At 43.9% G+C, this 133,644-nt stretch overlaps 1 protein-coding gene across 2 annotated transcripts; it reads left to right on the plus strand.

Annotated features, from left to right (window-relative positions):
* Positions 1–11,284: 11,284 nt before the first annotated feature.
* Positions 11,285–100,617, plus strand: LOC129705870 (proline-rich protein 5-like). Of its 2 annotated transcripts, XM_055649729.1 has the most exons (10): positions 11,285–11,436; positions 12,601–12,934; positions 47,155–47,445; positions 53,847–53,927; positions 60,327–60,375; positions 66,012–66,069; positions 70,867–70,958; positions 78,830–78,970; positions 80,535–80,673; positions 99,664–100,617. In XM_055649729.1, exons 3-10 carry the CDS (start codon positions 47,165–47,167, stop codon positions 100,035–100,037), a joined length of 1,215 nt encoding a protein of 404 aa, XP_055505704.1. In that variant the 5' UTR covers positions 11,285–11,436; positions 12,601–12,934; positions 47,155–47,164; the 3' UTR covers positions 100,038–100,617. The 2 variants fall into 2 exon arrangements, with proteins under 2 accessions (XP_055505704.1, XP_055505705.1); XM_055649730.1 differs by lacking the exons at positions 11,285–11,436; positions 80,535–80,673 and having other exon boundaries at positions 12,369–12,934; positions 99,664–99,846.
* Positions 100,618–133,644: the final 33,027 nt, after the last annotated feature.

The following is a 133,644-nucleotide window of genomic DNA, read 5'->3' on the forward strand; positions in this document are numbered from 1 at the left end:
TTGCTTTTAGATCATCTTGCCCTTGAGTAAAGACTGTGGGGTCAAAGAGGAGAACTACAGAAAATCATGTCAGAAGCAGGTGAGGGAACATTAGCTGAGAAGGACACCAGGTTAGGAGATTTTGAATGAATCTGCTAAAACTCAGAGTCATTGAGACATATAGCAGGAGAATAGATACTGTTCACTGAATCGTGGTCAACCATGAACCACTTATTTACACTCATTTACACTTATTTGGATCCCACTTTTTCATTGTTTCCACATTGTCATCAACTATCCCCAGATTCCACCACTCACCTACACACCAAGACCACTTTACTGTAGCCAATTAACCTGTCAACGCACACATTTTTGGGACATCAGAGGAAAATAGAGCACCCGAAGGAAACCCACACAATGTCTGATGTTGGGACTGACCCTCAGTCTCAGACATGATGAGGCAGTTGTGTATTTTGTCTCATTGTTTGGTTTAATTTAGTTTAGAGATACAGTGCAGAAACAGGCCCTTCGGCCCACTGAGTCCTGGCCGACCAGCGATCCTAGCACTATCCTACCCAATAGGTACAATTTACAATCTTTACCAAAGCCAAACAAACTACAAACCTGTACGTCTTTGGGAGTGTGGGAGAAAACCAGAGCACCCTGGAGAAAACCCATACGGTCACTGGGAGAACGCACAAACTATGTATAGACAGCAACTGTCGTCAGGATCGAACCTAGGTCTCTGGTGCTGTAAGGCAGCAACTACCACTGCGCCACCATGTCTCCCCTTCAGAACTATCGTGCTGGATTTACATTTTTTTACATTCCAAAAATAATCTTTATTCAGAATTTTGTTTTAATATATACAATAGAAAGCAGTGCAAAGCTCTTAATACATTCTTAGCATCAGTTTATACATTCAATGTTGTTGGTTCTAAACACAAAATATGTAGTAGAATATCTCTTTTTTCTGTGTACATATCAGCATGGCCACTCATGTGGCCCCTTGGGGTGATATCCCTTCCCTTGTTTGAGAGAGGTCCCCATTGGACTCATGCCTTCTGAGTCCATGTGTGGAAGGACCCAAGACAGTGTGTGCTGAGTTTGATTTGATTTTTAAAAATAGAGGAGGTTTGTGTGTTTTTTCATAAACGAGAATCTCCAGTTCCTTGTTTCGCTGACTTTTTATATGTGTTGGCAGAAGGTTAAAGCAAGAATGAGGCTGTGAAATAGCAATGTATTTACTCATTCATTCATCCATTCAAATGATTAGGGGTTTAGATTTTTGGTTCAATTACGGGTTTCTTTTCTCTCCTTCGGCAAAGATGAGCAATTTCCTTTACTAAAATAGTTCAGTCAAGGGAGGACGGCCACACGAGCACACTGATGACGCCATCATCAAAGCCACCACACTCATCACCATGATCCCTCCGACACAAAAATATTTTACACTAAACCCAAAATCTGGCGATAAAGCTTGTTATATATCTGCTCGGAAGTAGCTGTGAGAGAGTTCCCATAAATATATGTAATACTAATTATCATCAAAATAATGCAGTCGAACTATTACATAATGGCCGCACCTGAGCAAAATATTAAACGGTCCTTGCGTTTCTATTTTATTATTTGTTTAAAACATTACTTCAGCAACAATGAACATCTTCACTCCACCGATCGCATGTGGTTGCCATGGGAGGTGGAGTAATCCACACTAAAAACATTTATCTGACCACATCAGACCAATGGCCTCGTCTCTATCTAACATTTTGAAATAACTTACTTTCCTGCAGAGGATGAAATATTAATGTTGTTGATTATTGTGACTGGAATCCAAAGCCAAAGCAAATTTCTGCATGGATTTTAGATGGACAATTATTCATTGGAGTGGAATCAATACAAAATGACACATGATTAATAAATTTTCCACAAGCATGGCAACTTATTAACTTGCAATAATTCTGCTTCTTAAACAGCCTACGACTTTATTCCAGTGCCCCATTCCCATATACGTGTTCAAGTACATGCAAGGATGCATGCACACACACGTACACCCACACATATCCTTACCCCTGCCTCTGAGTATCCTGACCACTATCTCATCGTGCACCCACACCAACACCCCAGATCACAGGGTGAGTCAGAACCAGTCCCTTCTCAAGATCTAAAAACACCCAAAAACACAATAAAATGGGAGCAGGAATCGCCATCAGGCCCTTCAAGGCTACTCTGCCATGTAATATGATCATAGAAACATAGAAACATAGAAAATAGGTGCAGGAGTAGGCCATTCGGCCCTTCGAGCCTGCACCGCCATTCAATATGACCATGGCTGATCATTCAACTCAGTATCCTGTACCTGCCTTCTCTCCATACCCCCTGATCCCTTTAGCCACAAGGGCCACATCTAACTCCCTCTTAAATATAGCCAATGAACTGGCCTCAACTACCTTCTGTGGCAGAGAGTTCCAGAGATTTACCACTCTCCGTGTGAAAAATGTTTTTCTCATCTCGGTCCTAAAGGATTTCCCCTTTATCCTTAAACTGTGACTCCTTGTTCTGGACTTCCCCAACATCGGGAACAATCTTCCTGCATCTAGCCTGTCCAACCCCTTAAGAATTTTGTACGTTTCTATAAGATCCCCCCTCAATCTTCTAAATTCTAGCGAGTACAAGCCAAATCTATACTGGCCTCAACTGTTCTGTGCCACTTCTCCATGCCATTCTATTGCTGGATCCAGAAAATATTTATCCACCTCCACTTTAAATACTTCTAATGATCCAGATTCCACCACCATTTGGCACAGAGGATTCCAGAAGCAATTTCCATGCACCCCAGTGTTAAATGGCCCACCCCTTATCTTTATGTTATGTCCACTTATTTGTGACTCCCACAAGTGAAAATATTCCAGCACCTACCCTGTCAGGCCCCCTTAGGACCTCATATGTTTGAATAAGGTCACCCCTCATTTGTTTGAATAAGGTCATCCCTCATATGTTTGAATAAGGTCACCCCTCATATGTTTGAATAAGGTCACCCCTCATTTGTCTTAGCTCCAAGGAACACAGTCCCAAACTACTTCACCACTCTGTCATTCATTCAGAAGCACTCTCAACTCCAGATACATTGATACATCTCAGCAGATCTTAGATCACTGAAAGGGAAGTCTACCTACAATCACAGAGGATGGGTGATGAAGCTTCCAGCTCCTATGGTCTACTGACCATCTAGAGTGTGGAAACATAAGAAAAGGAAGCAAGAGTAGGCGATTTGGTCATTCAATACAATACAATCATGGCTATACACAAAATGCTGGAGTGACTCAGGGGGATAGTCGGCATCTCTGGAGAGAAGGAATGGGTGACCTTTTGGGTTGAGACCCTTCTTCTGAAGACTGAGGACCTTTACCTATTCCTTTTCTCTAGAGTTGCTGCCTGTCCTGCTGAGTTACTCCAGCGTTTTGTGTCTATCTTCGATTTGAACCAGCAGTTCCTTCCTATAACATCATGGCTCAGATTTTACCTCAGAGCCATTGTATGCACAAGCACCATATCTCTTGATTCCCTTAATATCCAAATATCTTTTGATCTCTGTCTTCAATATACACAACAAACAAATCCCCATTGGCTAGAGAATTGGAAAGATATTCCTCCCTCTGAATGAAGAAATCTCTCTCTCCTTCAGGACACAAGGAACTGTTGGCGCTGGTATACAAAAAAGACACAAAGTGCTGGAGTAACTCAGCAGGTCAGGCAGTATCGCGGGTGGGCATGGGTAGGTTGTACATGTCCTCCAGAGATGCTGTGTGGCCCGCTGAGTTACACCAGCACTTTGTGTTTTTTCTTCTCACCTTCCTGGGAGAAGTCAACTCTGTATCGACCCTATAAAACTTCTTAAGAATTTTATACATTTCAACAAGATAATTTCTCATTCTTCTAAGATCAACGGGATATTGGTACAATCGCTGTCACTCAAAAACTAGGAATCAGTAGGGTGAACTTTGATTGAACTTCCTCCATTGTAACTTCCTTAGTTTGGGTAATCAGACCTGTGCAACTTGGCCTTATTTGCTCCTTGAAAAAACCCTTAGAATTTTGACTACAATTAATCTCCCCTTAGCTTTTTCTTTTTGCGTGTGTGGCTAATCGCTTGTCATTCATTTCTTCTTATTCTTCTTTGTCTTCTTTTCCCTTCCTATGAGATCAAGGATCTCATAGGAAGGTAACTTTGAGGGTATGAGACATGAGGATCTACTTAAAGAAAGGTAACTTTGAGGGTATGAGACGTGAATTGGCCAAGATTGACTGGCAATTAATTCTAAAAGGGTTGACGGTGGATATGCAATGGAAGACATTTAAAGACTGCATGGATGAACTACAAAAATTGTTCATCCCAGTTTGGCAAAAGAATAAATCAGGGAAGGTAGTACATCCATGGATAACAAGGGAAATCAGGGATAGTATCAAAGCGAAGGATGATGCGTACAAATTAGCCAGAAAAAGCAGCATACTGGGAGAAATTCAAAGACCAGCAGAGGAGGACAAAGGGCTTAATTAGGAAAGGAAAAATAGATTATGAAAGAAAACTGGCAGGGAACATAAAAACTGACTGCAAAAGTTTTTATAGATATGTGAAAAGAAAGAGATTAGTTAAAACAAATGTAGGTCCCTTGCAGTCAGAAACAGGGGAGTTGATCATGGGGAACAAGGATATGGCGGACCAATTGAATAACTACTTTGGTTCCGTCTTCACTAAGGAAGACATAAATAATTTGCCGGAAATAGCAGGGGACCGCGGGTCAAAGGAGTTGGAGGAATTGAGTGAAATCCAGGTTAGCCGGGAAGTGGTGTTGGGTAAATTGAATGGATTAAAGGCCGATAAATCCCCAGGGCCAGATAGGCTGCATCCCAGAGTACTTAAGGAAAGTAGCTCCAGAAATAGTGGATGCATTAGTAATAATCTTTCAAAACTCTTTAGATTCTGGAGTAGTTCCTGAAGATTGGCGGGTAGCAAACGTAACCCCACTTTTTAAGAAGGGAGGGAGAGAGAAAATGGGGAATTACAGACCAGTTAGTCTAACATCGGTAGTGGGGAAACTGCTAGAGTCAGTTATTAAAGATGGGATAGCAGCACATTTGGAAAGTGGTGAAATCATTGGACAAAGTCAGCATGCAGTAGGCAGTAAAGAAAGCGAATGGTATGTTAGCTTTCATTGCTAAAGGATTTGAGTATAGGAGCAGAGAGGTTCTACTGCAGTTGTACAGGGTCTTGGTGAGACCACACCTGGAGTATTGCGTACAGTTTTGGTCTCCAAATCTGAGGAAGGACATTATTACCATAGAGGGAGTGCAGAGACGGTTCACCAGACTGATTCCTGGGATGTCAGGACTGTCTTATGAAGAAAGACTGGATAGACTTGGTTTATACTCTCTAGAATTTAGAAGATTGAGAGGGGATCTTATAGAAACTTACAAAATTCTTAAGGGTTTGGACAGGCTAGATGCAGGAAGATTGTTCCCGATGTTAGGGAAGTCCAGGACAAGGGGTCACAGCTTAAGGATAAAGGGGAAATCCTTTAAAACCGAGATGAGAAGAACTTTTTTCACGCAGAGAGTGGTGAATCTCTGGAACTCTCTGCCACAGAGGGTAGTTGAGGCCACTTCATTGGCTATATTTAAGAGGGAGTTAGATGTGGCCCTTGTGGCTAAGGGGATCAGGGGGTATGGAGAGAAGGCAGGTACGGGATACTGAGTTGGATGATCAGCCATGATCATATTGAATGGCGGTGCAGGCTCGAAGGGCCGAATGGCCTACTCCTGCACCTAATTTCTATGTTTCTATGTTTCTATGTTTCTATCCCTTGTTTCCATTCTTCTTTACTGAGTACTAGGTGGGCCAATGTAGGAAGTGCTGACTTTTCCACAAGTAGGGCAGGAGGCAGGTAGTTTTGAAGTTGTGCACTCTTTCTATCATTTACACAGAGCTACTCTGTATACGGGCTCAAGGTTTTCAATGACAGCCCAAATTCCTTCCCCTGTTCGAAATGATAGCACGATGAGAGTGCACAGAATGCACAATGGATAATACAAGCAATCTCTTACACTGTAAACCCCTGAATACGCACTTGGCATCATAGGAGGTTAATTTTTAGGCTTCTGGTTCTGTGCAGCCACTAAATACGAAGTGCCTACAGAAAAAAGTAATTGTAACAAAAGAAGGTAAAATTGTGAAAAGATTATCCATGCCACCTTGCCTTGGTGTAACTATCCGCAAACCCACCTGCTAGCTCCATTTCAGATACTTCCTGTGTGGAACTTAATTTGTTTAGGAAACGGGTCATTTCTGGTTGTGATTTGTTCACACTTTAACCCGATGGGAAAACAGAAGCCTGACAACATTCACACTTTCTCCAGCTCTCTCTTCTCGCATTCACAGCAAGATGCAAATTTACCCTCATGCTGCTGCCTACCACACCGTGAACCAAATCTCCTACCTGTGTGAACACCATGAATGGGTGGGCCGAGACTCAAAATCATTATTTTGCTATGTATCTAGAATAGGAAATTGCCTGCATTATCTACTGTACACTTCACCTGCAATTTCACCACACCATGCAGCTCAGTCGAAAGCATTTCTAAGAATTTATAATTGCACAGCAAACACGACAAACAATTCATAGCAGTGATTCAACGCTCACAAAATTAGGAACTGTGACGATTGACACAAAGGGGAGTAACATGAGAAAGAGAATTTTAAAATGGATGATGCTGTGGAACTAGTGTAAGAACGATGTGTGAATGTGACATGCTGAGTGTCAGCATTGTGGGTGATGTTCATTGAAGATTGAGGCTCATCGAAGGAGCTTTAAACTAATTGAGTCCAGAAAGGAATGGAAACATACAAGAGATGAGCAGGGGGAGGCCATTTGGCTCCACCATTCAACACAATCCTAGCTGATCATCCACTTCAGTACCATGTTCCCTGCTTCTCTTCACATCCATTCATCCCTTTGCCATGAATAACTACCTTGTTAACCTATAACCTACCTGGTTACTGAAGATAATTAATAACTAGGCCTCCACTGCATTCTGTGGTAGAGAATTCCACAGTTTCAGCACCCTCTGCATGAAGACATCTCTCCTAATATCATCTTAAGATGACAAGGCACTGACATCAGTCATCATGAAGTGCTTCGAGCGGCTGTTCAAAACTCACATCTGCTCCTCTCTCCGACACTTTGGACCCTCTTCAGTTTCCGTGTAGACCAAACAGGGCCACGGACGATGCCATCGCCATGGCAACTCACACTGCGCTCACCCACCTGGACAAAGGGAATACATATGTGAGAATGCTCTCCATTGACTACAGCTCGGCATTCAACACTGTCATTCCCTCAAAACTCGTTCCCAAGCTCCTAGCTCTTGGACTGGAGACCTCCATCTGTGGCTGGATATTCGACTTCCTGACGGGCAGGCCCCAGGTGGTGAGAATTGGCAGCCACACCTCTTCCTCACTGATCCTCAACACAGGCACACCACAGGGCTGTGTGCTCAGTCCTCTCCTGCACTCCCTGTTCATGCACGACTGTACTGCTAAGCACAGCTCCAACATCATCTTACGACCATCTTGGGCCTCATCACAGACAATAATGAGACGGCCTATAGAGAGGAGGTAAAGGCACTAAACAGCTGGCGCCAGGAAAATAACCTCTCTCTCAATGTCAGCAAAACTAAAGAGATGATCGTGGACTACAGGAGACAGCAGGGGAGTGGACACCTCCCCATCCACATCGGTGATGCTGAGGTTGAAAGGGTCAGCAGCTTCAAGTTCCTCGGTGTGCACATCACTGAGGACCTCTCCTGGACACTGCACACGGACACAACAACTAGGAAATCCCACCTGCGGCTCTTTTTCCTGAGAAGACTGAGGAAGTTTGGCATGAACGCCAGCAACCTCACAAACTTCTACAGTTGCACCATCGAGAGTCTGCTGATGGGCTGCATCACAGTCTGGTACGGGAACTGTTCTGCCCACAGACGCAAATCACTACAGAGAGTGGTGAAGGCGGCACAGCACATCACTGGCAACTGTCTCCCGACCATTCAGGACATTTTCCACCGGCGGTGCCTGCGGAAAGCACACAGCATCATCAAGGACCACAGCTACCCAGCACACAGACTGTTCTCCTTGTTACCGTCAGGCAGACGATACAGCAGCATGGCTGCACGTACCACCAGACTTAAGAACAGTTTTTATCATCATGTCATCAGGCTTCTGAACTCATAAACGCATCATATACGTTGATTATTTTATTTATTATTGTCTTTTACCTAACAATGTCACTTTTATCTTCTCTTTTTTTTACCTTAATTTTATCCTTGTAATATCATTGCTGAGGTGACCCATTGTCTTGTCGAACACATTTAATTGTACCGTTGACCCTGTGTTCAACTACATATGACAAATAAAACTGAACTGAACTGAACACCCCACAAGCTGAGGCTGTGACCCCTGGCTCTGGACCCAGAGGCAAGATTGAGTGAGTTATATGTTCAGAAGCTCAACTTGATATCAGATTGCTCAATGAGACTGTAGACAGTCAGTTTCTTCTCAAGCTAGGGCTTAGAAACAGTTATAAAGTCATAAGTTCGTGTTATCAGGGCAGAACTAGGCTATTTGGCCCATCAAGGCTACTCCACCATTCAATCAAGGTTGATTTATCTTTCCCTCTCAACCCCATTCCCCTGCCTTCTCCCCATAACACCTAACACCTGTACTAAACAAGAATCTGTCAATCTCCACCTTAAAAATATCCATGCACTTGGCCTCTGCAGCCTTCTGGAGTGTGGAGTTTATGGCAGAAACTAAAGATGAGATGACTCAATTCTTCCCGATGTTATACGGATGGAAAGGAATTAAGCTCCAGCAAAACTTGATATTGGACGAATGGCCTGATGGTATGGAGGCAAGGGTTTGAGAGGTATAGCTGGCTGTCTCCTACCGACTGATGTAACCTAATCATATTATTCCAGTTGCCAGGGTGGTGCAAATAGCAAGGAAGAGGAAGGGATTGTCAACTTTTTAGAGCTGGTAAGTTCCTGTGCTAATATTGCTGGCAGATTCATCCTATGAGAGCAGAAGAATCGCCACAGTGGAGTGCACTTTGCCAAAGATTAGATAGTAGCTTACAAGAAGGGAATGATACCTGTTGCATCCAACTACATTGGACCTCCACAGAAATGAGAATCCACAGAAGCATGTTAAACCTGCAAGGATAATTTTCACAACTGCCTTGCTTAAACAGGTTGGCTTCTGTGATGTCCTTGATATTTGGCAGGTGAATCTGGTCAAATTAATTATTATATGGCTGGCTAAAAGAAAAACTGTGTGTGTGAGATTGGTTCCCTGTGATTCTGGCAGGATTAAGTATGGAGTGACGATGGGTGCCTTCCTTTGCCAGCAAGATCTACTCTGATATCAAACATGACATTGAGTAGAGTCATTTCATGGCATTAGCAGGGTTGGAACCTTGCAGGGAGCTCAAATTTTATTTTGGTGGGTCTGCAGGAAAGATAGGTGCAGATTTGAGAAGTAGGAATGCTTGAAAAGATGTTGGAGAAATTAGGGATACTACTGCTTGGGTGGATGCTTTTGAGGATATTTTGGGTTAATTTTGTGAATTAACAGTGAAACAACACTAAAAAATATACTTATTCTTAGAGGCATGGAGTACAAAAAGAAAAGCGGGATAGTAATCAATCTAAGGTCAAGAAAACAGGAATTAGTTTCATTGTCAATAATAGTTTGTACGTTTTTACGTTTGTAACACCCAACTCATATTTTCATCTCTTTTCTTTGCACTTCGTAAGTATTGCTTTCTGATACGTTTTCATTATTTATATTCTACACAACTTCCTTCCATTCTAACTGCTTCTTCTCATTCTGCTTGATGGCACGCATTTCCTTTCTATTTTATTAATTCATCAAAGATCCTCTTAAGTGCATAAGAGTGTTCTGAAGTATCCGCCTTATTAGCAAATGTGTCGATAATACAAAGAAAGGTGAGAAAAACAGGTACAGAGGATAAAAAGTGGTGGCAAATTAATATTTAGATCAGGTGAGTGAGAGAGAAATAATTTTTGAGCTGGAATATAATTTGGGAAAATGTGAGATTATCCACTTTGGTAGGAAGAATTAATAAATAATATTATTTAAATGGAGAGAGATTACAGAATCCCAGTACAGAGCGATCTACAAGTCCTCATTCATAAATACAGAAAATGCAAGTACAGCAAGAATTTAAACGGCCTGTCACACTGTACGAGGTGATTCAGGAGTTCTCCCGAGTTTCCCCTGATTCGAACTCGGAGAATTACGGTAATAGCCATTCGTAGGTACTCGGGGCTCTCGTGGACATTTTGCACAGTGCTGAAAAAACTAATGAGTTACCGCGTTTCCCGAGTACCGTCCGTTAGCATTACGAGCCGCTACGAGACATCCACGAGCTCCGACGTACCCGCTACGTACTTATCATTAGTTTGATTTTTTTTTAACTCAGGAGAGCTCTTGAATTACCTCGTACAGTGGGACAGGCCCTAAGTAAACAAATGACTCCTGGCCTTTGCAACAGGGCAGATAAAAGTAGGACGATCTTACACTTTGCTAAAACAACGATATGCATTTCTTCTCTCTTTATTCAAGATAAGGAGTCTGAAGTCAGTTTAGAGAAGGTTCTCCAAGTTTAGTTCTGGGCTGGGATATTGGAGCTCAACCTTGATGACCAGCTCTCACTGAGTTTAAGGGAATGAGGGATTTTATTGAAACTGAAATTTGATCGGGGGTTTGTCAATGCAGATGCTGACAAACTATCACGGTCTAGTTTTACTAGGATAACTGCTACTTTCTCGTTTGCTTATTTATTGTAGTATCTGATGTGCTGTGAAGTTGCAACAAGCAAGAACGTCACTGCTCCGGTTGGTATCTGGTGAGAGTGACAAATAAATACAATAGTAAAACTAAATACAAACCTGAAGAATTCTTGAAATAATGCTCCCTACAACTAGAGGGCATTGTTTCCGAATAAGGGATCATCGATTTAAGATGTAGGTGAGAAAGAATGTCTTCTCCCGGGGGTCATGAATGTTTGGAATTCTTTAGCCCAGAGAGGAGTGGAGGTTAAATCATTCAACATATTCAGGGCTGAAATAAAAAGAGGGTTGGCCAATATGAGCATCAAGGGTTACAGGAAACAGGCAGGATATTTGAGCTGAGAAGATAGACACAAAAAAGCAGGAGTTGTTGGATAGACAGCATTTCCGGAGGAAAGGAATGGGTAACGTTTTGTGTCGCGACCCTTCTTTGGACTTTGTGTCTATCTTCGGTTTAAACCAGCATCTGCAGTTCCATCCTACACAGGATATTTGAGCTGATCGGCCATAATCTTATTGAATGGCAGGGTAGGAGTGAGCGCGGATTTTGCTCCGATTTCTGATGTTCTTATATGGCAATGAGTTCCACGTTGTTAAAACACCGTGCAATGAAAGCTGAATTTATTTTACCAGTCAGTGACTCTTATATTCATGTTCCCTTGCTCATCTCTCCTTGCGATCATTGCACTAAAGTCCTGCCAGCTTCCCTCGGGTGGCACCTTATCAACGTTGACATGTTCTCCTATTTGTTTTGCATATGTTCCCTTTTCAATTCTCACTTTGAATCTCTTGCCAACCACGATTTCAGATAAATCGCAATCCAATTATTGAAGTAGAAAGTTTAAATACAAAGGGCTAAACATTGAAGACCATACATAGCTTGTGTTCAAACTTACAATGAGAAAAGAAAAAAGGTCATAATTATATAAGCGAGTTGCAATAGAGTGGGCATACATCAACCACTAAATGTCTTCGATACACGATGCCGAAGTCACATTCTCCACCCCCGTAGCTTTCATTTCATTGTACTGTTATGTGTCACTTCTAAAAGTCGCACGCTTGCTCTAAGGTGGGAAGGTTGTGAACTTTCAATTTTGGACTGACAATCCCGTTACTGAGAGTGTGACCCTTCAAATGGGCCGTTGGGTCAGAAGAGAAGGAATGTTATCCCCATTCCCCGAACTAATATTTACTCTGAAGAAGGGTCCCGACCCGAAACGACACCTATCCATGTTCTCATAAGGTCATACGTGATAGGAGTAGAATTAGGCCATTCGGCTTTTCAAGTCTACTCCGCCATTCAATCACGGTTGATCTATCTCTCTCTCAACCCCATTCTCCTGCCTTCTCCCCAGAGATGCTGCCTGACCAGCTGAGTCACTCCAGCACTTTGTATCTTTTTTAAAAATAAACCAGCGTCTACAGTTCATAAGTTCCTTGTGTCTAATATTTATTCACCCATAAAATGTGGTTATTGGCTAGAAGTCCAAATACTGGCTGTTCATCTCCCTATCGCAACAGCGAGGCTATGAGGGTGCTATCTAAATGCAGGACTGTAGATCTGTCGGCTGGGATCCCACCTTCCTTTGTTTTCCTTGACTATCCGATGCAAAACATGGTCCTCGCATTCTGGTGACTGGTTTGAGATGAGACTAAATAATGTTCCCTCCCATCATTTGCTTCCATTTTTAGACAGGATTAAAAAATCGCCGCAAAAGAAACGCAACAGTTGGGTTCAGTCCAAAGAGGAGTCACCTGAGGTGGGGGGAAGCGAGCGGAGCACCCGCGACTACGCCTCCCACATGAAAGCTTGAAGTCTTGCATAAAGTGAGGTTGCAGCGAGTGGGAGAGAGAGAGAGAGAGACAGCGAGAGAGCTACCCCGCCAGCCCAGCCCAGCACACGAGTGCTCGCCGCTGCCCCGGGACCCGCCTCGCCTCACAGCCCCCTCTCCCCAGTTTCAATGCCTCCCAGTCACTTTACAAGCAACGAGTCGCCCCCAGTGCGCTGAGCTGTGGAAACTGCAGGGTAAGTCCGCCGTTCATTACTTGCAGACTGACTGTGGTATTCGACTCGATGGGGGGGTGGGGGGTTTAAGCGGGATGGGTTTTTTCTCTGTGTGTTAGTTCGATGCTTTGAGTGACTTTTCCCCAGGTTTTTCCCAAGAGACTCACGCACGGGGAAGTGGCCTGCTCTGAGTCTCTGGGTGTGAGTGTGCCAGGTTTGAGGAATACTCGTGGGATTATTGATCCTGCAATAGTTCACTCGTCGGCACACAGCGACCTCCTACCCCGCACACATACACACACACACACTCACAATGACGCATGGCTCCCACAACAGAAACTCTCCCAACTCACTCTCTCTCTCTCTCTCTCAGATCTCTCTCTCTCTCAGAAACAGCACAGACGACAACTCCGGAGCAGGCCTTTCGGCCCACAATGTCTGTGCAGAACCTGATGGCAGATAAACTCTGCCATCTAAAGCTGTTGCCATAATTCTCCACGTGTTTATCTAAAAGTTGTTTAAACACTGCCACGGTATCTGTCTCCGCCACCACCCCACGCAGTGTGTTCCACGCTCCCACTGCTCTCTTATTCTGTGTTTTAATAAAAATGCCCCACACGTCTTTGAACGTTGCCCCTCTCGCCATTAAGGTATGTCCTCTAGTCCTCGACATTTCCACTCTGGAGCAAAACAGATTGTCTTCACCGTCTATACATCTCATAACTTCACAAACTTCTATCATACACTGTTGTATACTTATATACTTCTAGTATACATTGTGATATGCTTGTTCATCTGAAGAAGGGTCGACACATTCCTTCTCTCCAGAGATGCTGCCTGTCCCTGCTGAGTTACTCCAGCTTTTTGTGTCTATCTTCTCTAATTATACAAATTGCACTGGGCACAAATTACCATTAAATAGTGTTCTGAAATCTTTGAATGCACATTTGAAATAGGGATAGCATCGACAACCCTTTCATTCACATTGGAGATTGCTTCTATTGGCTATAACTCGACAGCAATGGCAAGGATGCAGAGCCAGAGGAGCTGGTGGAGCCATGTACTCCCACGACATTAAAGAAATATTTACATTAGACAAGGCTGTGATGGAGAGTCTGAAAATGGAATCGATGTAGAGATATGCTCGCTCGGTAACCTGCGAGGGCACGGTGGGTGCAAAGAGTTGTTTTTGTGCTGAATGACTACGATTCTGTGGTTAATATCACGACATCTTCATAATTTAGGAGCTTCAGACAGGATAGTAAATTGTAAGAAGTTTTGCAAACGTCACGTTGATTTCCAGGAAAGGTGGGAGAGAGAACCCTGTTGGCAAACAACGTACTCCCAATATTGGAGATGCTAGACATCGTGATTTAATTAGACAGTCGTCATTGCTCAATCAAAGGGAAATTGCTTTTCCAGGGCAAGATAACTATGGGAAACTTTTAATTAAGTTTAGTTTATTGTCACGTGTACCGAGGTACAGTTATTTGTTGCATGCTATTCCGACAGCGGAAAGACTATACATGATTACAATCAAGCCATCCACAGTGTACAGATACAGGATAAAGGGAATAATGTTTAGTGCAGGACAAAGTCCAGTAAACCCCAATTAAAGGCAGTCTGAGAGTCTCCAATAAGGTAGATGGTCGCCCATGACTGCTCTCTCGTAGGTGATCGTACAGTTCAGTTGCCTGATAGCAGCTGGGGTAGACCAGCGGTGCGGTATACAGTGGAAGAGACCTGGGTTCGATTCTGACTACGGGTGCTGTCTGTATTTAGTTTGTACATTCTGTGACCTCGTGGGTTTTCTCTCGATGCCCTGGGTTCCTTCAACACTCCAAAGAAGTACAGGTTTGTAGGTTAATTGGCTTTGGTAAAATTGTAAATTGACCCTAGCGTGTAGGATGGTGTCGGTGTATGGGATAATCACTGGTTGGTGCAGACTCGGTGGTCCAAAGGCCTTGTTTCCACGCTGTATCTCTAAAGTCTAAAACAAACTGTCACTGAATGTGGAAGTGTATGTTTTCACACATCTTGCCAGATGGGAGAGGGGAGAAGAGGGTGTGCCTGGGGTGAGACTCGTCCTTGATTATGTTGCCGAGGCAGTGTGAAGTGTTGCTGGTGTCAACGGAAGGGCGAATGCCTTGTGTGATGGTCTGCGCTGCATCCATAATTCTCTGCAATTGCTTGTGGTCTTGGGTGGAGCAGTTCCCCAAAACATGCTGTGATGAGACTCAAGAAAATACTTTCTATGGCACATCTGTAGAAGTTGGTGAGAGTTGTTGGGGACATGCCAAACTTCTTAAGCCTTCTAAAGAAGTAGAGGCGTTGGTGAGCTTTCTTGGCAATTGAAAGCTCAGCAAAGGGACTGAGCAGGCATCAGTGTTGAGGATTACCATAGAGGATGATTTGTCTCCTAACCTCACTGATTGGGGTCTGTTGGTCAGGAAATCGAGGATCCAGTAGCACAGGTGAGTGCTGATTCTAAGTTCCACGAGTTTAGAAACTACCTTGGATTGGATAATAGTATTAAAAGCAGAGCTGCAGTCTATGACGCAGGTGGCTCTCGTATCCAAGTGTTCCAGGGATGAGTGTAGGGCCAGGGAGATGGCATCAGCTGTGGACTTGTTGTGGTGGTAGGAAAATTGCAGTGGGTCTAGGCTGCTTGGTAGATTGGATTCAATGTTATGCCATAACCAGCTTCCCAAATCATCAGTCATGATGGTGGATGTCAAGGCCATTGGAACAGTAGACGTTAAGGCATGAGATCTTGCTTTTCTTCAGCACTGGGATGATAGTGGTCTTCTTGAAGCAGGCGGATACCTTAAAACAGACTAAAGAGAGATGAAAGATGTCCGTGAATAATCCCTATAGTTGGTCCCCGCAGTTTCTAAGGATGCGGCCAGTGACTCTGTCTGGGCCAGTTGCTTTCCATGAGTTCACCCTCAGGGAGGCCAATCTAACCTGCAAAAGTGACACTTGAGTCTGATGGGACAGTTGTCATTGTCCTGTTGGCCTTCTGCTCAAAGCGAGCATTGAATGCATTAAGCACATCGGGTGAGGCCGCACTATTACCAGTGATGCTGCCTGACTTTGTTTTGCAGCCTGTTGTGGTATCGAGACCATGCCACATACTGCGGGTGCCTAAATGATTATATTGGGACTCAAGTTTGTCCTGTTATTTTCTCTTGGCATTCTTGATGGCTTTGCGAAGATCATAGCAAACCTTCTTGTACCACTTGGAATCATTTGATTTGTATGCAGCCTTCACCTGGGAATGTATCGCACAGTTTATCCATGGTTTATCCTGACTTGGAACTGTATCGCTGTTCCTTCACTGTCACTGGGTCGAAATCCTAGAACTCTCTCCTCAACAGCATTGTAGATATGTGTATCCACACCTCAAGGACAGCAGCACTTCAAGAAGGCAGCTCACTACCACCTCCTTAGGAATGCACAATTAAATACTGGTGCAGCCCATATCACTTTAAAGAATAAAGAACAGTTTAGCATTGGCTTCCTCCAGGGCAGGGCAGCGTTTACAGAGGGCTCAGTCTCAAATGAGGGAGCAAAAAGATGGAGGGAAGAGGCATTGTAGAAATGTTGGCTGTCAGGAGGCCAAAGAGGAAAGTGAGGAAATTGGGGATATATGGCTAACATTTCACCAGCAACCATGATAAGGGTGGAGGTGGTTCATAATACATGAGAAACATTTGTGCTACATGGGAGGTAAGGTTTGAAGCTCAGCTCTTAGATTGGATGAGTAGGGAATGGAAGGTTTTTATTGGGCAACCGATCGGGAAATTAACAGAATTAGTGGCTGAAAGACAATAATTTGGAAAGTGGAAAAGGAGGTGCTTTCATTTTCTTAGCATTAGGGTTGGGGAATTGATATTGAAGCTCTTACTGCCCAGAGCTGCTTAGCTTGAGAGGAATGAAGAGGAGGTATAAATGAATGATATCAATATATCATAATGCAAGTTGAACCCAGACAAGGCAATTACTCAGTACCAGCTTGTTGGTGACCATTAACATTGGCACAGGCCTCAGGAATGAAGCCAGGTAGCTAAATGAGGAAAGCAAGTTAAAGATGGGCTCTTGTGGAGAAGGGATGAGAAGCGAGTGTAACACCATCACGAGAATGAATAGAATGTTTTGTTGCTGCAGGAACAAATTACAATTTGTACGTAATCGCTTATATTGTTCACTTGTGCACCATATCCTGTATAGAAAATAGGCATGGTATAAGTCAGAGGTGGGGTGGAAGATTGCAACCTTCACGTGGTCCGCCCTGTTTCGACGAATGCAATCAACACGGTGTGCACAATCAAATAAGATCAAATAGAACAAGTTGTCCTACAATTTTTGACTGTGCACGCCATACGCAAGAAGAAGAAGCCAGAGGTTTGAGTCTGTAAGTGTAATTGAGAAAAGCCTCTGGAAACAACTAGGTATATAGTGGAATCAGTCTAGTGATTGTGTGTGTTGAATGTGTATTAGATGGTTGTAATGACTCCACTGGTCCAGGCCATGATGCACAGGGGGGGCGACAATATTGTGCAGGCGTGAGCAAAAGTTTAAGCATAAAATATATGAATGGGCAGTCTAATTTTTTAAAAGGCACGTATGATGAAGAGCAGGTCCATGCATCCTTTTACGGATGGGGAAAAACAGATTGGATCTTTCCAACACGTGAGTCAGAGAATAAAAACCCTGACAAGTATAAATCAGAGCATTGAGTATAGAAGTTGGGATGTAATGTTAAAATTGTACAAGGCATTGGTGAGGCCAATTTTGGAGTATGGTGTACAATTTTGGTCGCATAATTATAGGAAGGATATCAACAAAATAGAGAGAGTACAGAGGAGATTTACTAGAATGTTGCCTGGATATCAGCAACTAAGTTACAGAGAAAGGTTGAACAAGTTAGGGCTTTATTCTTTGGAGCGCAGAAGGTTAAGGGGGGACTTGATAGAGGTCTTTAAAATGATGAGAGGGATAGACAGAGTTGCCGTGGATAAGCTTTTCCCACTGAGAGTTGGGAAGATTCAAACAAGGGGACATGACTTGAGAATTAAGGGACTGAAGTTTAGGGGTAACATGAGGGGGAACTTCTTTACTCAGAGAGTGGTGGCTGTGTGGAATGAGCTTCCAGTGAAGGTGGTGGAGGCAGGTTCGTTTTTATCATTTAAAAATAAATTGGATAGTTAGATGGACGGGAAAGGAATGGAGGGTTATGGTCTGAACGCAGGTGTATGGGACTAGGGGAGAATACGTGTTTGGCACGGAGTAGAAGGGTCGAGATGGCCTGTTTCCGTGCTGTAATTGTTATATGGTTATATAGTTATAATGTAAAGTTATTATACACACACACACACACACACACGTTGAAATCGAATCATTGGACCCACAGATAGAGTCGTATAGTTACACAGCATGGAAACAGGCCCTTCGGCCCAGCTTGCCCATGTCGACCAAGATGACAATCTACACTAGTCCCACCTGCCCGTGCTTGGCTCCTATCCCTCCAAAGATTTCTTATCCATGCACCTGTTCAAATGTATTTTAAATGTTGTTATAGTGACTGCCTCAACAACCCCTTCTGGCAGCTCATTCACCAGGGGCGCCGTACGATTGGCAGCCTCACCGACAGGCGTAGACTTACCATCGGAGCTGATTCCTTGCCTGGGATCGCTCCAACTGCGGCTTGCGGATTTTACCATCAAGGGTTTGCAGTCTCAGGAGAGACCGAGTCAGGAGCTCCGGAAACCGCACGACGTTCGAGCAGCCCTGACCTTGGCTCAGATCGCCCGGCGCGAGGGAGCTGAGAATTCCCCCCCGATGCAGGAGCTGATCGCCCCGACGAGGAGGCCCGCCACCGGCTACAGGAGTGTGATAGCCCCGTCAACGGGACGCTCAAGGCCCCCGACTGCTGGAGGACAAAGAAGTGAAGAGATTGAACTTTTTTTTTCGCCTTCCATCACAGTGAGGAATGTGGAGGAGTCACTGTGGTGGATGTTTATGTTAAAATGTATTTTGTGTGTTCTGTTGCTTTTTATCTGTATGACTGACTTGGCAAACGAAATTCGTCGTATGTTGCAAAACATACTTGGCTAATAAAGTGTTATTGTATTGTATTGTATTGTATCATTCCGTATATGTGAAAAAAGTTGCCCCTCGGTTCTTATTAAATCTTTCCCCTCTCACCTTAATGAGTTCCAAAGCTTGAGGCAGGAAACATGTGAACCTGTTTGTTCCTTTTCAAGGCTGAAATACATAGCTGGTAAATGCAAGAAAGGTTGGTTAGCCCACTCATTTAGGGCTGAGCCCATGCAAGCTTTCCCTACACATTGATAGTACAGGCTCTAGATACAGCCTGGAGGCCACATGAGGATCATGATCACCTACATCGCTAAGCTCCACATCAATCTTGCAAAAGGAAGCAGGGTTTGCAGCGCTGGAAATGAAACAAATATTACAACAATCAGATTGAAATAAGAAGGGTAAATGTCATCGAAGGCCTTTGTGCAGATCAAGGTGTTAGATTATGTAGTTGGAGATGTGTAGGAGATGTCCAAATCCAAAGCAAAAACTCAGCTAGGAAATGCCATTGCAAGTGAAAGAACCAGTTGAAAGGAAGCAAAATCATAACTTCCATAGCATAGAAGATGAGGGCACCCTGAATGTTGGAACCATGTATGAACATAGATTGGCCAAATGTGATAGTCCTTAGAGAAATCCACACTACTATCCAGATTGGGAAAAGAGTAAGGACCAAACCCTGAACTATCAACCTCAAGGTCAACATGGAGAGAAGAGAGTTACATAGCATTAGAACACCCGGGTTATAAGTAAAGTTCTTCATTGAAAAACTGAAGGAAGATAGGTATCTGAAGAAGAATATCTTGAAACAAAACAACTCGTGATGTCGGCATTCGGGAACTTGGAAGTTCCATAACTTGATGTGACCCAATTCAGAGAGGTAGACAAAGGGAAATAAGTTTAAGAAAGAACTGCAGATGCTGGAAAAATTGATGGTAGATACAGATGCTGGAGAAACTCAGCGGGTGAGGCAGCATCGATGGAGCAAAGGAATAGGTGACGTTTCGGGTCGCTGTGTTTCTCCAGCATTTCTGTCTACCAAGGGAAATAAGTTAGTCACGTGTTTTATAGGACTCGTTATTGAGAATAAGAGTCAGGAAGTTAGGAAGACAAGGGCATGTCCCACTGTATAAGGTAATTAAAGAGCTCTCGAGAGTTTAAAAAAAAATCTAACTCGTGGTAAGCACGTAGAATGTACTTTGTGGGTACGTCGGAGCTCGGGACGTCTCTTAGCGGCTCGTAATGCTAATGGCAGGTACTCGGGAAACGCAGTAATCTCGTGAAGACTCGTGAAGATTTTTCAACATGTTGAAAAATGTCCACAAGAGCTCCGAGTACCTACGAGCAGCTATTATCGTAATTCTCCGAGTTCGAATCAGGGGAAACTCGGGAGAACTCTTGAATTAGCTCGTACAGTGGGACAGCCCCTTTAGGATATAGCTTTATAAGACATTGGTTAGGCTGCTTTTGCAATATCCATTCTGGTTGCCTCAATGCAGAAAGGTTGCAGAGGCTTTGGAAAGGGTGCAGGGGAGGTTTACCAGAATGATGCCTAGATTGGGGGCAATTAGCTATAGAGAGAGGTTGGACAGATTTGGAATGTTTTCTGTGAAACGCCAAAGGTTGAGTGGAGACCTGTAGACGTATATGAAATTATGAGATGCATAGATAGTCAGAACTTTTTCCCAGGATGGAAATATCAAATACTGGAGAGCATAGCTTTAAGATGAGAGGAACAACGTTTAAAAAAGCTGTGCAGGGCATGTTTTCTATACAGAGGGTGGTGAGTGGCTGCCACAGCCTGATGGGGGTGGTGGTGGAAGCAGATATGATGGTGGCATTTAAGAGACTTTGGATAGGCACATGGATATGCAGGGAATGGATGGATATGGACTACGTGCAGACAGATAAGAGTTAAGCCCTTGTCCCACTTTCCCGAGTTACTCACGAATTCTCCCGAGTTTTCCCCTTGCTTCAAACTCGGAGAAGGTCCGTAGCGAGTCCGTAGGAGGCCGTAGGCGTCCGTAGATATTTCGTAGCGGCTCGTAATGCCAGCCGTAGGTACTCGGGACTTCAGGTAAGTCGGGCCGTTTTGTCAACATGTTGAAAAATATCCACGAGTTAAACATAATAGCCCCGAGTATCTACGGCCGGCTATTACCGTAATTCTCCGAGTTTGAATCAAGGGGAAAACTCGGGAGAATTCGTGAGTAACTCGGGAAAGTGGGACAGGGTCTTCAGTCTTGGCATCATGTTCAGCAGAATCATAGTGGGCTGAAGGACCTGTCCCTGTGCTGTTCTATTTTATGTTCTATGTGGTGAGTACCTGATGTCAATAAACCACAAGATGGAGGAGACAACACAACATCAAAATATACATGGAAAATGTTGATGGAATAATTAAATGTTTCATCAGTTGAGCCCCAAATGAAACCAGCGATGTGACCCTCTAGATATATGACTAATAGTTATTAGATAGATAACTAATAATTATTAAATAGATAGATATGTGAAGAAAATGATTGAAAACAAAATCCAAGAGGTGAAGTAATAAGTCACTAAGCGTACGGTATGAATGAGCTGTCAACGGAAGTGGTTGAAGCAGATACAATAACAACTTTGAAATGACATTTGGCAGGTCCATGGATAGGATCAGTGGTTCCCAACCTTTTTTTGGCCATACCCCACCTAATCACCTCTAAAATCCTGATGCCCCCCCCCCCCCCCCCAATGTGGTGATATATAATTCTTATCATTTAAAAAGTGAACTCCGTTTCAGCTGAAGAAGCTTAAAACGCCAATACCTTGGTTTTAAACAAGCTTCAAAATAACATGGCATCCATGAAAAAGAAAAATGAAATAAACAAAAAGTTAAGTTCTAAGCAAGAAATTACTAAAAAATTGTAAAAAAAAAAGAAAAAAACATTAGATGGTATTAAAATAATAATAATGATAAATATGATCATAAAAGAGTATTCACGGGTAATAAAGAGAGAGAAAATTTCTATATTAGAATATTGAAATATTTGTGGATTGTCTCATACGAAAAATCCGAAAATTTGGACCCAGACCTCCTCAGTCGCGCTGAATTGCCCCCCTTAAAAATCAAATTGCCCCCCTGTGGGGCGTACGCCCCACGTTGGGAACCACTGGATAGGATAGATTCAGAGGGATATGCAGACGGGCGTAGATGGGGCATGGAAGGGTCTCTTTCTGTGCTGTATTATTCTAGGACTCTGTGACTGGGTGAAATCTTCATGGTGAGAATGAAGCTCTCTCTAGCTCAATAAAGAACTTGTAAACATTCTGCACCAATTTAGCCCCAGATGCAGTTTCTTGTATCTCCATGTTTTCTTTAGTTCCTCTCGCTCCTTAACATGCAACAAGCCTGAGAGTATCAGTGAAAGAAGATGCTGAATACCAGTGGTGGCATTCCCACAAACCAGTTTCATCAAACGTATGGAAGGGGCACACGCTGAATCAGCCGCACTACATAATGAAACTGCTTGTTGCCTCGACTGAGTATACAGTCTGCAGCATTTCTACAAAAGGGCAGGTTGACACGATTTCAGCCTAAAGCACTCATACTGGTTGAAGCAAGAGATACAACATATATACTACATATAAAATTATAAAAGGACTGGACAAGCTAGATGCAGGAAAAATGTTCCCAATGTGGGACAAGTCCAGAACCAGGGGCCACACTTAGAATAATGGGGAGGTCATTTAAGACTGAGGTGAGAAAAAACCTTTTCACCCAGAGAGTTGGTGAATTTATGGAATTCCCTGCCACAGAGGGCAGTGGAGGCCAAATCACTGGATGGTTTTAAGAGAGAGTTAGATAGAGCTCTAGGGGCTAGTGGAATCAAGGGATATGGGGAGAAGGCAGGCATGGGTTATTGATAGGGGACGATCAGCCATGATCACAATGAATGGCGGTGCTGGCTCGAAGGGCCGAATGGCCTCCTCCTGCACCTATTTTCTATGTTTCTAACCTAGACAATATGAGCTGTTGTATATGAATATGTGAAGTTCTGCATCTCCCTCTGCAGTTGAAAGTAATCACTGATCCCTAATGTAAATCGACTAGTAAAATCTATGTAGGGTGCCTACAGGACATTCGTGAGGATATTACCAGGACTGGTGTGTTTGAGTTATAAGGAGAGGTTTGAAAAGCTGGAACGTTTATTTCTTGTAGTGTAAGAGGTTGAGGGGTGACATTACAAGGTGTATAAAATCATGAGGGACATAGATAGTCACAGCTTCTTTTCCTAGCATAAAGCAGTCTAAAACTAGAGGGCAGTGTTATATGGTGAGAGGGGAAAGATTTAAAAGAGACTCGAGGAGCAACTGTTTCACACAAAATGCGTTAGGTAAATGGGATGAAATGCCAGAGGAACCTGTGGAGGCGGGTACAATTACAAAGTTTAAAAGACATTTAGACAGGGATATTGACACGAATGATTTAGAAGGACATGGGCCAAAGACAAGCAAATGGGACCAGTCCAGGTAGATAACCTGGTCAACATGGATGAGCTGGGCTGAAGGGCCTGTTTCTGTGCTATATAAATTTGTAACTGTGAGTACAGCAATTACTTCTGCAGTTTTAATATTATAATTTTACATGAAATAAACAACACAAGAAAAGAAATGGTGCTGGCAGATGTACCAGGAGCGAACTACATGTTTTTTTTTACATATCTTGCATTCATTTGTTCTATATCTCTCTATATCACCATCTATGTCTCTAATTTCCCTTTACCCTGACTCTCAGTCTGAAGAAGGGTCTTGAACCAAAAAGTCACCTATTCCATTTCTCCAGAGATGCTGTCTGACCTGCTGAGTTACTCCAGCATTTTGTGAATAGCAGATGTGCTATATTGTTTATTGCCACAAGAGAGGCATGAGATGAGAGATCGTGATGTGAAAGTATATCACCTCATGAAATGTGAAACCGACAATGCTGAGTCAGATCAGAGAAGGGTGAGATAAAGATGCTGAGTTAAAGATGCTCCCTCAGCAAATGATTCGGGGGCGAAAATATCAAAAAAATGCACAGCTAGCAATGAGATGATACTTTACTGTTCCAAACATAACAAGCTGGAGAAACTCAGTGGATCGGGCAGCATCTGGGGAGAAAATGGACAGACTGAAGAAGAATCCCAAAAGAACAACCATTCATTCCCTCCCTAGATACTGTCTGACCCGCTGAGTTCCTCCGGTACTTTGTTTGTTTTTTTTGCTCAAGATTCATGCATCTGCAGTTTCTTGTGCCAACCCACTGGCTGGGTTCAGAACCATTATACCCGGAATGTTGTAAGAAATATTTCAGGAGATGCCTAAAGGTGACATATGTGGAGAAATGCCAGCTGAGAGATCGATCCACTCTATCCCAGTTTAACATCTATGAACGTACAGAGACTATGTCATCAACATGCTGTGCTTACAGAAATATAAACGTACCCCAAATGAGTAGAGGCAGGCTTCTGAGCCGTAGTACACCTGGGGAGCTGATTTGTATATACATCCAAGAATGATACCTCATAGCAATAAACCACGATTACAAGTTCCCATTCTACAGAAAAATGAATAACTTGAAAACCACAACAATTACCACAGCAGTTTGAACCATATTTGCAGAACAAGGGAGTCCTGAGAAACTGGTGTCTAACATCAGAATCCTATTCACCTCCGAAGAACTCAAGAGGTTAAAGAGCTGTATGGTGACACCATTATCTCCCTCACTCAAATCTATCTGAGAAGACAGTTTCATAGCCAGAGATGCTCATGTAATTAAAGAGATATTTATTGAATGCACAGACGCAAATGCCCTATTTGTTGCCTATTGTGACTCTGGGCAACATCTCTTAAAACAGATAAGAAAATGCCAGCCGATCTACTGAGCGTCTGAAACCACAAGACAAAATTTCCTGGAAAAATAAATCTTCCAAAAGACTGACAACCTCTAACAGATGTGTGCTTGAAAGGAAGCCAACACAACAATCACGGGGAATCATTACCGAGTAATGGAATCATAGGGTCATGCAGCACGGAAACAGGCCCTTCTGTATAACTCATCCTTGCTGAACAAGATGCCATATCTAAGCCGGTCCCATTTGCCCCTGTTTGGCCCATAGGTTGATGGTAAATGTTAACAAAATTAAATGTATAACTGAGATTCCAAACTGGCAACATATCCATCACATGAACATGCTGTAACTTTGCTCCGTGCATGTTTAGGTAGCATTGCATATTTATTCCCAGTTACTAGGCCTTGGGTCCAAGTTCTGAACAGTTTTCAGTATCCAAATTTGATCCAGAAGACCTGCATAGCAATGGCAAGCTACTTATATATTGAACTAGACTAAGTGGGACCCGTTGGGTCCCAGCATCACACGGGAGGGCTGGTCACCAACGCAATATTCCACCTCTCCACCAATTCCAATATTGCCCGCCAGTGGGGTGGGGGGGCTTTCTGTCGCACTAGTATAGGTGTTGCGGGCCGAAGATACTGGTTTCCAGAGGGCTAGTATAGACATTGTGGGCCAAATGGATTTTAAGGCTGTCAGCCAACTGTTGCAATGTTTTTAAAAGCCAAGCCAAGGCAAACAAATTGGCTGCAGCCACCCGACAACCAAAATTCATTTTGTGAACACAAACTTGTTAAAAAGGCGAGGCAAACAATTGGGCAGCTGCCACGGTACAGCTGCATCGAGGGGACTCACCGTGGAGTAGACGTGCGTTCAGTGTTATTCGCAGCTCAGAGAGCCGTGACTCTCTCGCTTCCTGGGTCTGAGTGAGGGACTACACTTCCGGGTTTTATAGTCCTGCCCCCCTGCTGCCAGCGGGGGCAGCAGAGAGAATGGGGAATTTTTCAAAAACATTAATATCTCTCTGATTTTTCATCGATGGGAAAAATTCTCCAGTCCCGGAAGGCGGGGGGGAGGGGGGGGGGCATTGAGAAAGGTGGCCAAAAATGACGGCCGTAGGTGGCGGCGTTCTCTCGGAAATCGCGCCACAGTGGGCCAAAAGCAGTCAAGATCAGACTTTTAGTAATATAGATGGTTTGTCACAGCTTTTGGCTAAACTAGGTTATGCAAATAATGTTTGAACGTAATATATGTTACTTGTGCACAGCACTAATTTCCATATCACAAATTAGAAACACCAGCAAAAACACAAAAGAGACTTACAAAAATACTCTCAGAAATGGGTGTTAAAATCAACAGAAAGGATTGAAACGTCATTTCATGAGGAAGGGGTCGAAGAAAAATTAATTTTTAAAGTTTTGAATGTTTGATGGATTGTTGAGCAAGCGGATGTTGCAAACGGAGAATTAATTTGCAAAGACAGCAAACTCGTTTAAGGTGAGTGTGGGAAACTTTAAAAGAGATCTATGAAGCAAGTATTTTGCTGCACAGAAATTGGTAGGTGCCTGGAATTGGGTGCCAGGGGAGGTGGTGGAAGCAGATACTACAAGGGAAGCACAGTGGCGCAACAGTAAAGTAGCTGCCTCAGAGTGCCACTGGGAGAAGGCAGGAACGGGGTACTGATTGGGGATGATCAGCCATGATCACATTGAATGGCGTTGCTGGGCCGAAGGGCCGAATGGCTTTTCCTGCACCTATTGTCTATTGTCTACTATTGTGTAGGATGCAAAACTGGGATAGCATAGAACTAGTATGAACAGTTGGTCGACGTGGACTGATTGGGCCCAAGGGTCCGTTTCCACACTGTATCTCCAAATTAAACTAAACTACTAGCAATGTGTTTGAGAGGCATATGGACAGACACATGGAAAGGTTGGGAATGGAGGGATACATGCAGCAGATGTACAGTTTAAATTAGCATCATGATTGCACAGACAGTAGGCCAAAGGGCTTGTTCCTGTACCTGTAGTATTCTATGTTCTTTTAGCAACATTAGTAATACAGCAATGTCAGCAATATGGAGCATACCTTCTACAAGAGTAACAGACTCCACGTCATCCATGCATTGTTACAACCCGACATAGAGCTGGGCTAACGATATCCAAATCTACAAAATGAAGATACTGCATCTTACCACTTGAGTGAAATTGTGAATGTTGAATTTGGAATTGTGATAAGTAATAATAAACTCCACGTTAACATAAAATAGATCATCCACATTAAAGTTTTAGGGAAATAGTATTTTTAAAAGAAAAGTTATGTTATTGCACAGATAAATAGGAATCTACATTGCTTTGAGTATTATTTTTCTCAAATAGACCTGGATAGAGTGAATGTAGAGAGGATGGTTCCACTAGTGGGAGAGTCTAGGTCAAGGGCCAGGGGCTATAGCCTCAGAATAAAAAGAAGTACCTTTAGAAAGGAGATGGGGAGGAATTTCTTCAGTCAGATGGTGGTGAATCTGTGGAATTCATTGCCACGACGTCTGTGGAGGCTGTCAATGGATATTTTATGGCGGTGATTGACAGATTCTTGATTAGTAAGGAGTTAAGGGGAGAAGGCATGAGAATAGGTGCAGGAGTAGACCATTCAGCTCTTCGAGCCAACCCCGGCATTCAATATGATCATGCCTGATCATCTAATATCAGTACCCCGTTCTGGCTTTTCCCCCGATATCCCTAGATTCTTTTAGCCAAAGAGGTAAATCAAACTCTTTCTTGAAAACATCCAGTGAATTGGCCTCCACTGCCTTCTGTGGCAAAGAATTCCTGAACAACCATGACCAAACACCTTCACTGGACTCTCTTCACTAGGAAGGCACCGTGTGGCCCACTGTGGTCCACTGAAGCTTTGCCTTCAGACAAATCCATGAACACACAGAGCTTTGCCATTGATTTAAATTTAAGATCATTAAGTCCTTCCAAACAACAGAAGCTGTAGAGGGCAAATTATACAATTGATCATGTACCAACAATAAAACAATAGTTACATTGCCCCAGTTGTAAGGATTCATTTTGTTGATTGTTATATGGAAATCAGTCAGCAGCAAAGAGATCATATTATATTTATCACAAATAAGCTTCCCCAAAGAGTGCATCACCACCAGCATTGAAGAGAGGAGTTCCAGTCCCACTCACAGCTGGCCTGTGCCTGAAGGGATCGATGCTGCGCTGGTAGCTCTCACAGACCTTGCCATGTACAACAATCTTCAGTACCCTCATTATCTGAAAAGTCCCTCCTTGAAGCTGCCTTGTATCACCTTTGTGAATAAAATTTGAACAGCAGCATAGAAGCACTCTATCTCCACATTTAGAATAATTGATGGCATTCCATAAGTTCTGATATTTTGATAAAATGGGTGTAGTGGGTTTGAGGGCTGTTGCTACAGTGTTGTTTGTGGATATCTAATGTTATTATAATCCATTGCAGATACACAGGGAGGATACTAATGAGAAACCATTGATAGAGAAGGGTCCTGGTCACGGTTGGTTATTGGCACTGAGGCAGAGTTTTGATCATGAAAATCCTCAACACAGGGTTTAATTGAGCAGAACTCCCATTAGGTCTCTATTCTGTGCAGCGCTTAACTCACATTGCCCACACGTGCTTAATATAGTGGAACAGTCGATAGTACCCGCCATCTGTGAGAATTGTGATAAAGAAGGCATACGGTGTGCTTGCTTTTGTATAAGAGCCAGGAAGTCATGATGCAGCTCCATAGGTCCTTAGTTATGTCGCATTTGCAAATATTGTGTGCAGATCTGGTCGCCCCATTACAGGAACAATGTGGAAACATCGGAATACGAGGTTTACCAGAGTAATACCTGGATTAGGAAGTAATAGTTACGGAGAGAGGTTGGACAGACTTGGATTGTTTCCTCTGGAATGCCAGGGGTTGAGGGGAGACCTATTAGAAATATATATAATTATGAATATATAAATTTGGAGTGGCACCAGGTCGCTTTCAATACCAGCCCATAGTTAAATAACCAACCAAGACCAGCCAGTGATTAGTCTAAGATGAGGGACAAGTGCACATGCAGCCGTAAACTGCTGAGACCTCCATACCTTGGAAGGAGATGATGAGGATGTAACTGTGATGGGTGTGGGAAGGTGGTATCGTTTAGTTTAGTTTAGAGATACGGCACGGAAACAGGCCCTTCAGCCCACTGAGTCAGCGCTGACCAGCGATCCCCGCACATTAACACTATCCTACATACACTGTGGACAATTTACACTTATACCAAGCCAATTTACCTACATACCTGTACGTCTTTGGAGTGTGGGAGGAAACCGAAGATCTCGGAGAAAACCCACGCAGTCACGGGGAGAACGTACAAACTCCGTACAGACAGCGCCCATAGTTGCAAGCGCTGTAAGACCACACGTTGGGGGAGGGGTTTAGATTTTTCTATACCAGCTGCACATCCAAGGAAAACGAGCACTTCAGGGTTCAGCCAGATCTGAGGCCAAATTGTACACAAGTTGGAGACTCTGCATCTCAAACAAACATCCTGTCTGCTCCGCAGTGTTTTCAGCTTTGTTTTAATCACATTTCCTTCAGACAGAAACTGTTATATTTTTCTCCCGCTGGCAAATTGATCCTGTTAGCAGTAACAATCAACAGACAGAAATCTGACTTGGGCCATTGGGCAGGCTGTTAGCATTTATGTTTATTTTAGTTCTTGTTTTCTTTTCGTACTGCCATTCTGTGGCCAACATTTGCTGACCTCTGATACACAATAGCCTGAATCGGAGAGAATGAGTTGGAAATTTATAACAGTTAGTTTAAAGCAGGAGATATGCAGAAAAACTTGGCGCAAGCATCAGACCGGGAGCAAAAGTTTATTCTTGCGATGAAAGCGGTGGATTTTAAATTAATAACATGTATTGATGGGAATGTGGAAAGGATTAGTGTTGGATTAGCATATATGGGTGTTTGATCATCAGCATGGACTTAATGAGCTGAAGGGCCTATTTCTATGGTTGTGCAACATTATATAGGCACATGGATATGCAGTTATTGGTCCATGTGATGTGGTTCATGTTTGGGCAGAGGACATTGTGGCCTGTAGGGCCTATTCCAGGTTGTACTGTTCTCTATTCTATTAATGAGGCAGCATATTCGTAAGGCACACTCTTGAAGCCTGTTATTCCACAACATGGTTGTTAGGGCTAGAACTGGAAGGAATCATGTGGATCTGACTTCAAAGGAGGATCAGTTGTAAAACTGGCATTTCCTAGTCTTTTCATTTATCCATCTGGCGAGTTGCATTAAAACCACGCTGATTCTTGGCCAACCTTTCGACGGGCAGGTCATTGCAGCTGCTGTTCCTGCTTCGACACGGGCGCACCTGAATTGTTGGGCACTGGGTAGAGAGAGGCCAGAGCGTAAATTGGGGCTGATCTTTCCCCGCCCACCACTCAGCTCTCACTATCAGCCTGAGCTGAGGTAATCTCTCTCGCCCAAGCCCACAAATCACACCATGACCTTTCTAATCTGCATGGATCGCCAAGCCGCTAAATAAACACGCTGAGGTTTCGGGGAAGTCCCGGTAATGCAGGCTCTGAATTTGTATTCTTTAAATAAATAACGCTCTCAGCATGTTGTGTTCTGCGAAGGATCTTGAGATGATAGGGACTGATGAGACATATATTCTGACCCTCATGGTTACCGGTTGTAGACTGGGAAACCAATATGATAGAACAGGACCGTGGGTGTGCTATGTTCAGTATGACTCACCCTCTGTTCAAAGCATTAGCCATGCCCATGGCTTGCTCGATTCTCACAGTTAATAATAAATTAGGGGAAATGTAGGGCAGGTGATTTCCTAACTTTTGCTGTCTGTTTTTAATTTTTGAATTTCTTATTTGGGCTCAGAGCACTAGCTACCTTCTGTGTATGGAGGCCTGCCAGTTGCAGGAAACGTCCCTGGGTTGGCATTACTTCCTCCTCCTTTATCAAACCACTCCTCTGTACCCCGAACCATCTGTCTTCCTCTCCTGTCCCCCTCCCCCCTCATGAGCGATCAGCCTGCTCTTGTACTCACTCCTGTTTGTTCCCCTCTGCCACCTATTCCTCTCCCTCCTGTTTCTTATCAACCATATGCTGGGCTCTGACTAGTCTTCAACAGAGAGTAATAAGTATTTAATCGTCAAAGGATCATTAGAGTACGGCCACTGAGAAGATATTCTTCATGAGTAGGGTAGAATCCTCAGATTCCCCCCATGAGAAGCTATCAGCTGAATCCACTAAAAATTGCCCATTTTCCGGTGAGAAAAAGGGCAATTTTTCACATGCACTTCTCCAAAACTCATCCATGCATCTGGGCTCTGAAGTAGTCTTCAACAGAGAGTAAGTCAATGGTATTTTTAAGGTAGATTCTTGATCTAAAGTGATCATTAGAGTCAGCACGGCTGCAGTCTGATTTTCTGTCTATGTTTTTATGTAGTTTTTGTTATTGTTGGGGGTGAGTGGGGTGGGGGGGGGGGGGGTAGAATCTCTCAGACGGGAGACCCACCTTTCCCCCGTTATCGAGAAGCTATCAGCTGAATCCACTAAAAATTGCCCATTTTCCGGTGAGAAAAAGGGCAATTTTTCACATGCACTTCTCCAAAACTCATCCACTGCATCTGGTGCTCCCAAAGTGGTCTCCTTCACATGGCGAGACCAAGCGTAGACTACAGTCACAGAAGGCCGTGGAGGCCAAGTCAATGGATATTTTTAAAGCCGAGGTAGATATCTTGATTAGCACGGGTGTCAGGGGTTATGCGGAGAAGGCAGGAGAATGGGATTAGGAGGGAGAGATAGATCAGCCATGATTGAATGGCGGAGTAGACTTGATGGGCCAAATTACCTAATTCCGATCCTAACATTCATGACCTTATCACTAGGCGACTGTTTCACGGATGTTGACAAAAATAAGTGAGAGAAGTATCTCTTCAGGAGCACGGTTTGGTGAGCATTTAACAGGCAGATGACACAGGGAACAACTCTGTTCTCGGCTAGCTGGCTGACAAAGGTTCGCCACCTCAATTTGATGGACGTGTTACAGGAAGTGGAGGGGTGGTAGTGGTCTGGGGAAAAAAGTGCAAGATTTGGCTGGGAGGATTCTGACCTGGGAGAATGACCTACCTAAACACTTGGCTAATGTCAAGGAACTATCTGAATCCCAGATTGACTCGAATTGGAATATTGCTTGGTATATCTTGTCCCAATACAAAACTGCAAATGGAACAGGGGACTCAGGTTGATGTGTCCCTGCATGCGACCATGCTTGGGTTCAGGCTGAACATGGAAGCTGAGAATGGCTGACAGAGGTTCCTGGGAACAAAAGGCTCACTGCTTCCCCTGATAGAGTTGTTGTCTTACTGCGCCAGCGACCCAGGTTCGATCCTGACTACGGACTGGCTTGTCTGTACGGAGTTTGTACGTTCTCCCCATGACCTGCATGGGTTTACTCCGGGATCCCCGGTTTCTTCCCACACCCCAAAGATGTACAGGTTTGTAGGTTAGTTAGCTTGGTATAATTGAAAATCGTCGGCACCTGTTTCCATGCTGTATAATTAAACTTAATTGAACTAAATTAAACTAATTAAACTAAACTAATATTTAGAAGAGGAATCGGAAACCCTTATTCTAAAAGATGCTGGGTCCTCTCACACTCTGGTAGCTCACCCAACATTCTCAGATACTTACTGGCACTGAGGCGATGGGGGAATGCTGAAAGAAAAATAACAAAAAGCACGCATGAAGTGTAAGGTTAATTAGCTTTAACATTCAAAGAGCTAGCACAGGGACAGTGGGCCGAATGGTCCCCTTGGTGCTGAAAGGCTGTGCGGTCCCTGGATTGTGTGTGTACCAGTGTGCAGACAAATATCTCTGAGCTAACAAAGCTTTGGAGTAAATCGGTGGTTTGCCCTCTGAACCGAGCTGGTGTAACAGCCCTGGGTGAGTGGTTGGGGAAAGATAAATGCACAAACAAGTCTGACTGTCATTGGGAAGGAACAGAGAAGGGGCTGATGTAAAATCGGCACAGATCACTGTGAAATCACAAGAATCCCATCAATGACTTACCATTGTTGATTCTTAATTGGCCTTTCATGAGGAAGATGAGCAAATGATTGATGGAACAAATGAAAAGAAAAGGAAATGCAAATGCTGGAACTCTGATGTAAGAACAGACAATGGTGGATGCAGAGAGGCTGACGAGTATTATCCACTGTTTCCATGTGAGATCTAAATGAAGGAGTTAAAAGGGAGATAAATAGAGAAGAAATATTCCTTGCTTGTTGCCTACTGTCCAGAACCATCTTCTGAAAGTGCTATTTTTCTTCTCGGGGTCCTGAATTGACCTGGACACATGCGGACCTGCCTGTTTGCGATGGTGGACCTTGTTACATTATCAATAGTCAGGGGCTTAATCACCTGCAGCAGCTTGGTATTTGCAGGGATCCAGATTCAATGGCTCTCCATTGCGGATCTCAAGTACAGTCGGCCTTTTTATTATCGGGGTGGAGGGAGGGGCTTGTGTTCCTTGAGATGTTCCTATCACGATTTACACACTAACGTAAAGCTGCACGTAGCCCAGAGCATCACGCAAACCAACCTCCCTTTGATAGACTCCATCTACAGTTCACGCTCCATCTACAGTTCAGCAGCAAAATCAAGGACAAGTCGCACCCTGGTCACTCACTCTTCTCTCTTCTCTCATCAGGCAAGAGGTACGGATGTCTGAAAACGCATACTTCCAGATTCAGGGATAGTTTCTTCCCAGCTGTTATCAGGCAACCAAACTGTCATCTCACCAACTATAGATTTGTCCTGACTTCCCATCTGCCTTATTGGAGACCAAACTATTTTTAATCAGATTTTACTGGACTTTATCTTGCACTAAATGTTATACCCTTTATCCTGTATCTGTACACTGTGGACAGCTTAATTGTAATCATGTATAGTCTTGTCGCTGACTGGACAGCACGCAACAAAACACTTTTCACTGTACCTCAGTACACATGTCAATAATAAACTAAACTACACATCACCTGTACGTGTGCTAGAAATGCGGGTCAAAGAAAGGTTACTTTTGTATTGATTTATTTACTTTTTTTTCACATAAATTCTGTGAGAGCTAATTTTATTCCATATCACAAATGTTGGAGTTGTGATTTGTGAATTTGTTTTGAGCGGATTTCCATAACCGGATGGGCCATAATGTGGGGTGACTTTATTCAGCTACAATAACACAGGAATGTAGCAGCAGGAGAAAGCTACCTGACCCCTCGAACCTGCCCCATCATTCAATATGATTGCGGCTGCTCTGTGCTAGCCTCCGGTCACCTTCTGTGTCAGTTCCCCACAGTTCTCAGTTCACCAATCTATCAAAAACATATCCACCTGCACTTTGAATACTCCTAACAATCCAGCCTCCATTAAAACAAGGGAGCGATGTGATCCCACAGAGTTACAAAGGGTGACTCATATTGGGACAAAAAGAAGCATTGATGTTCTACTAGACTCCACTGAGAAACCCTATCAGCCATATTCTGAGTGATTTGTTAGTCCACCCAACACCACTCTCAGTTCCACTGTGATCGCATTGATGCTGTACCCAACTCTACCTGATAATCTACCCAACTTCCCTGAGTTATAAACACTCATTGAAGAATGCTGCTTGGAAATGCACAAAGACGTAACTGGAATAACAACAGAAAACCTGCAGATGTGGAAAACTGGAAACAGAAACATAAAATGGTGGCGATGTTGTGCAGTTCAGGCAGTGAGTGCAGTTGTTCAGAAACAAAGACTGATGTAAGGGTGATGATGTTTTCCTTAGAATGTAGGTATTTCAAACCACATTCAGCTGTGAAGATTGGTATGTACAGGCATCGTAGTGGTAGCTGAAACAGACCCCATTAACTGATTTAATCAGTTTACTGTGTTGTGTATGAAATTTGGCATGCAGTTGATTCATTTCAGCACTGATATAATCAGCATCCGTTTGGGTGTTGTGTCTTGTTGCCTTTCTTTATGTCAAAGGTCTTGTTTATCGCCAACACGATTTTTATTTTTAGTTTTAGCATTTGCAACTGCCTCCATCACCTCCCTTCATCTCGGCGTTGGAGGTGATGGAGGCTAATCGCATCAACTAACTTTGGCGGTTTCTTCAGGGAGAGTAGGCTTTAGTTTTCCGAGCAGAATGACTGGATGGTTAAGGTTATGCCATGGGTCAGAGGTTACAAATCCTAGTCCTAGTGTTGAGTCAACATCAGTGGAAAGAGTAGGAATTGTTGATTTGACGCCTCTGTGCCTCACAGCCCCAGTGACCCAAGTACAATCCTGACTTCCCTCATGGACTGTTCACTCCGCTGCCCTCGGGCAAAAGGTATCGCAGTATAAGGAGCAGAACGGCCAGGTTCTGCAACAGCTTCTTCCCCCGAGCCATCAGACTCTTGAATTCCATGTAATGTGCCGTCACTATTATCTATTTTATCTTTTGATCTATTTTATCCTTTTGTTATTTTATGTTGCACAGTGAGACAGATGCAATGAAATTCCGTTCAGACTTGCATTTATTGGTGTCTTTTTTGAATGACAATAAAGTCTTTTGATTGATTGATTGGTTGACTTCCCGTGCTGCCTGTGTGGGGTTTTCAAGTTCTCCCTGTGACTGTACAGGTTTACTCTGAGTGGTCTGGTTTTCTCTTGCATTCCAAAAATGTACTGGTGGTAGGCCAGTTGGCCACCATAAATTGTGCGCAGTGCGTGGGTGACTGAGGTTTATGGGAATGTAATTGCACTGCAAGGGGCAATAGATTTGAAGGGCCAAATGGCCTCCTAGGTTGTAAGGAAGTATGGTTTAGCAATCATGGGCAAGAGAAATGGGAATGAATTTGATAGCACTTGGAATTGCTGCTCTTGTTCTCAGTCTACAAGGGTGTTGAGTGAACATGGAAAGTGAAAAGAAGTGGCCTCTGCTTATGGATGACTAATGACTTGACTTATTGCTGCAGAATACCCATGTGGGTGACCTGATGTCAGTCCTCATTACACTCCACAATACATCTGCAAAATTTCAAGAGGAATCAGGAATAATTGGGTACAATTCAAAGGATGAAGTAATTGGGTTGCTTCACAGGATAATTATAATTGATTACCAATTAATTGTATGTGGCATTCATCAGATTACACAGTTCAAGACATAGACCACGTGATCATACCTACATTTAGCACTGACGTTATTTAGACGCACGTTGAGCTTATGTAAATGGTGTGGATGTTATTCTTTAGCCTTTGTAGCATAATCCTCTATGTTATGCCAATTATTGATTTAGGCAAAATAGGATTTTTTTGAAAACCTCCATGTTTAATTTAGTTTAGTTTAGTTTAGTTTAGTTTAGAGATACAGAGCGGAAACAGGCCCTTTGGCTCACCGAGTCTGCACCGACCAGTGATCCCTGCACATTAACGCTATCTTACACACGCTAGGGACAATTTACACTTATACCAAGCCAATTTATCTACATACCTGCACGTCTTTGGAGTGTGGGAGGAAACTGAAGATCTCGGAGAAAACCCATGCAGTGGCGGGGAGAACATACAAACTACGTACAGACAGCACCTGTACTCAGGGTCGAGCCTGGTCTCTGGCGCTGCAAGCACTGTAAGGCAACAACTTTACCACTGCGCCACCGTGCCGCCCATGTGTGGAGATGAAAGGGTAAAATCAGGCACAATGTGCAATGGGAGATGCTGAATCATTATTCCCCTCTGATGGGTTAGTAAATTGGGCAAATCGTGGATTTGGATCGGTTAAACATCTGCGGCCGAATAAACCTTAGCTTCTAGAACAGAACAGAATAGAACAACCAGCTTCTACCAACGTCATCCCCAACATGACAGAACCTTGGGCATCAGTGCTGAAGCACTAACAGAAACTCAGCAAGTCAGGCAGCATCTGTAGAAAGTGAAACATTCAACAATTCAGTTTTGTGATCCTTCGTCGGAACCAGGGGGGCGGGGGGGGGGGGGGGGTGGGGGGGGGGTGGGGGGGGGGGGGGGGGGGGGGGGGGGGGTGGGGGGGGGGGGGGGGGGGGGGGGGGGGGGGGGGGGGCAGAGGGGACATGACTCCGCCATGTTTTGAGAGGTGGGGACATCCCCCCAAATGTTTGTGATCCCAGTTTTAAAATTTCTTCGCTTTTAGCGCCGGATTGAGCCTCCGAAGCCTCGCGCGTGTGTGTGAGTGTGCGCATGCGCGCGTGGCCGCCAAAAAATTGTGTTCCCCGTCCCCTCCATGTTTTGATAGTGAGTTCCGCTCTTGGTCGGAACAGAGGTGAAGGATTATCAACGCTGAAAGGTTTTGCAAGCATCCTCAACTGGAAATGCCTAGCGAATCATACATCTTGGCATCCTACTGAAGACACCTTGTTGCAGAAACCAGTCTTCTGGCCATTCAATTCTCCATGTAGGGTATAAGGAACCTGCTGTGTGCTCTAGATACAATAAATCATATGGGACTCAAGCCTTGGACATCCCAACTCTTGGACAAAAGACCAATGCTCCAGAGCAAACCACAATTCTAACAGATCTGATCCAGTACGTTACAGGACATTGTTAGGAACAGAGTGCAAAGTTGCTCAGGTGTGACTATTCGGCAGAAAACAGAACAAATCCAATCCTACTAAATTACTGCCACTAAATCAATATACTCCCAAATATCAATAAAATGACAGAGCCTGTTAACAATAATGCTATCATGTGCCATCTAAAAAAAGCACAAAGGATTGTTTACATGGATTGAGATAAGTAGATACCACTCTACAGCCAGATTTAGCTATCTTCATGCATGAAACACAAATAGCCAGCATTCAGGATAGTTGCTGAATAGACAGGCAGATTGAATTTTGGCTTTGTTGCAAAGAACATGGAGTATCAGCAAGAAATTCTTGCTATGACTGTATGCGGTGCTCGTTCACCAGCTTGATTCTTGTGAAGAAATTATTGCCTTCGAGAAGCGAATAAATAATGTTGTTCTCGTGAGAAAGTGAAGTGATCTTGTTAAATATAAAATAGTTTGAGGGGGACACATGTTCAGAGGATACTTTCCCTCATGGAGAAGTCTACAACTGAAGGCTTCAGAAGGGGACACTCACTTAGGGCAAAGGTGAGATAGAGATTCTTTCTCGGAGAGATGTGGAAGTTCAATTGTTCACATTCTAGTTGAATAAAGAGGTTTTTGAATAACAGTGAAATATAAGAATTATGGAGAACAGGCGTAAAAGTGGAATTGGAGCCATGATCAGGTCAGTCACTGAATCGTAAAGTAGAGCGGAGAGGCACTGTGGTTAGCTCCTGCTCCTCTACAGTACATATTGATGTTGCATTATTACCAATAATCCTTTCACCAATGCCTTGGTTGGCATTTTGCAGGTCCACGGTGCCTTATTGTAGCTTTTTTTAATTCTAAAGAGGAACAAATGAGCTAAATTCCATAGGTGATGAGAGTCAACCCCATTGACATCAAGACAGCATTTGATTGAGAAAGGCATTTAGGAGCCCTTGTAGAATTAGTTTCAGGTCCTATGGTTGAGATACACCCTGCACAAAGAAAAATGGTTGTGTTATTTTGAAGGCCTTCCATTCCTCCCACCAAAGATCACTCAAGAATTGAACAGCGTGGAAACAATGTCAACCAGGTGGTCTACCTGAGCTGGTCCCATTTACCAGCATTTGGCCCATATCCCTCCCTTTCCCATCCACATACCCACGCACGTATCTTTTAAACATTGTAATTGTACCCACCTCTACCACTTCCTCAACTACCAAGATGCACAAGGCTAATAGGCACATGGGAACATTATCAGGTTGGATGACGGTCATCTGGCCTAAATATTGTCCCTAATTCATACGTGTTCTTTTGTAATTGACTCACCAATTGTTTAGTGTGATAGATAATGATGGAATTTGCTTAATAATTTGTTTTCCTAATTGAACTGAACAGTGTCTTTCATTTATTACACTCCTACCTCTCCAATCAACTCCAATCCAGCAGGAATAGCATGTAATGCCGAGAGCCAACTTCCGCTATCTCTTCTTTGCAACCTTTATTCCTTCACAATGCAAGGCAGTAGGAAGCTTCTGAAACCAAGTTCTCCTTTCCACAGGGTGCTGTCTTCTCTTTCTCCTTTATCACCCCACCAGCCATCGTCCAATCTGTCTCTCTCTCTCATTCGAACCACAGTCCTTCCTCGCATCTCAAATCATTTTGCTGGCCTTTAGAAGCCCTTCATCTATTATTTTCCACATATTTTCTGACACTATCGAAGGAGACAACCTTTCTTGTCTACACCAGCTCCCAGAGCATTCCCAGCAGTATCAGTCCCCCACAGTCTATTCTCCCTTACCCATCAACTCCCCACCCACACTGGGCTAATTTGCAATCAACATGTCAATATGTCTATGGGATGTGGAAGGAAACCAGTGAACCCCAGGTGGTCACAGAGAAAACGTGTAGAAACAGAAAGTACAGCGATCAGGATTGCTGTTGTGTGTCAGGAACACTGCTGACTCTGATTCTGCCACTGTACCATTCTTTACTTCGAGTTCATGTGATCAGAGATGTTGATGCATTTTGAAAATGCTTGTTTCAGTAAGACTTTAGACTACAGAGAAACAGCGCGGAAACAGGCCTTTCGGCCCATCGAGTCTGCACTGACCAGCCATCGCCATGTACACTAGCACTATCCTACACTATCTAGGGACAGTTTTATACTTTTATTACAGAAGACAATTAACCTGCAAACCTGTACGTCTTTGGAGTGTGGGAGGAAACCGGAGCACACAGAAAAAGCCATGCAGTCACATAGAGAACGTTCAAACTCCATATAGACAGCACCTGTAGTCAGGATTGAACCCAGGTCTCTGGCGCTGGAAGACAGCAACGCTACCCTCTGCGCCACCCCGCTGATCATTATTGTCTTATTGACTTATTAAGACGTATTGACCCATGAACACTTTTCAACTCTGACCCCGTCCTTCCCATCTAGTTTCCATGATCAAGTAAAGGGACTATAGTCAATATTTAAATGGTAAATCATGTGTGGTACATGTGTGAGATTCTTCTCTGTGTAAGACCAATGAACGGGACAGGATTTGTACACCAACACAGTCTTAACTAGAAAGTTGAATCCAGTTTCATTATTGTCTGAAGTAGACTGACTTTACCATATCCTCAGCTGGGGATTTTATGTTGTTACTCTTCTCAAAGATGGGTAGTTACTTGATGTTCATTCCGACCCCAACCCATCCCATCATTGCTTAATGTTATCCGGGTCATGATCAGTTCTTTACCCAAACCACTGATCCTCGACACATCCTCTCTTTAACACTGACTTCTCTTCCTCTCTTGCCCTATCCACCATGATCCTCTCTCTACCCCATTCTGATCCTCTTCTGTGTCACCCCAATCATTAGCAGCCCATTTCTCCCAACGTGGAGCTAGTAGAAGGAAGGCAACGTGCCTGTTGCTTGCTCTATCACACAAGATGCTTGGGACCTTGTAGGTGATGGCGTTTCAGTGCATGAAGCCCTCTCACAAAACTGACCTGAGCTTCATGTTTTCATTGCATTTTAATGGAGAATACTTTTTAGTCAGTTGTTTTTTTTAGTGGATTAGGACACATTGCATAAAAATGTGTTTCTTGATAATGGAAAAAAGGAAAAATTGAATGCATCATCACTGAATATGCCAACATGCAATGCTGCAAGTTAAGAAGAATTGCCCAAAAAGTTTAGTATTTAAATGGCGTTGAGTCTGATGATGTTCCTTTTAACTGATGCTGGTGCTCCAATGATTCTTGTTCTTGAACTCTAAATAAGTTAATTCCATGATTACAGACACTAATGTTCAGCTGCATTAAAATTACGTATCTCTTAGAGTTATAAAGTCATGCAGCAGAGAACCAGGCCCTTTGACCCAACTCATTCAGGCTGACCAGACCATTTAAGCTAGTCCTATATCCCACTAAACCTTCCATCCATGCACCTGTACAAATGTCTTTTCAATATTGTTATTATACCTGCCTCAACTACTTTCTCTGACAGCCCACCACCCTCTGTGTGAAAAATCCTGCGTTCCTATTTAATCTATCACTTCCCGCCTTAAACCCATGCCCTCAAGTCCTTTATTCCTCTATTCTAGGAAGAAAACTCTGCATTCGCCTTACCTATTCCCCTCATGATAATATTATATACACCTCTATAAGATCACCCCTTAACCTCCCGAGCTTCAAGGAATAAAATCCTAGTCACCAAACCTCCCCCTATAGCTCAGGCTCTCGAGTCCTGGCAACACCCTCATTAATCTTCTCTGCACTCTGTCCAGTTTAATGACATATTTCTGAACACAGTACTTCCTAGTGCGCGACCTTACCAACATTTTGTACAACTGTCACGTAATGTCCCAACGTCTATACTCAATTCCATGATTGATGAAGGCAAACTTGTCAAAAGTCTTCTTTAGCATCTCATCTACCTGTGAAGCCATTTTTAGAGAACTGTGCACTTGGACATCTTGATCCCCTTGCTCCATAACATTCCACAGAGCCCGACCATTAACTGTCAAGGTCCTGACCTGGTTTGATTTCACAAATGCAACATCTCACAATTGTCTGAGTTAAACTCCATTTACCATTCCTTGGCCCACCTGCCCACCTGATCAAGATCCTACTGTAATTCTTGATAACCATCTTCATTTTCTGTCCATGATACCACTTATTTTACCGTTGCCTGCAAACTTACCTATCATCCCTTGCAGATTCTCATCCAAATGGTTGTCCTTATCATAGGTGATAAACAGCAATGGTCCCAGCACCACCAGTCACTGGCCTCCAGTCTGGAAATCAACATTCCACCACCACCCTCTGCTTCCTACCATGAAGCCAATTCTGTATCTAGTTTGGAGGTTTTCCCCTGAATATTATCTTTAAAAAAATGGTGGCAGTCTTGCCCTAGGTAAAATCATCAACAATTCAATTTTGAGTTATTCTTCCAAATTTTTTAAAAAAGCTTCTCAGATCCTTTGCAGTGGAGGAGACATTTTATTGATTATCCACCCCACACTGTGTAGGCTCCGTAGTCTGCACGTGCTGTAAATGAACAGCTAGCAATTCAACCTGACTCTCTCATGAGATCCAATTATCCAAAGATTAGGCTCTTGCGAAAGGCTGAGGCCTTGAAGCAGTAAAGGTATTTAAAGGCACTAAAAGATTGTTAGGTGGATTGTGAAAAGTGCAGGCTTATACATTTTATTGCATGGCTCATACCATAACTAGCCTGAGCTGGAAACCTGACTCCCAAATGCAATTAAACACTTTTGGTCAGTTTTTGGCTCAATACTCCATTTTAAGGCATACATCGTTCAGTAGAGCCAGTATACTGCTGCCTCATGGTATCAGAGGCCTTGGGTGCTGTGAATCCTGACCACGGGTGCTATCTATGTGGAGTATGCACATTTATTGTGTGACCATGTGGGTTCCATCTGGGTGAGCTAACTTCCTCCCACATCCCTGAGATGTACGGGATGGTAAGTTAATCGTACATTGTAAAGTGCCCTTAGTGCGAAGGTAAGTGTGAGAATTTGGAGAGTTTTGATGAGAATGTGGAAAGAATAAAATGGGATTTGTGCAGGACTAATGTAAATGGGTGGTTGATGACTAGTATGCAGTCGGTGGGTCAAAAGGCATGTTTCCGCAGTGTAAGTGTATATGGTTCAGTGACTTCATAGGAAGGCATTGGGCACACCTGGAAGGAAGGTTTTTATGAATATGTTGCAATTCTATTCATAATTTAAAAAATAAATAGGCAAATCACTCTCCTTTGCACCTGTTTAAAAAATATTGAATAGCCAACTGATAACATATTGTGAATGAAAACATATTGTAAATGAAAATGTACAAGGAACCATTTTGGTTTGTAAACTTTGGCGCTCTGGCTTTCAAAGGCTTCTATTGGTTCACCATTAGATTGACATTTATATCAAATACGTTGCTCAGAAAACACATTCCATGAGAAACCTTTGCTGCACTCAGGTGTAATTTTTCATCCAGGTCACCACGTGGCCAGGCACCAGGTTAGATGCCAGAGTCTGCAGCACCACAAATGCAAGTAGGTTATGTGGTTTCTTTCACATATTTTATTATTAGTATCAGCAGTAAATTGTTTACAGGAAATTAGTTCCTTTGGTGTGAAACCAATGAAAGTCGTGTCAGTGATGAGAGTGCCCGGTAAGTTGTAAAAAAGGGAGTGCACATTTGAACATTTTTAAATGAGATGTTCGTTCAGAACATCTACAAATATGAACATAAACACACTTATATAGACACACAGTTGTAAACAGTTTATATATGTGTGACGTTTCGGGTCAAGACTCTTGTTCAGACTGGTTAAGGATAAGAGAAGCAACATATCTCTTGTTTTCCTTATCCTTAACCAGTGTGAAGAAGGTTCTTGACCCGTAACATCACCCATTCCTTCTCTCCAGAGATGCTGCCTGTCCCGCTGAGTTACTCCAGCTTTTTGTGTCGATCTTCTGCATAGAAGTCCCTGATTTTAATTGGTTTGTGATTGCTATGACCTTCACTAACTTACTAACTTTCACCCCCCCCCCCCACAGTACAATACTCCCCCACCTACTTTACTAAATATTTTCACGTTCACAAGCTATAGGAGTAGAATTAGGCCATTTGGCCGATCGTATCTGCTACGCCATTCGATCATGGCTGATCTCTGCCTCATAATCCGATTTTCCTGCCTTCTCCCCATAAACCTTGACATCTTTTCTAATCAACAATTTGTCTAACTCTGCCTTTAAAATACCCACTGACTTGGCCTCCACATCTCTCTGTGGCAATAAGCTCCACAGATCAACTACCCTCTGACTAAAGAAGTTCTACCTAACCTCCTTTCTAAAAGAGCGCCCTTTAATTCTGAGGCTATGATCTCTGGTCCTAGACTCTCCCACCAGTGGAAACATCTTTTCCACATCCACTCATTCTATGCCTTTCATTAATCTGTAAGTTTCAATGGGGTCCCCCCTCAACATTTTAAACTCCAGCGAGTACAGGCCCAGTGCTTTCAAACGCTCATCATATGCCAACCCACTAATTCCTGGAATCATTCTTGTAAACCTCCTCTGGACCCTCTCCAGAGCCATGAGGCAAACCCAATTAGTAGTATTTGATAGGCAAATGCTGTATTTTGCCATGGCAGCATGCGGGGTGCGGGTGCTAATAACTGCCTTTATCTGTAGTGTTCTGTACCATCAGGAATCAGCATCAGCAGCAAAACATTTACCTTTCAGCTTGCCTAGCTTGTTTCTCTAACAATGCACATGGAGACCAAGGGAGTTTGTTTGGACTGTGTCACAGTTTAACCCCTTTACGAAAGATTGTGTTTCTACTGTGCACATTATGTTGGCATTTTCGATGTGTCCTTTGTAAGTACAGACCAAGAATGATAGAGCTGGCCAGAAGGCAAACTGCAACACCTTCCTTATATGGAAATATCAAGACTGCACATTGCCTGTTGAAACACATTTTTTTTCAATCCTCCTTGCTGCCATTTCTGAAGATGTTTGACTTGCATTAATAATAGGGCTTTCTCATGTCCCAGAGTAAGTTGCAGTCACTGAAGTTATTTTCAAAGTGCTGTTACTAGATAAAGTAGGAGTCCTTGTGGAAGAGCCCATTGCAAGTCTAAACTACGAGTGTCATCAGGTTCTTTAACCACAAATGGAATTTCCCCTGAACCTAATATGCTTTCATTGAATGCACACACACGTTTCATTCTCACTGCATTTTTCGCCACCCGCAGAGGCCAATTTTACCATCCCAGCTGTGGCCTTGGGTACGATCAGATAACTGAACATAGAATGGACATTGAACCTGGAACCTGTTCATTGGTACAGCTCAGGGCAAAAATGCATTGTTTTACTGACGATCATTGATGGGAGAAATGATCGTCAGAGACAATGCATCCAAGGTTTGAAGGTGGAGCACACTATTTCAAGAAAAATGACACACAGTGTTGGAGTAACTCAGCGGGTCAGACAGCTACTCTGGAGTACATGGATAGGTGATGTTTATCGGTTCGGTACCCTTATTCAGTCCCCACTCAAAACGTCACCCATCCATGTTCCCCAGAGACGCTGCTTGACCTGCTGAGTTACTCCAGCACTTTATGTCCTTTTTTGTAAACTAGCACCTGCAGTTCCTTGCTCTACACTTTATTTTTACTTTTTCCTCCTGTGGGTCAAGATCATGGAGGTGAAATCAGACCAAGTGCACATGACTGGCATCGTTCTATTCTCTTGTAATTCTGTGGTAAAGGAACATAGGAAAGGAAAATAAAACTAGCATTTATGAACAATTCTTCACCACCTTAAGATGTCCCAAAATACTTAAAAATACTTCTGAAAAATAATCAGTGTTATACCCACGTATCCTAATGTACTGAGCTCCTGCCTCAAACTAGTTTGCTTTTAAAACCCTCAACGTCATGTGCTACTTCTAAAATTGATCACCTCGACACAATACTGGCTAGCTCCTTTCATTCTACCCTGTATAAAATGGACGTAGTCCAAATCTCTGCTGCCCATGTCCACCTAGTTTCATATTCCCTCACAATTCCCTCTTTATTTGCTGCTCTTTGTAGGATCAATACCTTGAATTTAAAATTCTTTTTTTCAGATCTGACCCTTCCAGGACAAGACATAGGAACAGAATTAGTGAGCCATTCAGCAAATCAAGTCTGCTCCACCATTATTTGATCATGGCTGATCTGTTTTTCCCTCTCAACCCCATTCTCCTGCCTTCTCTTGATAACCTTTGACGCCCTTACCGATCAAGAACCTATATATCTTTGTTTTAAATCAACCCAATAGATTGGCTTCCACAGCCATCTGTGTAAATGAATTCCGCAGATTCACCGCCCTATCTTTGCAATCCCCACAGTTGAAATCTCAGCACTCCACGTTTAAATATAACATTTGAATACACTGCGTATTATTCCTAAACGCGGTCGCTTGAGGCTTATGGCCTCACGGGGCCGGTCCCACTTCGATCGGCGGAGGCGTATGTAGTTGTGCGGGCTGGTCCCGACATCGCGCGGGGCTCCAAAAATCTTGCACTGTCCGAAAATCCCGTGCGACAACGGCCTGTCGGCCCGCAGCCGCATTGAGGCCGTACGCAGCGTCTTGACGTCATACTCAGCGTCTTGACGGGCGTATGCAGCGTTTCGACGCCTTACGCCTAGCGCGTGCCGTTGTGTGATGACGTCACCGTCCGACGCCGTGCGACATCCAAATTCAGTCGGCCCGCCTCCTGCCCAGCTGATTGGTGAGTTTGCTGTCGGGACCAGCCCCGCACAACTCCAGACGCCTCCGCGGTTCGAATTGGGACCGGCCCCGCGAGGCCGTACGCCTCAAGCCACCACGTTTGGTCACGCTAGACGCATGCAACCGCATGCTGGTGGGACAGGCCCTTAACTCTTTCCTCCTCCTTATCTTTAGGTTCTCCCTTAAATCATCCTGTTTGGGGTGCTCATATTTGTCTCCATGTGACCCGAATATTTACCTCTCATCGACTTGGAAAGCTTTCCTAGGTTAATGGTGCTATATACAAATATGTTTGTTGTTGTCATAGAGGAGACTTGCCAATGTGCACACACAAGCTGCAAGAAAAGCAATGGAATAAATCACCAGATTATCTCTTTGTTTGATGCAGGTTGAGGGATAAATACCAGCCAGAACACTCGTGAGAATAACTTCCACGCCTCATTAAAATAGACTCATGGGATCTTAATATATCCATAATCTTAATAATGGACAATTAGGACCTGGCCTTAACATGTCCTGTGACAAGACTGTCCAGTACACTCACGGTACTACAGCAGCCTGTTAGCCTGGACTGTGATGCATTTGGATGGATTTGAACGCTCAAAGTCTCTGGACTCTGAACCCTACACTTAGCTGAGATGACACACTGTACAATGAGCCGACCTGCACAGTGGGTCAATGCATTGAGTGTGGTCCTTTTCCTTTTTTGAATGGGGCAAAACACGTTCCTCTTCACTTAATGGAATTACTCTCCCTAAGAGAACAGGGATCAGGAGCGATGTTTGATTTAAGCTTTTTTATCATTTTGTTACAGATTCCTTTTGATGCTGTTTTTTCTCGCTGGAAGGAGCCGGAGGTTGTATTGGTACAGACGCCCTGACTTTAATCAAAACCCTGGAGGTGACATTCCACCGCAAGAGCTCCCTGGCCTCCGGGCGGAGAGGCGGAGGGCCAGGCTTGGGGCCTGTGGCAGTGCCCAAGGAGGAATGGGCTCTTTCCGCAAACCCAGGCCTCGCTTTCTGAGCTCCCCCGTGCTCAGCGACTTGCCTCGGTTCCATGCAGCCAGGCAGGCGGCACTGCTGGGCTCCAACAAGGCCTGGAACAGGTAGGAGTGCTTGAACCTACTTATAGCAGCTGACCAACATGGAGCATTGCTTTGAAATTGGGTTGCTGGAGTAATACGTTTACATGCAATCTCTTTACCCCCTGGCCATGAGTTTTAATTTCCAACCTAACCTGTATGGATGTAAGACTGACTGTTGGCTATAAAACACTTACAGGGAAGTGAAATGGTATTAAGTGAGATTTTACCATTAGACCTACCACTTTTCCAGACATGTTAGTGTTCCACTAGTAATCACCCAGAGGGTAGTTGGCATGAGAGATACACTGAGCCAAGGAAGGGGTGGCACAGCCTCACAGCACCAGAGAGCCAGGCTCTATCCTGACATCGGGTGCTGGCTGTATCCATGTCTGTGGACTTTACATATCTTTCATCCATTTGTTCTATATCTCTCTATGTCATCGTCTATATCTCTCGTTTCGCTTTCCCGTGACTTTCACTCTGAGGAAGGGTCTCGACCTGAAACGTCACCCATTCCTTCTCTCCGGAGATGCTGCCTGTCCCACTGAGCTACTCCAGCATTTTGTGTCTATATAGTCATACAGTGTGGAAACAGACCCATCAGACCAACTTGCCCATGCCAACCAATATTCCCCATCAAGTCTAGTCCCACATGCCTACAATTGGCAAATATCCCTCCAAACCTATCCTCTCCATGAACTTGTGTAAATGTTTTTTAAATGTTGTGGTAGTACCTGCCTCAACTACCTCCTCTGGCAGCTTATTCCATATACGTACCAGCCTCTGGGTAAAAAAGTTGGCATTCAGGTTCCTATTAAACTCTCCCCGCTCCCGCCCACCCCCCTCAACCTTAAAGCTCTGTCCTCTGGTTCTTGGGGTTCTTGGGTTTCCTTCCATATCCCAAAGATGAGTGGGTCATTAGGATAACTGGCCACTGTAAATTGCTCCGAGTGCATCGGTGAGTGGTAGAACGTGGGGAGAGTTGTTGAAAATTGGGTATGAAACTGGGATTATTATAGAATTGGTGACTGATAGTCAGTGTGGATTCAGTGGGCCAAAGAACATGTTTCTGTGCTGCATATCTCTCTGACACTAAAGAGCAAAGGGATTATCCATGGTAGACAAGGTCCTTGAAGCAGGCATTAGACATACTGTATAGAATGAATATTGCAATATTCCCAAATGCCCCCACTATCCTAGAGTAGATCTTGATTAGAACAGGCATCAAGGGTTATGACGAGAAGGCAGGAAAATGGGATTAGGAGGCAGAGATCAGCCATGACTGAATGGCGGAGTGGACTCGATGGGCTGAATGGTCTAATTCTACTCCTAGAACTTGTGAACTTGGAACTTGAGAGTGCAAAGCAGGTTCTCCTCCATCAGCTAAAGAGTTCCATCTACATAGAGGAAACTATGATGCAGGGTAGCATTCATGTCCTTTGTTACTGTAGCTAGTATGTGAGAAACACTGGTTAAGCCACTTCATGCCGCCTCTTTTTTTTTGTAGCAAATGTGTGAAGCTCTGTGCATTTGACTAAAACAAAAACTTGCATTACGGTTTCTGAGAAATCAAGATGCCAAGCGGTGTTGCTGGGATTGGGCAGGGAAACAAACCAGATTCTGAGTAGTAATGTCAGTGAAAAGACCACAGTGACAGACACAATAGAAGGTAGACAAAAATGCTGGAGAAACTCAGCGGGTGAGGCAGCATCTATGGAGAGAAGGAATTGGCGATGTTTCGGGTCGAGGCCCTTCTTCCTTCTCTCCATAGATGCTGCCTCATCCGCTGAGTTTCTCCAGCATTTTTTGTCTCCCTTCGAATTTACCAGCATCTGCAGTTCTTTCTTAAACAGACTCAATAGAATCTCAGTTTGAGAGAGGTTAAAGCCCAGATTCCCATTCCTGGTCTGTGTTGGAAGCTGGTCTATGTAGGGTGCGGGATAGTGGTGGGGGGGGGGGAGAAAATAATCAAGGTTGGCGGTGATAAGGAAGCACTTTACACCGACGCACCTCTGTAATCATGAAGACCCCTGAAAGACGTGCTGGCCCACATTAAAAATATCACAAACCCCCTGCTGGACCCCCTGCAGTTCGCATACAGGACCAATGGATCAGTGGATGACGCAGTCAACTTGGGCCTGCAATTCATCCTCCAGCACCTAGACCGCCAGGGGACCTATGCAAGGATTTTGTTTGTGGATTTTAGCTCTGCATTCAACACCATTGTGCCAGAGCTACTACACTCCAAACTCTCCAAGTTGACTGTGCCTGAACCCTTCTGTCAGTGCATCACCAGCTTCCTGACAGACAGGAAGCAGCATGTGAGGCTGGGAAAGCTCATCTCGGACCCACTGACCCTCAGCATAGGAGCACCGCAAGGCTGCGTACTCTCCCCTCTCCTCTACTCACTCTGCACCAACTACTGCACCTCCACAGACACCCCTGTCAAGCTTCTCAAGTTTGCGGACGACACAACCCTGATTGGACTGATCCAGGATGCGGAGGATTCCACCCATAGAAAGGGAGTGACACAGCTGGTGTCCTGGTGCCATCGCAACAACCTGGAGCTCAATGCTCTTAAGATGGTAGAATTGATTGTAGACTTTAGGAGAGCTCCTCCTCCCCTCACCATCAACAACACCACAGTCACATCTGTGGAGTAATTTCAGTAACTTGGAACCATCATCTCTAGGGGCCTTAAATGGGAGGCCACCATCGCCTCCACAGTCAAAAAAGCCTAACAGAGGATGTACTTCCTGAGGCAGCTGAGAAAACACAATCTGACACAGGCAATGATGGTCCAGTTTTACACTGCCATCATCGAGTCTGTCCTCACCTTCTTCATCATGGTCTGGTTTGGCTCAGCAAGCACGACATCCGGAGGCTGCAGCGAATCGTCCGATCAGCCGAGAAGATTATTGGCTGCAACCTTCCCCGCATCGACAAACTATACACTGCAAGGGCCAGGAGGCGAGCGGGTAAGTTCATCTTTGACCCCTCTCACCCTGGCCACAAACTCTTTGAATCACTTCCCTGTGGAAGGCGACTCCGTACTGTCAAAGCCGCCACAGCCAGCCATAAAAACAGCTTTTTCCCACGAGCCACAGTTCTATTCAACAACCAAATGGCTGTAGCCTCCTTTTGCTCTGGTATTTTATTTCATTCTTCACATGTTTAAATTATAATGTTTTATTCTTAATTGTGTACTGTATATCGTGTTGTTACTTGCGAGCAAAGCACCAAGGCAAATTCCTTGTATGTGTACATACTTGGCTAATAAAATGTATTCAATTCAATTCAATTCTTCCATTTGCACACCATCTTTCAAAAATATCTAAAGGCAGTTCACAATGAATCTCATCAGCAGCCATCTTCTGATCAGCAAGGACCCCATAACGTCAAGGTTGAAAGTGTTGTATTGGCCAAGACTCCCAGGAGAAGGTGCTGCTCAACCTGATCTAAGGTCACTGAGGACCCCATGACCCAGTCCAACTCAGAGATGCTGACTAGAGGCCAATGCCTCTGAGAATACAGTACTTCCTCTACATTACACTGAAATTTCGAGCTGAGATTACGTGCGTAGGATATAGGATGTGATTCAAATCCACAGACCTCTGACTCATGTTTCACAAATGACCCAGATCCTTCCCACTGAGAGATTTGTTGACACTCGCATTCAGGTTGGAAATAATGCATCTGAGCTATTAGCCACATATCTCTATATATTGTCCCCTTAAAGTTGCTTGGAAGAGCATTAACGTGGGCACGATAAAGTTAGAAATTATCTGCACTATGCTTCCAATTCATGTGCAACACAGCCTCCATTTAGAGGAAGAATACTCCCACACCTCCCTTGCCCATGCTGCAAAATAGATACTTTAATATCAGTGCTATTTTTAGCTCCTCCTCTTCTGCAGTGTAATCTACTTTATTTATACAAACTGTACGCTTCCTATTTCTAAATAGAGTGTTCCAGCCAAAGAGTTGGTGTTGATTCGCAAGGCCTTTGTTAATGGCAGTGTATTATACACCGGCAGAGGACAAACGAGCTAGCTGGACACCACTAGAGGACAAACAAGGCCAGCTGGAGAGTAGAGGACAAAAGGCTAACTGGACTAACACAGCTCACATTTTCACCTTCCTGCACCATGTTACCACCATGTTACCGAGGGAATCTCCACCAAGAACTCACATCCTCCCACTAACTGCCACATTGGATGGCACAGTGATTGTGTTAGACTGCAGGATTTCTAAACAGTTTATTAAAATGTCCTCCTTATTCTCTGGGTTAAACCTATTCCTAATTTCAACACAGTGGCTCAGCCGTAGAGCTGCTGCCTCACAGTGCCAGAGACCCGGGTTCGATCCTGACTATGGGTGCTGTCCGTGCAGAATTTGTAGTCTCCCTGTGACCACGGAGCTTTGCTCCAGGTGCTTTTCAAAGACGTGCAGTATTTGTAGGTGAATTGGCCTCTGTAAATTGACTCAAGCATGTGGATAGAACTAGTGTATGGGGGCTCATTGGTCGGCGTGGACCAGGTGGACCAGGTGGGCCTGTTTCCATACTATATCTCTAAAACTAAACTAATTGCCTCAGCACCCGATCTTTGCTGAGGAATGAGAAAGGACAGCGATCAGGTGTCCCTCTTACAAACCTTGTGTCAGTTATCCCTTTGCCACTTCACTGGGAGGTGAAAGATTCAGAACACTGTATCAGCGGCGTAAAGCAGTGAACAGGCCTGTATATACTGTGGATATTGTGTAAATACTGGTGGCACAATAGCACAGCTAGTATGAATGCAGCCTCGCAGCCCAGCCCGGGAGACCCGGGTTCAAATCTGATCGTCAGTGCTGTCCGCGTGGTTTTTTCTCTATGATCACAAGGTGCTCCAGATTCTCCAAAATGTTTGGGTCAGTAGATTACTGTAACATCCAGGTTCAGGAACAGCTTCTTCCCTACACCCATCAGGCTATTAAACACTACAACGAATAATCTCTGAGCTCTGAACTGCAAAATACTATTATTATTGCACTATATTTGTTATGTATCAAACTTTTTCTTTTTTTTCTCTTCCCCTGTTATGTACTATGTTTACATATTCACATATTCTGTTGTGCTGCAGCAAGGAAGAATTTCATTGTCCCATCCGGGACATCTGTGGAATTCTCTGCCACAGAAAGTAGTTGAGGCCAGTTCATTGGCTATATTTAAGAGGGAGTTAGATGTGGCCTTTGTGGCTAAAGGGATCAGGGGGAATGGAGAGAAGGCAGGTACAGGATACTAAGTTGGATGATCAGCCATGATCATGTTGAATGGCGCTGCAGTTTCTATGTTTCTATATGACAATAAAACACTCTTGACTCTCTTGACTCTTAATTGGCCACTGTAAATTGCCCCTGGCGTGAAGACGAGTGGTACAATCTGGGTGAGTTTATGGAGATGTGGAGAAAATAAAATTAATGAAATGTATTAAATTGGTGTGGGATTAGTGTAAATGGGTTAGCATGGACACGGTGGACAAAGGGCCTGTTTGTGTGCTGTATGACTATAACATGACACACAACAGGCTGTAATTTTTACGACGTAGTTGGGACTGAGGCCATACCACCAACAGCCCCTGTAGCAGTGATGCTGTAGAATTATTGGTCAGCTTTGGGAAATGAGGAAGCTGTTTCTACACCAGTAGAGATGACTCTTGAACGCTCTCTTATATGGTCAATCTGCTAGCATCAATCTGGGAATATGCAATTAATATGAGAAAGAAAGGACACCATGGGGTACCTCAGGAGGTCAGGCATCATCTCTGGAGAACATGGATAGGTGACTTTTCAGATCGGAACCCTTCCTCAGCCATTTAATACCAGTGGCCTGTTGAAACTCCTGTAATAGCCTGCAACCTAAATATTGAATTTATTTGTCATTCGAAAATAATCTGAATAAAATGTCGTTAGCATACAGTCATAACTATAAAAAGCAAACAATTACGTAATTTAACATAAGCACCCACCACAGTGACCCTCCTCCAGGTTCCTCCCCACTGCGATGGAAGGTAAAAAAAAAATATCAGTGGTCTTGGGAGGGGGAAAAACACTGAAATATTTCAACAAGCTTAGTAGAGGGGGAATTATAAACAGAGAATGATACAAATACGCAGCAGGTCATCCAACATCTGGAGAGAGAGAAGAAGTGTTGATGTTTCAGATTGATAACCTTTCATCAGAAGATTGTGCAAGGACAATGGAATTGGACATTTCTGGTACAGGTAGTGGACAGTGTGCTGCAGGTCTAATGATTACATGGCAGGTTTGAGAAACCGTGCTGAAGGTCTATGATTTTGTGTCAGTTTATTGTTTTTACTTTCTTTTTTAATGACAATTTTCCACGTAACATGTCTTTTTATTTCCTTTTGTTCTCCTCCCAGTGTGCATAAAGCCGTGATCAAAGTGTTCCAAGGAGGAAGTTTGCAAGATAATGAATTGTACTCTCTGAATGAAAACATACGGTAAGTATCCCTCTCCAAGGTCAATGCCAGTAAAGCTGCGTAAACCATATTGAAATATAGGACTAGGTGGCTAATGTACAGAGGTCAGTCTTCAAGTCACATTAAAAATGAGATAAAAAAAATAGCACTGCACAGTTTAGAGGCCAGTGCAGAGCTTGTTAATATATCTTAGGAGACAGTGTTAGGAGAATTAGAACCACTCATGTTTTAAAATTAGTTTTGTTTTAAAGTGATCAACATAAGCCAAGCAGTCTATTACATAAGAACAAGAAGCTGGTGTTGGCTATTCATGAAAGGGAAGGACACGGGGGTCAGGGTTGATCTTCACAACAGTTGGATGGGCTGAAGACAGACATAAAGTGCTGGAGTAACTCAAGTGGGTCAGGGAGCATCTCTGGAGAAAAGGAACAGGTGATGTTTCAGGTCCGAACCAATCTTCAGATGGAAAGTAGAAGGGAAGTGGGGAAACTGGAGGTAGGAAAAGGCCTAAAAGGTCTATGTAGGCTGTCTGATTATTGAGAAGAAACTCAACTAATTTCCCCCCCCCCCCCCCCCCCCCCCCCCCCCCCCCCCCCCCCCCCCCCCCCCCCCCCCCCCCCCCCCCCCCCCCCCCCCCCGAGATGCAAGTTCACCCATCTTGATTGCATGGCCCACATTAGCTTGACTGCCTCTGAAGCAGCATGGCAAGTACTCAGTTGGTTCAAGGTGGTGTCTACACAAGGCTACTGGAAATGACCAAGAACACAGAGACTCATCTACTTCAAGAATACACAAAGTGCTCTTACACTGAGCAGGTGTGTTGTAGTGTTGGTGGTGTTAGTCTTCCATACAATGCTTCAATCCGTATATGGCCTTGCTATTCTTCACTGCAGTTTCATGTAACAAAGAGGTCGCCATGCTATGTCAAAGCATCAATCACATCAGACAAAGGAGCTCAGCCTTGACACAATGGATGATGAGGATTTAATGTAATATATAGCCTGATAGCAACAGTGTTTTAGGAAGAACTGGACCAGTAACCTTTTACCCATGTTGGTATCAGAGGGCACAGTTTTAAGGTGAGATGGGTAAAGTGAAAAGGAGATGTGTAGAGCAAATTCTTTTTTGCACAGAGAGTGCAGTGGGTGCCTGGAATGTGCTGCTAGGAGTGGTGATGGAGGCAAATACAATAGTGGCATTTAAAGACTTTTAGACAGGCACATAGATTTGCCGAGAATGGAGGGATATAAATCACGTGCAGACAGCGGAGATTAGTTTAACCTGTCATCACGTTCAGCAGAGACATTGTGGCCCAAAGGATCTGTTTCTGTGCTGTACTATGTTTGATGTAGGCGGGGAAGAAATTTTAAACACTCCACAGGTTTTAAGACCATAATTGGATTTGGCTTGGCAAAAAAAAACATGACTGTTATAATCTCTTTATTCTACGCTACAACCCTACAGACTAATACCTGTCTTATGGGTCCCAATAGAAGCCTCAGGAAACACAGTGAACATATTAAAATGTGCTGGTTCATGAGACAACCCAGGGGCACTTTAGTGTTCCTTAAATAAAGGGAGCTGACACTAGATGCAGAGAGGCCACCACAGTGCAAACAGCAGCTCTTAATGAGAAGTGGTCTTAAATCGTCTGTCTTCCAATAATATATTTAGCTAACAAATATATCAATTCATTGTCCAGTTTATTTTCCTTAGATTGCCCCACAAGGAATTTATTTTAAATGTGAAGGACATGAAGCTATATAAGAGGATAATTTATAGATTGGATTTGGTCATTTAGCTCCATGTGCTTGCTTCAACACTCAGTAAGATTGTGGCTTGTCTTTTAAATCAGCACCACTAACATCACATCACCTGACTCTTTTCAATATCTAAAAATCCATCAATTTGCCAGCGGATAGGCCTTGGTGCAACAGATTAGACGTTGACAAGTTAATTAAGCAAAGGAGACGGGCTTGAACACTTATTATTATTTGGGGCCGCTCCCTCTCCTGCCCTTTCCCATCAGGCAAAACGTATAGAAATTTGAAAACGCTCACCACCAATTTCTGGGACAGTTTCTTCCCAACGTGAATCATCTTACCACAACCAGAGAGCAGTGCTGAACTACTATCTATATTTTTGGTGACCCTCAGACTATCCTTGATCGGACTTTGCTGGCTTTACCTTGAACTAAACGTTATTCTCTATCACATATCCACACACTGTAAATGGATCGATTCTAATCATGTATTGTTTTCCTGCTGACTGGATAGCACGCAACAAAAGCTTTTTACTGTATCTTGGTACACGTGACAATAAATTAAATTGAACTGAATACTAAGAACGGAGATATTTTGAGAAGATGTTCAAATATTTCAGGTGGTTTTGGAAGAGTTGTTTAGTTTAGAGATACAGCTCGGAAATAGGCCCTTCGGCCCACCGAGTCCGCACCGCCCAGCGATCCCCGTACACTAACAATATCCTACACACTGGGGACAATTTACAATTTTTTACCGAAGCCAATGGATCTACAAACCTGTATGTCTTTGCCGTGTGGGAGGAAACTGGAGCACCGTGGGAAAACCCACACAGCCATGGGAAGAATGTACAAATTCTATACAGGCAGCACCCGTGGTCGGGATCAAACCCAGATCTCTGGCGCTGTAAGGCAGCAAGATTGCTGCTGCATCACCGTGTCACCTGATGAGAAGAAATTGTTTTGATGAAATGGGCGGCATTTCCTTCGCTTTCCTCCCACACGCTAAAGACGTACAGGTTTGTAGGTTAATTGGCTTGGTATAAATGTAAAAGATTGTTGCTGGTGGGGGTAGTATTAGTGTGCGGGGATAGCTGGTCGGTGCTGAGTCGGTGGGCCAAAGGGCCTGTTTCTGCGCTGTATCTCTAAGCTAAACTAAACTAAAAAAGCCAGTTAACAACAGATGCTGAGAAAAACTATTTACACAACAAATCACTGTTTGATACTGACCCGTTTGACAGGGAAGCGAAACCAGATTCAAAAGGGGAATTTTACCGAGCATGGGGTATGAATAAAGACTTGGGCAGCTTACAGCCCAGGGGTATAAATAAAGACATATTGGATAGCTCTCTCAAAGAACTAACATATGTAAAACTGGGCCATGTTTATCCAATCCCTCAAGAATTCCATTTAAGATAGGATTTCCCATCTACTATTGGAGTTACTTCTTCTAGCTGCCAGACAACGCAACAAATCATTTATAAAACCTTATCAGTTCAAATTTCTTCACGGTCTTAGGTACTTAAGGTCCATAATTATGGAACCCAATAACTTCCCACAACTGATATTAGTCTTTATTCTTCTTATTTGTTCTCCTTTGCATCTCCTAAATAACAGAATTCCATTTGCAATTGTCCAACTTGTGTGGATAGTTCTCAGATTGAGAAAGCTTTGGAAGAACACAGACAAAGTATCCTCTAATCTCACTTATCTATGCCTGGCCCAGTTCCCTGGAAACTATTCAATGGACAATAGACAATAAGTGCAGGAGTAGGCCATTCGGCCCTTCGAGCCATCCTATATGAGTGCCTGTCTAAGTGTCTTTTAAATGTCATGATTCTATCCATCTTTACCACTTCCTCCGACAGTTTGTTATCTGTACACACCACCCACTGTGTGAAAAGGCTGCCCCTCAGGTCCTTATCTTTTCCCTCTCACCTTAAATCCATGACCTTTAGTTTTTGACTCACTTATCCTGGGTAAAAGACTGTGGCTGTTCACCTTATCTATCCCCCCTCATGATTTTATATACCTCTGTATTTTATATGCCTTATATAAGGTCACCACTGATTATTATGCTCCAGGGAAAAAGGACTTAGCCTGTCTAGCCTTTCCTTGCAATTCAAACCTCCACGCGTGTAACTTCCTCGTGAATCTTTTTTGCCACTTTTCCAGGGTAATTACATCCTTCATATGCCATGGCGATCAGAACTGTACACAGTACTCCAAATGTGGTCTTGCCATGGTTTAGTATAACTCTAACATGATGTTCCAACTCCTGTACTCAGTGCCCTGACCAGTGAATGCAAGCATGCCAAACACCTTCTTCATCACCCCGTTCACCTGTGTGGGCCAACATTTAGAAATATTTCACAGTTCATTCAATGTCACTGGATCTAAATCACTGGAACAGCACAGTGGAGGCACCTTCACCAGAAGGACAGTAGACATTCAAGTTGTCGACTCATCACCACCTCCTCAAGGGTAATTGGGGATGAGCAATAAATACTGGTCTGATCAGCAATGCCCACATCGTATCAATGAATACATCTTCTTCTTTCGTGTCCATCTTCCATGTTTCAAATGTTGACATCGCTGTCATCGTCCGTCCTGAAAAGAACGCAAGCTTCTGGCGACAATCAGTGGGAGCCATCACTTTCGCAATAGATGATGGTGGTAGCATCAGGATACTTCCAATTTCCAGACTTGCGATATGGACGCTTCTGCTATGGGGCCAATAAATACATAAAAGAGCTATTTTTGTAATGCAATTGTAAATGTTTTTGTCTCTCACACGTTTTTCTCATTCCTTTTTGCAAATATCATTCTGAGCTCCTTGCTTTGACCTTTATATCACTCTTAGCCTGCAAGATCTTTATGGCCTTTTGGACATCCTCTCCTTTGGTTTTATGTTTATCTGTCAGCTCTTGTGTTGACCTTTGTTATTTACATGTCCCCCAGTGGGTATATTCTAGCCCTGTATTAAGCAGGGTTTCAGTACACACACCTTGCATGTTTCTGCTGTTCGTACCAATAATTGAGAGCAGATTGACACTGTCAGATTCTGTATCACCTATATCCGAAACCCAGCCTTACCAAACTGTATAATCACAGTGACTATGTCAGTTTCATCATTTCATTGAATTTGAACCTGTTATAATAACTGGGCAAATGTTTCCTTACTGTTAGATTATTAACTAAGTCTGGCTCATTACACATGGCCACGTCTGGCATGGCCTGCCCTCTTCTTTAGAGCATGATGTTAACCCAGAGCATCACCCAAAGTTCATATTAGGCTCTGCCTAGTAACCGTCAACAGCAACTAAATGGGAAACCTGGATTATTTTGTGCTCATCAATGTTATATCTTATCCACATGTAGCTTCTTAAGAATGGTACGTCGAGTGACCGTGTGCCCAACACACTCAGCATGATGTGTGGAATTTTCTGCACAACGCATTTACTTAATGGGCTTATTGTACATGTTCAAAATTAAACCAATTAAGTAGGTCAAAGTCACAGAGTCGTACAGCATAAAGCAGAGCCTTAAGCACGCTAAAGCTGGCGGCACCTGATGCAAGCCACGGGCACAATAAACCCTCAGCTCTGGAGGGCGACGTCTTGGTGTGGGAGGCGCTAGTCATGGGGTTGGTACCTCAGTTGGTGTTTAAGGCCAGGCAACGCCCCAGTGACCTTGGAGGAGTAAGGAGCTGTATTGGAGAGAATAAACACGTCTAGTGCACACAACTCGTGTCCGATAAGTTTTTAGCTGGACTCCTGCGAGTCCCGCTACAAATGTTGTTTTATTCATCTGAAATGGAGAAGTAAAAAACAGAAAATGACATGCAATATCTAGGCCCCAACACCTGATTATTTTACATTATTCCTTTACTGGATGTGGCTGTTACTGCCAACTCAAGCATTTATTATCCATCCTTAGTTGGCCTGAACTGAGGAGGGAAAGAGTCAATAAATTTGAGTTAGTGAGATGGAGACACAGGTGTTAGAGATGGTGCTTGCTGCAAGTTGATCAGTGTGGTCCTTAATGTGATGAGTAACTTGAACCCCAGTGTGTATGAGTCAAGTCAAGAGTGTTTTATTTCCACATTTCCCAGATAGAACAATGGAATTCTTACTTGCAGCAAGCAGCACAACAAAATATGTAAACATAGTACACTGTAAACAATATAATAAATGCGAAAAGAAAAGTCCAGTGTGTTTTTATATACACACACTCACATATATATATATATATGTATAATATACATTTGTATATATACACACACGGGCATACATATGTACACATAAAAAACAAACAAACAATAAAGGAGCTGGATTGTTGCAGCAACCTAGAGATCCAAGTTCAATTCTCGCCCTGCCATCTATGGAATTTAACATTTCATTGATAGAATATTCAAACATGAAATATTGGTGGCACTGACACATTGTAAGATAATGTATTGAAGTGATGATTCAATGCAGAGAAAGATGTTTACTCCATCTGTCATGCAGAAAGTATTAAATTAATTGGAGTTTGACGGGCATAGTCAGGGGAGGCTTGGTTGGTTTGATATATGTTGCTTTGACCTTTAAGCAGTAGGATGCTTTAAATCTCTCACTACATGGTTTGTCTAGTGTGGTAACTGGAATTTTTCTCCACAGACAGCTGCTGAAGAGTGAGCTGGGCCCTTTCATTACGGACTATTTCCAGGTAAATAGAAATGCATTGAAGATTGATAGCTTTCCTCATGTATCTCACTATAGCCAACTATATGTTATTTGAATCCCTCAGTTGGATTACGGTATTAACCAGCTTTCACGCATTCAGAAGTCGATTTTTAAAAGGACCACCCTTCTCAATATAAGTTCCAATGGTTAGCTCTCAAATTTGCATTCTCATCCCAGATTTCCTTTTGTAGTATCAGTTTTCCGGGACACTGTATGTGGGATTGAAATTTCAGGTTTACTGCTGACTGTTGACTGATATCCACTTTCCAGCTGAGTAACAAATGGCATCGTTGAACACCTCCGCTCAGTTCACTTAAACCTACCTGATCTCCCGGTTGCTAAACACTTTAATTCCCCCTCCCATCCCCACACTGACCTTTCTGCCCTGTCAGAGTGAGGCCCAGCGCAAATTGGAGGAGCAGCACCTCGTATTTTGCTTGGGCAGTTGACACCCCAGTGGTATGAATATTGACTTCTCGAACTTCAAGTAACCCTTGCTTCCCCTCTCTCACCATTCCTCCTCCTACCTAGTTATCTGACTGTCCCCCTGATTAAATGTTATATCTGTATGCTTCGTTGTCACCTTCTTCAAGCTAACAATGATCTATTCTACATTTTGCATGATCAACATCCCCTTTGATGTCTTATTTTCACACCTTACGTGTCCTTATTTCTGTGTCCCCCTCTACCTTGACTCTCAGTCTGACGAAGAGTCTCGACCCAAAACGCACCCATTCCCTCTATCCAGAAATGCTGCCGGTCCTACTGAGTTATTCCAGCATTATGTGTCTATCTTCGGTGTAACCCAGCATCTGCAGTTACTTCCTACACATGGCATCTTATTATATTCCTTGACCTTTTGCTTTTGTTGTTCCTTACTTGATTGGGACTTCCACATCTTCACCACCAGTGTGCAAACTTAAACCTTCACCTGCTCTTAACTATCTGAGTCATCTCAATAAGAATCCAACTCAAGACCTTACATAGAATGCACACTAAACGTCTGCTGAATTGTCCTGAATTGATAGCTTCTCCATAAAGTAGTTGCTCCCAGTTCATCTGAAGGCAGTGCAGTGCGATTGGTGAAGGGGTCGAATGATAGGCAGAGCTGCTGGAAGGAAGAGGTGGAGGCCACTGTGAAAATATTAACAGTGGTCTGCTCACGCTGCCAACTCTTACCACAGTGAGGGTGGAGTCCTTGCCAGTGGGGGTACAGCAGCCTGCCGCGGTCCAGGAAGAGGAAGGGAGGGGGCAACCAAGACAACCCCCCTTCTACCCTGGCTTCTGAAAAACATTCAACTAACCATATTCTCAGAAGCACACCAATTACCAATTCAATAACATGCTCTGAACCAAAAAATAAAAAACAAAACATTGTAATCCCTCCTCCTCTCCGAACATGTTTACAATTAAAAGCTGCTCTTGTGCATTGCAGTGCTAAAGTGGTCAGTCTTCGGCACCCGTTTAGTATGCTTCTCATCCTGTGTAGTGCAGTAGTGACTACAGCCTGCAATGGTGGACCCCGTGACTATTAGGGAGACTGGAACTAGACGTGGAGAAGGAGTTTAGTTTAGTTTAGTTTAGTCTACTATAGAGATACAGCACAGAAACAGGCCCTTCATCCAACCGAGTCCGCGCTGACCAGCGATCCTCGTACACTAACACCTATTAAACTTGTATATCTTTGGAGTGTGGGAGGAAACCAGAGCACCTGGAGAAAACCCATGCAGGTCAAGGGGAGAACGTACAAACTCTGTACAGACAGCACCCGTAATCAGGATCAAACCCGGGTCTCCAGCGCTGTAAGGCAGCAACTCCACTGCTGCGCCACCGTGCCGCACTGGCGCTGGAACTGTGAGTCAGCACAGATCATGTGGCTGCATGTGACCGCTGTCGGGGTCAGGGGCAAGCTTGCCCCATGAGAGGGGTCGCTTGTCAGTGAGTGAGGCACAGGGTACTTGGTGTGTCAGGTTATGTTTGGAGAGGGGGCAAGCTGTTGGATTCATGAATGAGGCATGAAGCAGTTCCATCAGCCTCACGATGGGCTGAAGCTGAAGGCTGTAAGGTTTGATGCTTAAAACAGATCACTTTCCAGCTATGTTCAGCTCCCAATCAGTGCCGCTTAGAAGTTTAGAAAGAGTCCACAAACTATACAATAGAAGCAATGACATACAATAGAAACAACGATGTCCAGTCTGATAAATATTATCAGCAGATGTAGATGAGCAATGTTGGTGTGCTGAAGGTTGGAATGTCTGAGCCAAGTGGGTGTCAGTGCAAGATGACTATTGACTAATGTTGCTGCAAGAGGTTTGGGAGTTTCTTGTGAAATTGCATCCAGTGCCTCTGAGCTTAATTCCTGGGTTTTATTCGGCTAGTCTGGTGGTCCCGAGGTCCTTTTTCCTCTTGACCTCCAACCAATTCAGTGTCGGGAAATCTTGAGAGTGCATTCTTTCCGATTGAGGCAGAAGTCACCAATGCCCCCTGCTGCAGCCAGAGTGGAGTCCTCCAGGAAGTGCAGGCTGGATTCATGAGGCAATATTGGGCCCCTGCCACGGTGTGCACTGTACAGTTCTGTTGACTAGCAATCAATCAGGTTAGCAGCCAGCACCAAGGGATGAAGCTGATGCAGGGTAATGGGGCTTGTGTGTCTTCAGGGAGGTGTCCAATTTAGGCTTGGTATTTTTTTTAATATCCTGTTTTGGAGTTCATAGTTGGATACAAATGGGAGACAGAATAACGACATAACCGTTTGACCAAGCTTCACATTCAGAAACAATTAATTTAAATCTGTTTAACATACAGAATTTCTTTGTCCTGTTGTTTGAGCAAGCACAATACGTCAGTGATTCTATTGTATGGTTTGCGGATTCTCTCTAAATTAATTTGGTCCCAACTTCCCTGTTCGTAGTCTTTGTGCTTGGCAGGGCCAACTCAGACAGTGGGATATACAGTTATATCAAAATGGCCTAAATTCACTTGTAAGCGGCACAGATTGGGAACTGCACATAGCTAGAACGTGATCTGTTTTAAGCATTATTAGATTATACCCCTGTCCCTCAAATTAAATGCTTTTAATAAATTTGTTACATATCTCTATTCTTTCCATTTCAACTGACCTATGATCACTCAAGCTTTTCCACTGTTAGCTTTTCTTTGAGAGGAAGTTTCTTCAAAAGTTAACAAAGTGCGATGCTTGAAATCTGAAATAAAACAAAATACTGGAAATAGCAGGTCTGGCCACATCTTTCATCAACCTGGAGTTAATGCTTCAGGCTGATGAAAGGTCATCAAGGGGAAATATTAACTCTTTCTCCCTGCACACATGCTGCCTGACCTGCTAAATGTTTCTGGCATTTTGTGTCATTTTTCTATTCATAATTTCTTCTGTAAGCTGAACTCACACATTTCTTAGTGACCCCATTTTTCACATAATTTTTGTTTTGTTTTGTTTCATTTTTTTTAGTTTTAGTTTTGATTGTGTGATTGTATTCATTGGTGCTCCATTTCCTTGCCAAAGGTGAGTTTATTACCCACTGTCAATTGCCCTTAGTATGTAAGTAAGTGGTAGAATACAGCAAGGGAATTGATGGGAATGTGGTGCAACAAAGTGTAATTGACATTGGATCAACATAAATAGATGCTTGATGGTCAGGACAGGCGTAGTGGGCCAAAGGGCCTGTTTCTGTACTGTATGGCTCAAGATCATAGAAACATAGAAAATAGGTGAAGGAGGAGGCCATTCAGCCCTTCGAGCCAGCACCCACCATTCATTGTGATCATGGCTGATCATCCCCTATCAATAACCCGTGCCTGCCTTCTCCCCATATCCCTTGACTCCACTAGCCCCTAGATCTAACTCCCTCTTAAATCCATCCAGTGACTTGGCCTCCACTGCCCTCTGTGGCAGGGAATTCCATAAATTCACAACTCTCTGGGTGAAAAAGTTTTTTCTCACCTCAGTCTTAAATGACCTCCCCTTTATTCTAAGACTGTGGCCCCTGGTTCTGGACTCGCCCAACATTGGGAACATTTTTCCTACATCTAGCTTGTCCAGTCCTTTTATAATTGTATATGTTTCTATAAGATTCCCCCTCATCCTTCTAAACTCCAGTGAATACAAGCCTAGTCTTTTCAATCTTTCCTTATATGACAGCCCCGCCATCCCAGGGATCAATCTCGTGAACCTACGCTGCACTGCCTCAATCACAAGGATGTCCTTCCTCAAATTAGGAGACCAAAACTGTACACAATACTCTAGATGTGGTCTCACCAGTGCCCTATACAACTGCAGAATGCCTCTTGGTCTCAGTTAATTATTGTCCAATGATATCTGATCACTGAAGGTTTGGTAACATTTTATCTCATTTATCTGTTTTAGCATCATCTTCATTGCCTCAGATTTGGCCTTTTTCCAACCTATACTTTGTTCCTTGTATTCTATTCTATTCTATTCTATTCTATTCTATTCTGTTATCAACTCTTATCTTACCTTGATCTTCTCTCTTGCTTGGAAGTTTATTTATAGGATCAGAAAGTAGTCTTGTTCACAATGCAAAAGTGGTATCACCTTTCACTATCTCCACTGATGTGTTTCAGGTGACAACATTGATTACTGTTCCATTTTGTTTTACTCATTCAGTATTGTGGCATCCTCTTCTCCCTCCATTTTCACAATCATGTGGCCTATAGTTTTACCTTGTATGACTATTTACTTCCTGATGGGAAGAAGACTAAATGTCAGAGGGCGGCAACTTCCTCTTGACTTGTCGCACTAAGGGAAGCTGCCAATGTTTTGGCAGCAGAGTAAGTGTCAATAAAATACTTAACCTTGCTTTTGCCTCACCATTGGAGTCTCACAATGGAAAGAAAGACTTGATGCTACATATGTAGCGCTTTTCACAACATTACGATTTACACAAAGCAATCCGTTCGCTCGTGTGTCAGACGATGTAGCTCGCTGTTGGCTTCTGTCATTGTCCAACATGTTGACAGAATTGTCGCCCGACACGTCATAGAGTGCATCACGTCGTCGCTTCCAGGGATCGCCACAAGGAGACTTCTGTCATGACCCCTACAATGCAGTTACCTCAGAGATATAGAAACAAGGAAATGCATATGTTGGTTTACACAAAAGGACGCAACATTCTAGAGTAACTGAGCCAGGCAGGCAGCATCTTTGGAGAACATGGATAGTGACGGTTCGGATTGGGACCCGAAAAGCAAAATAAGATAGCTGAAGAAGGGTCCAGACACGAAACGCCACCTATCCATGTTCTCTAGAAAAGCTGCCTGACATGCTGAGTTACTCCAATACTTTGTGTCCTTTAACCTTAGAGATATAATCAAAATTGTGAAGTAGAGCATGTACCAGTCTGTTTGACCACTATAAAGTCCCCTGATATTAATTACAGAAATTAAAGCAATTACCATTTAATCTGGTTTATTGATATTTAATTGCCGTTGGCCAGGTCACTGGGACAATTTCACTGTTCTCGTTCAAATAAATGATATGTAACTTCCATAAGTCGTATGCAAAATAATCTTTTATCTCGTTGCAGAAATGTTGTGTCATATGCGCTTTATTTTTAAGGTACTCTTCATTTTGTTTCACGGCAGAACCATCTTCTTTCGAAAGGCCTGATTTTGATGGAAGAAAAGATGCGGGTGTGTGAAGGTCAGTACGGTGTCAGTGAGAGGGCAGGGACTGAGGGCTCAGATCTGAAGATGAAGTGAAATTGACATCAATAGAACCAAGCTTCAGAAGTGGAGCTCTGCATGCTTCTAAAACTACGTTGAGATTTTAGCCCATGTGACAGAGGACACATTTCAGCCTGCTATACGTTCTTACTTCCAAGCCATATGAATTGATCTTGGGCTGAATGCAAAGCCATTATATGTACTGTAACTAGCTGAGAATTCCATTACTTTGAGCATTGACGTAATGCCATTACTTTTCTGTTCTTTTATCATTGCTTAAATCAAATTATTGGATAATCTAATTCTCTCTGTGTTAATTATATCTTTCATAATCAGTAGACTATGTTCCATTCATTTCTGTCTGAATGAAGCTGCACAAGGTTCCAATTAAACTACTAATATTACTCTGCTTGATAAACAATACTCAATGAGGGATGCGCAGTAGATGTATATGTGTACAGGTTTTGACTCGAGAGGCTACGTGCTGCATTTTGAGGACAACACTTAGCCTCTCGAGTCAGAGTTAAGGGGTTAGCTTCTCGAATCAAAGCTAAGGATGTGGTGGCTTTGACTCGAGAGGCTACGTGCTGTCTTCTGATGCTAAGGTGTTGAGGCTTTGCCTCGAGAGGCTTTGGCAAGGAGGCTATCCAAAGGACGATGGCAAGATAACATTAGCTCTTTTAGTTTGTTTAGTTTAGAGATACAGCACGGAAAAAGACCCTTCAGTCCACCGAGACTGCGCCAACCAGCAACCCACTCACACTAACACTACTCTACTCACTAAGGACAATTTATTAAAAGCCAATTAACCTACAAACCTGTATGTCTTTGGAGTGTGAAAGAGAACCGAAGCACCAGGGGAAACCCACGTGGTCACAGGTAGAACGTACAAACTCCATACAGACAGCACCCAGAGTCAGGATCAAACCCGGGTCTCTGGTGCTGTAAGGCTGCAACTCTACCGCTGCGCCACTGTGCCGTTTTGTTCATGCGACTTTCTTCTTAAGACCAAGTGCAGGCGGAAAGGCAGTTAGGGCACTGGTATGCCCCCTCCAGCAGGATGTGGGAAGTCGGGGAAACCTCCAGTGTTCCTGAGGACTACAACTGTGGGAAGTGCGTTCACCTGCAGCCCCTGACTGACCCAGGGAGGGAGGGAACTGGATCTGTGGTTGAACAATGTCACGGTCGTTAGGGGAATGAGAGTGCCATAGATAGGAGTTATAGTGAGGTGGTCACTCTGAAGGTGCAGGCGGAAAGCAGATGGGTGACCACCATGAAGGATAAAGAGAGTAGGCAGGGATTCTCCTGTGGCCATTCCCCTCCAAACCACAAACACCCCTTTGGATACTATTGGGGTGTTGGGGTCACTGTGCAGCAGAAAGCAGCAGCTGACCAGTCTGTGGCACCGAGTGTGGGGGGGAGGGTCTGGTGATCAGGTGCATCAGGATAGGATGAAGCCATACAGGCCTATAGTGATTAGGAAGGAACTGCAGATGCTGGAAAATCAAAGGTACACAAAAGTGCTGGAGAAACTCAGCGGGTGCAGCAGCATCTATGGAGCGAAGGAAATAGGCAACGTTTCGGGCCAAAACCCTTCTTCAGACTGATCGGGGGGGGGGGGGGGGGGGGGCAGGGAGAAGAAAAGGAAAAAGGAGGAGGAGACAGCAGACAGCAAGGACTAACAAAATTGGGAGAATTCAATGAGAATTCGATAGTGATAGAAGGCTCTATAGAAGGGGGACAGACAGTGGCTGCAAATGGGACTCTAGAAAGGTGTGTTGCCTCCCTAGTGCCAAGGTACAGGATGTCTTGAAATGGCTGTAGAACATCATCAAGGGATGGGTGAGCAGCCAGCAATTGGTAGGTATGTTACAAAACTAAAATTGGCTGAGAATCTGAGAATGTGCGCGATAGTGTTTAGAGGGGCTCTAAACGCGAGGGCTGGCAACGAAGATGTTCAGCCTAGGCTGAAAATCGCTGGGACTCAAAAGGTATTATTAATGGCCTTGTGTAGTGTTTAAAAAAAATCACTCCTCCCTAGTGCCAAGGTTTTTATAAAGCAAACAGTATGTACCTTATTTGTACTAAAAGGGCTTCTTAAGAACCCTGTAAAGAACGAATATCATCTTTATATCCCGCAAGGGCATTTGGGGGCACAAATCCACTGGTGAGCCGCCAGCTAGAAAGCTGATTTGTGGACTTTAATTTAGGCAATTGACACTAAATTTCTTCCTTTAGCCTGCAGATGTTGATTTGAGTTGTTTAATTGTGATCATGGATATTATTTGAATGCTATTTAAAACATCTCTTTTTAAGAAATGGGGTAGATCTAGGATTCTGAAATCTAGGCTGAAGCTTGAGAGGGGATTTTATATTTGTTTAAGACAGGATAACTGAAAATGTCATTCAGGGCTTAATTTTTAAGAAGGTTGTTTTGACTCAGAGGGTAGTCCATAGAAAATCTAGGGAAATGCGAAAATGCCATAAATTGTTTCATGGATCAGAGCTTTTTGTTATGTCCATAGAAAATCAATAGGGAACAAGATGCTAATTTCCGACTTGAAATGGCCATAACTTTTTTATTACTTGAGATATGAAAGTGAATTAGGTGTCAAATTAAACTTATTGTTATGCTTTATCTGATGGGATAAATTGCAGACTTGATTTTTTAAATCTCAAAATTTTGTAACATTGCTAAATTGTGGTTAGGCTGAGACATTTTTCTTTAGTGCAGATGTTATTGAGTTGTATAAGATCATGGATAATTTGAATGCTCACACTCGTTTTCCCAGGGTAGAGGATTCTAAATCTAGGCTGAAGGTGAGAGGGGAAATATTTAAGACACGCCGCAGGGGCAACTTGTTTTACTCAGAGAGTAGTCCATATCTGGAAAGCGCTGACAAATTAGGCGACAGAAGTCAATACGATTACAACTTTTAAACGATATATGTATAGAGGTGGTTTAGAGGGCTATGGGGCAAATACAGGCAAATGAGACTTGCACAATATGGTCGGCATGCATAAGGTGAGCCAAGGGGCCTGTTTCTGTGCTGAACTGCACTATAACTTGTGCTTATGTAAAACGAGATTGCTAAATATTTAACATACTGCCACTCAATGCAGAACATCCAGCAGCCGTTGTGTCTCACAAAATTTCATCTCCTGTCACTTTAAGTGAGTTGAAGACAAATATTAAGAGCGTCCAAGTTTTAACTGTGTATTGAATTTAACTTAAGTTCCAGACATCAGATGTCAAAACATGTCTTCCTTAATTAGCTCCAGCAGTCATGCAACTCGGAGAGACAGCAATAGGATTCAGGCACAGGTCTAGCCACATGAACCCAGATGGCAAATGTCTTTAAGCCTCAATTACAAGGTCCAGACTTCGCTTTGATATCAGAGAGATGGCAACTTGCCTTTTGCTGGGGTTGTGGTCAGAACACAGTGCAGTGCAACTAATGTATCAATCCCCTTCTTTTCATTCTGATCTTTATAATTGGAGGGTTACAAATTTGTAAAAGACTGGGCACCCATTAGAATCAAACATTGACTGAAACACCAGAAGAATTTATCCACGCATCTCCAGTTTCAATTTACTAAATCAAATATTTGATGAATGTATTGTCAGTCGGGTTAGTGCACATATTTAGAATTGACCACAAACACTGTTACTTTTGCGCATAGATCCTTTTAACTGTTCAGTTCCAATCCACCACCTAATGTCATCTTCTCATTGTGTGAACCATAGGTTTAGGCTAGTCTCAAGTTTCTTTTATAGTTTAGTTTAGAGGTACAGTGTGGGAACAGGCCTCTCGGCCCACCGAGTCCACGGCAGCCAGCGATCACCTCCCTACACTAACATTATCCTACACACTAGGGACAATTTACAGAAGCCAATTAACCTGCAAACCTGCACGTCTTTGGATTGTGGGAAGAATCCGGAGCACCCAGGGAAAGCCCTAAAAGTCAACGGGAGAACGTGGAAACTCCACACAGACAACACCCATAGTCAGGATCGAACCCGGGTCTCTGCCGATGTAAAGTTGCCACTCTACCACTGCACCACCCACTCATGTACGGAAATTCACAGTATAGTTTAGAGATACAGCATGGAAACAGGCACTTCAGCCCACCGGGTCCACACCGCACATTAACACACACTAGAGACAATTTACACTTATACCAAATATACAAACCCAAGCTAATTAACCTACAAACCCTGTACGAGTTTGGAGTGTGGGAGGAAACCGAAGATCTCGGAGAAAACCCACGCGGTCAAGGGGAGATTGTACAAGCTCTGTATAGACGGCACCCGTAGTCGGGATCGAACCCGGGTCCCTGGTGCTGCAAGCGCAGTAAGGCAGCAACTCTACCGCTGCGCCACCGTGCTGCCCTCATTCACAGTGAAAAGTGATCAGATCAACTACTTTGGACATGTTGATTGATGGATAAAGTTGGCCAGGTAGATTTAAACTATTCTTCTTTGAAAACATTCTGAGAGATATTTTGCAAACAGAGTCACAATTTAACTTTTCACTCAGCACTCGCAGAGCCTTAACGCAGATCTGCGTAATGACTCACCCAGCATTCAGCTGAAGTCTAGTTCATTGAGAAATATAACAAAATGTTGCATTCTTCAACACTGACATTCTTCATCTAGAACGACATGGTACATAAAACTAGTTGAATAAAGTTGACCTTAATGAGTTTCCATTGGACACCGTCTACCACTCCAAAGTGACAATCCCAGCCCTGTCTCTTTTTTTGTTCTCAGGTGAAAATATTTTGGAAGTTTTAACGAGAATTTGGGATAATTTCTTCACTGAAATCCTACCCATGCTGCAGGCCATTTTTCACCCCGTACAGGTAAGGAGTGAGCACAGATGAGTCAAAGATTAATGTGAAGGTTTGGTTGAGGAATGGTGAGATTGTGATCCAGAGGCAACACCAGTGTGTGCTATCGTTTTATATGGACGTATATCCATAGATAGGTGCACATGTACATTTTGTGTGTGCATGTATGTACACATATGTGTGCAAGCAAGTGTTCAGCCTACAGTGGTTGGAACTCCAGAGACCAGGTTACCTCCAACTAAGTAGTCAAGCAGCAGTCCCCCGATAACGTGTACGGTTATACAACTCAGAGGCCAAGGTCTGAGCCATTTTCAACACTTTGATACACAAGGCACTCCCCGACTTAAGTAATAGGTGACTTGCTTAATCTCCAGTTGACGTGGCTGTTGTTGCGGCTCAAATTGTAGCCCCTGGCCAATAGCACTTTCTTCAGGCTGCCGCCACCAACAGGAGCCTCTCAGTCACCGTGGGGCTTCCTCCCCTCTCATCAGCTGCTGCTTCCTCCTGTCGGCTTTCACTTTGTCCGCTTCACCCTCAACCTCCCTGGTAATTCCCAACATGTTCCTTCGTTACAGTAGGCAATCCACATCATTTGCATGGCTGACATCAGACCCCTTAAATAAACCGTGCATGTGGGAAAAGATTATCAGGCAGAGATAAAGGTTCAAGGATGTGCTTCCTCATTGAAGAAATGCATCATCCCACCTGACCCCTGGGGATTCTCTGGCCCCTATCCACTCGGGGTGAAGAAGAAGCTCTCAGGCCAGTATTGAGAAGCTCGAGGCGATGGATCAGGAGCATGCAGTAGCTCACTTACACAGTTAAAGGAGAGAACCTGTGTAGGAAGGGATTGCAGATGCTGATTTACACCAGAGATAGATACAAAATGTTGGAGGAACTCAGCGGGACAGGCAGCATCTCTAGACAGAAGGAATGGGTGACGTTTTGGGTCGAGACACTTCATCAGACTCGCTCCCGAACCACCTGCCTGCCCACCCCCTTCAGCCACCACCCACCCCTTCTGAGGAAGAGTGTGCACTTCCCACATTGGCCTCAGCACTTCACAAAACTAGACGGGAACACAAAGAGCCACAAGAAGAAGAATAATTGTGTGTCTATGTCTTATTTGCCTGTGGTGACCATACATAATTAATAACTGACTCCCACTGGTCAAATGCATAAATAAACAAAGGCGATTTGAGATCCAATTTTACTTCGGAGTCACGTGAGTGATTCCGTGAAGACCCCAGCTCCAGTGCGCATGCGACATTATCGCACAGCTGTGCAACGCGGCCAGCGGGAGTCGGGCGCTCCCGCATCCAAGGACGTGAGGTAAGTACTTACCTTAATCGGGCCTTGTGGTTTTTGCTCCAGGGGGAGCAAAGTGAGGCATGGTGAGCGGGCCCCGTTTCGACTCCAGCGTGGGGCCGACAGTGACGGGGACAAGGTGCCACCCGGACCGCTAACGCTGCGGACCGCTGCTAGGAGCTGCGCTATACCGGTCCGCTGAACAGCTGTTCCGTACAGCCGCGGACCGGCGGGAAATTTAAAAAAAACCCGACCGGCAGCCCTGCAGACTCCTGACCAGGAGAATCACCGCCCGGGAACCGCCACAACGCCGCCTGGAAAACGGCAGGCAGCCTCTACATGCAGGTAAGGGGAAATCTTACCAATTTACAGGTTCTACAGGAGCCATCTTCCTCCAAGCTGGAACAGGTTGGAGACAGCAAAAATGAGTATGTCTGTCTCCCCAAGCCAGAGGAGGTCATGAAGTTCACCTCCAGGAGAAGGACTGCCTGCCCAACTCCACACGAGGGTCCTTATCTGGGAGGCAGCCACCGGTAGCGGTGGAGCTATTTCAATGCTCCCGCTCACTCGACACCGAGCCGCTCCCTGTGCCGCCGGTGTAAAGGGGCACTGGCTGAATGCCAAGGGAGCTGACTCTTACCCCAGTGCTATTGCACTAGCCATCTCCCTTGTCGAGGGATTGATGCAACAGCGGAGTGGAGTGCTTTGCCTCCTCCCATTTAGCGCATCCTTTATGCTCCTTTTTTAAGGGCTAAGGAGGCCAGGGCTGGGCTGGCTTAAGTGCTGGGCAGGCGGACGAGAACAGCAGTATGCCAGGGGAGCAGGATCAGGAAGAGCCACTGGGTGTCGTGGGCCACTACATAGCTCCTCCACGCGACCATCTTCCCAACAAAAGCCCTGCAGGAACAGGCCTTTCCAGAGGCAAATCCGCAGGCAGCTGGGTCTCGTAGACTCACAGACAAGCAGCGAATTCTACAGAAGGTCAAGATGTTACCACCTTTGCTCGCCTTTGGTGCTGACGCCTAAGATGTTCCCATATTTGGGATACTCGACTGAACGATGGTGCATATAGACCTGCCCGCAACCCCGAATATATGGGGCTATGCAAACCGCTGCTGCGGGGAAGAGGGAGCAGGCTATGGGACGAGCAGGACATCACATCCAACACCCAGCTGGCAGCACCCCTCGGCATCCACCAGCAATATCAAACAAGGACTGGTGAAAGCCTGGTGACCGCTGCAGATCCCCCATAGTTCTTTTTAGACGGGGCCCAGAGCGGAGCCGTGGGAAGATGCGCAGCCCCACCGACAGCACCAGCATACCAGCAAACTACGCCTTCATGAAAAACAACAAGCATGGAGGTAGGTAGTCTGGTTCCTCCCAGTTTACACTAAAACAAGGGTGTTCTACTAAACTGCATGGGGAGTGGGCTAAGCATGGGATGCTGTCACAAATAACCAAAATATACTCAACAGCATTAGAGGATAAAAACGAATTCAAATTGGGCATTTTACTGCCAGTTCAGCAATGCGCCCAAAGGGCTGTTTCTCCCTCTAAGAAAAGAGAAGTGAGAAGGCAAGCTGAACTAAACAGGCACATTACTAAACGGATTGGAATTTGTATCGAATATATTCACCAAAACTATAAAAGATGATGAATGTAGCATCATCATTGATCTAATATCACTAAATAAATCTGTTGAGTATATCCACTTTAAGATGGAGGTGGAGTTTTGTCACTGCCAGACATCTGATCTCCCTAGGATACCTATGGGGAGCATTGATATGGGAGATGCTAACTATCTTATACCATACACTAGGATCATTATAGATACCTAAATATATTTACCTGGATCATGGATATCCCGGTTAGGGCAACCATGGGAGCATATAGCATTTCATATGGTCTAAACCTCCGCCCTAAACTATTAAAAATGGCCATGAAAATATTAAGAAAACAAGCATAATCATGGCACATATTGGATGATATCCTCATATTAGGGGAAACAAAGGAATTAGCTGTGGAGCAGTTCTAGCTACGAAACAGCTCCCTAAAGCTGAGGTTCATCCCACGCCCAGATAAACCAGAATTGAAGCGTTACTACCAAGGATTATCTGGGCTTCAATAACAATTCCGTCCATATGACTGTTACTTTGCCAAGACACTTGGGTCACTATAATCAAATCATGAATGTACCCACTGAAGCTATATCACAATTAAGGTGGTGGGCAGACATATATTTGGCATAGTTTTCAGCCCTATTATCATCACCAATCCCAACTTGGTTATTTTTAAAAACCAATGCCAGTACTTTAGGCTGGGGAGCAACTAAACTCCATATCCAGCACAGGTAACAGATGGACCAAGTCACAAACATCGTTACTACACATACCGGGCATCAACTTCTTGGGATTGGTGATCGCCTATTGGGCTAAAAAGCATATGCATTTCAAATGCAGCACGTACATATGTGGTTACGGATTGATAATACTATGGTGGTGGCTTATATCAACCATATGGGGAGTATAATAATCATTATTGTGCAACAAATTGGTCAAACAAATCTGTCAATGGTGTGTCAAAAGACATTTTAACTATCAGCTGCCTATGTCCTAGGAAGCTAGAACACAGTAGGAGACACCATGTCACGGGGTACAATTTATGATTACATTGAATAGATGTCATAACCCAAAATATCTGCTAAATTTATTAAGCAGTTTGAAAGCCAGATATCAATTTGGTTGCACAAGACGGAATCACCAGTAACCCATGTATGTGACTTAGGAACCAGATTAGAGGCAGCAGCGATAGATGCATATACGCTGGAAGGGGGAATTTCTGCTTTGCCTTCCTCCCTTCTGCCTCATCCGTCGGGCACTTCGCAATACAGATGGGATCTGTCTCCGAGATATTGAACGTGCCCGACCGGCCTACAGCCATGGTTCCCAGTTCATCACGACACGGTGGGCGAGTCACCTATGGATTTCCCTAGTGGACCATGGTTGCTGACTCAACCCAGTATCAGGCATAAGCCACCCATGCCAGGGAAACATCAAACTCCTGGGTGCAGGTTTTGAATAGACCTTACCAGGGACTGGGATTATCCAAAGGAACCATTACCACCATGTCGGCATCCCTGCGAACAGTCACTAAAAGCTAACATGGGTAAAATACTGCCACGACGCAGGGACAACGAACTATTCAACCACTGACGTATTGGAGTTCCTGGAACATCTACACCATGACTAAAAGGTGAGTTACAGTGCCGTAAATACAGCATGGAGCGCCTTATCTGCTTATCTAAAACCGCATGTCAGCAGAGCATGGGATCCCATCCACTGAAGGTAAACTTATGAAGGGCAACTATAATATAAGCCCCAAACACCCAGGTATATACCCATGTATGGGATATTGGTGTGATATTGACATACCTCAGAGAATGGCACCAGCCAGATCCCTCAGCTTGCTTAATCTATGTTTTAAAAAAGGCTCATGCTTATGGCTCTCGTACACGCTCAAAGAGTCCGGTCACTCCATAAACTAGACTGGATACATGGTGATTACCCCAGACGCATCAAGTTCATATTTAGGTCTGGTAAAATCTAACTCGCAGGTATATGGATTCGGCACGAACTAGCAGGGTCGAGATCGCCTGTGTTTTCCATGCTGTAGTCGTTATATGGCTATATGGACCAGGAACGCCCGATTCACTGGTGGGATTCCGGGCCTACCCACCAGAGTCCAGGTTGAGTGTGGTGACCCATCTACTACTATATATAGACACAACCCACTATCTTAGAGGGAGAGGAAAGCCTATGGGTCAACCACAGTAACCCAAAACGGGGTACGATCCAAACCACTCCAAGGTGGCTCAAACAGGTACTGAAAGCTGCCGGAATAGATAATAATACATTTAATCCCATTCCACTAGGGCAGCATTGATATCAGCGGCTGAACGAATGGACATCCCGGTTGACCACATTTTCAATACAGCAGAATGGTCAAGGGAACCGCGTTCAGAACATTTTTTATTATAAACCGTTGATAAACCTGATTTAATTGCAGGAGAATATTACAAACTGCAATATTAATTTAAGCTCAGAGGAGCTCTGTTATGTTGTTATTGTTAACAAATACCTTTCTGTTTCTTTTGAAAGCAGATCCACTGGTTGATTACGATAACACTTCCTCCCTCATAAACTTCGGCAGTGAGTGAAATAAAAACTGTTACACGGTTTGAAATCACAGACCTTTGAAGTCTTCACGGAATCACTCACGTGACTCCGAAGTAAAATAGTAAGATTAAACGAGTACTTACCAGTACGAAGTTTGATCTGTATTTTATGAGGAGTTACGGTGAGGGATTAAGTGCCCGCCGCTCCCACCCTCATTATACAGATCAAGCTAATAAACTGATGTCTCGTGATCTTTACTATCTTACTTCAAATATTGTGTCTATTCTGTGATTTCACACCGCTGCTTCGAAGTATGCCGCATGCGCACTGGAGCTGGGGTCTTCACTTAATCCCTCACCGTAACTCCTCATAAAATACAGATCAAACTTCGTACTGGTAAGTACTCGTTTAATCTTACTATTTAGCCCAATGCGATCCGAGTTTAGAGCAGCCAATTTTTTGACTGAGTATAATTTAAGAAAATATCCCAGTACTAATATCATATGTAAATCGTGACTGTTTTTATTGTGCATGGCAGACTTCCATGGGTTTAGTAGGAAAGTTAATGCAGGAAGGGAAGTGCATGTGAGTCAGTTTAACAAGAATCAGCGTCACATTTCCAGGGCAATTTCTAAGACTTGTGTAGAACATAAAATGCTAGAATCATTCAGCAGGTCAGACAGTATCTATGGAGGACATGGATAGGCAATGTTTAGGGTTGGGAACACTTCTTCAGACGGCTTTCTCTGTCTCTCAAAGGTCCCGACCCGAAATGTCACCAACCCATGACATCCAGAGATGCAGCCTGACTGCTGAGTTACTCCAGCGCTTTGTATTTTTTGCAAGATTCCTGCATCTGCAGTTCCTTGTACTTACGTCCTGTGTTCAGTCTTTGGTACCTGTAAAATATTTGTAAACCTGCACTAATTTCCAGCAGCCTACGGAGACGTTCCTGGACCTCAGCTTGTAGAAATAGTGATCTAGAGTGAATAGTGTGAGAAATCCAACATGGTGTCCTCACACTAGGAGCACAGAATGGGACTAATGTAGCCTCTGCAAAACCACGCAGATGCTGGAAACTATAGCCGGTGCAGCTGGACTGATTGTCACATTTTTGTCACACATTTTTTTTAACTTCCCTTGTCATTTGTTTTCGAAAGTGCTGACCACCAGTTTGATTGTGCAGTCTTGGCACCAGGTACATTCTTTTTTAAAAAAAACTGAAAACTATTTTCACCCACTGTTCCTAAATTAGGCTTTCATAAAATAAACCATGTATTAAATTACACTTAACAGTAATACTACTGAACGTACTTTCTGTTTTGCTTCATTACGTAGCTTGTTTCTGGAAATTATTTGGAAGTTCCAATCTCTCCTAAAGTTCTGGGCTATGAAGTGTTAATTTTCCCCAGTTTTGATGCTGTCAGCTACTACTACTACCCTGTGCATTAATGTGACACCATGTTACTCCTCACATGTCTATTTCAGGGTATATGGGGAAAAGGCAGGAACGGGGTACTGATTGGGGATGATCAGCCTTGATCACATTGAATGGCGGTGCTAGCTCGAAGGGCCGAATGGCCTACTCCTGCACCTATTGTCTATTGTCTAATCAATTTAGTTTCAGTGTATTTGAAGCAGAATTGCTATTATTGTAAACTTTTTTTTTAAACATCAAATACTGGGAATCTGAAATTGAACCAGAAAATGCTGGAAGCACTTAGCAGGTCAGGAAGCATCTGTGGAAAGAGAAACTTGAGTTAACATTTCAAGTCCAAGATTCGTCATCAGAAATGGGTAAGAGAGGAAACAAATTAATTTTCAGTTGCAGAGATGGGTTGTGATGGAGGAGTGGGGAGACAGGGCTAGTGGGGGGGGGGGGGGGGGGGGGGGGGGGGGGGGAGCTGGGGAGGGGAATATGTAGAACAAAGAACATATCTCTGGTAGGGCAAACCAAAAGGATGAGGTGGCAATTGGAAGCACACAATACTTCTTTATCTGTATTATATTTTGATCATAGCATGGTAGCCAGAATGCCCAACAGGTTAATTGGCTTGGTGTAAATGTAAAAATGGTCTCTAGTGGGTGGGGTGTAGGATACTGTTAATAAGCAGGGATCGCTGGTCGGAGCGGACCCGGTGAGCCAAAGGGCCTATTACCGTGCTGTATCTCTAAACTAAACTAAACAGGCCAGGCTGTACCAATATAGAGAGAGCTATTATTAATACACTCACAAATAATTCACACGCTACAACCAGAGGTGATAATGTGTGTCAAGCATTTGTACAATGCCAGTGACAAAATAATGTCTGGCCTAAAATGAGAAATAACCTGGTGTGACAGAGGAGGCCCTTGAGAAAACTTACAGCAATTAACTGGGATGCTTGATCCTTCTGCCAGGGGCAAGAACTAACCATTCGTCAGATGGCTTTGCTGGGATTCCGAGATCTAGTACTGCTGAAGGCTAATCTGGAGCAGGTGCTACACCAACATCATGCTGACATGCCTCCATCCATCACACAGATGTTACTCGTGCTTCAGGTAAGGGACTTGATGTAGTCTCCTATTGTTTAAATGGGTTAAAGCATGCACTTCCTTTCAGGTTAGGTTTGAGTTTATTGCCACATGCACTAGGTACAGTGAACAGCTTTCTTTTGCATACTATCCAATTAAATCAGCTACTACATATAGATACAATCAAGCTAAACCCAAGTACAAGTGGAGCAAATGGAAAGAAACATAGTGCAGAACAATGTAGCGTAACAATTCCAAAGACAAAGTGCAATGTCCATTATGAGTGAAAGGAGAAATGGACACCAAAATGTAGCAGTTACTCTGGGGTACACCATTTGGTCTCCAAATCTGATTCAGTCACTCACTCATGGCCATGGCTTTCTATATCCCATATTTGTCTTTTTTTATTATAATCTTCAGTTCCTTGGTGTGATGCAGCTTCAAACTTACTAAACCAACTCTGCTCGCCAACATAACCTTTCATTTTTTAACATGGAAGTCAATGGGAAGCCAAACCTAATCTTGCCTTCTTCTCTGACACACACTCTCACAGAGTCATGCACATGTTCACATGCCTAAAGATACACTCATAAGTATTCATTCATAAGCGCACTTGCTGTATGCACATACTCACAGCACAACTCACATACGCACACATTCAGAAAAACACACACATCAACACACACGAACAGTCACTCATGTACATGCACATTCAAAAGCACCTAAACACACAATGGACACACACACACACACACACACACACACAGACAAGCTTACTTACAAGTGAATTAGTAACTACGGCAACAGCACAACTCTTATTAAACTGATATAAACACGCAGCTGGCAAACAGAAAATAACACCTATTACTATATCATTTAATGCAACTAATATATCATTTTAACACATCATGTAAGGAGCGAATTATACCTCTAAGCTTCGATTTGAAGTGAATTAAAAGATAGCACCTGCCCAATGAACTTTCCCACAGAACGTGGCTGAAACTGAGAGATTGCAGTAGGAAAGCACCCACAGAAGAATGGATGAGAAACATGCAGGATCATTACCCTAATGCATTCTGCTTCAGAGCAACAGTTCAAATCTTGCAAATTTTATGAAACAACGCCAAAAGTGCTGGAAATGCTCAGCCGGTCGGGTGCACCATGTGTGGTGCTTGCTTTAGGCTGGACCAGGCAGAGTCCCTGCTCCATGGGCTCAGTAACACATCAGCAGAGGCGTTGGTCTCAGCCGGCACATGAAGTGAGCTCACTCCCCCTGCAGACGTCCAGTGTAACCCTTGGTAGTTTGACCTATTGTCTAATTTTACAGAGCATTGTATCTCTTGTTACCACTTCATGTGCAAGCAGTTATGCCAAAGTAAACTTGATTGGTAACGCATGAAAATAAAATACTGAAGTTGGTGAATATTTTAAATGCAGGGTCTTTGACCAGAAGTGTTAACTGTTTCTCTTTCCACAGACACTGCCTCATCTGCTGAGTATTTCCAATGTTTTCTGTTCTAATTTCAGATTTTCAGCATCTGCAATTTTTTTATGACTTTTCTTGTACATTTGCTGATGCTTTTTCTGCCAGGGTGCTCATGAGCCTAAAGGACCAACTGAGGAATACATCCAGCTGGAGCGTTTGGTAGAGTTGGCGGTCTCCCCGTATCTGGGCTTGTATGGATTTCTCCCCAGGGACAGGAACATCACGAACTCTGTCTACTTTCTTGGTACGTCAATTCCTTCTGTAATATGCTGGAGAGACACGAGAGAGGGCCGATATTCTTTGGCACTTTTTAATATCCTTGGCAGCTGCAAATGAGCCGGGGATGGCGGGACTGTCATTATGAGGAAAGATTGAAAAGACTAGGCTTGTATTCACAGGAGTTTAGAAGGAGCTTATAGAAACATATAAAATTATAAAGGGACTGGACAAGCTAGATGCAGGAAAAATGTTCCCAATGTTGGGCAAGTCCAGAACCAGGGGCCACAGTCTTAGAATAAAGGGCAGGCCATTTAAGACTGAGGTGAGAACATTTTTTTTCACCCAGAGAGTTTGTGGAATCCCTGCCACAGAAGGCAGTGGAGGCCAAATCACTGGATGGATTTAAGAGAGAGTTAGATAGAGCTCTAAGGGCTAGTGGAATCAAGGGATATGGGGATAAGGCAGGTATGTGTTATTGATTGGGGACAATCAGCCATGATCACAATGAATGACGGTGCTGGCTCGAAGGGCCGAATGGCCTCCTCCTGCACCTATGTTTCTAAGTTTCTCTATGCTCACTCACGGTGGCGCAGTGGTAAAGTTGCTGCCTTAGAGCGCTTGCAGTGCCGGACACCCGGGTTCAATCCCGACTACGGGTGCTGTCTGTACGGAGTTTGTACGTCCTCACCGTGACCTGCGTGGGTTTGCTCCGAGATCTTTGGTTTCCTCCCACACTCCAAAGACGTACAGGTTTTTAGGTAAATTGGCTTGGCAAATGTAAAAATTGTCCCTAGTGTGTAGGATAATGTTAATGTGTGGGGATCTCTGGTTGGCACGGACCTAGTGGGCTGAAGGGCCTGTTTCCATGCTGTATCACTAAACTAAACTAAACCTTTGCTCAGTTACCCCATCTCAGTCTGAAGAAGGGTCTCTACCCGAAACGTCACCTATTCCTTTTCTCCAGAGATGTTGCCTGACCCGCTGAGTTACTCCAGGTTTTTGTGTCTATTTACCTCATCTCCAATATCGTTTCTAAGGGATGTTTTTCTAAAAAAAGGTTTTTACTTAAAAACTTATTGCAGATGCTGGAAATCTCAAATCAAACAGGATGTGCTGGAAATGTCCAGTAATTTCGGGCAGCATTGGTGGAGAAAGAAATGACTGTGTGGAATAAATCTGGGACATTTCAGCTTTCCGAAATTATTTCACAAAGTCATTAATTTCCAATGGAAAGATTAGATAGATGTAAACCAATCAACCCACTTTATGCATCGCACAAGTTAAAATGACCCCCATTGATTGCAAAATGGATTGTTAATGGATGTATGATTATATTATATGATTATATTGTTTTCAAGGCTTCAAGGTCAGTTTATTGTCACGTGTACCAATTAAGCAACAGTGAAATTTGAGTTACATACAGCCATACTTAGTGAAAAGCAACACAACCACACAAAAGTTAACATAAACATCCATCACAGTGGATTCCACATTCCTCACTGTGTTGGAAGGCAATAAAGTTCAACCTTCCTCCACTTTGTTCTCCCGTGGTCGGGGCAGTCAAACCATCCACATCCGATGTTAAAGTTCACAGCCCCCGCGGTTGGAGCTTCGATCCCCGGCAAAGGGATCGCAAGCTCCGCGATGTTAAATTCCTGCGACTCCCGCCACTTGGAGCGCCGGGTCGATCTCCAGGAAAGGCCGCAGTGGGGATGGAGATGCGAAACGGGAAAAAAATCGCATCTCCGTCCAGGTAAGAGATTGAAAAAAGGTTTCCCCCAACCCCCACCCCCCACATAAAACAAACCAAGGAACACTAAAACATACTTTTAACACATACTAAAAAATTACAAACAGAAGAAAGGACAGACAGACTGTTGGCGAGGCAGCCACTGCTAGTTGTAAACAAAAGGGTTACAATAATTTCTGGAGTAATGTAAAACAATAAAACCTAATTTCTTTTGGACTCTCACACAAAGGCACCTTTGACCCTTCCCGGTAGACATGTATGCCTTCCCTGGTAAAATAGGGACATTTGTTTAGAGATACGGCATGGAAACAGATTCTCTGCCGACCAGCAATCCCCGTACAATAGTTCTATCCTACACACTCGGGACAATTTTGCAGAAGCCAATTAACCTACAAAGCTGTATGTCTTTAGAATGTGTGAAGAAACCAGGAATACCCACACGGTCACAGGGAGAACATACAAACTCCATACAGACAGCACCCGTGGTCAGGATCGAACCCGGGTCTCTGGCACTGTAAGGCAGCAGCTCTATCGTTGTGCCACTGTGACATGGGCAGGAACCTTCCCCAACACCCAATCCATAATTGGAGGCCAGCAAACTGACAAAGTGGCCCCTTTGATACTGATCAGCCTGGTAATCATCTTTGCCTTATGCACCTCCTCTTAACCTACCTGATCTCCCAGTTGCACAGCACTTTAACTCCCTTTCCCATTCCCAATATGACCTTTCTGTCCTGGGCCTCCTCCATTGTTAAAGTGAGGCCCAGCGCAAATTGGAGGAGCAGCACCTCATATTTCACTTGGGTAGCTCACATCCCAGCGGTATGAACATTGACTTCTCTAACTTCAAATAGCCCTTGCTTTCCCTCTCTATCTATCCCCTCCCCCTTCCCAGTTCTCCCACCAGTGTTACGGTCTCCGACTACATTCTATCTCTGTCCCGCCCACTCCCCTGACATCAGTCCGAAGGAGGGTCTCGACCCGAAACGTTACCCAATCCTTCTACTCAGAGATGCTGCATGTCCCGCTGAGTTATTCCAGCATTTTGTGTCTATCACGTTCTCCTTATGCTGGGCAGGTAGGAAGATAGGAGCAGGATCCTGGTTTAAATATGAACAATTATTAATTGCAAAAAATAAGGATGCCATCATGCCCAATAGAAGAGCTCCCCCATCAGTTCCATTCCCCCCCACATCCTAATGGAGCCCCACTGACATTATCAACAGTAATCGAATAATAATCTTAACCCAGTCTGGTGCCAAGATGCATTATTGGGAAATGGCAACAACAAAAAATAATTACATTTTTTCACTTTGATTTACCACTTTTGGAATACGAGCCAATCCTTTTAGGATGAGATAAGATATTGTAATGGATAGAAGCCAGATGAATGAGATAAGTGGTAGATTTTTTTCATTCTTTGAGCGCTAAATCTTTGGAGTTGACTGTACCCATGGTCAGTTACTGAGACCATTCAAATCAGAGATCAATAACTTTCCAGATATTAAAGGAATCAAGGCACATGCATATTGGGCAGGGAAATTGGGTTGAGGTAGAAGGTTGACTATGATGAATGGCTGAGCTGGCTTGACACTCTAATGGAAGAAGCTTCCTTTCATCTCAGTCCTAAACCCAATCCTAATCACATCAAATGCCCCGTTGTTCTTGAGTTGCAGCCAGCGGCAGAAAAGTCAGTTAATTTAAGAATTAATCTCATTCATCTGGGTTCTATCCATTACATCTCCAGCCCCTTATACTCTAACAAAAAAAGAATTTGTGTAGGTATAGTAAATGGATAAATGATTCTTTATGTCCATGTGGACTCAACAAGTTCCCATGCTGCATAACTCTACAACTCTCCCCTCATCAATTCTACCAAGGAAACATTGGTAATTTTCAGGAAACTTGAATTACCTTTACCAATAAAATGTATGTTTGCACTCCCTTCCCGAACCTCCTGAGTTTACCTAAAGTGCACCGTACAGAAAAATCTACCCTGATGAATTTAAAATTAGGGTAGAGATTTAATTAACCAAATATAGTGATTCTGAAGCAACGTTTCATTATCAACTAAATAGCTATTGATGCAAAATGTCCGACAGTCACCTTGTTATTGTTTAAGAATTCACGCGAATTGTATCTTATCTTTATCGGAGAAGAAACAAAGGTTTTACACTGTTAGGGTTCTTTTCTATGCTGCCAATTGTTTTCTGCTCCTGCAATTCTCTGTGCTGTGCTTCTCACCACTGAAACTAATGAGCCATGTGTTGATCTAAGGGCCAAAGTACAATGAATGAGCATCATTGAATCAGGGACATTATCAAGCTATTACCTGAATAAACACATGCACTTGCACACAAACACACGCACACAACTCTTAAATATATACGTGCACACAAAAAAACACAAATATACATGCACACAGACACACACAAATACACTCATGACACACGTGCACTTATATGTGCATGTGTACACACACGCACACATACATACATACACATGCGGGCGCATACACACATACACATACATATTTCACCCTTACTTTCATAATCCTTCACTCATCATCCAGACTTATGCCCCTGTCCCACTTAGACGATTATTTAGGTGACTACAGGTAACTAGGCAGTCGCCACATGGTTGCCGGGGTGTTGCCTGTATGGTCGTGAGTAGTCTCCTCAGTCGCCCAAAGAATCGTAGTGTTTTTCTAGCCACCGCTGGATTTTGAAATGTTCAAAACTTTTCGGCGACAGTTGTCTTGACGCCAATGAGCGTAGCTTGACTTCTCCTGACGGAGGTGATGTCGTAGGCTGTCACCAGGATGAGGTAGGTTGTTGCCAGGATTACGGAGGTTGTCGCTGGTGCTAACTTCGGTGAATTCCATTGGCGACTACCTTACGGAACCTTCGCCAACCGGCGACAGGTACCGGCGACTGAATTATCTTACCTTGTCGCAGCATGTCGCGGGTGGACGTAGGTTGTCGTAGGTGTGGTCGTTGGTGGACGTCCTAATGGGTCGCCGCTTGTCGGTAGCTTGCCGTAGCTTGACGTCGACTCGGTGGTGGGTTTTGTAGACATTGTCGGAGACATTGTCATGGGGGGCCAGTCGCCGGTTTTTCGGCGAGCTGCTACGACTGTGACAGTCGCCAAAGTGGGACAGGCCCATTATTCTTTCTCTTTGTTGTTCAGTTCGTTCAGATTTTTACTATATTATCTTCTTTGAAGCTTTAGTTTCAAAAGTCAAGAGTGTTTAATTGTCATTTGTACCAAAACGGAACAACAAAATTCTTACACGCAGCAGCATAGCAGATCCGTAAGCACAGTACTCAATGGGTAATAAAATAAAACAAACAACAACAAAAAGGTCAATGCAAAGGAAATACAATATTAGTGCGAAACAAAGAAAAAATGGAAGTCCCCAGTGCAACCAAGATAGTTCGTAGTTCGGTTTAGTCTGATGGGTTAAACATAGAAACATAGAAATTAGGTGCAGGAGTAGGCCATTCGGCCCTTCGAGCCTGCACCGCCATTCAATATGATCATGGCTGATCATCCAACTCAGTATCCCGTACCTGCCTTCTCTCCATCCCCCCTGATCCCCTTAGCCACAAGGGCCACATCTAACTCCCTCTTAAATATAGCGAATGAACTGGCCTCAACTACCCTCTGTGGCAGAGAGTTCCAGAGATTCACCACTCTCTGTGTGAAAAAAAGTTCTTCTCATCTCGGTTTTAAAGGATTTCCCCCTTATCCTTAAGCTGTGACCCCTTGTCCTGGACTTCCCTAACATCGGGAACACTCTTCCTGCATCTAGCCTGTCCAACCCCTTAAGAATTTTGTAAGTTTCTATAAGATCCCCTCTCAATCTCCTAAATTCTAGAGAGTATAAACCAAGTCTATCCAGTCTTTCTTCATAAGACAGTCCTGACATCCCAGGAATCAGTCTGGTGAAGCCATCTCTGCACTCCCTCTATGGCAATAATGTCCTTCCTCAGATTTGGAGACCAAAACTGTACGCAATACTCCAGGTGTGGTCTCACCAAGACCCTGTACAACTACAGTAGAACCTCCCTGCTCCTATACTCAAATCCTTTTGCAATGAAAGTTAACATACCATTCGCTTTCTTTACTGCCTGCTGCACCTGCATGCCTACCTTCAATGACTGGTGTACCATGACACCCAGGTCTCGCTGCATCTCCCCCTTTCCCAATCGGCCACCATTTAGATAATAGTCTGCTTTCCCGTTTTTGCCTCCCATTTTGGTTGTTGGGAAGAAGCTGTTCCTAAGCCTGGAGGCCAAATTTATCAGGGTTTAGTGAACTGAACCCCAGAAGAGTCAAATGCTCAATCAGTTGTACTGTTTTGGCTGCAATTCTACCCAGTTCTTTCCCTGCTCCTTATCGCAAGGCGTTCCTCATCCTTTCCTCCAACCACTTTCTTCAGCATTTTGGAACTTAATCCATCAACCACATTGATTGATTCGTGTATCAACTTTGTTTCAAGCCTACCACCTCTCAGTCAATGCGTTCTTCTCCACTGCTAGCAAAATGCGAACTGCCACATTTTCCTAACCTTTATCTTGTCTGCAAGTATCTCCTTCCTGAAGGGTTGTAAAGTATTTAAGCTGCTGATGGAAAGATATACCTAGTGCCAGTCCCTCGTATAATAGGGAGTTGTGCACGGGTGATGTAGGTTTTATTTACATGGCCTTGGAAAGACCAAATTACATTTTATATGAATGGAATTGCTAAATGATATTTCTAATTATAACATTTGTGGGATGTCCTGAAAGATTACTGTTGTACAGTGTAGATAGGGAACTGGCAGCAGGGGACTTAACACGTCAGCCCCTCTGTACTCTTATTAGAATGGATACAATGGTTCCAAATTGTCACACACTCTATGCCTCTAAATTGCCCCGATTGTGTAGAGAGTGGGAAAACATAGAACTAGTGTGGAGAGGTGATCGCAGGTCAGTGTGGACTCGGTGGGCTGAAGGGCCTGTTTCCATTCTGTATCATTCAATCAATTCAATTCATCAATTTGTTTATTCATTGTGTAGGCTGCTTTTTTTCTGGAGAAATACTGGGCATAAAGTTATGTGGTAATGTGGCTGGAAGGAATTATCGCTGTCGTCTCCATTCTGACTGGGTCTTGTGTTGTTGTACACTCGGCCAGTTATTCTATTCAAACTTGATTGAGTGAGCAAATGAAAGATCTGCCCAGTCTGCAGAAGCAACCACCTCCTAGTCTCATTCTCACAGGTCCGTTGCACTTGCAACTGAGCCGGGCCTTGGAAAGGTACAATTGCAGTCGTGCTTCGCCATCACTATGAAAGTGACCGAGTTGTGTGTTTTGTACCCTGGCTCTGAAAATGTGCGAGTTGCGGGGTGGTGTCAGCTGAGGTGTCACCCCCTGCCTTCGAAATCTGGCCCCAAGTTCCACAGCCGAATGCAGCTGAATCTGGGAAAGAGGACCTGTGCTTTTGCAGGTTATTGGTGCAGTCCGTGGGCCTCCGCTGCATGTGTGCGTCACCATGATGAGCAAGTGTTAACAGGAGAAACACGGCCAATGACTGATGCCATTTTGGTATCAGGAAGTGGTTTAAAAATACAGTGCGAAACAAAACATTGTGTCACAGATCTCGCCTGCTGACTTATTCTTGCTTTTAGTAGCAGATACTGTGAGAACAACAGCTGGCCGTTCAGCCCGTAGGCCTATTTTATCTTCGAGTCATTTACCATAGAAGTGTCCCTTCCACCCATCTTATCCATACTGACCTTTTTGCCCAAATACACTAATCTAATCCCCATTGCATCTCATTTTCCCATTGATCCTCTATATCTTTTTCAAAGATGCACAAATCCCTGTTTTGGAAGCCACAGGTGGTACTGTGCCCAGAGCCCAATGGTCCAAAGAATTCTATACTTCAGTAACTTCTGTGAACAAAATGTTGCTTCCTGCTTTTGCACTGAATAGATTGACTATAGTTTTAAACCTATGGCCCTCCATATTGGATTGTCCCATCTTGGAAGAAATGTTTCTCTCGGCTACATGCCCGTTACCAGGTTGAATGAAATACAAACCAAGGATATGCAAAATTCCTCACGGTTAAATCCTCCTGAGGTATGGTGGAGAAAGCTGAACACAGTATCCAGGATGAATCTGACCAACTTTGTACAGCAGTTATTGGGATAAAAGTACATTTTACTGGTTATTTTCATTTACTTGCCAACCAGCAATTGGTGATTAATGGTTTTAGTTTTTAGTTTAATTGTAGTTTTCTCAGCATTTAGAAAAGACTTGCATATTTCCTCAATTCATTGTGAATGAATTCACACTTGATGTCCTCTGGGAAAGCACGGTGGCGTAGTGGTAGAGACCCGGGTTCGATCCTGACCACGGATGCTGTCTGTATGGAGTTTGTACGTTCTCCCTGTGACCTCGTGAGTTTTCTCCAGGGTTTCTCCCACACACCAAAGACGTACAGGTTTATAGGCTAATTGACTTAGGTAAAAATTGTAAATTGTCCCTGGTGTGTAGATAGTGTCAGTATATGGGATGATCGCTGGTCAGCGCGGACTTGGTGAGCCAAAGGGCCTGTTCCGTGCTGTATCGCTAAAGTAAATTAAAATTCTGGGACTGCTTTATGCACTTATATACCTGCAACACTCTAAAGGGCCTGTCCCACTTACGCGGCATTTACAGGCGACTGCTGGCACCCGTGATAGATCGGCGAAATTTTCAACATGTTGAAAATTCAGCGGCGACCAGAAAGACGCTACAAACGACCATAGGAGACCTCTCACGACCATACAGCCTGTAAACATCCATGTGCATGAAATACTACCCCCCCCCCTCCCCCCCCCCCCCCCCTAATTGTGTTGTGTCATTGACAGACTGGCTTAACATTTCAGTCCCATTCCCTTCCTTATTTACATCAAGATGCTTCCAAATTTTAAAGATCTTTACTGGGTGGCACACTTGCCTTTCCCTAAAACCCATTTTTTTTTCCAATCTGAAAATGAACCCCACTATTTTTTAACATTAACAATATTACTGGAGAAATGGATTGAGTCAATTGCTAGAAGTGAGGTTCAAGCCAAGTCCGCATCACAAGACTTTTGCAATGTTTTAATCCAGTGATTTATCACGGGAATCTCCGTGAGTGAGTTAGATGCAGAAATCTAATCATGGAATCCGTTTGATTTATGGGCTATCACTGGGTAGAGACAAAATTACTGCTGTGACATATTTCCAGATTGGAACAAATCAATCTGGAAATTCATCAAAGTAATTTTTCAACAACATAGCAAATGACCCAGGATCAGAACAACGTAAGCATAATCTTCACATGACAGTCACTGTTTTGTTTAGTTGTGTTTAGTTGTGTTTAGTTGGTTTAGTTTAGAGATACAGCGCGAAACAGACCCTTCTGCCCACCGAGTCCGCACCAACCAGAGATCCCACACACTAGGGCCAATTTACAATTATACCAATCCAATATACCTACAGCGTCAAGGAAAGAGCGTTCACGTTGCGGCCCTGTTTCCACCAATCTTTCCACCACCACGTACAAGAAACACAAGACAGACACCATTGTATGCAGATGCCGAGAAGTGTGTTCAGCTCTGCCTGAACAACTTCTAATCTTGTGACGTGGACTCGATAAGAAGAAGAATTAACCTACAAACATAGAAACATAGAAAATAGGTGCAGGAGTAGGCCATTCGGCCCTTCGAGCCTGCACCGCCATTCAATATGATCATGGCTGATCATTCAACTCAGCATCGTGTACCTGCCTTCTCTCCATACCCCCTGATCCCGTTTGCCACAAGGGCCACATCTAACTCCCTCTTAAATATAGCCAATGAACTGGCCTCAACTACCTTCTGTGGCAGAGAATTCCAGAGATTCACCACTCTCTGTGTAAAAAATGTTTTCCTCATCTCGGTCCTAAAGGAATTCCCCCTTATGTGAATCTCTGGAACTCTCTGACACAGAGGGTCGTCGAGGCCAGTTCATTGGCTATATTTAAGAGGGAGTTAGATGTGGCCCTTGTGGCTAAGGGGATCAGAGGGTATGGAGAGAAGGCAGCGATGGGATACTGCGTTGGATGATCAGCCATGACCATATTGAATGGCGGTGCAAGCTCGAAGGGCCGAATGGCTTACTCCTGCACCTAGTTTCTATGTTTCTATCCTTAAACTGTGACCCCTTGTTCTGGACCTCCCCAACATTGGGAACAATCTTCCTGCATCTAATCTGTCCAACCCCTTAAGAATGTTGTAAGTTTCTATACGATCCCCCCACCTGTACGTCTTTGGAGTGTGGGGGGAAACTGGAGCTCCCGGAGAAAACCCACACAGGTCATGAGGAGGACGTACAAACTCCGTACAAACTCAGCAGTCAGGATCGAACCCGGGTCTCTGGTGCTGTAAGGCAGCAACTCTACATCTGCACCACCGTGCCGCCATAAGGCTCCAGGTTTTTTTGTCTCTGAAAATCAGAAAGCTTTAGGGCAACTGAATAGAGATTTTTAAAATGAGAAAACGTGTTGTTGTAAAGAAGGAAGGGAATTGGGATCAAAGGGAATCTATAACGGATAATGTAAAGCTTTTTTTTTTCCATCAGAAGCTAGCCCTGATAACTTGCCTTCACTTCTGGATTTCTGGATTCTTAGATGCGAATACTTTCAAATATTGATGCCTTTTCATGCGGGCGAATATATCTGACTAATCCCAGTCTATAAGTAAATATTACTACTATCTTTTGATCCTTTTTATGCTCCGATGCCGATTTACTTCCCTCATCCCAGATGTCTTTTGAGGTTAGGATGGATCTGCTGTTTGCTGAAACAATCAACAGCCTGTGTTATAATAACAAGGAAAGCAATGTTGCAATGCAAATGAGCTAACAGTTTGGCCTACAGAACGCGTTAACAGTAATCTTGGACTTTGGTATTTAAACAAACAACTGATAAATGTTTAGTGCACAATGATAAAATGATGAGTGTGCGGTCTAAGCTCTTTATTTTTACAACTATCACAGAGCCTAATGTGATGGTGTTGTTTGCATTGTTCTGATCCTGTGCCATTTATCATTCTCGTACTTTGGAAGCCAGCCCCATCTCCTCCAGATAATAGCTCCTGGCATGGGCCGTATACCCACAAGTACACACAGTGACAGCTAACGTAATCACATATCCTGGAATCACTATCTGCTTTAACTGAGGCAGTCAGAGCTGATCCAGATCATAAACATTGACCCTCCAGGCATAAGACTTCATCTGTATTCTCTCAATCGCAAGCTGACAAACAATGGCATAACTTTGGTCCTCAAAAGGACACATGGGCCAACTATGTCTGTGGTTATTGCTTAAAATGTTGGCAGAGTTCAATAATGCACAATAATTGGGCAGTATCATGGCACATCTGCTTCACGTTCAAGTGACCCGGGTTCAATCCTGAACACTGGTACTATCTGTGTGGAGTTGTGTGTTCCCCCTTTGACTGCATGGGCGACTGAGGAGACGACTCACGACCATACATGCAACACCCTGGCGACATGTCGCGGAGTGAAGCCTGTACGGTCGTGAATAGTCGTCCAAATCGTCGTACCTTGTTCTGGTCGCCGCTGGATTTTGAACATGGTGAAAATTTTCGTCGACCTGCTACGACCTATGACGGGTGCCGGCAGTCGCGTAAGAGGGACAGGCCCGTAAATTGACCACTGTAAATTGTTCCTAGCATGTAGGTGAGTGATAGAATTCGGAGAAGGGAGATGAGAATCTGCAGATAATAAAAATTGAAGTAGTATAGGGTTAGTGTAAATATCGATCAATGCAGACTTGGTAGGCCAAAGGATCTGCTCCCATTCCCAAGAAACAACGTCTGAAATGTGTTCCAGATAATCAAGACATCTTCCTAAATAATTTCAAAGCAAATACAGTCCTCTTGGGCTTAAAGATTAAGCAGCTGCAACGATGTGGAGGAAGATGTACTTATCTGATTCCATCACCATGTTTTCAATTTAATAATATGAGGGTTGCAGGTTGATAAGGAATGAGGCTTGTCTATCCAGACCTCTTCCGTAAACTGAACCTCCTGTTTAGAGTTTGCACGTTCTCCCTATGACCACATGGGTTTTCTCCGGGTGTTCTCATTTCCTCTCACATCTCAAACACTTGTGTTGGTCAGTAGGTAAAGGGCGTCACTGCGGGCGAAGATTTTGTGAATCCCAAAATCCTGGGGCGCCGTGCTCGATCGCGCGTCACTGCCTACGTCACAACGCACCATGCGCCCGTAATGCACGCCATGCGCGCATCACGTGCACGTCACGACGCACGCATCGTTGGTCGTGATGTGTAAATGATGTGGTGCAATTGACGCCCAGGTGGGACAGGCCCTTCAGCAAGCACTCCGAACTATTAGAGAGGTCAACTAAATTTGGGTATCAAATTTCACGAGCAGTCATGTAGGAAAAGCTTCAGGAATTTAAACCCAACGCACGCTACGCAGTAGGGTGTGAGTACAATTGGCAAGTGTCGGGGACAGCTGTAGACTGCTTTCTACCCTGAATAACTGATGCCACTGCGTTCTCAGTCTGGCAAAGGATTCGCATGACATCCATGCAGGCATATTCTGATAAGGTGCTGACAAGCTTGATCCCCTGTGACTGGCTGGTTGGATATTCACGTTCAGGTATTGAGCACAGTTCACTAGCCCATTCCCCTTTCCCATCACTGCTTCCTCTCAACAGCCATCACCTCATCCATCCTCCCAATGGGATAACATCTCCAATAATCATTTGTTCATCACCTTCCCAACGGCGCATTCATTCCCCAAATGTTATCTCTTGGTGTCTGCATTCAGCCAAAGATCATGTCGCCTCGGACAACCACTGGCTAAACAATCCCCACTCTTACTCCCAGCACCCTCCCAATTAAAGACCCTGTTTATCGCTCGTCTCCACAACCACCCTCTGTGCAATCACTCCATGCTGTAGACCCACCACTCATATCCATTGGCTTCGTTTGCTGCTTTTCCCTCTCTCCCCCTCCACCTTCCCTTGATTCACCATTCCCATGGTCGTCCTATTTGCAGGCGATGACTCTTTCCCCTCTCTGTCCATGCCATGGTTTCTCAAGGACCCAGCTTCTTCAGCTGTTCACCACCTTCTGCATTCTCCCCACCATCTCCTTGGCATCCACAGGTCCTTGGAAACATCCAACATCCACTCCTGCCCCAGTGGTTTCACACTCACTTCTGAGGCAGAAGCTAGACGTTTCACTCCCAGTAAAGAGCATATTGCCTGATGCATCGCTGAGGGAGTGCTGTGTTGTTGGACGGAGCATATCTGGAGACTGTATTTAATGGGGACTGTCAGCTCTTCCTGGTAAATGGGAAGCAAAGGGGAGATGTCCTGGTATGTCTGTCGCATTTTCTCTAACAATATAGCAGGTGCTCAAGTCATTATCTCATTGATTTCTCATTGATTACTCATGGGACTTACAATAGGCCTTACAGTGACGACATCTCAAAAGTATTGACTTTTGCATAAGGCTTTAACAAGGGTTGACAAAGGTCTACAAAAGGTTTTAAGGCATCCTGACGATGTGAAAGGCACAATGAAAATGCAAGCTCTTTCCTTGCTATCTTTCTGTAGGCCCAGTGCTGCACAGTGGCACAGCGGTAGAATTGCTGCCTCACAGCGCCAGGGACCCGGATTTAATCTTGACTACGGGTGCCATCTGTATGGAGTTTGTACGTTCTCCCTGTGACCACGTGGGTTTTCTCCGGGTGCTCCGGTTTCCCCCCACACTCCAAAGACGTACAGGTTTGTAGGTTAATTGGCCTTTGTAAGTTGTAAAATTGTCCTTGGTGTGTAGGATTGTGTTAGTGTATGGGGTGCTCGCTGGATGGCACAGGCTCCGTTGGTCGAAGGGCCTGTTTCTTCGCTGCATCTCAAAGATCTAAAGTCTAAAAGTCTATAAGACTAAAGTATTAATTTCCATAAATATCATCCACTTTGCCATGACACTGATTAAGGACATTCCTACGTATCGCCACAATGTATGTAGAATCTATTTATTTTGGTTCAGACGAGTTTCTCTGTCTTTCATGCCATAGACTTCCCTAAATGATTGTTCAGGCAAATCTGATCTTGTGCAACCACAGCTTCTGGTTCGATCCTGACCTTTAACCCTGGCAGCTCAGTTGCCAGGAGCGCATTCTTTCACCTCTTGAACATTCCACACTCGCGTGTCAGTTTGGCTCAGTTAATAGCACACCTGCTCCAGGGTCAGTGGATTGTAGGGTAAGGCCCGGGAAATGCAGTATGGAACTGTGGCTGCTATTTCAAAGCTGTGTTCAGGCTGGGTGGAATAGTCACAAGTGCCAGCTGTTGCAGAGGATGTAATAGTGGATGTCTGTCCATCTGGTACATTCATTTGCCTGTTAAAGCTCCCATGGTATAATTCAGTGGGCAGGAAGCTCTCCCTGTCCCAAACAACTTAAATGACAAACAACACTAAAGGGCCTGTCCCACCAGCATGCGATTGCATGCGTCTAGCGCGACCAAACGTGGTGGCTTGAGGCGTACGGCCTCGCGGGGCCGGTCCCACTTCCAACCGCGGAGGCGTCTGGAGTTGTGCGGGGCTGGTCCCGACATCATACTCATCAATCAGCTGGGCAGGAGGCGGGCTGACTGAATTTGGACGTCGCACGGCATCGGGCGGTGACGTCATCACGCAACGGCACGCCGGGCGGTGACGTCATCGTGCAACGCCACACGCTAGGCGTACGCCGTCAAGACGCTGTGTATGGTGTCAAGACGCTGCGTACGACGTCGAGGCGCTGCGTACGGCCTCAATGCGGCTGCGGGCCGATAGACCGCTGTCGCGCGGGATTTTCGGACAGAGCAAGATTTTTGGAGCCCCGCGCGATGTCGGGACCAGCCCCGCACAACTCCATACGCTTCCGGCGATCGAAGTGAGACCGGCATCGCGAGGCCATACGCCTCAAGCGACCACGTTTGGGCGCGCTAGACGCATGCTATCCCATGCTGGTGGGACAGGCTCTTTATTCCTTACCCTGACAACTGGGTGAGTTGAAGATTCAGCAGCTTATATCCCTAGGCCTTGTCCCGACACTGATCTCTGCACAATCAGTTCCAGTCACACCCAGTATGTGATGTAAACTCTGCAGGACATCATGTACAAGCTCCAGCTGGTACAAGTAGTGCTCAGGACATCAAAGCTGCAGAGAAGAACTTCCCCGGGCCAACAGCTTGGCTGATCAACACAAGGGAATATGGGCAGGAGTAGGCCACTCAGCCCCTCCAGCCTGCCCTGCCATTCAGTAGGAACATGAGTGATCTGCCACAGCTCTCAACTCCTCTTCCATACAGATTCCTCGATTCCTTGAACTTCCAAAAGTTTACTTACCACTTCCTTAATGATCTAGCCTCCACGACTCTCTGGGGTGGAGATTCATCAGTCTCTGCAAGGGGAAATCCCTACTCACTAGTTGGAAATGACTTTCCTCTGATCATGGAACAGTGTTGCATGACTCTTCCATCATGGACATTATGTCACAAGCATGCTGACTGAAGTTGTAGTTGACGACCGCATGCCAGCCAGTGAGAGTAGCTGATCCAACAGCTCCATTCATCGTCAGAGTCATTTATGGGCCACGAAGAATTTGTGATATCTTGAGAGATGTTGCATACATTCATCCCTTTCTTTTTCCATCTGATCCCAAATGCCAGGCATCCAAAGCATCCATAATCTCATTGCTCTACTTATCAAATGTTGTATTCATCAGCTCCACCAACTTTAGGTGAATATACCAACTTTACTTTGTTGAAAGCAGAACACGCTGGAGTTACTCAACAAATCAACATCTATGGAGGGAAAAAGCAGGCAGAATTTTACAGATCGATATCCTTTCATCAGAACTGAACTAACAGCTCTGCTGAGCACAAAGTGCTGGAAAAACTCAGCGGATCAGGCAGCATTTCTGGGGAATGTCGATGTGTGACATTTCGGGTTCGGAGTTGGAACCCTTCTTCAAACTGGAGAAGGGTCCCGACCTGAAAAGTCACCTATTTACGATCTCCAGAGATGCTGCCTGACTTGCTGAATTACTCCAGCAATTAGTGTCCTGTGTAAACCAGCATCGGCAATTCTTTGTTTCTACATACATCTCTGCTGTCTGGCTTATTTGAGTCATTGAGCGTGGAAACAGGCCCTTTGGCCCAACTTGCCCACACCGACCAACATGTCCCATCTATACTAGTCCCACCTGCCTGTGTTTGTCTCATATTCCTGTCCTATCCATGTACCTGTCTAATTCTTTCTTAATCATTGCGATAGTCCCTACTTCAACTACCTTCTCGGGCAAATCGTTCCATACACCTTCTACCCTTTGTGTAAAAAAGTTACCCGTTTATTATCACACTTAAGTCAATTTGTACTTCTCCACTACACTCGGGCCTTGGGATGTAGTAATGAACCCACAGACCGAGGTATCTCTACCCCAACTCATGCATCTGTTAGTCTGGTCTATCCCTGCTTCAGCCTCTCCCCTCCTGCCTTAAGAGCTTCATAGTATTTTATCACAAGCTGTACCTCTGTTCTCCTGTCCTGGGTTCCTGCGTGTTAATAATTTTTTGTGACATAAGTTAGCAGCACTGAAAGCAAAGCAGAGCTCATCATTCACCGCAGTAATGTGGATAGTTTTGTCTGACACACGACAGCTGATGAACAGCCACAACCGACAGGACCTTGTGCGGCATTGAACTCACCAGGCACTCGTGTTCAATTGGGACCTCCGGTCTTGTCTGTGTTGAGTTTGCACGTTCTACCTGTAACCGCTTAGGTTTTCCCGGGCGCTCTGGTTGCCTCCCACATCCCAAAGATGCATCAGTTAGGTAGATTAATTGGTTACTGTAAATTGTCCCTGGTACCTGGTACGTACTGAAGGATCTGGGGGCATTGATGGGAATATGGGGAGAATAAAAGTCAAGTCAAGTCAAGTCACGTTTATTTCGATAGCACATTTAAAAAACAACTCTCATTGACCAAAGTGCTTTACAATGGTGGCGGTACTAACGTTATACAACAGTGGTTCATAGATTAAGTACATACATAAATACATACATACATACATAAATACATACATATAGCCCTCCCTCAGAGGACGTCAAGAAAGGCTTGAGAGTAAAGATGAGTTTTAAGTCTCGACTTAAAAGAGTCAATGGAGGGGGCAGTTCTGATGGGAAGAGGGATGCTGTTCTACAGTCTAGGAGCTGCAACCGCAAAGGCGTGGTCGCCCCTGAGCTTATGCCTAGACCGCAGGATGTTCAGTAACCTCAAGTCGGCCGATCTGAGGGACCTGGAGGTGGTGTGGTGCCTAAGCAGATGTAGGTGGGGGCAAGCCCGTTAAGGGCTTTGTAAACAAAAAGAAGGATCTTGAAATTTATTCGGAACCGCACTGGGAGCCAGTGGAGAGAGGCCAGGATCGGGGTGATGTGGTCCTTTTTCGGGTGCCCGTCAGGAGTCTCGCTGCAGCATTTTGGACCAGTTGCAGGTGGGACAGGGAAGATTGGCTAATGCCAGTGTAAAGGGAGTTGCAGTAATCGAGGCAGGAGGAGTTAAATGTGTGGATGATCTTTCCCACAAAGGGAATTAGTGTAGGATTAATGTAAATGGTGCTTCTTGATCAATACAGATGGTGAACCAAAAGGTCTTTTCCCGTCCTGTCTGACTCTATGACTGTGTGTTTTGACATAGAGGTGAGAGCCTTTGCAGTTTAACATCCAATTAAAGCCACTCTGAAATACTGGCCTGTCATTTCCACACTATCCCTTGATATATTTGGAAGCGATTTTCTTAATACCATTGAAAATCAGTTTATTGGATAAGGAAGTATTTTTAATTAATGTCCATGAACTAAGGATAACACAATATTAAATGACTGAAAATGACATTTTAAAATTTGTACTTAACTATTTGCTACTTATATTAACAATAACCTGATCATGACACAGAAAAAGACCATTTGGTCCATTGGATCCCTGCCAGCTCCCAATGGTCATTCAGTTACTAAATAGCCTTTAAAAGGTGCCTGGTGGTGACATTATCCCCAAATAGCCAGCTTTTAGAGCCTTCTCCCTATAAAAACCTTTGCAGCCTTCTACATGCCCATGTGTCTGGTAACCTTCTCTGTCTGGAAAAGGTTACAAGGAAAGCGGATGAAAAAATTTGCAGAAGCCTATACGCAGGAACTCCCCCAAAATGAACATTATCTGGAGGTAATACAGGTTGGGGGTGTCCAATGTTCTTCTCCCTTTCCATGTTGATTTCCTATGCCCTCACCCACATTATGATGGGATAATTGACCTAATTCTACTCCTATAAACTTATGAACTTATCCAGTCCCATCCTGAAGTCAGATCCGAGGCAGCACGTTAGGTCAGGATTGGAGATAAAGGACATCCAAGAGAACGTCAGGAGTGCAACATGAGAACTGGGAGTTGTGCAATGATGATGTTTTTCTCCTGACTGTCTGGGAAAGATTAACAAGGCACATGGGCGTGGAGAAGCCTGTAGAAACCATACACTGGACCTCCCCAACCTGCAGTTTCCATTAATACAGTGTTGAGAGAGAGTGGGCAATTTTGTGGATGGGACTGACCTCGGGCACAACATTGCTTGGAGTATAAGATCAGGAAGCTTTGCGTTGAGTCCCTGCAGCTTCAATGCCGCTTTGACTGATGTCTGTTTATTTATTTACTGATTTGTTAAAACATCAATTCAAATTTTTCCTGGAGTCATAGAGACTGGAAACAAGCCCTTTGTCCCACAGAGTCTGTCCCAAGCATCAAGCACTCATTTTGGCAGAATCCTATCTTAATCCCACTTTTTGTTATTCTTCCCTCTTTCCCATCAAACAGCTGCCCCCAGATTCTACCACTCTCCCACATACTAGGGGCAAATTATCGTGACCAATTAACATGCACGTGTCATGGGAAATGCGGTGAAGTGAAGTGAGAGTCCCCAGAGGAACCTCACAGGGAGAACGTGCAAACCCCACATAGACAGAACCCAAGGCAGGATGGAATCTAGACCTCCAGCGATGCAAGGCAGTTGCTCAGCTAGTTGTGACACGTTGCATTTATGCTCTCTAGATAATGGAACCAAGCTGTCGTATAAGCTGTCCATCACTGTCACGTACTAATGTCTATTATTTTCCCTCTAGATCGAAGATTTGCAAGTTCAAGATCAAAGGCAGTTGATTCATTAAGCGATGGTTCTGATGTAACTGCATCGAATGAGACTGTGCTGACTCCTTTAATTGAGCAGGAGGGCGAGACTTACTTAGAGAGATGTGGGAGCATACGACGTCACACAGTGGCCAATGCACCCACTGAGCTCCAGCTCTTGGCTATGAGTTCCATGCTGCACCCCGGGATGAGAGAAGGGCCGGACTCTGAAGACAAATGTCTGCTGATGCAGCCCAGCCTTAACCACAGACACTACTCCAGTGAGCTCAACGTCCAGGAAGCTGAGTCGGAGTTCATGGCTGTCTCACTGGAAGAGGCTCCGGACATGAAGTGTACAGCACTTGGCTAGATCACAAGGGCATTGTTTGGTTAAGGCACTTCATTAGCATTTGTGGAAAGAAATAATTCCATGATCTGCCTGAATCCCATTATAGGATTAATTTACAAGCTGTCCCTCACTAAGCAAGTCTAATTCAAGCTGGTCATGTATACAGAATTGCTCGTGTAGCCCAAGCCTTTACTGTAACAACTGAATATACCTCAGAACGGAAAACTAACCGATCCAGCAGAAATGATGAAAGAGTACGCTATTGAGTCGGGACACTCTGTAATGGATGCCCTGGTAAAACTGATGTTTAGCAAAGAAGCAACCTGGCAGCAGTATGTTTGCACTAAAGTTAAGATTGAGAGAAGTCCTTGACTTTAAAACCCTAGATTGCACTATGATGGCAGCATTGATTATCTACTGGACTGCCCTTCTCCTGTCTCTCTATAAACCACTGGTTCATGGCAGAGAATTGTCCCGAAATGCCATCAGTTCATTTCACTGCCAGTCTGCCTTTTATAGAGACACATTGCTGAAGTAATTTTCAACTGGTCTTTCAAAGCAAAATTAGCTGCAACATTTTCAGATAAAGATTTTCACTGCACACTCTGTGTGATGAAATGCCTTATTTTCCTTTTCCTTTACAAATGCATTTGTATGACCTTGTTTCAAGTGACAGGCTAAGAGCAGTGTAAACCCTTGCAGAAACTTCCAAGAAAGTAGAACAAACTGCAATATGTGTGTGAGTACTGCAAAGCAAATACAAATCAGTCAGTCAGAGAGTGCTGGGACCTCTGGAACAATTCCTGAACTGTAAGCCCTTGTTGAACACACCAGAATTTAAAGTCAGCTCATTTGCCTCTCAATAGGAGGGTCTTCAAATGGTGGCATTTCACCAGGCCCACTGGACACAGGCTACATACAAACTTATTTTTAAATTAATGTTATTTCACCTAGAACAGGTTTTCTTTCTCATTTTTACAAATAAACCATGGACTAATTTTGTTAGAAGAGAGTGAACTGTAGCTTCCCTGCAAATTGAAAGACAGGGAAGACGCTGTGAGATTGAGCTACAGACAGTGACTGCAGTAGATTTGTTTACAGTGAAGAAAATGTTGAAATGTGTGGCAGAGGAAGACAGAAATGAACAGATCCAATTCCATGCACTAAACACCACAGTCGATCAGAAGACTGAGCTGTTTACACCCACATTCATCAATACCCCACAGTGCCGTCGATGTGGTGAGTGGGTTCGCATTCACCCTAAAAGCAACATGGGGTGATACATTGGTGCAGTCCCTGCAGCTTCTGGCCCACAGCTTCAGCAGCTCAGGTTCAATCCTGACTGGGGTCCTGTCCGTGCAGAGTTTGCACATTCTCCACATGCCTATGTTGGTTTCCCCCAAGTGCACGAGTTTCCTTCCACATCCCAAAGACCTACATTGGTACTTTCATTGGCCACTGAAAATGTCCCCTGGGTGGTAGAATCTGTGGGGAAATAATGGGCATGTGAGGCAATAAGTGGAGGCGATGGGATCCCACTGGAGCTGGCATCGATTCAATGGGTTAAATGGTCTTTTTCAATGCCATAAGAGGAATATGAAAAATATGGCAGCACGGTCAATGAAGGGACTATAAACTACACAGTTCAATTTGTGAGTGGAATCAGTTCACAGCACAGAGGTCGAGTTGCTGCCTACACAGCACCAGAGACCCGGGTTCGATCCTGACTACGGCTGTTGCCTGTACAGAGTTTGTACGTTCTTCCTGCAACCTCGTGGGTTTTCTCCAGGTGCTCCGCTTTCCTCCCACATTCCAAAGACGCGGAGGTTTGAAGGTTAATTGACTTCTGTTAATTGTCCCGAGCGTGTAGGATAGAAGTAGCGGGTGCCCGATCGTTGGTCAGCATGGACTTGGTGGGCCAAAGGGCCTGTTTCCACACTGTATCACTGAACTAAATTAAGCATTCAGTGTAAGCAAAGCACCGTGCATCAGGTGAGGAGATGCAGTGATCACTCTCTCTTGCACCCCATCGGAAAAGTCACCTATTGGGAAGAATCTACTCATTTTACACACCCCCGCTACTAGCTAACACATCTACCCCTTGCCCTCTCAAAACTTTTCTAAAAAACGACAGTTTAAAAATCGACTAAACTGAAAGGACTGTCGGGATACTCGCCAATGTGTGAGTCCACATCTTGAACAATGGATGCAGTAGATGAGGTTGGAGGACACTCGCCAATGTATACCCCCCCCCCCCCCATAGTCCTTTCAGGTTAGGCAGAGGTTCACTTGCACCTCATCGACTGTATCCGTTGTTCAAGATGTGGACTCATACATCATCGAGGCCAAACGCTCACCGAGCAATCGCTTCCACAATAATGCTGGTCCTTTGAGACACGGTGGCTGTGTGTGCAATGAGCTGAACCATGCAAGACTGTGGTTTATTAGTGCAGATGTTATGCCCCTGACCCACTTAGGAAACATGAACGGAAACCTCTGGAGACTTTGCGCCCCACCCAAGGTTTCCGTGCGGTTCCCGGTGGTTTTTGTCAGTCTCCCTACCTGCTTCCACTACCTGCAACCTCCGGCAACCACCTGCAACCTCTGGGAACCGCACGGAAACCTTGGGTGCAGTTCCCAGAGGTTGCAGGTGGTTGCCGGAGGGTGCAAAGTCTCCAGAGGTTTCCGTTCAGGTTTCCTAAGAGGGCCCAGACAGCGTGCACCTTTGTGGCATGCATGCTGAAATTTGGGTGTCGCATATGCAGAGACCTTAGCTCTCTGCGTGTGCTGGCTTTAGCACTGCATGCATGCGCAAAAATAGGGAGCACACATTGATAAGGAACATGACAGCATCTACTCAGATTCCTTGACGATGCATGTGCAGAGTTGCTGTGAGCTCATTCAGAGACAGAGTTCACACTCGCGAAGATCTTACCATGGAGAGACCTCGCAAGCATGAACATGCAACATCTTAGCTGTGCGTGTGTGCTGAGACTTTGGCAGTGCATTCACGGAGACACAGGCACTGGGTGGGTGCACGTGAATAATTTGGCAGCACTTCTGCAGAGGTGGTTGGCCAGTCACCTTGGTAGTACATGGGTGAGGAAAACCTAGCAGAGTATGCATGTGCATGCGGAAACCTCTGTACCATTTGCCGACACGCGTTTGCAGCCTTGACTGGAGGCAGCAAATCATGCAGAGCTAACCAAGTGACACATCTACAGAGTGCGGACATCTGTGAATGAGGGACATTGATGAGGTTAGGGCAATTAAAGTAATTAATTTTAGAGTAGTATGACTGGGGCAGATGAGTTCCATCTGTATTATGTAGAGGCCGACTGAAAGCATTGGTTTCACTTCACCCATTCCTTCTTTCCAGAGATGCTGCCTGTCTCTCTGAGTTACTCCAGCATGTTGGTGTCTATCTTCAGTGTAACCCAGCATCTGCACTTCCTTCCGACACAAAACCATTGGTTATTGCACCTGTAACCAGCATTTGAAGCTCACGGAACGTGATCTCAGCGTGATGAACTGGAGTCATGGTTTTGGACGCTGCAGTGCCTCAGAGATATAGACACTGCAGTGCCTCAGAGAGGGGGAGGTTTACCCGGGCATTCTTGTTCCCTCGGCAGATTAGGTACTGCAGAAGCAATCTGAGGTGTGTGGCTTGGAGTTAGCCAGGCATGGGGATTGAAAGGGTCGAAGATGCTCCGCTCCTGGGTTTGTTCGAAGTGTGCACCATTCTTGCAACCTGTGTGGCCATGAGCAGAGGCTGAAGGAGGGTTGAGCAAATCACAACCCCATGGTACATTCAAGTGTGGGATTGAAAACAAATCTGGTGGTAATGGAGGACAAGGCACCTATGGTGAAAGATTATGTTCTTTGTTGCCGCAAAGAATGTTTCAAAAGCTATCTGCTGACTGAGCGCTTGGATTAATGACATCTCCCAAGGGCTGGCATGGGACTTGGAGATGGAAAACAAAGATCCAGTTGTCACAATCCATGTGGAAACAAACAACATAGATACAGCAAAGACGGAGGTTCTACTGAAAGAGTATAAGTCGTTATTAAACCAAATTTAAAAAATTAAAATAATATCATAAAATGTATAAATCTGAAGTACTGCATGAACCGCATGCAAATTGGCATTGGACAGATAAGGTGAGAGAATCATGTGTGGCTCATAGACTGATGTGGAAGAAATGGGTTTCAACTTTGGGTCAATTACTTCAGGAAGATGGAGCTGGTGTGTTGAGAAGGGCTTCACTTGAATCGGGCTGCAACCAGTCCTTTAGTTAATTGAATCGCGAGGGCTCAGTTTAAAAGCTATAAGTTTTAATGAAAGGCAACCTAAGAAGTTAAAGCAAAATATGAGGTAATAGTGCAGGGCAATGATGATAAGAAGCTGACTGGAAGAGCAGAGCATATAAACATGGGCGGCACTTGGTAGAATCAGAAATAAAAGTAGAAATGCTGTAAGAACTCAGCTAGCCGGGCAACAACTGAGGAAAGAGAAACCTGTCCAATATGAAACCTTCATCAGAAAATACAGCTAGCCTCGAGACATATATTGGCCAAGTATTGAAGATACAGGTCAAATACAATGTATTGTCTGTTTTATGGCCAAAAATTGGAACTGAAAATAATTGTAATTGTTGACTGGCAATACTGCACGATTGACTATGGAAACTGAAGCTTGATTGGAAAGATGTGTTTGTAACCAAACAGATGCCTCGACATGTGGAAACAATTACATAAGCACTAAGGGTGCTTCGGCTGGAAATAATGACAGTAAGGCAGACATAGACATCAAGCCTGGAAGCAAGCCAATATCTTGTTAACAACTACTGGTGCCGTATTCACTAAAGATTCATTCGGGAGAGGAATCGTAGAGTCATTGTCATACAACACATGAACTGACCTTTTGACCCAACTTTCCCATGCTGAACAAGATGCCCCATCTACACAAGCCCCACCTGTCCGTGTTTGGCCCTTATCCCTCTAAATCTTTCACCTAAACCGTATGTATCCAAATGTCTTTTAAATATTGTCATAGTGTATGCCTCAACTACCTCCTCTGGCAGCTTTTCCATATACCCATTATCCTCTGTGTGAAAAGGTTACTCCTCAGGTTCCAATTAAATCTTTCCCCTCTCACCTTAAAACAATGTCCTCTGGTTCCTGACTCTGAGTAAAATAAGGCACATTTGCCCTAATTATCCCTCTTATAATCTTGTACACCATTATAAGATCAACCCTCATCCCCCTGCACTCCAAAGAATAAAGTCCTAGCATACAAAACCTCTCGTTATAGCTCAGACCCTCACGTCCTAGCAAAATCCTTGTAAATCTTTGCACTCTATCCAACTTAACAGCATCCTTCCTATAGCAGGATGGGTATCTAGTGAATGCAAGAAAGAGTGAAGGGACAGCTCCAATCATGGTAGGTCCTGAGGCAGACAAGGTGGTCAGATTATATAAAGAATAGTACAGCACAGGTACAGGCCCTTTGGCCCACAATGTCTGTATCAAACATGATGCCAAGCCCAACTGTTATCTGCCTGTATGTGAGAAAGTGGCCCCTAGGTGGATGGTTGATAATAAGCAGTCCCCAGTTCCAACATCACTTGAGTTTCAGGCTGAGCTCATAGGGTCCAAAGATAGAATTGTGGACCCCTATCTTCAATTACATTCAGATAAAGAATGTTGAACGTAACTCATCATGAACGCTGTAGTCATGAGCAACTCTGCCACATAGATACGATACGATATAACTTTATTTATCCCAAGTGGAAAATTGATCTGCCAACAGTCATAAAACACAAAATACATAAAACATGAAATTAAAGTAATGAGTGGAAAGGATTGAGGATGTTCAAAGATTGGTGAGGGTGGGAGGGGGGTAGGGGAGTCAGTCTACCCCACAACAGAAGGGGGAGGATTTGTAATGTTTGATAGCCACAGGGAAAAAGGATCTCCTGTGGCGTTCTGTACTGCATCTTGATGGAACCAGTCTGTTGCTGAAGATACTCGTCAGGTTGGCCAGTGTGTCATGGAGGGGGTGAGCTGTATTGTGCAAGTTGCTCTGCATTTTAAAGAGCATCCTCCCCTCCAAGACCACCTCCCATGAATCCAACTCCACCCCAAGACAGAGCCAACATTCCTGATGAGTTTGTTGCTCCTATTGGTGTCCGCAGTTTTAACCAGTCAAGCACAAAGTCAACGCTACTGTAGAGGTGAAGACAAACAGCTTCAGCAACATGAGAAAGTTAAAGCATTACGAAGCAGTGGATGCCTCGCCAACAGTCTGTCTGTCCTTTCTTCTTTTTGTTATTTTTAGTATGTGTTAAAATATATATTTTAGCGTTCCTTGGTTTTTCCGTATCGTATCTCCATCCCCACTGTGGCCTAACATCGTGGATTTGGCGGCCTTACCTGGAGACCAACCCGGCGCTCCAAGTCGCGGGCGTCTGCCGGACTTTAACACCGCGGAGCTTGCGATCCCTTTGCCGGGGATCGCAGTTCCAACCGCGGGGCCTGTGGACTTTAGCATCGTGAAGCACGCGGTCTCTGGTATGAAGAGGCCGACTCAGGAGCTCCATGCCACGGAGTTTCAACCACCCCGATGCGGGAGTTTCAATCACCCCGACAGGGGCTTCGATCGTCAGCTGCGGGGGCTCTGATCGCCCCGACCGTGGGAGAACAAAGAGGAAGAAGATTGAACTTCATTGCCTTCCATCACAGTGAGGAATGTGGAATCCACTGTGGTGGATGCTTATGTTAACTTTCATGTGGTTGTGTGTCTTGTTGCTTTTCACTTAGTATGGCTGTATGGTAACTCAAATTTCACTGTACCTTAACTGGTACATGTGACAAACTAACCTTGAAGCCTTGATACCTTGACCTATAAACAGGTACCACACACTAATGTGGGATTTGGTGAAGTAATTCAAGCACTTGAACATAGAACATAGAACAGTATGGCACAGGAACAGGCCCTTCAACCTTCAATGTCCACGTTGAACATGAAACCAAGTTAAATGAATCTCCTCTGCCTGGATGTGATCTAAGCCATACCCAGCAAGCTGATCACAAAAATGCCAGACCTTGGCCTCAGTAGTCAACTGTGTCGGTGGATATTGGACTTTCTCAGTGAACGCCCACAGACGGTGAGACTTGGACCCTACACCTCGACATCCCTGACCCTTAGCACAGGAGCACCGCAGGGCTGTGTGCTCAGTCCACTCCTCTACGCCCTATACACACATGACTGCTTGCCCCATCACCCCGCAAATAAGATCATAACATTTGCGGACGATACAACCGTGGTGGGGCTGATCTCAAATGGGAACGAGGTCGCCTATAGAGAGGAGGTGCACAGACTTTCTGAGTGGTGTGCTCACAACAATCTCTCTCTGAACACTAAAAAGACAAAGGAGATCATAACTGATTTCAGGCGACAGAGAGCGGAGCTCAGGCCACTGGAGATAGGGGGCGAGGAGGTGGAGAGGGTGCCTAGTTTTAAATTTCTGGGGATCAACATCAGTGAGGATCTTAAATGGTCTGTGAACTCTGCTGTAGTTGTAAAAAAGGCGCAACAGAGACTTTACTTCCTCAGAACACTGAGGAAGGCCCATCTGTCTGCTAAACTGCTGGAGTCTTTCTACCGCTGTTCGGTAGAAAGCATACTGACTTACTGCATAACTGCCTGGTTTGGGAACTGTTCAGCAGCTGACAGAGCAGCTCTCCAGAGGGTGATAAAAACTGCCCAGGGTATCATTGGACTCCCCCTGCCCCCTCTGGAGGACATTTACCACTCCAGATGCTGCAGCAGGACCTGTAATATCGTGAAAGACATTACACATCCTTGTCACCACCTTTTCACACTGCTGCCCTCAGGAAAAAGGTACAGGTCGCTAAAGTCACGCACTGCCAGACTCAAGAACAGCTTTTACCCATCAGCAATCTTGGAACTGAACTCTGTCTCAGGAGCGGGTTATGGGGAAGGAGGGGGGGTGGGAGACAGTGTTAATTTATGTAAATGTGAATCCATGGGTGGGTTTGGGGAGGGAGGGAGTGTAAAAAGTATGTGTATGTGAATGTTTGAAGTTCTTTTAAATGGAGAGACACAGTAATCTCGTTGTATGTGACACATGCAATGACAATAAAGCATTCTGATTCTGATTCTGAAGTCCCTGCATATCCATATGCATATCTAAATGCTCCTTAAATGCCACTATCATATTTGCCTGCCTCCACCACCATCCCTAGCAGCACCTTCCAGGCACCCACCACATCCACTGTAAAAGAAATGCCCCACACATCTCCTTTAAACTTTGTCCCTCACCTTAAAGCGATGCCCTCTCGTCTGACATTTCTGACGGTTAACCCTATATTGTTATGATGCCTGTCATAACAATATACGTTCTGATCAGCTCTGCTTCAGTCTCTGAGGTTTCAGAGGAATCAATACAAATTTATCCAACCTCCCTTGATAGCTAATATCGTCTAATGCAGGCATTACTTTGGTAAAACTCTTCTGCACCCTCTCCTAAAGCCTCCACATCCAGTAATGAGGTAACCAGAACCACCACAATACTCCAAATGCGGTCTAACCAAAGTTTGATAAAACTGTAACATGACTTCTTGACTTGTACTTAATGCCTCAACCTTTGAAGGTAAGCACACATACAGTGCATTGAGAAAGTATTCAGACCCCTTCACTTTTTCCACATTCTGTTACATTACAGCCTTATTCTAAAATTGGTTACAGTCATTTTTTTTTATCATCAATCTACGCACAATACCTCATAATATAAAAGCGAAAACAGGTGTTTAGTAATTATTGCAAAATAATTAAAAATAAATAACTGAAATATCACATTTACGTAAGTATTCAGACCCTTTGCTGTGACTCTCAAAATTGAGCTTTGGTGCATCGTATTTCCATTGATTATCCTTGAGATGTTTCTACAACTTGATAGGAGTGTACAAGTGGTAAATTAAATTGATTGTACATGATTTGGAAAGGCACACACCTGTCTATATAAGGTCCCACAGTTGACAGTGCATGTCAGAGCAAAAAACAAGCCATGAAGACGAAGGAATTGTCTGTAGACCTCCGAGACAGGATTGTGTTGAGACACAGATCTGGGGAAGGGTATAAAACATTTTTTGGAGCATTGCAGGTCCCGAAGAGCACAGTGGCCTCCGTCATTCATAAATAGAACTTTGAAACCACCAGGACTCCTCATAGAGCCTGGCCAAACTGAGCAATCGGGGGAGAAGGGCCTTAGGATAGAGACTTACTAACATATTCAGGGAGGTGACCAAGAACCCGATGGTCACTCTGACAGAGCTCCAGAGTTCCTCTGTGGAGATGGGAGAAACTTCCAGAAGGACAACTATATCTGCAGCACTCCACCAATCAGGCCTTTATTGTAGAGTGGCCAGACAGAAGCCACTCCTCAGTTAAAGGCAAATGACGGCCCGCTTGGAATTTGCCAAAAGACACCTACACAAATTCCCTGGCCTGATGAAACCAAGATTGAACTCTTTGGCCTGAATGCCAAGTGTCACGTCTGGAGGAAAACAGGCACCGCTCATCACCTGGCCAATACCATATCTACGGTGAAGCATGGTGGTAGCAGCATCATGCTGTAGGGATGTTTTTCAGCAGTAGGTACTGGGAGACCAGTCAGGATCGAGGTAAAGATGAACGGAGCAAAGTATAGAGAGATCCTTGATGTAAACCTGCTCCAGAGCGTTCAGGACCTTGGACTGGGGCAGGCGTTCACCTTCCAATAGGACAACGACCTAAAGCTCACGTCCAAGACAACGCAGGAGTGGCTTTGTGACAAGTCTGTGAATGTCCGTAAGTGGCCCGGACTTGAACCCGATCGAACAACTCTGGAGAGACCTGAAAATAGCTGTGCATCAACACTCCCCCATCCAACCTGAGAGAGCTTGAGAGGATCTACAGAGAAGAATGGGATAAATTACCCAAATAGGTGTGCCAAGCTTGTAGCGTGATACCCAAGAAGACTTGAGGTTGTAATCACTGCCAAAGGTGCCTCAATAAAGTACTGAGTAAAGGGTCTGAATACTTATGTAAATGTGATATTTCGGTTATTTATTTTTAATTATTTTGCAAAAATGTCTAAACACCTGTTTTCACTTTTTTATTGTGGGCTATTCTGTGTAGATTGGTGATAAAAAAAATGAATTTAATCCATTTTAGAATAAGGCTGTAACGTAACAAAAGTGAAGGGGTCTGAATACTTTCTGAATGCACTGTATGCCTTCTTTGCTACTCTAATGTACAGGTATTGCCACTTTCACGGAGCGATGTACTCGGACCCCAAGATCTCCCTGTACATCAGTGCTGTTAAGGATCTTGCCATTAACTGTATACGTTCCCCTTAAATTCGACCTCCTAAAGTACAATACTAATATCTCATTGGAGAAAGAATTAGAAGTGTTCACATCCGATAAATGATTGCAACAAAATACGCGATGATTAAATGACCAAAAAAAGACACAAATTGACTTCAAATTTAATTAGGGTGTGATTTATATCTGGAAATAAGCAAAATTCTATAGACACAAACACGATTGAGAAGCTCTAAGTTGTGATAAAGCCAATTAAGAGATAATCCATATTTGCTGTACATTTGTGAAACACTCTTTCAAAGGATGATAGTGATATGATTTTGTGTGATTCTTTAAATGCATGTGGGCAAGATGTAATAAAGGATTCACGCATGTTTCACAAGGAAACTTGGTAGTTGTATATCTCTAGAAAAGTCCCAAAGCTCTCTCGATTCCTAGAGCTTATTTAATGCAGAACTCATCAACTCTACAGTAGGTAGACAAAAATGCTGGAGAAACTCAGCGGGTGAGACAGGCAGCATCTATGGAGCGAAGGAATAGGTGACGTTTTGGGTCTTCTTCAGACTGATGTGGGGGTGGGGGGGGGGCGGGAAGAAGAAAGGTAGAGGCGGAGACAGTGGGCTGTAGGAGAGCTGGGAAGGGGAGGGGAAGGAGGGAGAAAGCAAGGACTACCTGAAATTGGAGAAGTCAATGTTCATAACCGTTGGGGTGTAAACTACCCAAGCAAAATATGAGGTGCTGCTCCTCCAATTTGCGGTGGGGCTCACTTTGGCTCTGGAGGAGGCCCAGGACAGAAAGGTCCGAATGGGGTGGGAGTTGAAGTACTGAGCCCGGGAGTTCAGGTTGGTTAAAATGAACTGTGCAGAGGTGCTGCTCCTCCAATTTGCGGTGGGACTCACTTTGGCTCTGGAGGAGGCCCAGGACAGAAAGGTCGAATTCGGAATGGGAGGGGGAGGGGGAGTTGAAGTACTGAGCCACCGGGAGTTCAGGTTGGTTAATGTGAACTGTGCGGAGGTGTTGGGCGAAGCGATCGCCATCGTGCGCTTGGTCTCACCGTTGTAGAGCAGTTGACACCTAGAGCAGCGGATGCAATAGAACCCTACAGTAGTGGCAGATAGATCAGCACCTAGTACACTGCACCTGGCAACATTAAACATTCCTTCAAATGAAGATGTTCCATCTTTGAACTAAAATAAAAAGTAACTTGGAACCCTTTTTTTTGAAGTAAACAGCACAGTGCCAAAACACATAAACAATGCTCCGCAGTCTCTTCAACAAACTCTTGGCCTGCTGGACTCAGGGTACAGGAACAGGGTGGACATTCTAGAAAGTTCTTCTCAATGTTGATTTGATCTTTTTCCTTTGAAGAAGTCCAGAATATGAAACTCACAGCAGAGACAGTTGTATAATTCAACCACCAAAGTAAACCAAATAACAGGGTTTTTTTACCCAAAAATAAACTTTAATCAGAATAAAATATGTATACAGGTACAAAATAGAAACTGGAAAAAAATCTTCAGACATTCTCAGAGTCTATACATTGAGTAGTGTCACATTTGGTAATGTTCACACCAATCTTTAAACAAAAACACCCCCGCAAACCCTGGGGTGATATTTGCCCCCGCCAAACTCTGCCTCACAAAGCCCAGCAACGGAATGTTCCTAGACTGCGGTCCACCACTACAGAGCCTTGGCGTTGGCTGCACCAATCTTCAGTGGGTCCCTCAGCATCAACTCCTGCCGACTGCAATTGGCCAGTCGACAATATTCCCTGATGGACATCTCACAGTGCTGAGAGACCAACAGATTTCGGGCAGACCAAAGAGTGTCTTTTAACAAGCTGATGGTCTTCCAGCAGCATTTGATGTCTGTCTCTGAATGAGTCCTCCGTTCCAGAGCTGTTCGGGATGAACCATAACCAGAACCACAGCAAACCTCATATCATTCTCCAGACCCTCTTTGCAAATCCACACTCTGTGAAGAGGTGGGCAACCATCTCCTCTCTGTTGTAGGGCGTTCCAAGGCCAACATGCACCCGTAGCAGGATTCCGATGGTCGAGGAATGATCCGACTGAGAGGGGCCCATCTCACCGCCAGCCAAGCGGGGTCTTGGTGCTTGTTGGCGAGTTCTGGTGATGAGGCATTTCGCCAGACAAACTGGGCAGTCTCCTCAGTGAACCACGCAACAAGATCCATCGAGTCCTTGTCCTTGTCCTTGTCCTGCAGGATGTTCCGATGGATTTGTGGTCAAAAGTGTTGGTCTGGAAGTACTTTTCCACAAAGGACAGGCAATGCCCAGCTGACAAGCACGTTGCATGACAGCGGTGTCAAGCCTATCCAACGCAAAAATAGCAGAGGATAGACAGAGAGAAGACTGAACTCACAACTGATTCTAGTTATTCCCCACTGAGGCTCACGCCAGCTATCTGCAGCTGAGCAAGGGTGAGATTGGAAGATGATCTGCATCCTCACCATGGATATCCTTATTTGGATCTACTCCAACTAATAGTCTTTTCTGTTGGTCAGAATGCTCCACTTTGTTGAGGGTAGTTCCTGTATGACATTAGCCAATTGAAGAAAGGGACTGGTGAGTCCATAGACTCTCATGGGAGCCAACCTGTCTCCTGTCTGCCAGGTGAAAATAGCTATTTACATTAAACACCTGAAATGTTCCACTGCTGCTGCTGAGATTGGAGATTACTGTCACTATTTGTTTCTCAGTGGTTATGTCCAGCATTTCTGTATGTTTCTGATGCTCTTTCCACCCTGCCACTCACTATTAGATGGCTCTCATCAGCAAATCTCTTCAGCCTACACTTCCTGGGCAATTCCCTGATGTGATTTGTTACAGGAAGAGATTGAAGAAGCATGGTGCACTTGGCACGCGGCTACGGAAGCTGAAACCCATTGACAATGTTGTCAATCAGCACTCTAATACTTGCACTGCCAAGAAACAAAGTGATGCTAAATTTGGCCAAGGAAATTAACGAAAAAGACAAATAAATATCTGGGATCTGATATCATAGAAAACTTAACATCAGTCAACAGCAGAATAGCCATTACCAACAGTTACTCAACTAAGCTAAAGTCTGGATAAGCTGATAAAGATACATCTACAGCGTGCTGAGGTATTCACCATTATGATTAAGGTTGTGAAACATGGTCGTTGGGAAATATAACTGAAACATTTTAACTGCTCTGCCTCGGAAGGCTGAGGCATGTCTGCTACACTCATCACCAGACCTTTTGATCTGTCAAGCAGTAACTCATTCAAGATATCAGAACCTAGGAATCCTTATTGGAAGTTGGGCAAGAAAGGAAGCTGTACGCAGACATATCACAAGAAAGGCAGAAACCTTGGCAACAGCATTTTTCAGGGCAATGTGAAGGGGAGGTGGTAAAGTGAGGATCAATTGTGGATCCAATATCAGGAACTGGATAGGATTCAACTGCAGAGCACACAAAACCAGCCAAGCACAGGGGGAGGGGAGTGGAAAAGATTGTTGCAGAAGCTCCAAAGGACCTCAGTGGTCACAGTGGCATTAGGACTAAATGGTACTCAGTTAATAGAAGTATATCCCAGCACAGAAGAAGTGCCTTTTACAAAGGAAAGGTATCACGTTAATAATGTGTTACCTTTCTCAGTTACATAGAGCCGATATAATTACTTTACTCCCAATGGCAGACGATTGACCAACAGAAAAGATCAACTGGTTTTAGATAATGATGTCCAATGTCTCTCTCCTCTCAATTGGCTTAACTCAAAGCAGAAGGTGATGAGACCTTACTATCCTGATTTAATTTGCAGCAAAATCTAGTCTCCCAACACCCACCAACTCATTTCTATGTGTAGGAAGGAACCGCAGTTGCTGGTTTATCGTGAAGATAAGGGCACGGTGGCGCAGCGGTAGAGTTGCTGCCTTATAGCGCTAAGAGTGCCAGAGACCCGGATTTGATCCTGACTACGGGTGCTGTCAGTATGAAGTCTCTTTGTTCTCACCGTGTCTGTGTGCGTTTTCACCGAGATCGTCAGTTCCTCCCACACACCAAAGACATACAGGTTTGTAGGTTAATTGGCTTGGTATAAATTGTAAATTGTCTCTAGTGTGTGTAGGATAGTGTTAATGTGCGGGGATCGCTGGTCGGCCCGGAATCAGTGGGCCGGTGGGCCTGTTTCCACACTGTATCTCTAAACTAAAGTAAATTAACACAAAATGCTAGAGTAACTCAGCGGGTCAGGCAGCATCGCTGGAGAAATGGAATAGGTAACATTTCAGGTCTGAACCCTTCAGACTGAAAGATAGAGAAGAAATGTTTAAAAGACATATCACAACAGGGCAGAGGGTATAATCGCACATTGACATGGGAAGTTACCACTGTTACGGTTGACAAATTAATGAAAATTTATGTTGTAATAAAAACATGACGGTATGAAATAAGATTGGAGTAGGCAGTGGATTTATACCGTTGAACAGAAAACAAAGTGCTGGAGGAACTCAGTGGGTCAGGCAGCTTTTGTGGAAGGAAATGGACAGATTAGGAGTTAGTTTTGTTTTGCTCACGATTCCAACGTTGGCAGTGTCTTGTGTCTCCAAATGCATATTATTGCTTCAGAATGTGCTCTACACTACGCAGTTTCCTTGGCTACTGTGGTACGATAACAGGATTGTGCGAATTTCACAGATGAATGACTTATTTTGTTAATATCCCAGAATGACCCTGCCGTTGCATATTTCCGCAGCATGAAGTGCATTCCCACAGTGATCTATTCTCACAGTTTACCTACGGGTTAATAGATCATTGGCAATTAGCACATCCACAGCCCTCACAACAGTGTGAGAGCAACAAGCTGCAAACACGTTATGAATCCCCAATGTTTCATCACAGTACTTTGACGATAACACATTCACTCAAGAAATGTGCAAGAAAATTGCAGATGGAAGCCACAGAAAATGCAATGATAGACATCACTGACTGGAAACTCAGCCACAAACTTGGAAACACAAATGCGATTCATTGGAAACACTGAACATTCTGTTTTAACCTGGCAACAATATATTTCCTAAAGAAATTCACAGAGCTGTCATCATGCCATCCAATTCCTGCTCATTCTCCCAACCCAGAATTGGAGGGTCAGTGTGAAATTCATCCCCATGTCATAACAAATAAGAGCCAGTATTTTATAGTTTGTATCATATCCAGTTTCAAGCCATCATTCACGGAGATACCACCAGAATCATACAAATACTGTTGGGGCCATGTCCCTTTGTACCGAAGTGCGGTTCCCAAAAATATGATTTAAAATTCTTTACATGGACACTACCCTCTTACTGAGATATTACTCTCTTTGCTAAGGCCTGACCCCCCCTTATTAAACAGTTATACTTTCACTGACACTTTTGCTAGGACATCATTCTATTCATTATTCCATTCCCGATCCATGTTCTCCAGCGATGTTGCCTGACCTACCGAGTTACTCCAGCACTTTAGGTTCTTTTTTGTAAACCAGAATCTGAAGTTCCTTGTTTCCTCTATCTTTGATGTATATCCCTTCTCTAAGGCGCCATCACCTTCACAGATACCAATTCTTGAACTGGTTGTCCTCTGCACACTATTCCCTTTGCCAAGCCATTACCCCCTTAACAAAGACAATATTCCTCTCACCAAGACCCCTTAATAGAAACAAGAAATTACAAGTATTCGGCCCTCGAGCCTGCACCGCCACCATGATCAGATCATCCAACCTGTTCATTCCTGCCTTACTAAGTCCCGTTACAGCCACTTCTAACTCCCTCTTAAATATACATTGAACTGGCCTTCCCTCTGGCAGAGACACTCTTAGCTTCATTTCCCCCTTTATCAGCTGTTTTGTACTCCCTTGGATCTTCCTGCATTGCCTGACCCTTAAGAATTTTGTAAGCTATAAGATCCCCTACAATATTCTATCCTAACTCCATGTCTCTGTGCAGTCCTGAAATCCCAGGAATCAGTCTGGTGAAACCGTCTCTGCCACGATCACAAAACTGGCAATACTCCATTGGCACCAAGACCCTGTTATTGAAAAACTTAAATCCTTTGGCCTGTATTCATTCGCTTTCTTTACTGCCTGCTGCACCTGCATGCCTACCTTTGCCTGGTATACCAGACACCCAGGTCTCGCGCATCTCTCCCAAGGATTTAGATTAGCTTTCCTGATGCCACCAAAAGTGGTCATTTTCCACTACTCCTCTTTTCATCAACAGAAAGTGTTTTTTAAAATGTGACCTACAACTCATGTATATAACTCACAATAAAACAAAGAGCAAAGCTCAGCAAAGAGACAGAAAATGAAAGTGCCTCTACAGGGCCATCGATGTTTTCCCCACACCTTCTACCAGACTCAATCTTCTAGACCAGTGATTCCCAACCTGGGGCCACATGGCAAATTTCAGGGGGGCCACAGAAAAATGTTGGGATTTAGGGGGCCTCAGGTTCAATGAAGGGGGCCACAGAGCTACCACCCTGTTGCCTCCTAAATTTCAGTTCTAATACATTTAAATCTATGTAGTTGAAATATTTTTGATGTTTGTGGAATAGAATAAAAGAGAATATATGTGCAATTAATAGACACTGATATTTTTATGGAAGGTATTATATTGAAGTACTTTTTTTCCGCTAATAATATCAGGGGGGGCCACAGAAAAATTAATAGATCCCAAGGGGGCCATGAGCTAAAAAAGGTTGGGAACCACTGTTCTAAACTACGTTTTTGTCCACAAGCTACATTCCCAAAGACGGCAACATTTCTGTATTGTGCACCTCAGTGCAATATGATTTAATTGCTAGTCCATGTAGTGACTGAAACACACTGGCCTGTCATGTGGGAGGTGCCCTGACACACAAGAGATTGCTATTCCTTTCCCTCATCCACGCATTTTCGCTCACCTCCAAGACAATCTGTGAAGCCTCAGTCTGCGGCTAAGTGGGATTTTTTTAAAGGCTGACTTGCTCCTCCGCTGTTAGAAAGGTGGCGACGTAAGCAGCTGCTATGGGAAAATGTGCTGGTAATGTTTTGAACATGATTCAGGGTGAAAACCACCCCAACAATGTTTTAATTAGCTTTGCCAGCAATTCAAGATTGTTTTTTTGTACTTTCATTTAATTGGAACTAACTCTACATGCAGTACTCACGTTGTGTACCAAAAACAGGACAATCTTGAAGTTGGGCCACATAGTGCAATTTCCATCAAGGGTACAGTATTAATACTTGGAGGGGCTTGCATTGCTTGGAAAATTGAACATTGCCGTAACATCTAAGAAACGCACAGACAGGAAGCATGTAGTGTAAGCAGTCAGTAATACTGTGGAATGACCTACCCAGACATGCCAAGTTGAACTACTATAATTGAGTAAATGTTGGAATGCTTTAATCCAGTTAGCAATGCATAGGGAACCTGGTGTTTAGCAGCAGGAAGAAGCTTGCTGGCTGTGCTATTAAGAGGGATGTTCAATGGGTGCCACAGTGGCAAAACTAATTGACCTGCTGCCTCATAGCTCCAGCAACTTGGGTTCTGGTCCCTTCTATATGGAGTTGACACATTCTCCCAGTGACTGCAAGGGTTTCCCTCGAGTGTTTTTTTATTTTATTTTAATTCCACATTCCAAATACTTACAAATTGTAAATTGCTTGTATTGTGTGGTTGAGTGATGGATTCTGGTGATAGTTTATAGCAACACAAGTACAGTTTAAGAATGGATTAGCGTAAATTGCTGCTTGATTATTGGCATGCACTCGATGGGCCGAAGGGCCCATTTTCCAGATGCTTGACTATTACTCGACTCTCCGAGTTACAGGTTTATCAGAGTTTGTTGGTTGGAGAGAACAATGGTGAAATGGTTCGTGGAAATGGTAATGCATCAGTGCAGGTTATGAACGCCATTGCTTGGATTAATGTAGAATCATTGGCTGAAGTAATGATTTTAATGGTGGCTTTGCTGGGTCACCAGAAGACTAAAGGAGGGGGGAAAGAGCATGAAGATCAATCCACGATGGTAAAGGGAATAGAAGGAAGGGGAGGAGGGCTTGCTTAAAGGAATGACACAGGTGGTGAGATGAGGCCTGAGGGAGATCAGCTGTGATTGTACTGAAGGACATGGCAGGATTGATGGGTTGAGGGGCAGCACGGTGGCGCTGCGGTAGAGTTTCTGCCTTACAGCGCCAGAGACCCTGGTTCGATCCCGACTATGGGTTTGTACATTCTCCATGATCTGCATGGGTTTTCTCCGGGATCTCCAGTTTCCTCCCACACTCCAGTCTGAAGAAGGGTCTCGACCCGAAATGTCAGCCATTCCTTCTCTCCAGAGATGGTGTCTGCCCTGCTGACTTACTCCAGCTTTTTGAGTCTATCTCCAAAGACGTGCAGGTTTGTAGGTTAATTGGCTTGACTTAATTGTAAATTATCCCTCGTGTGTCTAGGACATTGTTAGTGTGCAGGGATCGCTGGTCGGCATGGGCTCGGTGGGCTGAAGGGCCTGTCTCCGCATCGTATCTCTAAACTAAACTAAACTACTCCTGCTGTCATTTTATTATAGTGCATATTTCTCCCAGCTAATGAACCAACGAGCATGAGATTGTTTCTCTTTAGTCCACTGCTGACAATTATATACCACCACCTCCAATATGAGAGAGCCTGCAAATGACCTTCTCCAATATGAGAGAGCCTGCAAATGACCATATTGCATTCTGACGGCTGACTACCCAAGATCGTGGATAAATTGTGCAAAATAGGTGCGAGTCTTATGGGCCTGTCCCACTTAGGCGACTGCAGGAGACTGTGCAGTTGTCACATGGTCACCACATGTTCGCGGGTGGTTGCCGGGGAGTCGCCTTCATGGTCCTGAGGTAGTCACGGCCTCATTATGGTCGCCGCAAATTTTTCAACATGTTGTCGCCATGGAGAGTAGTGTGAATTCTCGTGCCGTAGGTGGGTCGCCAGGAGGTCGAAGGTTCACTTAGATTCTCGTAGGTTGTAGCTGGTGCCGACTGGTGAATTTCATTGGCTCATTGGGGGAAAAGAAATGTATGCAGTAGTTTTCAGAACCAAGGATCGGTAATGTTAATGCCCGCTGAGCTTCACAGCCGTGTATCTCTGGCTCCTTAAAAGTTGGCTCCACTCCTTCTCCCCCCTCTCCCTCCCCTCCTTTAAAGGACTTACCGTACACTGTGCTTTCACCGTCTTAATTACAGCGCCAACCTTCTTGTTCATCGTGGTGTGTGTCTGTATCACATTGGCTTTGCACCATATGAATTTCACTCAGACAGCGCTCCCCCCGCTTGCCCTGTCTCCCGCCTTCATAACGGGCTGGTGAAGGAAGCAATGTGTGTGTGTTCCACTCTGACAGTCGCCGTTCCAGTCGCCGGTGGTCGCCTGAAAAATCGCCTTAGTGGGACAGGCCTGGACTGCCGGTATGTGAGGGAGATATGGTTGGACAAATAGAGAGAGAGAAATCCCAAGTGAGATTCTTGATTGCTACATGACTGGAGGACTGTAAGGCCAGTTGATAGGGCATAGGTTTTGGTGACTTCTTCATCGACCCTGACTGAGTGCGGGGTACTGGTGCTGCAAAACTCTTGACATTGAGTGCACCCTCGTCCCGCTGCTGCCCCATTGCTGGCCTGCTTGGCTTGTCAGATACCCGCATGAATAACATATCTCTTCTGTTCTCCATTCCATCTATCAGGGGTGAGATGGACAGCAGGAGAGCCATGTTGGAAAACCACAGTGCCTACTCTCTGCCTGTAGTGACTTGTCTTCCAGAAAGCTTCTCCAAGTTTTTGATCGTCTCCCACCAGTAATTTGTGGCAATGAGCACCTCCATTTTCAGAGGTGTACATGTGGCTTTAATCTGTGCTAGCTAGCTTCAATTATAGATTAGCACTAATTCAACAAGCTGCATGGTGCCTGCAGGCTGGATGTGATATTGATAATGATATAAGAACTCCCATTTTTAAGCACAACCTCTGTTGTATCAAAATAATCACACATTGCAATTCCAGAGTATTTTGCAATGGTATTCAATTCCTTCCCCTGCCTGTGTAACCAACACCATTCCCTTCATTGACACACTAGCTCCTTCATGAAGGCAACAATTGTTTAATTAAGACACTACTTCCTTCACTGAGGAACTTCCTTTAAAGAAACAGGCCCTATGAAATAGATACATGAGAATGGGGTTTTAAACAAAGCTGCTTTATTTGAAATATACTACAATAGAGCTGGACCCTCTGTAGTTTGCATATCGGGCCAATAGATCTGTGGATGATGCAGCCAACCTGGGCCTGCACATCATCCTCCAGCACCTAGACCACCAGGGGACCTATGCGAGGAATTTGTTTGTTGATTTTAGCTCTGCATTCAACACCATTGTGCTACTACACTTCAAACTTTCCAAGTTGACTGTGCCTGAACCCCTCTGTCGGTGGATCACCAGCCTCCTGTCAGACAGGAAGCAGCATGTGAGGCTGGGAAAGCACATCTTAGACCCGCAGACCCTCAGCATAGGAGCAGCGCAAGGCTGCGTACTCTCCTCTCTCCTCTACAGCGGAAGACACAACCCTGATTGGACTGATCCAGGTTGGGGAGGAATCTACCTGCAGACAGGAAATGACACAGCTGGCGTCCTGGTGTCATCGCAACAACCTGGAGCTCAATGCTCTTAAGACAGTGGAATTGATTGTAGACTCCCCCTCCCCTCACCCCACTCACCATCAACAACACCACAGTCACATCTGTGAAGTTCCTGGGAACCATCATCTCCAAGGGCCTTAAATGGGGGGCCACCATCGACTCCACATGAAGCAAGTAGGTACGATCATCTCTGACCCCTCTCACCCTGGCCACAAACTCTTTGAATCACTTCCCTCTGGAAGGCGACTCCGGACTGTCAAAGCTGCCACAGCCAGACATATAAACAGTTTTTTTTCCACAAGTAGTAGCTCTACTCAATAACCAAAAATCTGTAGCCTCCTTTTGCTCTGGTGTTTTATTTAATTCACATGTTTAATCAATAATGTTTTATTATTAATGTTTAATGTTTTATGTGTCATTCCAAACTGCCACTGTATGTCATGTGGTCACTTGCGGGCGGAGCACCAAGGCAAATTCCTTGTATGTGAATACTTGGCCAATAAACATTCATTCATTCAAAAATACACTGTGCATAACCTTCTGATACATACTGACTTGTAATCCAGCAAAAGTGTAGAATTTGCAATATATTAACCTTTCCAATTGTTTCCTAGACCTACCCACGTCTTTACTGACCTGCATACTCACATTCCTAAGTCTATCTGCTGTCTTTCAGTCCATCGTTTCTTGGTATTTAGAGGATATTCTGATTTAACTTTCTTGAATTTAAAGATGAAATATCTTGCCATTTTGAAATCTGTTTTTATCAGTTTTGTCAATTTATTGCCTATGTACCTTTACAACTTTCTTCACCCATCTACAATTTTTACTTTCTAACTGTGTAGTGTTGTCAGAAATACTGGATATAAACTCTCTACATCCAAATCATTCATAAACATAGTGAAAATGTCAAGCTGGCAAGAAGTCCATTGTTGGCTAATACGCATGACATCATTCCCGTCGAAATCCATTCAAATTATCCCATGTTCTGGCTGGTATCTTGAGACTGTTTCCACATTGCTGCCAGATAACCATATGACAACATATAACCATATAACAATTACAGCACAGAAACAGGCCATCTCGGCCCTACAAGTCCGTGCCGAACAACTTTTTTCCCTTAGTCCCACCTGCCTGCACTCATACCATAACCCTCCATTCCCTTCTCATCCATATGCCTATCCAATTTATTTTTAAATGATACCAACAAACCTGCCTCCACCACTTCCACTGGAAGCTCATTCCACACCGCTACCACTGTCCGAGTAAAGAAGTTCCCCCTCATGTTACCCCTAAACTTCTGTCCCTTAATTCTGAAGTCATGTCCTCTTGTTTGAATCTTCCCTATTCTCAAAGGGAAAAGCTGGTCCACATCAACTCTGTCTATCCCTCTCATCATTTTAAAGACCTCTATCAAGTCCCCCCCTTAACCTTCTGCGCTCCAGAGAATAAAGACCTAACTTATTCAACCTTTCTCTGTAACTTATTTGTTGAAACCCAGGCAACATTCTAGTAAATCTCCTCTGTACTCTCTCTATTTTGTTGACATCCTTCCTATAATTGGGCGACCAAAATTGTACACCATACTGCAAATTTGGTCTCACCAATGCCTTGTACAATGTTAACATTACATCCCAACTTCTATACTATAGGAAATGTGAGGACTGTACTTCGGCCCATCAAGTGAAGGCACCAATAACTATTGTAGAATCCAGGTCAGGATAGGTGGTTACCATGTGACTGTCAGGAAACTTGAAACTTTCCATTGCCGTTTCATTATTTTCCCTATTTTATACCCATTTCCCTCATCATCATCATCATCATCGGCGGTCATTCAAAACGAGTATGATGTCCTCTCATGGAGGACGCTTGTGCGTGACTGTTTAACGTGGGGAGACTGGCGCACAGACAGCCAACACACGGTCCTTGACAGATCTGGGTCAGAATCCAGTGGCATGGAATCCAAGATGACCGGGGACCCTTTCCTGCTGCAGCCTTCATCCGCCTTCCCAGCCGTTGTGAAGCTCCACTAAAGTCAGTCACCATCCCCCGCCTGTTCCACTGTTGAAGTCTTGGTTGGATTGCTCTTTGTCAGAGACCTCCCCCTCGACCTTACTGCCATGGGTAACCATACCAGGAGCAGAGCTCCAGACGGCATCACTGAAATGGGTGATACCCACTTCCCTATCACACAAGCATCACTGACAAAGATGGCAACATTTCTGTATTCACCATCTTCCCTATTTTATACCAATTTCCCTACCTCACTCCTTCATGAGTAAGATGTTCTCTTTAAGGTTACCTTTTAATTCCAGTTATCTTATCTGATGAAAGGTCCCAACCCGAAACGTCATATATCCATGTTCTCCAGAGATGCTGCCTGACCTGCTGAGTTACTCCAGCACTGTGTGTTATTTTTATCTCATGTCTGCTCCGCATTCCCCAAACCATATCAAATATGTATGATCAACTTCTGGGTGAATAAATAAATACAATTATATACTGGAAGGGTGATGACAGATTGCTTAAATTACCAAACCATGAAACCAGGAGCCTAGACCAACAATCCCACTGTGACAACTGTGGAATAACTATGTAGAATAACTATAGAATAACATTGTAACAACTATGTTGCTAATAATCTGGGAATTTTGGGGGGATAAAATGTAGTCTTAATAACAATGACCATAAAAACTATCGGATTTTTGTTAAAAATTAATCTGGTTAACTGAAGTTTTTCACCTCAATGTGGTATCTGTTGCTCCTGGTCTGGTCTTTCCCGATTCTGGATCCAGTCCACGTATTTGACTCTCAAATGTCCTGCAAAACTCGGTTGTACTATTAACACTACATCCAAGCAGAGAAGGAATAAAGCTGATTTGATCAGATAGCATCAACATATAAATAAATGAATTAAGGGCATAAGTCAGCCACTCGAACTCTGCAAAGTCATTCAATAAAGTGATGGGTGATTGGATTGTAACCTCAACTCCGCATTCCCGGCTACTCCGTTAATAATCTATCCACCACATTAAATATATTCAAAGACTCTTCCTCCCCCCTCTTTGGGAAGCATCAAAGATTCTCAATGCTCTGAGAGAAAATAGTGCCTCACGGGTGGCGCTGTCTGATGGCAGCCTCACCAACAGTCTGTCTCATCCTTCCTTTGTTGATTTCAGTCTGTTGTTAAATGTGTGTTCTAGTGTATCTTCAGTGTTGTATTACGTGGGTGGGGGGGAAACATTTTTTATCTCTTTCCTCGATGGAGATGCGACTTTTTCCGTATCGTTTCTCTGTCCGCACTGTGGCCTAACATCGTGGAGCTGGTGGTCCCTTTACTGAGGATCAACTTCGGGAGCTCCAACCGCGGGAGCTTCAACCGCCCCGATCGCGGGAGCTTCGATCGCCCTGATGTGGGAGCTTCGATCGCTGGCTGCGGGAGCTTCAACTGTCCCGACTGCGGATGGTTCCGACTGCCCCGACCGTGGGAGAAAAGGAGGAAAAACGATAATACATTATTGCCTTCCATCGCAGTGCACTGTGGTGGATGTTCATGTTAATTTTTATGTAGTTGTGTGTCTTATTGCTTTTTTGACATGACTGTATGGCAAATCAAATTCTTTGTATGTTTTTACACCTCTGTCTGTCTAATCCTACCGCATAGGATACAGACGGAGAATTTTGTGCAAAATACAGAGAGCTGGAGGGACTGAGTGAGTGAGGTGGCATCTGAGAGGGAAAGGACTGGCAACGTTTCAGGTCAGGGCCCTTCTTCAGTCTGAAGTACAGCCCTGACACAAAACATTGCCTGTCCATTCCCTTCCCAGATACTGCCTGAACTGCTGAGTTCCTCCAGCTTTTTGTATTTTTCTCATAATATACATTTCAGTAAACCTTCTCTGAACTACTTTGAATGCACTTATATCCTTCTTTAAATAAAGGGACAAATATTGTGCAAGTACTCCAGATGCCTCACCAATATGCACCTTAAGTGTTTCATAACCCTTCTATTTTTGTATTAAATTTTCCTAGCAATAAACAATGTCATTTGCAGTTCAACATTTAAAATAACAATGTCATTTTCTGTTGGCTTTTCTAATTTTATGCTCGACCTGCACGCAAGCTTTTTGCATATCATACACCTGGATATCCACATCTCTTTGCATCTCACAGCTCTGTAATCTCTCACCATTTATATAAAGTGCTTTTTTTAAATTTTTTGCTTGCCAAAATGAACATTTCCATATTTCCAGCCTTGAGTTCTCCACCCAACAGTATAGTGAGAGGGAATACAAGGAACTGCAGATGCTGGTTTACAAAAAAAAAGACATAAACTGCTGGAGTAACTCAGCAGGTCAAGCAACATATGGAGAGCATGGATTGGTGATGTCTCAGGTCAGGACCCTTCTTCAGACTGTGGGAGTATCATCTCCTGAAGGAATGCAGTGGTTTAATGCACACCACCACCTTGTCATGGATTATTCGGGATGGGCAATGGGTCTTGCTAGTGATGCCCAGAGTCTAAAAGGTGTATTAAAAAATACCATATTACAGTGGTTTATGAAGGATAATGAACACGTCTGACCCGCTGAGTTACTCCAGGTTTTTGTGTCTATCTTCGGTTTAAGCTGCCATCTGCAGTTCCTTCCTACACAATATATTTAGGGACAAGTGAGAATGGACAACGAACATAGCCTTACCCACATAAATCACATTATAATAAAATAACTGGACACAAATTCAGAATAAGGTTTGGCAATATCACTCACTAGGAATAATTAGAAGAACAAAATCCCAGAACACCGTCAGCTCTTTAACATTCAACTCCAACAAACAATGGAGAGAAAGAGGGAAATAAATTATTGAAGAAATAATCCACTGCCAAAGTAATGTCAACATTTGGAATAATTAATTTCCAATCTCCGCAGTGAAGAAAATAAAGCGGACGTCAAATTCAATGGGTCAAACATTGAACCCTTCAAATAATGAACCAGAAGCCTCAAATTCAATCTAAAGGAAAATTAAAGGAGGTTTCCAAACAATTCAAGGAAGCATGGAAGGAAGTAGATTGGAAAATATAGAGATCCAAAGTACAGGAACGCAAACTTGATGCCAACATGATAAGACTTGAAGAAAAGGCATTGGAAAAGCAAGGTGTAGCAGAGGAAGGAATAAGTGATTATTTTGGTACATTGGAAGAAAAATTGTTATTTTAGAAAGTGCTACTTTTCATTGAAAGTGGATAGAGATGTGATTTACAAATTATGGAAAAGCACTTTAAAAACACCGGCCTAAAATTAATTTGAATCTTTTCAGAATTGCCCGTTTCCTACAAAGGCCCTTCGGTGGGAGAATATCTCACTGTTGGGCCACTCCATTCAACTCCCAGCAGATGAATTGAAAACCTTTCATGGCAGAACCTCAATAACTGTCCTAAGGGCTACTCTGTGATTGAATCTGTATAGGGAGTGAATCTGGAGCCAAAACAAAATGCTGGAGAAACTCAGCGGGTCAGGCAGCATCTGTGGAGGGAAGTGAATGAGGAGGGATCCTTCTTCAGACTCTAAGCTTCCTGAGATTCAGGGAGTGAATCTACTCTGCTCAAGTGATGTTCCTCTCGTTGAGTTTGTACTTGAGTAATCTGAACCCCAAATTTGGTCTTGTATACCTATTCTCGGCTGATATGACATAGGATACAATCACAAAGTCAGAAGTACCATCTTTTGAATAGATGTTGCACTAAAATCTATCCATGTGCACAGGGTTGACTAAACAATTTCTTCTGAGGGATTCATAGACAAACACGTGAGTTTCTCTGGGGGATATTCTGGCTCACAAATAGCCCTCGTCTAGAACCTCCAGCACAAATTAAAGTCTTGTAGAGTATTTAATAGTGCATATAATGGTAACTGTAAGTTGAAGAACTCAGTACCAGAATGGTATGATTTGTGTCATGTGATATTTTCATTATCTTATCAGTCTCGTGAATATGTGCGAGTATGCGCAGTGTACTTTTGTAAAATAAAGAAGACCCACACTGGCAACAGCGTGTACTGAAAACCTGTGCTTTGCTTTCTATCTACATGCTACTGCCGTAGTATCTTGCAACTCTTCTCAGCATTTTTGCTGCTTGGGAAACTCGGCTGCATGGAAATCAGTTGCTACATTTGCCTGCACAGAAGTAATGTCCTCACTTTAATGTTTTAGATGTAGTAAATTCGTTTCCAGGTCCTCCCCAGGTTACGCTCCATTAAATCCTTGTAAGCTGAACAGTTCACAAATTGGAAATGAACTGAGTTCCCACATGGCAGGAGATACCTGCAGCCCCACAGCAGCTGACAAATCCATCCCACCAGACAACTAAATGCTCATTTGTAGCTGTACAAACTGTACATGAGCCAGTGTTTGTAAGGTGGGGAGGGCCTGCAGTTATCCCATGGATACATAACCACCTGCTTGCGATGAAATCCATCGTCTCGGGATACATTGAGGACCTTTGGATTTGGACAATAACAGACCTCCAAATCTGAGTAAATGCCAGTACAGGTAGAGAGCACATTCTGGATCTCTGGGGTTTAGTAGCCCACACTAAAAAGACACAACTTTACAAATGCTGGAGACATCTCACCAGTTCATATTTTTAACAGTGAGCTTCCATCCTTTTATGTAAGCTGCCAACATCACGCCACCATTGAATTAACCTTGAATTTCCAGAAGGCCACTTTGTGTGACCCAACATCTGTTGCATAGTCTCGTTAACAGACGACCAAATAAGAACAGAATTGTTGATACATCTTCAATTCAATCAGGAGGTCTGCTTCCATATTGTTGTTCTAATTACTTTTTAATGTATGTCTTACATCATTTTTTCCTTGACAGTGGTTTGTGGCAATGAATTCCATGTTGCAGCAGGCTTCGAGTAAAAGGAATCTTGCCAATTGTTGTCTTCTTGAAAATGAATGTGCAGGATTTCTTCCAGTTGTACATCTTCTCTAAACAACTGAACAACCACTTGCTGTAGTGTTGAAAAGTCACCCGAGTACTTGGTGGTTAGCAAGTCTTGGTGCTTTTGCAAGGATGTGGAATAAATTTGATAGCAATTAAAATGTTTTGATTTTATTGAATGCAGATTTTATTCCATTTCATACGCGTTCAACTATGCTGTTAAACTCTATGACAACGCAACTTGATGTTGACCCATAAAGCTTCTTTAGATATGTTAAGGGAAAAAGAGTAGCAAAGTCAAATGTGGGTCCCTTGAATGCAGACACGGGTGATATTATTATAGGCAACAAGGAAATGGCAGAAGAGTTGATTAGGTACTTCGGATCTGTCTTCACTAAGGAAGACACAAACAATCTCCCAGATGTACTGGAGGACAGAGGATCTAAGGGGGTAGAGGAACTGAAAGAAATTTTCATTAGGCGAGAAATAGTATTGGGTAGGCTAATGAGACTGAAGGATGATAAATCCCCTGGGCCTGATGGTCTGCATCCCAGGGTCCTCAGGGAGGTAGCTCTAGAGATAGTGGACACATTGGTGATCATTTTCCAATGTTCAATAGATTCAGGATCAGTTCCTGTGGATTGGAGGATAGCTAATGTTATCCCACTTTTCAAGAAAGGAGCGAGAGAGAAAACGGGAAATTACAGACAAGTTAGCCTGACTTCGGTGGTGGGAAAGATGCTGGAGTCAATTACTAAAGAGGTAATAATGGGGCATTTGGATAGCAGTAAAAGGATTAGTCCAAGTCAACATGGATTTATGAAAGGGAAATCATGCTTGACTAATCTTCTGGACTTTTTTGAGGATGTGACAAGTAAAATGGATGAAGGGGTGCCAGTGGATGTGGTATATCTAAACTTTCAGAGAGCCTTTGATAAGGTCCCGCATGGGAGACTGATGACTAAAATTAGAGCACATGGTATTAGGGGTAGGGTGTTGACATGGATAGAAATTTGGTTGGCAGACTGGAAGCAAATAGTATGAGTGAATGGGTTCTTTTCAGAATGGCAGGCGAGTGGAGTGCCGCAAGGCTCGGTGTTGGGGCCGCAACTGTTTACCATATATATTAATGATTTGGAAGAGGGAATTAGGAGCAACACTAGCAAGTTTGCGGATGACACAAAGCTGGGTGAGTGTGAACTGTGAAGAGGATGTTAGGAGGTTGCAGGGTGACCTGGACTGGTTGAGTGAGTGGGCAGATGCGTGGCAGATGCAGTATAATATAGATAAATGTGAGGTTATCCACTTTGGTAGGAAAAACAAGGGGGCAGATTATTATCTCAATGGGGTTAGGTTAGATAAGGGAGAGGTGCAGCGAGACCTGGGCGTCCTTGTACACCAGTCACTGAAAGTTGGCTTACAGGTACAGCAGGCAGTGAAGAAAGCTAATGGAATGTTGGCCTTCATAACAAGAGGATTTCAGTATTGAAGTAAAGAGGTTCTTCTGCAGTTGTATAGGGCTCTGGTGAGATCACATCTGGAGTATTGTGTACAGTTTTGTTCTCCTAAATTGAGGAAGGACATCCTTGTGATTGAGGCAGTGCAGCGTAGGTTCACGAGATTGATCCCTGGGATGGCGGGACCGTCATATGAGGAAAGATTGAAAAGACTAGGCTTGTATTCACTGGAGTTTAGAAGGATGAGGGGGTATCATATAGAAACATATAACATTATAAAAGGATTGGACCAGCTAGATGCAGGAAAAATGTTACCAATGTTGGGCGAGTCCAGAACCAGGAGTCAGTCTTAGAATAAAGGGGAGGTCATTTAAGACTGAGGTGAGAAAAAACTTTTTCACCCAGAGAGTTGTGAATTTATGGAATTCCCTGCCACAGAGCGCAGTGGAGGCCAAGTCACTGGATGGATTTAAGAGAGAGTTAGATCGAGCTCTAGGGGCTAGTGGAGTCAAGGGATATGGGGAGAAGGCAAGCACGGGTTATTGATCGGGGACGATCAGCCATGATCACAATGAATGGCGGTGCTGGCTCGAAGGGCCGAATGGCCTCCTCCTGCACCCATTTTCTATGTTTCTATAAAGAAAATCAAGGCACATCAGTTCATAAATTCAAATTTGCTCAAGAATGCGGGAGGGATACGATAAAGGAGGCACAAGAGACAGCAGATGCTGGAATCTGGAGCAACAACCTAATCGAGGAAGTCAGCAGATCATGCAGCATCTGTGGGTGGAAGGGAACGGCCCAGAAAAGTCAACTATTCCTTACCACCCACAGATCAATGTTTCAATGGTTCTCTTATTGTCATGTATACCAAGGTACATTTTTTGCATATAGATCAATGAGATCAATGCCATAGACAAAAACAATCCCTGATTAAGTACCGCATGCATGGAAACAACCCACTGAGTCCATGTGCAATAGTCACCAATATTTTGGCACCATTTTTACACAATCCAAGCTGCCTCTGGCCATGAAGCTCATTGCAGCCATCACCTCATTGAAATCGCCAGAGAGTCGTCCTTCTCTCCTCTCCCGGGCCTACAGTCTTTGTGCCCCAGGGGGCTTCTCCCACAGCCAACCTTGAAGACACAGAAGGCTAGACCCCCCCCCCATTTCTTCTGCCGGCCCTTTGCCCAGCATCCAACTGCGTCGCTGACTCCCTCTCCTCCTTCCGATTCTCGATCTTCGGGGGCAAACAGGAGCCTCAGACCCACTTCACATTGGCTCCTCCAGTCCCATGGCCAGCATCCCCATAGATGCTGCTCGACCCACCAAGTTGCCTCCAGCAGATTAGTTATTGCTCCAGGAATCCTACGATACTGAGAGGAAACCAACATCCAAATAAGGAATCCAATCCTTATTTTCTATTAGAAAAGAATCACTGCTACAGGCATAGGATTACATTAAGTTAATTAGAACTACGGGAATACAACACAAGTGATTCAGCCCACTCTGGCATTTATGCTCCAGTTTGGACTTCCTTCCATCTTACACTTTGCTTCAGTCTCCCCCAGAAGCCAGATTCACAATGCTCTTTGGATACAGATGTTTTTGTATAAATGCCCTATAGGTGTCTTTGCTTCAACATAAGTGCATTGTGCCTTTACCTTCTCTATCAAAACATTTTATATATTTAAAAACATTAAATGTGTCACTCCAGCATTATTTTCCTGTCCCCATTGTCATCTGCTCTCCAATAAATGCATTTCCATTTCTGGTATTAGCCTTGTATAGTCTCGAGTGGTTAACACGTAACAAAAGCTTTTCACTGTACCTCAATTTAAGTGACAATAAATTCATAAACTATAGCCTCTTCAGTTCATCTATTTCCATTTTATGGGGGAATACAATTCAGAAAGATTAAATGGGAAAACTGAGCAAATATGCCAGGCCAGCAATGCTGTAATACATAAATAAATTTAAAAAAAGTCAGAAGGGTGTAAATGAGGAATGCAAAGTAAAAATATACACAGAAAACTTAAAATGAGCCATTCTTAGAATTTCCAACTTCCCCAAGCACTCCATTTAGATTCAACGCGTCAGCTACGACAAAAAAACAACCCTATGATTTGGTCAATTAATGGCATTATCAGCCACGTTTCCCATTCAGCTTCTCCAGAGACCCACCAGACTCAGGAATGCCACATTAGTTATGAAATAATTGTCATTTTGGCTCTTCAAGAAATCTAGTCAAGATAAATAGTTATTGACATTGATGCAAAATACACAGTTGGCCCTCTCTGATTGGAGCTTCAAAGGGAATTGGGTTGACAAGTAAAAGCTGGTAATGCATGAGACGGCAGAGATTGTTCAGAAAAACACACGGCTGTCAACTGCTTCCTGAAAACTCATGCTTCATGAGATCATGCTTCCCTCCCTCGAATATTCCAATCATTGTATCCCCAACTTCCAACAGTACTTTCACATCCATCATTAATCCCATCCACTTCTATAATCCTCCTGCCAGTCTACAATATGGTCTCAGAGCCCAAGCTTGAGAGGTGGACACAAAATGCTGGAGTAACTCGGTGGGTCAGGCAGCAGCATCTCTGGAAAGAAGGAATAGGTGGCGTTTCGAGTCAAGACCCTTCTTCAGACTGTTGTCAGTGGAGGGGGCGGGACAAAGATCAAATGTAGTCGGAGACAGTAGGACGAGTGGGAGAACTGAGAAGGGGGAGGGGATAGAGAGGGAAAGCAAGGGCTATCTGAAGTTAGAGAAGTCAATGTTCCTACAGCTGGGGTGCAAATAAGCAAGAGAAATAAAAAAAGAGGAAAAAGCATGATAAAGAAGAATGGAATAATTTACTAAAAATACAACATTGGAGAAGTTCATAAATTATAAAGTATAACTTTTCATCTAATCCTTAATTTGAGTTTCAGTCAGGTTCCCGTGCAGAACCAGTCTGGCCCTTCAAATAGTCAATGAATGGAGACCATATTCTGATTAAAAAGTTCTTGTTTGTCCATTAAGACAAGTCTGATTCTTTCCAAATGTAAGGTCTCCGACATTTCCATAATCCACGTTATAATTGTGGGGGTTATAGGACCTTTCCAAAATTTTAATATTCATTTTTTTCCCCAGTTATTACACTATAGTCGATAAAGTTTCTTTGGGTTGTTGTAAGTGTTAGGCTTTGTTCTAATATCCCTAGTATTATTAGTTATAAATCGGGATCCAGTTGAGTGTTGACAACTGTTTGTCCAGAAGTTTTTTATTTTTATACAATTTGCGAATGTGTGAGTTAGGTTAGCCTCTAAATGTTGACATTTATCACAGATCTAAAATGAAGAGGTTAAAAACAAAGACACTAAACAATGAACCTTTAAGTCATTTCTGTTTAACTGTAAAAATGTTTCACTTAAAATGTAGCTACAAGTAAAATGTTTTTTCAGCAGGTCATTTAGTCCACCCAGTGGACAAAGCTCAGAATTACAGACATTTAAAGCGCCATTTTTCAGAGAAACAAATTTACCATGAAAAATATGGCAAAAGAACCAGTTACAAATGGGAAACTGTGTTAATGATACCTAAAGATATGAGCAATTACAAATGTAATAGAGGCATTAATAATGAAAACAAATTGTTTACAAATGATGAGATATCTATTTTAATAATATGCACAGAAAATAACTCACAGGTTATTTATACACAAAATATACTGTTCTATAACAAGAGTGGGAAAGAGCAAGTGATGATAACAAGGCAAGATTGGTATTGTGTTAATGTTTGCATAACGATATTAAATTATGGTAGGAATTCTGAACCATTATTTTCCCTTTTTTGAGTGCCCATAGCCTCGACAGACACCATAAATAAGTCTGAAACGTCACCTGATCCTTTTCTCCAGACGCTATCTGACCCACTGTGTTGCACCAGCACTCTGTGTCTATCTTCGGTATAAACCTGCATCTGCAGTTCCTTCCTATACATTGTATAAACAATTGGCTAGCTATTATTTATTGTTTGATTTAATAGTCAGGAATAAAAGGAAGTCTGTAGGAAGGAACTGCAGATGCTGATTTAAACCGCAGACACAAAATGCTGGAGTAACTCAGCGGGATAGGCAGCATCTCTGGACCAGAAACACTGAAGAAGGGCCTCGACCC

Source organism: Leucoraja erinacea, chromosome 18, assembly GCF_028641065.1.
Source record: "Leucoraja erinacea ecotype New England chromosome 18, Leri_hhj_1, whole genome shotgun sequence".
Taxonomy (NCBI): domain Eukaryota; kingdom Metazoa; phylum Chordata; class Chondrichthyes; order Rajiformes; family Rajidae; genus Leucoraja; species Leucoraja erinaceus.

What these genes read in the sequence shown, in the direction of transcription:
- LOC129705870 (XM_055649729.1), top strand. Translation starts at nt 47,165, where the DNA reads ATGCTGTTTTTTCTCGCTGGAAGGAGCCGGAGGTTGTATTGGTACAGA. An exon ending in TCCAACAAGGCCTGGAACAG is followed by an intron (nt 47,446 to 53,846) that starts GTAGGAGTGCTT and finishes TTCTCCTCCCAG; the next exon opens with TGTGCATAAAGCCGTGATCA. An exon ending in GAACTCTGTCTACTTTCTTG is followed by an intron (nt 80,674 to 99,663) that starts GTACGTCAATTC and finishes TTTTCCCTCTAG; the next exon opens with ATCGAAGATTTGCAAGTTCA.